Here is a 133,572-nt window from a genome sequence, read left to right on the forward strand (position 1 = left end):
TTTATACACAGGCACTCATATATATTCAAATAATTTAAAAACAATGTCCATTTACCTGTTACTACCACACACCAAATCTGGTCGTTGGTACTTGCTGGCTTGTGTAGCCACTAGGTAACAAAGCTCAACACTGCACCTAGCATCCTGGAGCACTTCTGTTGTCTTTTGTACGTGTTTTGAGTTTTTATGTGCTTCTGAGTTTTTACGTGCTTCGGAGTTTGTACGTGTTTTTACGTGTTTAGAAGTTTGTAAGTGCTTCAGAGTTCGTACGTGCTTCAGAGTTCGTACGTGATTTGAAGTTTGTATGTGCTTTGTCTCTAGGGGCCACCGTAAATATACTTTTATTTATTCATTCCACATAAAATGTAATAAATAAATCATATAATACAAAAATCAACTATTCACATTTCAACTTTTAACTTATTAAATTTTCAGCTTTTTCCTTTTACAAATTTAAAGTGAAACAACACAAAACACTGCAAACCACAACACAATTAAATATAAATTAAAATATGAAAACAAAAAGAACATGCATATTCTCTGTCATATGGACCTGCATGAATAAACTTTCTGAATCCTTTATCATCTGCAACTGAAAATAGTTGTGGATGATTACTATACCTTTCTAATGTGACGTTGTTGTCCCTGGCTCTCTTTCTCTCCCTCTGGCTCTGTTCCTGTGCTGAGTGTAACTACCGCCCCTCCCCCCTCTTCCCAGCGTAAAGCACACGGCTCGCGTGCGGAGTGAAGCGAAAAAAAAGTGTGAGAGAGAGGCTGAGAGAAAGGAAAAAAAACAAACCCACGTGACGTCTCGCGATAAGGAGCCGGCTCGCGTCGTTCACGTCAAAGAGCCGCCTCTAAGAGCCATTTCGTTCGCGAACGACCCATCACTATTCTGAAGCAGTGTGTTGATCTTTTTCACACACGCACCGGAGCGTCAGCTTCAAGCGGACCATCACTACCTCTCACATCTAAAGGTAAGTGCCAGTTAATCTCGAGTTTTTCGAAGTTTCTGAGTGAAGTTTTCTGTTGCTTTCTGTGAGAGAAGACCGTTAAAGGCGAGGCTCTCCAGAGTGCAGCAAAACAGGAAACCACAGCTGGGTGTGTGTAAGTGTGCAAACGAATAGATTAGAAGTGCAAGTGAGCCACGAGTAAAGAAAGGTCAAGTTTCGTTAGTTGTTTTTCTCACCACTGATCACGCGCTCAACACTCTACACATACTTGCATCACACGCGCGCTCTCAAGCATCAGTATTGTACAATTCTGGGCGTCACGTGAGTTGCAGGCGTTACCATATAACCGAAATCTCCATTGTTCTGTAGCAGTGGTTCTCAAACGTTTCACAATGAGTTTCACCCTTACCAGCGACATCGAAGCGCAGTAGTATAGGCCTATTTAACACCACATACACATGAAGACGTTTCACCTCTTATCCAAGAAGCTTCTTCCATTCTAAGGGTCAAATGGTGGAGAGTCCCAGATTTAAATGTATTTCAAGCTACTTGAAGAAGTCCAGACACTTCTCTTTCCAAACTCCTTAGACTACGATGACCTGGATGACTGAGAACCTTCACAGACACCACATACACATATTTGCCAACATTCAAAAGGGCACTGTGTGTGTGTGTGTGTGTGTGTGTGTGTGTGTGTGTGTACACGTGGCCCGGGTCCTTCGAAAGTCGGGTAGGCTGGAAGTGAGTGATTGTGAAGTTGGACGGTCTAGCCTTCAGAATTACGTCACAACCTCTCTCAGTGGAGTGAAACTGCCGTCTGCTCCTTGCTATCTAAAATATAACCGGACGCATAAATTCTGGACCATCTCACACTTTTGTTTAATCAGTTTTCTGTTTGACGTGTTTTCAGCTGTGTGAAACTCCCGGAGGAACCCTCCCGAGGGAATAATAATGTTTTATTTAATCTAATCTAATAACTTTGATCTCAGCCTAACCGATTTACTCAGGAACAAATAAAACACTGAAAAAAGCCAAACAATAATATTTTTAAGTTGTCTAAGTGACTTATATATCATGTTTAACCTGATTAGCAAAAGACCACAGGGGGTTTGAAAACGATGAAGCCAGGAGTTCGCTGTTCTTGCCGGCTCAGATATTTGAAGTTTACACATCTACATTCTCACCTGAAAATATTTTAAAAGTTTATTTTGCAACTCAGAAAGAGTAATAAGAGTAATATTAAAACTAAGTTGCTGCCGCCATTGTTGAAAACTGGAATTAGCTGGGCCGCGCTAGGAATTCTGTGATATGATTTTTCAATTTTGTTGTCTGGGTGGAAAATCGGGAGAAATTTGGGAGAATGGTGGTTCAAGGGGATTTTCGGGAGGGGCAATGAAAACTGGTGTCAATCAACTGTGCTACGTTTGTGCTGGTTTGTGCTACTAAAAGTGTCGTTTTTTTGCTGCCTCTGTTTTAAAGATATTAATGAAAATGTAAAGGTCAACCCCCCACATTATCCAAATCAAACAAATTTGATGTTAAACCTTTGTGCTACGTTTGGATTACTACTCACTTGCAGAAGTGGCTGCGACCACTGGCAATAAGCTGCTCTTTATAGAGGACTCATGCTCGGGAAGACATTTTCTGGTCCACCCTCTCTCCCAGAAGAGCCCCGGGAACGCTTGTGTCATCTTTGCATACCTCCACAATTACATATTGTTTAGTCTTTTAAAAAAAATTGAGATTTCCGTGTACCATGTTACGAAATCAGTTTCACCCCGGTTCTTTTATTCGTCGAAACTTCCAGAGACAGCACCGGAACTCAGTAGTTATTTCACAAAACCTTTATTGATCTTTATTCCTCTTCATTTAAGCATGCACTTCTAGAAGGGAAGACGAGGCCGGTGTGTCCCTCTGCAAAATCTTCACCCCTTTGTTAGTTACAGCCAGCTTTATAGAGGCGTCCCCATCATAAAACCCCCCTATGGTGTGCTGCAAACTCTGTGTCTGTGTCTATGTGCACAAGCACGTGAATGCCTATGTGAGTGCACATGAGTGAGTGTGTGTACCTGTATGCATGTGTGAGTGCACATGATTGAGTGTGCGTGTGGATGTGTGTGCGTGACAGTTAAAACACTGTGGGTGTAGGTGACTCCCTAGAGGTCATAAAAAACCCATCTCCCTTCCAGACCACAGTTATCCAGTTACAAATGTTGAGACCCCCACCCAAACATTCTCTGGGGAATTTCCACTCAGCATTAACTCCTCTCTGTTTTACTTTCACAGTTCAACTAGGGAGGGTCTCCTATACTCTACTCCTAAGTTCATGACACAATCAGGCCTTTATTACATTGAGGGCAGTGTCAGTGTCTCTACAATAATTCTACATTCTATGTTAACACATTTCTAAACTCTAAAATCAGCTAAACATTCTTACAACCATCAGAGAGAGACTAAGTACCACTACTGGTATGTGTACCACAGTTTGAGAACCACTGTTCTCAAAAACTCCCGGGGACCACCCCTTAAGGGTGAGATTAAAAGTATATGTGTATGACTGAGGGACTGTCCCTCAGATCTGCTCTGGGAGAAACATAGGAATGTAGAAGAGGTGAAGGGAGTGTGTGTTTTTAAAAACCAAGAACCAAACTGTGAATTTTGTTTATCGTTTCACCCCTAGTTGGAGGTAAAAGTGCTACAATGAAAAACATTTCAAGGAAATGTAAAAAAAATGTATTCCAGGATAAAACACAGCTGTCTTTGTCTTACCGGTGCAAATCGTTGTGTCGGCCCACTGGGCATTTGATTCTAATAACAGGCCTCAGTCTCTCCTGCTACTGGTCTGCCATACTGCTAAATTTGGTATCCGTGCTCAAACCTTTTGTGTCTGTTTGCCCACCTCGGGAAGCAAAAATTTGTTGTTTTTTGTTGTCAGATGAACATATGAGACACTTTGACTCTTCAGTGCAGTGTGGAGCCTAACAAAGATCTGTTTTGTGTCCCAGCTGATCAGCAGGAGGAGAAGAGTCTGACGGAGCGGCAGAGGAACATTTTCAGCTACTTGGACTCAGCTCAGCCACTACAGAGAAAACAATGAGCTCAACACAGAAGGTGACAGACAGAGCAGGGCGATATGACCAAAAATATTTATCACGATATACATTTGAAAATTTGCGATAATGATATAACTGACAATATAATTGACGTGAGACAAAATACTTTACAACTCCACAACTTTATTAGTGCAAAAAAAAAATCCCATCAATGTATTTTCACTTAAACAAGCAGCTGTTTTTTATGTACATTAAAGTTATATAAAAATTTAACAGTGCAAATACAAATTCCTTGGAGCAAATGTCGGCCAGTTTCCTCTGGAAAATCCTTTTGGTATAACTGTCAGCAAGCAATTTGCATTTGCACTGTTAAATTTTTATATAAATTTAATGCACATAAAAAAACAGCTGCTTGTTTAAGTGAAAATATATTGATGGATTTTTTGCACTAATAAAGTTGTGGAGTTGTAAAGTATTTTGTCTCGCGTCAATTATATCGTCAATTATATCGTTATCACAAATTTTCAAATGTATATCGTGATAAATATTTTTGGTCATATCGCCCTGCTCTACTTTCATGTGTTACTGTTTAGGCTTAAATGTGTTTGATGTTTGGTGCCTTTTCCTTAATGTAAAAAAACCCTTAGGTTACAATCAGACATTTTTCTTCACTGAATCAAGCTGGTCATTTTACCAGCTCAGCTCTAATTCATATGACAGATAATATATGGTATAAACATCTAGATGATGGGAAAGTGGTATTCTTGGACTTTAGTGCTGCATTTGATTCAATAAATGATGATTTTTTGATTGATAAATTAAAATGTTATGGATTTTCACCAGCTGCTTTGTGCTGGATGAAAAGTTATTTGGACAGAAGATAGCAGGTTTATTGTAATGGTTATTTCTCAGTTATGAAATGTGCTCTACCCCAAGGCAGCTGCCTCGCTCCACTTCTCTATTCAGTTTTCACTAACGATCTGCAATATGTCTTGGCTTAATCTTGGGTATGCCAATGATTCCACCATGTTTTATTCAGCCAGTGACAACTCTGAATTGATCAGCGTGTCACAAAAAAAATTTGCTGAACCTGTTTGACTGGATAAGTAAAAACAACATGATTTTAAATGTATCTAAATCCAAGTCTATGTTAATTAGAAGCAGATTATTCAACAGCCCGTAACTGAGTCTTTCCATAGCCAGTGTTGGAACACGTCACCCAGATGAAACTACTCGGCATTACCATAAATCACCACCTTTCATGGTCTCAGCACATCGACTCTGTTATTAAGAAAATGGGACAAGGCATAGCTATGGCTATGAAATGCTCTTTGTGTATCACTTCTTCAATTATGAAAGATGTCATTAATGCACTAGTAATGTCTCATCTGGAGTATTGTTCAATCATTTGGTCAGCAGCTAATAAGACAAACATAGGATTTATTATCACTGAATGGTTATGTATAAATCTATAGTGTGTGTGTGTGTGTGTGTGTGTGTGTGTGTGTGTGTGTGTGTGTGTGTGTGTGTGTGATCAGGAGGGATGGGCATGATTTTAGTGTTTAAACAGTCATGAATTATTTTTAACACCAGGTTGGATGTAATGTGTTAGAACTACCACTAGGTGGGGATAAGAGCCAGACTCCACCTTCAGGTTTAAAACTAGTGTTAATGGAGGGAGTTTGAAGGTTGAGTTTGTTCCACGACTGCATTTCACTCACTGCCTCTGTTTGTATCTCTGTCACTGCAGGACCAACATGGAGCGAGAAGTCAGCGCTCTCAGGAGGCCGACAAACCTCACAGAAGAAAGAGAGAGAAAACATACACCTGTGACGAGTGTGGGAAGGGTTTTACTTTGAAGGGTAATCTAAAACATCATCAGGTCATCCACACTGGAGAGAGATCGTTCAGCTGTGACTTGTGTGGAAAGTCTTTTTCCTTGAAGGGTTCCCTAAAACAACACCAACTCATCCACAGTGGAGTTAAAGCGTACAGCTGTGATCAGTGTGGCAGAGCTTTTACTCACAGTAGGAGCTTACAGAGGCATCTACTTACCCACTCTGGAATTAAGGCATACAGCTGTGACATCTGTGGGAAGGATTTTGCTCTGAAGGATTTACTAAAACAGCATCAGGTCGTCCACACTGGAGAGAGACAGTTCAGCTGTGACTTGTGTGGAAAGTCTTTTTCCTGGGAGCGTTCCCTAAAACAACACCAACTCATCCACAGTGGAGTTAAAGCGTACAGCTGTGATCAGTGTGGCAGAGCTTTTACTCGCAGTAGCAACTTACAGAGGCATCTAGTTATCCACTCTGGAATTAAGGCATACAGCTGTGACGAGTGTGGGAAGGATTTTGCTCTGATGGCTGAACTAAAACAGCATCAGGTCATCCACACTGGAGAGAGACAGTTCAGCTGTGACTTGTGTGGAAAGTCTTTTTCCTGGAAGGAATCCCTAAAACAACACCAACTCATCCACAGTGGAGTTAAAGCGTACAGCTGTGATCAGTGTGGCAGAGCTTTTACTCACAGTAGCTACTTACAGAGGCATCTAGTTACCCACTCTGGAATTAAGGCATACAGCTGTGACATCTGTGGAAAAACTTTCAGCCGGATAGATAGCCGAAATACACACCTACGCATTCACACCAGACATGATGTGTACTGCTGTGAACAGTGTGGCAAAGAGTTTACAACAGACGCAAAGTTAAAACAACACATGTTTACCCACACTGAGGGACGACCTTATAAATGTGACCTGTGTGAGAAGACTTTTAAATCTCCACATTCCCTGAGCCTACACCAACAGATCCACACCAGAAAGAGACTCTACAAGTGCAGTTACTGTGAGGTATGTATTTATATTGTTATCTTGTCATTTTAGCCTGACTGTTTGGAACAACTCTGCTCATTAAATTGTGTTAGCATGTTAGCAATTCTACTGCATGGAAAAGCAGCTCTGAGTGATTATTCACATTTTCATGTCAGTTATGATTTTAGTATTACTGTAGTATTATGGTGGTAGTATTGTAGTTATTGCAGCCCAGTAAACTGAGTGTGTTAACTGAAACAGTCAAATGTAATTGGACGTCTGCAGAGATGCTCTTTATTTCAGGCGACGTTCAGGATAAAAATGTTGAAGGACTGACTTACACTGTCTTTGTGTCTTTATTTAGAAGCAGAGCGACACAGATGGATCCAGTTCTCAACCCTGTCATCACCGTGGTGGTGGGAAAGACTTTCATTGTGACCTCTGTGGAAAAACTTTCAGTTGGCAAGTTGCCCTAAAAATACATCAACGTAGACACACTGGAGACAAACTGAAATACTGCAAAGAATGTGGGAGAAGCTTCACCACATCACATCACTTAAAACGACATGTACTGATTCACAGTGGGGTTAAAAAGCACCTCTGTGATCAGTGTGGGTCATCCTTCACCACTGCAAGTAAGCTTAAATCACACAAACGAGTCCACACAGGAGAGAAACCATACAAGTGCAGACACTGTGAAAAAACCTTCTCACAATCAAACGTTCGTATCTATCATGAACGTACACACATGGAAGGAAACTACAGCTGTGACCAGTGTGACAAGAGCTTCAGGAATCTCAGTTCATACTCCACACACAAACTATCCCACGTTACTAATAAACTGTTTCACTGTTACCAATGTGCCAAAACATTCACTTCATTGTCTGCTCTGTGCAAACATCAGCGTGATCACTCAGGGCTGAAATCACTCCCATCACAGTGAATCTGAAGAGACAGAAAGATCCTCTGGTTTCAGAGTCAGACTCCAAAAGCTTGAGATCAGGCTCCACAGAGTTCAGATAGAATCATTTAAACTTGTGTTGAACTGAACTGGTTGCTGGGCTGAACTTCTACATAATACAGATTTACATGGGATCTTATTTTCTGTCGTTTTACTGAGTCAGTTTTGTCCTTTTTTCTCTGTCCTGGTTTTGCTCGTCTGTAAATAATTGAAACTCAGTCAAATAGAGCAGCTGGAACATAATGAAGTCTACAAGGTTAAAGTTTTCTCTTCTCTTATTGTTCTTTCTGCTGCTTGGTTTGATGGATCTGAGAGCTTTTGTTTTTATTATTGTTATTATAATTATCATTATTATTTTACTCTCTAGAAGCTTTAAAATAGTGTTTGTGTTTGAAAAAATTAATTCAAGAATTGAACAGAAACATCTGTCCTTCTGAAAATCGCCCAAAGCCACGGAGACAAAGTCAAAGGATGCAACCTGTAACTTTCTCTTCCTTCATGTCAGTACCATTATCGATTATTTATATAAAATGCATATAGCAACAGTAACACTTTAGTTTGGATTTCATGATTTCTGTAACTGGAAAATATTATTTTGTTTAAAGACAGAAGTGGCCGCATAGTTGCAACATTAAAGGGAAATATTAATTAATTAGCATTAAGTATATTTGTTGCTTAAGCGTTTGCACTATAACTTAAGTAGGATTATAACTTTTAAGAAAGTATTGCATGTGTTTTTTAAAACTGTTCCTCAGATGGGCAGGATATCACTATTAGACTGTCCAACCAGCCAACTTCAACAAAAGAACACAGCAGCATGCAGTGATGAGCACAGATGAGCTTGTTCCTCTAACACTCAGCATCTGATCCCTGTTGGTCTGTGTGCTTCTGCTTTTGGTCAGTTAGAAACCCTGCAGTAACCTGACCCAACACTCTGTCTTCTTGTTCGCCTCAACGTTGAAGTGTCAAATGTCAAACATCTGGAAAGGAAACCACACCAGTGTACTGTGATGCTTCACCAACATGTGGCTGACGCTGGTCCTGCCTTTCATGCTGACATCACCAGAGAGCCCCGCCTACCTCAGGACCTCCCCTGTCATGTATTGATCAGGATGATTATGAAGATGACCGAGTGCAAATAAGACTGTAAAAATCCACGACCAGAATGTTTAGATGCTTTCTAATTATTCATGAATGTCATGAGAGTGTTTGTGTGTTTTGTCTTTTTTTTCCTGACGTTTGTTACTAACAAAGACAGTTTACGCTCTGTATGTGTTTTCATCCTTACCAGCCACACTTTAACTGCAATTAAGAAAACAAACTTTAGAAATTGTCGACTCAGTGACTTCATAAAATATTTAAGTGGTTCAGGTAGAGCCAGTTTTAAATGACCATGAACACTTACCTTATTGTATCTGTACAGCATGCTTTTCTATTAGACAGATTTGTAACAGAGGCCTTGCTCTCAGTAAGTTTGAAATCATTTTCTGATTTATTTTGTAATCTCTGATCTTTGTGTATCTTGCTAAGTTTGCATGCTGCCTTTAGGAGTTTCTGTCTTTTGTATTTGAAGATAATTCATTGAATATACTCAGCTGCTTCCCTTTGATGCCTCACACATCACTTTGTGACGTTTTTCAGTGTCATTTTTTTATAGCTGTTTGAATTCTCTGCATGTTTGACCCTGTAGACTGTTTAATGGACTGCTTGTCTTCCTGTTTGTAACCACTGCCTGTTTAGGACTAAAGATTTGGATTTTTGACTTTAATACAGCCTCTGCGTGTCGTCCCTTTGTGTCCTCGTCCTCTGTGAATGTGTCACAGATGTTTTCATTATAATAACACAGCTTTCCCACAGTGGCTTGCAGCAGCAAAGCTTCAGATTAACACAGTGATTTTATATTCAGAATTATTTTGACAGTGGGCCACTGTGAATTATTATCTTTCATGAGGTCAATTTTAAAGTTCAGTATTTCAAAGCAGGAGCTATGAACAGTCATGTTGGTATTAGAATTATTATTATTAATCATTATTAATAATGCTTTTACTCATGTATAACTTTTATTAGTATACATGAATTTTATCAGTAGTAAAAAATAATGAAAAATTCATGTATAACTTTTATTGTGTTTTGTATATTAATTATATTTAAATAGAGATGTTGACCATAACTGTATTCAATTCAATTCAATTCAATTTTATTTATATAGCGCCAAATCACAACAAAAGTCGCCTCAAGGCGCTTCATAGATACAGAGAAAAACCCAACAATCATATGACCCCCTATGAGCAAGCACTTTGGCGACAGTGGGAAGGAAAAACTCCCTTTTAACAGGAAGAAACCTCCGGCAGAACCAGGCTCAGGGAGGGGCGGCCATCTGCTGCGACCGGTTGGGGTGAGAGAAGGAAGACAGGATAAAAGACATGCTGTGGAAGAGAGACAGAGGTTAATAACAGATATGATTCAATGCAGAGAGGTCTATTAATACATAGTGAGTGAGAAAGGTGACTGGAAAGGAAAAACTCAATGCATCTTGGGAATCCCCCGGCAGCCTACGTCTATTGCAGCATAACTAAGGGAGGATTCAGGGTCACCTGGTCCAGCCCTAACTATATGCTTTAGCAAAAAGGAAATTTTTAAGCCTAATCTTAAAAGTAGAGATAGTTTCTGTCTCCCGAATCCAAACTGGAAGCTGGTTCCACAGAAGAGGGGCCTGAAAACTGAAGGCTCTGCCTCCCATTCTACTTTTAAATACTCTAGGAACAACAAGTAGGCCTGCAGAGCGAGAGCGAAGTGCTCTAATAGGGTGATATGGTACTACAAGGTCATTAAGATAAGATGGGGCCTGATTATTTAAGACCTTGTATGTGAGGAGCAGGATTTTGAATTCAATTCTGGATTTAACAGGAAGCCAATGAAGGGAAGCCAAAACAGGAGAAATATGCTCTCTCCTTCTAGTCCCTGTCAGTACTCTTGCTGCAGCATTTTGGATTAGCTGAAGGCTTTTCAGTGAGTTTTTTGGACATCCTAATAATAATGAGTTACAGTAGTCCAGCCTGGAAGTAATAAATGCATGAACTAGTTTTTCAGCGTCACTCTGAGACAGGATATTTCTAATTTTAGAGATGTTGCGCAAATGGAAGAAAGCAGTCTTACATATTTGTTTAATATGTGCGTTGAAGGACATGTCCTGGTCAAAAATGACTCCAAGGTTCCTCACAGCGTTACTGGAGGCCAAGGTAATGCCATCCAGAGTATGAATCTGGTTAGATACCATATTTCTAAGATTTTCAGGGCCGAGTACAATAACCTCAGTTTTATCTGAATTAAGAAGCAGAAAGTTAGCGGCCATCCAGGTCTTTATGTCTTTAAGACATTCCTGCAGTTTAACTAATTGGTGTGTGTTATCTGGCTTCATGGACAGATAGAGCTGGGTGTCATCTGCATAGCAGTGAAAATGTATGCTATGTCTTCTAATGATGCTGCCTAAGGGAAGCATGTATAATGTAAACAGAATTGGTCCTAGCACTGAACCCTGTGGAACTCCATAATTAACCTCAGTGTGTGAAGAGGACTCTCCATTTACATGCACAAATTGGAGTCTATTAGATAGATATGATACAAACCACTGCAGTGCAGTACCTGTAATACCTACAGCATGTTCTAATCACTCTAATAGGATATTATGGTCGACAGTATCGAACGCTGCACTGAGGTCTAGCAGGACAAGCACAGAGATGAGTCCACTGTCAGAGGCCATGTACAGTAGCATACTAAAACAAGCATCAATGTAACATACATTAATGGTCCAAGCTGTCACAAATGGGGAGCCCGATCCTTTATTATGAAAATATGACGAGTATTTTTCTTGTCAGTTGGGAAGAAGTTGGTCTTTTTTTTTCCTTTTCTTTTATAATTGAAACTCTGATCAAACCTACTCATGTTCACAGCATGTAAAAGCAACTGACAGTCCATTGCATTGTTGTTTGTAGATGTGAAGTGTAGTGGGAGCATAAATCAAAATGAAATAAAACAGTAACATTTATGTAATAAAACATTTTAATGAAAATGAACAGGCCCTTTATAAACTTTAAAAGGATCTGAAAACAACACTTTTTAAAACAGTATCTTGGGGTGTAGGTGGTCAAAATAGAAAACTGAGCTGAGGATTTAAGTTCAATCCATCCATTCATTAAATACCTTCTCCAGGAACAAAAGGCAGTACACAGCTGTTTCACACCTTAAGGTTCACACTCCCTTGCTACCTCCCAGAGTCCTCAAAAAGACAAAAGACTCTTCCTGTGGAGTGGTCTGCTTCCCCAACTTCCTTCTTACAGTATGGGTGTCAGACATGTTAAAATCCAGTGGCACCAAGGCATTATACAATAAAATAATGTGATTAATACACAAGTAAAAGAAATTCCTATACACGAGCAGGATTTGCAGAGAGATGTTGCGCAAATGGAAGAAAGCAGTCCTACATATTTGTTTAATATGTGCATTGAAGGACATGTCTTAGTCAAAAATGACTTCAAAGTTCCTCACAATGTTACTGGAGGCCGAGGTAATGCCATCCAGAGTAAGAATCTGGTTAGATACCATATTTCAGGAATCAGAAAATATTACAAGATTTTCAGGGCTGAGTAAAATAACCTGTTTTATCTGAATTAAGAAGAAGAAAGTTAGTGGCCATTCAGGTCTTTATGTCTTTAAGACATTCCTGCAGTTTAACTAATTGGTGTCTGTTATCTGGCTTCATGGACAGATAGAGCTGGGTGTCATCCGCATAGCATAGAAAATGTATGCTATGTTTTCTAATGATACTGCCTAAGGGAAGCATGTATAATGTAAGCAGAATTGGTCCTAGCACTAAACCTTGTGGAACACCATGATTGACCTTAGTGTGTGAAGAGGACTCTCCATTTACATGCACAAATTGGAGTCTATTAGATAGATATGATTCAAACCACTGCAGCGCTGTAAATTAAATTAATTTGTGGCCACATTCAAAAGGACTTCTCCCTGTGACTTTGTCTTTAATAGCGTTTAATGAGTGGTCTTCACAAAAACTGCTTCTTCACTTAGTAGTTGACAACAGACCTTAATCTAGAGGTTTACGATTACCATTATGATTACCATTTCGTAATCTTAAACTAGCCAGCTGCATAAATTTGGGCACCCCAACAGAAAATTTACATCAATATTTAATAGATCCACCTTTTGCAGAAATAACAGCCTCTAATTGCTTCCTATCGCTTCCAATGACAGTCTGGATTCTAGTTGAAGGTATTTTGGACCATCTCCAAAACATCTCCAGTTTAGCCAGTTTTTGTGGTTTTTGAGCATGAGCAGCCCACTTTAAGTCACACCATAGAATTTCAATAATATTCAGGTCTGGGGACTGAGATGGCCATACCAGAACATTGTACTTGTTTCTCTGCATGAATGCCTTACTAGATTTTAAGCAGTTTTTAGGATTGTTGTCTTGTTGAAATATCAGCCCCAGCACAACTTCAACTTTGTCACTGATTCTTGAACATTGTTCTCAAGAATCTGCTGATACTGACTGGAATCATGTGATGTTTGTGCAATGTATGTATGGTTGGGAGAGTAAGATGGCGCTGGCAAGGCTGGCAGCCTTAACCCGCTCGAGGCAGGCGTTGCCGATTTGCAACAGTTACAAACTAACAACCTGATTACCCCACATACATATTTTATGAGTTGTTTTTTTTTACTCAGAAGTATCACTGCAGGACTAGTTTGGCATTAGCAACAAAAACTTAATTTGAGCCTGAGAGAGTTACACAATTTCCCTTGGGATGGATAAAGTATTATCAATCAATCAATCAATCAATCAATCAATCAACACCCGGTTACGCCAATCAGAGGTCACTAAAATCAATATTGAATCAGTGTGTAATTTTGCCAAAACAATGTAGGACTCCATAGTTTTCTCTGGTCCCCTCCCCAATCAGACCACAGCTGTATCCCAAATCAGGGTCTGCAGCCTTAAAGTACGCAGCCTCAACGGTCCTCAAGGGCTGCGTACTCAAAGACCGCTAAGGCTGGAAGTGCGAGGCTTGTAGGCTTGTGAAATGGGACATCTAGCCTCCGTTGTGGTGCCCAGGTTGCCTAGCAACCATTATACTAACATCTGGAAACGTTTCATACAGCTTTGTTTGACAGAAATGAAGGAAAACATATTTTATTCATTTGTTTCTACATGAGTTCTGTGTGATTTAATAAGTATCTGAGGCTGAGACCACAGGACTGTAAAACATGATTGTTGAGCTTCATTTCTGTACTGAACAGTCATTTTAAGATTAGCTGGTAAATAACAATTAGCTAATGTTGTTCATGAGACTAAAGTCATCTCACTTTGGTAATGTAAATATAATATGGCCAATATTATAGTTATTATATTAATCATTATTAGTCATTACAGCAGTGAGTTTGAATTCCGTGTCAAATACTGAGCTTCAGTAAAGATTCAAGTTGCAGTTATTTATATTTCCTATCACCTTAAATCTTCACTTAAAGACAAGTATCTTTGACAGTGTATATATAGATGTATCATATATAAGAGACAAATATTGTTCATTTAATGTGTTGGCATTATTACATTTGGCTCAATGCTTACATTATGTGTAAAAAGAAAATGTACAAGCTGTGATAACTGTTTCTGATAGAATGAAGTGTAGACTGATATATTAAATATTCCTTTATTGGGTGAGAAAATCAGACCATGTCATAACTGCTTTAAGTCATACAGAATAGATATCAGAGCCTTAAACAGGCTGACTTTTGCTAAATGGGTGAAACTGGGCAGAAAGTATACAAACTACGGAGCCCCGCAGGGGACATCGGAGAAAAAAAAATTAAGACGGACTTTTGCGAGATCTCGCAAAACAAACTCGGGATATCGCAAAAGTTTTGCGAGATCTCGCAAAACAAACTCGGGATCTCGCAAAAGATTTAGCCGCATTCTTTGGATGCTGGCTCGAAGCCGACCGGGAGGTCGAGGCACGATGTGCCGGGAAAGCGGTGTTCCTCCCGGCTGTAGTAGGTCTCGACCTCCCGTTAGCTCGAAGCTAACGGGAGGTCGAAGGCCGAAGAATCCAGCTAAAACTTTTGCGAGATCTCGCAAAAGTTTCGCGAGATCCCGAGTTTGTTTTGCGAGATCTCGCAAAAGTTTTGTGAGATCCCGAGTTTGTTTTGCGAGATCTCGCAAAAGTCCGTCTTAATTTTTTTTTCTCCCATGTCCCCTGCGGGGCTCCGTAACAAACACATAACATCCTTATAGAAAAAAAAAACATAACCCTACAACATGTGTCATCAATTTGATTGATGGCCCTAGCCTTGACCTTTTGACCTTACAGAAAGTACTACGGAAGTGTCTAATCGATTCCATATGTCTGACTAATCGCATCCGGTGGGAAAAAAGGAGGGGTGGGTCCTGGGGGGAGGAAAAGTTCAGGGGGGTGACGCAGCAGATTTCTGATGAGTCAGCGGAGATCGGAGCGCATGCTATATAGAGACAGACAGAATGATCAAGACAGTTAGTTTTTCACAGACAAACTCATAGTTTGAATTCTGTTTAAATGTTTCAGTATTATGACAATGATCTTGATAACCTTTTTCTCGGTAAAGAGCTATTTCTTTTTTCAATAGTGGCTTTATTTTGCTTTCTTATGTTAATCTTATTACAGGCGCAATAAAATAAAAACCTTTAAGATTATCTGACTAGTAACGGATTGCATTTATATTTATAGAGCCGGGTGGAGGCATGCTACACCAACGCTTGTAATGAAAAGAAGGACTTTCTATTGCTTGTAGAGAGCCATTTCTTTTTACAATAGCGGATGTATTTTACTTTCTTATATTAACCTACAGGCCGCCCACTCGTCTCCTCGTATGTGTAAAAAAATATCCCTTAGTGAAAAAAGCACCACTCACATATTCAGAATTCTATCCCAAATAATTTTATTAAAACACCTCGATGAGGTATTTTGGTTTGGTGCAGCCACTCCTTATCAGACCAAAAGTAAAGAGTTTTTCTTCATTTTTGAGCTACTTTTACAACGGGTTTTCCCATTAACAGAAAATAGAATCCTTAAAAGGAAACGGTCTTATTTTGCACACACCGCAGGTCAAGAAGGCGTCAACAACCCCTCTAATCGATATTAGTATTTCTTAATGCTTGTAACCTAGCAAAGAATTTCATGCAGGCCTCAACTCCTAGTACGTGTAAAATAACCCTTAGTGAAAAAAAAAAAGCACCGCGCACATATTCAGAACTCAGAACTAAATTCAAAACTAAATAATTTTATTAAAACACCCTGATGAGGTATTTTGGTTTTGTGCAGCCACTCATACCAAAGTAAAGACTTTTTCTTAATTTTTATAGCTACTTTTACAACAGGTTTTCCCATTAACAGAAAATAGACAGAAACCCTAAAAGAAAATGGCTTTGTTTTACGCACATCAAGAAGGAGTCAGACGACCGTCGGTTCAATCCCGGTCAATGCTTCATCCGCCGGGTACCATAAACATATGAGAAAAAACCCCCCAGAGAATTTATTATTTTTGTAAGAGAGAGAGAGAGAGAGCGAGCGAATCGATCGAACTTTTCTACAAAACGTTATACCACTCCAGGTCAGGAGGGGCGATATAGCATGGACCGGTCAGATGACTACGCATAACATAACGTCCCAGGGACTTTCCCTTTGACCTTCATCCTGGAATGATCTGATATCCTCGTGTCGGTGTTGTTCCCACATCATCATAATAAATGTTGTTCCAGGTACAACATTGCCAGTGACCAATCACATTGTTGTGACGTCCACCTCATCTGGAACAACAGAGATATTTTATTTCTTTTATTATCACTTTTCCTGGAAACTTGGGTCCAAAATGGGATCCTATTGGTGGCTCAGCTGGTTAATAAAGAGGGAGTACGACTTACTTACAATGCCATACCCTCAGGTACTTTAATATTATATAAAAACACTGACAGTTCAATATCTACCTCAGTCACTCTCCCTGATCCAGCTGAGTCAGCAGTGGGAGAAATCTGCTTTTCACAGGAACTTGGTAACAGCAATAAGAGAATACGTAGTTTATTCCAAGAAGATATCGTGTCTCTCCCATATATATAATATCTTACTGGAACCGACATGTTCCAGATATCACCTGGAAGACAGTCTGGATGATCCCATGAATATCTAATTGCAAACAAGGTGAAGGAAATCTCATATAACATTCTTCATAAATGTTACCCAGCCAGTCACTATATGGTAACATTTAAAAGACACATAAATACTAATTGAACTTTCTGTGGGGATCATCCAGAAACTGTGACACATCTTTTTTGGTACTGTTCCTCTACACAGAGATTCTGGAAGGAATTTAGCAGTTTTGTTATTGTCCATATTTTAAGGGAGTTTTCTTAATGATGGGAAAATGTTTTATTCTGTTTCTTTAAGTTTTCCAGGAAGAATGATAAATGTTTCTTTACAAAAATATGTTAATACGTTTAGCTATTTTTATGCATAAATGTAAGTTTATTAATAAAACACCATATTTCTGTCTTTTTTATAAGGACATGGAATTGTACATACAATCAATATCAGACTCAACCAACAAAAAGGCTCTCAGAACAATATTTATATATGTTGATTTTTTCGCGTACTCATATAATAATTGTTTTTTACCCCTGATTTTGTATGTTCATGTTCTGTTCTTTTGTAAACTTCATCTGTTTGTATGTTGTATACTCATTGTGTTTCAATAAAGTTCTATTAAAAAAAGGTACATTCTAAATGAAGCTTCAGACGTCACTAATCACGTGACTCTGGCCAAACGAATCAAGCCTCGACACGGTGCTTCTGAAGCAGTGTCTTGATCTTTTTCACACACGCACCGGAGCGTCAGCTTCAAGCGGACCATCACTACCTCTCACATCTAAAGGTAAGTGTCAAGGTAACTTTGAACTGAGTTCAGTCAATCTCGAGTTTTTTGAAGTTTTCTGAACTAAGTTTTCTGTTGCTCTCTGTGAGAGAAGACCGCTAAAGGCGAGGCTCTCCAGAGTGCAGCAAAACAGGAAACAGCTGCTGGGTGTGTGTAAGTGTGCAAACGAATAGATTGGAAGTGCAAGTGAGCCACGAGTAAAGAAAGGTCAAGTTTCGTGAGTTGTTTTTCTCACCACTGATCACGCGCTCAACACTCTACACATACTTGCATCACACGCGCGCTCTCAAGCATCAGTATTGTACAATTCTGGGCGTCACGTGAGTTGCAGGCGTTACCATATAACGGAAATCTCCATTGTTCTGTAGCAGTGGTTCTCAAACGTTTCACAATGAGTTTCACCCTTACGAGCGACATCAAAGCGCAGTAGTATAGGCCTATTTAACACCACATACACATACTTGCCAACATTCAAAAGGTCTCTCTCTCTCTCTCTCTCTCTCTCTCTCTCTCTCTCTCTCTCTCTCTCTCTCTCTCTCTCTCTGTGTGTGTACAGATGTGTGGCAGACTTGCTTTTCAGGAGCCGCTACCGACAAAACAGCAAATAAACACCAAATATGTCATCTGTGACATTTGTGAGGTTACCTCAAACACACTCCGTCAGTCTTGTTCCTCTAGAACAACAAAATGTTTAAAAATATCGCGGGTTTACCTGGTGATATTCTCATGCAGATGGTGTTCACAGGACAGCAAGAGTAAACGATCGGGGGAATCTTGACTTTGTCATCGTTCCCCTCGTACGTGTTATTACTCCGATTTCAGCGGTTTTGCTTCACAACTAGTGCAGTTTACTACTCAAATGGAGTCGAGTCAACCAGCGCCACCTCTGGCCAAGTACCATAGCCTACTGCTAGATTAACTTGTGACACACACAGTAGCGGTTTTTGATACGGGCGACACGGGCGGTTGCCCGGGACGGCATCGTGGTGGGCGGCGGCATCACAAGCATCGGAAAAAAAAAATTAAATAAGATTGCTCGTACTCATGCTGCCCCGACATCATGCCAGCGCATATTGGGAATGTCGTAGGCACCGATCGGTTTTCTATCACCCATTTGCTGGGAGTAAGGGCGCCCTCCGTTTGCGAGCTGCGCCTGCTGCATGCGGCACAGGGAGGAGAGGGCGGGGCGGCGGGGGAGTCTCTGGCTGGCTGGAGCGGCATCTAATAATCAACTCGCAAAATAAAACACACCAGACATTATGATACAGACTTATAATTTGCACCGATGTTTTTTCGAAATTCTATACACGAAAAGTGACCGCGAGAGCCCTTGGTGCGCGTGCTCGCTGCTGAAGTCAAAGTAAACTTTATTGTCATCTCCGCTACATACAGTCCAGTATATAGAGAGACGAGATGACGAGGCTCCAGTTACAGCAGTGCAAGAAAACAAACAATAAATATAAGAAGAGTAAGAAAATAAATATACACTTTAGGACCAGGGGTAAAGGATCAATAGCAATTTACAATTTGTAATTTACAGTTTGATGATTTAAAGTCACACACAACCCCTGGAAAGGGGAGGGGGACATGCTGCTTCCAAATAGAGCACATTTCATTCATAATGTTGTAAATCCAAGCCCATTATGTTTTCACGATCTGAATACTGGGTTGTGCGAAATCCCAGAAATAAACCTTAGACAAAGTGAATCTGTGAACTAAGCTGTAGGTCTATTAGGTTAAGTTGTGGTGATCCTCGGGTTGGGGGATTTGTGTTCATACTGGAGTGCAAAATTAAAACTAATGGAAGGTGGACAACAAAAGTTCAAAGCCACATCACATCCTGTAAGCATAGTCTGCCTGTGTCGCTACTGCACCTGTTTCTATGATCACATTGAGTAGAGTCTGAGTGGCTGCACTTACACTGGTGCATTCAAATCCACCCTCAAACATATTGAAAGATGCAATGACAGCAATGTGGATTGTCAAGACTCAAACCAATCAGTAAGCAAAGACAGCAGGGATCACTTGTTTCTGTTTATTATACAGCCAGATTTACTTGTGACACACATGTGCAGCTGGCTTTATCACCTATTTTGAATTTGTTTCAAGCACAATACTTTTGTAACTTTCAGTGTTTTCCGGTCTTCCAAAAGAAGAAAAAAACCCTTCAACTACATGACATGCAATTGTGTATTTGTTTTCACCTTATCATACACTTGAAGTTTTACAAATCACCACTCCTTTTGTTAATATCATTTCAGTCTCAGACAATCTAGTTTTTCTTACAGAGATTGAATGCACCTTCTGCGGATGGCGGTACCACACAGTGTGCGTGGACTTCTCCTGTACAGAAGGAAACTACAAATGTTGTGCATGCTAAATAAACAGAAACAAATGATCCCTGTTGTCTTTGCTTAATGATTGGTTTTAGTCTTGACAGTCCTCATTGCTGGCATTGAATCTTTCAATGCCAGCAATGCCAGGTATCAGTGCTCAAACCTTTTGTGTTTGTTTCCAATAAGTTGCCCACCTCGGGAAGCAAAAATGTGTTCTTTTACTTGTGAGATGAACATATGAGACACTTTGACTCTTCAGTGCAGTGTGGAGCCTAACAAAGATCTGTTTTGTGTCCCAGCTGATCAGCAGGAGGAGAAGAGTCTGACGGAGCAGCAGAGGAACATTTTCAGCTACTTGGACTCAGCTCAGCCACTACAGAGAAAACAATGAGCTCAACACAGAAGGTGACAGACAGAGCAGGGCGATATGACCGAAAATATTTATCACGATATACATTTGAAAATTTGCGATAACGATGTAGCTGACGATATAATTGACACTAGACAAAATACTTTACAACTCCACAACTTTATTAAAAAACCCATCAATGTATTTTCACTTAAACAAGCAGCTGTTTTTTATGTGCATTAAAGTTATATAAAAATTTAACAGTGCAAATGCAAATTGCTTGCTGACAGTTTAACCAAAAGGCATTTCCAGTGGAAATTGGCCGACATATCCTGAGCATAACCATGTATAATATCCAGAAACTTAAAAAGAGGTTATACAGTCGTGGCCAAAAGTTTTGAGAATTGCATAAATATTGGAAATTATAAAAAGTTAAGCAGCAACTTTTCCAATAGCAATTTGCATACACTCCAGAATGTTATGAAGAGTGATCAGATGAATTGCATCGTCCGTCTTTGCCATGAAAATGAACTTAATCCCCAAAACCCTTACCACTGCATTTCATTGTTGTCATCAAAGGACCTGCTGAGACCATTTCAGTAATCGTCTTCTTAACTCAGGTGAGAATGTTGACGAGCACAAGGCTGGAGATCATCATGGCTGTATCCCAATTCAGGTTCTGCAGCTTTAAAGTACGCAGCCTCAACGGTCCTCAAGGGCCGCGTACTCAAAGACCGCTAAGGCTGGAAGTGCGAGGCTTGTAGGCTTGTGAAATGGGACGGTCTAGCCTCCGTCGTGCTGCCCAGGTTGCCTAGCAACCATGATACTAACAGCTGGAAACGTTTCATACAGCTTTGTTTGACAGAAATGAAGGAGAACATATTTTGTTCATTTGTTTCTACATGAGCTCTGTGTGATTTAATAAGTATCTGAGGCTGAGACCACAGGACTGTAAAACATGATTGTTGAGCTTCATTTCTGTACTGAACAGTCATGTAAGTTTAGCTGGTAAATAACAATTAGCTAATGTTGTTCATGAGACTAAAGTCATCTCACTTTGGTAATGTAAATATAATATGGCCAATATTATAGTTATTATATTAATCACTTCACTCAAAGAAAAGTTTCTTTGACAGTGTATATATAGATGTATCATATATAAGAGACAAATATTGTTTGTTTAATTTGTTGGCATTACTAAATTTGGCTCACTGCTTACATATCTGTGTGAAAAGAAAATGTACGAGCTGTGAAAACTGTTTCTGATAGAATGAAGAGTAGACCGATATATTAAATATTCCTTTATTGGGTGAGAAAATCAGACCATGTCATAACTGCTTTAAGTCGCACAGAATAGATATCAGAGCCTTAACCAGGCTGACTTCTGCTAAATGGGTCAAACTGGGCAGAAAGTATACAAACACATAACTTCCTTATAGAATATGATGTAACACTATAGATCAACTTACCTCAGAATATATAAAACATATAAACAATTACAGCAATATGATGCAACAAACACAGCAGTGCTACTGATCCAAAATACTCAAAGCTTCATAGAACTGAAACAAACATTTATTTTTAGCTCCATTCTGCTGCTGATACATACTTTAGGTTTCTGAATATTAAACTTGTTTCTGCCTTTCATAGTGTGTAACTTGAAGGCCCTGAGTACTTTCTCCCACACTGAAAACACTGGAATGATAAAATTATTTGAACATTACCTAATAAGACTGATTCAGGACAGACAATTAGTTATTTTAAACTTTTCTAGCAGTCCTTCACAAACAGGGAACAGTCTGTCTATTCTCTCCATCTGTCAGCTGCTGCTGACTCTTCCTCCTCCTCTTCCTCACACACTGCTGAGTTTGTCCTGGTGGATCATCAGGGGTGCAAAGCCTCACAGAATCACACAGATGATGTGCAGCAGTGGGTCCCTCAGTCTGTCCTCACTCTGGACACTTGCAGTTGTCACACATGGAAATCAAATGTGTGATAAGCTGCAGGATTCAAACACAAGTGTAACTTATAAATACATGTTCATACTTTTATTCCACAATCAGAGAGAAAGAAAGAGAGAGAGAGTGCAGGACAGACAGACAGGTGACAGTCTCAGGTGTATACACTGCTACAAAACAGCACAAGAGAAGGAGGATTTAGTGTTTGTGTTATTACAAGTGCTAAACAAGAAGAGTTCCCAGATGGTACAGTGGACACATGTGTGACTCCTGTGATTAAAGCATCTTTCTTTCAGCTTAACGAGTGAACCGTCAGCTCGTTCAAACACACGTTAAAGTCTGTTTGGCTCGACACCACCGAACAGAGGCAGTAATATAACATAGCTAACATTAACAGTGCAGTGAATCCTGCTTGTGCCGTGATATTCAGGACTGCAAACCGAGCAGCATCACTGACTTTCAGCTTGTTGAGTTTGTGTATATATGACTGACTTTAATTATCCATAAAATCATCACATTCTCTGTAAGATTAAGGTCGACTATTGAATGATGAATATTTTAAAGTAAAGGCTTTAAAACCAAGTTAGTACAAACATCACTAATGTCACACATAACTCTGCCGACATGTGGCCAACAGTAATGTTTTAATGTTCTTCATTATTCAACATTTGCACATAAATAAGTGACATGTTATTCAGTACTTTTAAAAGTTTAGTCTTTGGCTGCTCCGCTTCCATTTTCTTCGGCAAAATTATCCACGCCCACCGCCGCGCTATGAAGTCTGGGATATGTTGGGCCATGAAGTCTACACCGCCACATCCTTAAAATTCAGGGAAATGAAGGACGCATTTGTTGCTGCATTTCGAGTAGCCTTTAAATTGGGACAGCCTCGCTGTCGCTGTGACATAATGGGCCTTAAAATGCGGCCTTTAAGGCTGCAGACCCTGAATTGGGATACGGCCTATGTCAGGCTGATTGGGTTAGAATGGCAGACCTGACATGTTAAAAGGAGGGTGGTGCTTGAAATTATTGTTCTTCCATTGTTAACCATGGTGACCTGCAAATAAACGCGTGCAGCCATCATTGCGTTGCATAAAAATGGCTTCACAGGCAAGAATATTGTGGCTACTAAGATAGCATCTAAATCAACAATTTATAGGATCATCAAGAACTTCAAGGAAAGAGGTTCAATTCTTGTTAAGATGGCTTCAGCACATCCAAGAAAGTCCGGCGAGCGCCAGGATCGTCTCCTAAACACGATTCAGCTGCATGATCAGTGTCACCAGTGCAGAGCTTGCTCAGGAATGGCAGCAGGCAGGTGTGAGCACATCTGCACGCACAGTGAGGCGAAGACTTTTGGAAGACGGCCTGGTGTCAAGAAGGGCAGCAAAGAAGCAACTTCTCTCCAAAAAAACCCCATCAGGTGCAGATTAATCTTCCACAGAAAGTATGGTGTATGGACTGCTGAGGACTGGGGCAAAGTCATATTCTCGGATGAAGCCTGTTTCCGATTGTTTGGGGCATCTGGAAAAAGGCTTGTTCGGAGAAGAAAAGGTGAGCGCTACCATCAGTCCTTTGTCAGGCCAACAGCAAAGCATCCTGAGACCATTCATGTGTGTGGTTGCTTCTCATCCAAGGGAGTGGGGTCACTCACAATTTTGCCCCAAAACACAGCCATGACTAAAGAATGGTACCAAAACAGCCTCCAACAGCAACTTCTTCCAACAACAGTTTGGTAAACAACAATTCATACATAAGGCACACGGGATTATAAGGGGCACCGTCGATTTTCAGAATAATCAAAGGATTGATTTTAAGTGTGCCGTATTTTCCAAAAAACACGGCAATAACGACGGCCTGCTAGCATGCTCTACCACAAATAGTGCTTTGTTGTGTATCTGACGGACGAAAGCTAAACCAGTTCCACATCACTGAAGTTGCAGCATTTTTACAAACTAATTCTGGTTCATCTGTTTCATTCAACGATCCGCTTTCACCCTTCTCATTCTCCGTCGCCGCCATGGTTTTTCCTCCATGTGCGTATGAAAACAAAGGCACTGCGCAAGCGCGTTTTACCCATATTCTATTGTGATATTTCATTTTCTCATCGTTGCCCAACATTATACCGGTATTACCGTGAACGGTATGATATGGCCTCGCTGATTGTGCACTAATCACACATTAAAATGATCAAAAGAGGCAAAACTGTGTGCCAGAGTCAGGGGTCAGCGTTTTGTTTTTATGTCACAGCACTAGAACGATTGCAGGCGCTCATAAGTAGTTACCATAAATCACCACCTTTCATGGTCTCAGCACATCGACTCTGTTATTAAGAAAATGGGACAAGGCATAGCTATGGCTATGAAATGTTCTTTCTGTATCACTTCTTCAATTATGAAAGATGCCATTAATGCACTAGTAATGTCTCATCTGGAGTATTGTTCAATCACTTGGTCAGCAGCTAATAAGACAGATCTTAACAGACTTCAGTTAGTCCAGAATAAGGCGTCCAGATTAGTGTTAAGATGTTCATACTATACTAATATCGATAAAATGCATAATCAACTTTCTTGGCTTCCTGTACAGGCTAAAATATTCTATGGCATACTTGTAGTTATAAAGAAAGCAATTCTGTTAAACACACCACATTTATTTCTTGCGGCCGCAGCTCAATGCAGCAGCTTCGGCAATGGAGACGCTGAACATGGTCCATTCGGACTCAATGTCCCCAGTCTCCCTCGGAATGCTGTTGAAGCTCTGCCGGAGGTGTGCATTGAAGATCTCGCGGACTGGGGCCTCTGCTAGACATTCCCAGCACACCCTCACTACGCATTTAGGTGCACCAGGTCTGTCCAGCGTCCTCCCCCGCCACCTGATCCAACTCACCACCAGGTGGTGATCAGTTGACAGCTCAGCCCCTCTCTTTACCCGAGTGTCCAGAACATATGGTCACAGGTCTGGCGATACGATTACAAAATCGATCATCGACCTACGGCCTAGAGCGTCCTGGTGCCACGTGCACTTATGGACACTCTTATGTTCGAACAAGGTGTTCGTTATGGCCAAACTGTGATTAGCACAGAAGTCCAATAACAAAGCACCGCTCGGGTTCAGATCAGGGAGGTCGTTCCTCCCAATCACGCCCCTCCAGGTCTCGCTGTCGTTACCCACGTGAGCATTGAAGTCTCTCAGCAGGACAACAGAGTCTCCAGGTGGAGCACCTTCCAGCACCCCCCCCCCCAGGGACTCTAAGAAGGCTGGGTACTCCGAACTGCCACTCGGCGCATAAGCGCAGATGACAGTCAGGACCCGTTCCGCGACCCTAAGGCGCAGGGAACAAACCCTCTCATCCACCGGGAAAAACCCCAACGTACCGGCAGAAAGCCGAGGGGATATTAGAATACCCACCCCAGCCCGCCGCCTCTCACCAGGGGCAACTCCAGACTGAGACAGAGTCCAGCCCCTCTCCAGGAGACTGGTTCCAGAGCCCAAGCCATGCGTAGAGGTGAGCCCGACTATATCTAGCCGGTACCTCTCAACCTCACGCACTAACTCAGGTTCCTTCCCTACCAGAGAGGTGACATTCCATGTCCCTATTGCCAGTCTTGGCAGCCGGGGATCAGTCCGCCAGGGCCTCCGCTCCTGGCCGCCACCCAGCACACAATGCACCCGACCACTATGGCGCCTCCTGCGGGTGGTGGGCCTGCGGGAGGAATTGATTGCTTATATTTTAATTGTGAAACCCCACTGTGGATGTAAAATTATGTGGATATCTTGAATCCACTTTATTTTGTAATATTTTATGTGATTGTATTTGACGGAAGACGAGCAACATCTGTTGTGGAAGCTAATGGGGTTCCTTTTGAATAAACAAATAAACAAACATAGGATTTATTATCAGTAAATGATTATATATATAAATCTATAAAAAATGATAGAAATATGTAATAGGAAACAACAATATGATATAAATTATAAAATGATATAAAAGTGTGTGTGTGTGTACAATCAGGAGGGATGGGCATGATTTTAGTGTTTTTAAATGGTCATGAATTATTTTTAACACCAGGTTGGATGTAATGTGTTAGAACTACCAGCAGGTGGGGATAAGAGACCTTTAAGGTGTTTGGTGCCACACACACTCCACCTTCAGGTTTAAAACTAGTGTTAATGGAGGTAGTTTGAAGGTTGAGTTTGTTCCACGACTGCATTTCACTCACTGCCTCTGTTTGTATCTCTGTCACTGCAGGACCAACATGGAGCGAGAAGTCAGCGCTCTCAGGAGGCCGACAAACCTCACAGAAGAAAGAGAGAGAAAAAACACACCTGTGACGAGTGTGGGAAGCATTTTACTGGGAATTATAAACTAAAACAGCATCAGTTCATCCACACTGGAGAGAAACCGTTCAGCTGTGACTTGTGTGGAAAGTCTTTTTCCTTGAAGGATTCCCTAAAACAACACCAACTCATCCACAGTGGAGTTAAAGCGTACAGCTGTGATCAGTGTGGCAGAGCTTTTACTCACAGTAGCAACTTACAGAGTCATCTAGTTATCCACTCTGGAATTAAGGCATACAGCTGTGACGAGTGTGGGAAGGACTTTACTCTGAAGGCTTCACTAAAACGGCATCAGGTCATCCACACTGGAGACAGACCGTTCAGCTGTGATTTGTGTGGAAAGTCTTTTTACTTGAAGGGTCACCTAAAAAAACACCAACTCATCCACAGTGGAATTAAAGCGTACAGCTGTGATCAGTGTGGCAGAGCTTTTACTCACAGTAGCAGCTTACAGAGTCATCTAGTTATCCACTCTGGAATTAAGGCATACAGCTGTGACGAGTGTGGGAAGGAGTTTACTGGGAAGGCTGAACTAAAACGACATCAAGTCATCCACACTGGAGAGAGACCGTTCAGGTGTGACGAGTGTGGAAAGTCTTTTTCCTGGAAGGAATCCCTAAAACAACACCAACTCATCCACAGTGGAGTTAAAGCGTACAGCTGTGATCAGTGTGGCAGAGCTTTTACTCACAGTAGCTACTTACAGAATCATCTAGTTACCCACTCTGGAATTAAGGCATACAGCTGTGACATCTGTGGAAAAACTTTCAGCCAGAGAGGGGACCGAAATAGACACCTACGCATTCACACCAGACATGATGTGTACTGCTGTGAACAGTGTGGAAAACAGTTTATAACTCACACACAGTTACAACAACACATGTTTACCCACACTGAGGAGAGACCTTATCAATGTGACCTGTGTGAGAAGACTTTTAAATCTCCACATTACCTGAGAGGACACCAACAGATCCACACCAGAAAGAGACTCTACAAGTGCAGTTACTGTGAGGTATGTATTTATATTGTTATCTTGTCATTTTAGCCTGACTGTTTGGAACAACTCTGCCCATTAAACTATGTTAGCATGTTAGCAATTCTACTGCATGGAAAAGCAGCTCTGAGTGATTATTCAGATTTTCATGTCAGTTATGATTTTAGTATTACTGTAGTATTATGGTGGTAGTATTGTATTTATTGCAGCCCAGTAAACTGAGTGTGTTAACTGATACAGTAAAATGTAATTGGACGTCTGCAGAGATGCTCTTTATTTCAGGCGATGTTCAGGATAAAAATGTTGAAGGACTGACTTACACTGTCTTTGTGTCTTTGTTTAGAAGCAGAGTGACACAGATGGATCCAGTTCTCAACCCTGTCATCACTGTGGTGGTGGGAAAGACTTTTGTTGTGACCTCTGTGGAAAAACTTTCAGTTGCCAAGCTGACCTAAAAAGACATCAACGTAGACACACTGGAGACAAACTGAAATACTGCAAAGAATGTGGGAGAAGCTTCACCACACCAAGTGAGTTAAAAAAACATGAACTGATTCACAGTGGGGTCAAAAAGCACCTCTGTGATCAGTGTGGGTCATCCTTCACCACTGCAGGTGAGCTTAAAACACACAAACGAGTCCACACAGGAGAGAAACCATACAAGTGCAGACACTGTGACAAAAGCTTCTCACAATCAGGTCATTGCAACAAGCATGAACGTACACACATGGAAGAAAACTACAGCTGTGACCAGTGTGACAAGAGCTTCAGGAATCTCAGTTCATACTCCAAACACAAACGATCCCACGTTACTAATAAACTGTTTCACTGTTACCAATGTGCCAAAACATTCACCTCATTGTCTGCTCTGTGCAAACATCAGCGTGATCACTCAGGGCTGAAATCACTCCTATCACTGGATCACAGTGAATCTGAAGAGACAGAAAGATCCTCTGGTTTCAGTGTCAGACTCCAAAAGCTTGAGATCAGGCTCCACAGAGTTCAGATAGAATCTCCTGTAAAAATCTGATGAGGCAGCTGTGAATCAAACTCTTCCCCTAGTTCCATTTTAAGCTTTCAAAACTGTCCTACTGTAGTGTTCATGTCGAGTGGTTAGCTTTCTTTTCTTCAGGTGGTTGAAAACTCTGTTTCCTATTATAAAGTTTTTGTTTTAATGTATTTTGATCCACAAATGTTTTCTTGTTCGGGTTCTTTATGTTATTGAATCTTGGAAATGTTAAATAAAAAATTCAAATATTAAATAAAGAAAGATTTAATGATAAAGATTTGAGCCATGATGTCATTTCCTGTATTTCAGAGTAAAAACTGAAGTGACAAATGGAAACATGTTTACAGTCACAGTTAGATGAACTGTTTTCAGTGTGTTACAAAATTAATATATTATTAGTGCTTATTTAGTGAATATTGTTACTTGTTTAAACAGGTACATGGAGTTGTTTGCAGTGAAAGTTATTTTTAAACACAGTCAATATTCCTTCTCCGCTACCTGATATCCTTGGAGCATTACGAAATGAGCCGTCAGAGGGTAACAGTCCAGAAATAATGCTAGACTCACCAACTCTCATCTGTGTCTCAGTCACAAAAAGGAGATCCAATCCATTGGAGGAAAAAATAATTTATAATGAAGCTTTATTTGCTAAGGACCACACATTTGTTAGAGCCATCTTCATTGGAGCTGGAGCCTGGGTAGAAGTTGTCGGTGAAGCCCAAGTTAATGGGAGCAAATTCAAAAAGTTTATTCCACGACTCCCACAATGCAAAAAACAGTGGTGAGCAGGGTTATGGACACCTAAGCCTACAACAGTAACCAGACAGGAGATAACAGGATCCAGGAGACGTCTTGGGATGTGGCGGAAAGGACCATAACCAGCTGGAGCGGCTGCTGAAGAACAGAGAAGTCAAGCTTTAATGTTCACCAGCCGACCGGCACGTTTACCCCGGTGTCTGTGGCGGTGTGTCGGAGCAGGTGGTGGCACTTTATGTAGCAACTAATCAGGAACATCAGCCAGGAGCAGAGGATACCCTGTTTGTTTCTTCTGATTAGAGCTCTGAAAGCTGATGGCAAAAAACTGAAGATCTAAAGGTTTTTGGTGTTCCCCAGTTTTGAGTTGATTTCAGTGACAAGAAACATCAGAAACAGAACAAACAGTAAGAAAATTGACAGAGGTAAACAGCAAGCACACACACTGGAGCCATCTTACCCCTTAGTTTAATTATGTAAATTACAATTATGTAATCTGATCATTTACAAACTGAAATAATCTCAACATAAGCTGACGGAAGAAGAAGAAATTGAGGAAGAAATTCAGGCTGTGTACTGAAAACGTATTTTTTCTTGTTATTATAAGACATTTGGTGTGACGACTTCTACAACTCAGTTTTTGGTTTTGCTGAAGTAAAGTTTACACTCTGAGGAGTCACAGTGTTGATATTGGACACAAAGAGAAAAGTTCCTGTAATGTAAAATGTAAAAGTTAAAAGTAGAATTTTAAAATGGAACCTAAATCTGATTAGTAGCCAGTGCACCGACTTTAAAACAGGTCATATGAGCTCCCTTGTTCGAGTGGGTCAGTAGCCTTGCTGTCAGTTTTGAACAACCTGTAGACGAGCTAGCCCTTTCTTGTTTAGACAAGTAAACAGGCTGTTACAGTAGTCAAGTCTTGTAGAGACAAAAGCATGTATTATCATCTCGAGTTCACTTGTTGACACGATGGATCTAAGTTTAGAAATGTTCCTCAAGTGAAAAAAGCAGGTTCTTACTATCTGATTTAAATGTCCCTCCAAAGAAAAAGCTTCATCGAAAATAACACCCAGGTTTCTAAGGTTATGTTTCTGTGAGGAACCTAAGTCACCCAGTCGCCGTTTAATATCAGGCACTGTCTGGTGCAATAATCAAAGTTTCTGCTGGGTTTATCTGTAAGCAATTATTGTTCAACCATTGTTTAATGTTGGTTAAACAGTCAATCAGATTGGAGAGTTTATGAGCTTCAGCAGGCTTAAAAGAATAATATAGCTGAATATTGTCAGCAAAAAAATGATAAGATACTTAAGGAAACTGCTGTATTATCTGGCTTAAAGGAAAATTGTATATTAAAAACAGAATAGGTCCCAGCACAGAGCCCTGAGAAACTCCACACAACAACTCTATAGATTCTGACGTGATCTGGTTTGCAGACACACTAAAACTCCTTTCAGATATATCAAAAGAAAACCAGTGTAGAACAGAGCAGACATCCCAACCAAGTCTCTCAGTCTGTTTATCAGGATGGTATGGTTGACTGTATCAAAGGCTGACATAAGGTCTAGCAAGACTAGGACTGTGTATTCTCCGGAGTTTGCTGACATCATAATATCATTAGTAACTTTCAGTAGTGCTGTCTCAGTGGAATGCAATTTATGGAACCCAGATTGAAAACGGTCATTGAAGTTATATTTCTCCAAGTATGCTGTGAGGTGGACAGCTACTGTCTTCTCAAGGAGTTTTGACATAAATGGGAGTTTGGAGATTGAATTTTAAAGTAGTGTTGGATCCAGGTTGGGTTTTTTGAGCCTTGGTTCCACAATGGCATGTTTAAAAAAGCTGGGGAACACCCCAGTCTGAAGAGAAACATTAAAAAGGTTCCCAACCCAAGGACCAATGGTGTCAAAAGCATTGATGAAGAGCTTAGTGGGGACAATGTCTTAGGGGCTTGTAGGTGGCTTCATTTTGTCCACCAGGGCTGCTATTTCAATATATATTTTGCAGTTGTAAAAGTTGACCAGGAGTACAAAGGGAGTGCCTGACTCGGAGAACAAGAAAGCTTTGGGGAGATTTCAGCATTGATTTCTTTAATCTTGTCAACAAAAAATTGGAGGAGTTTACTACTATCTACTTTAGAGTGTACATCTAAAGGTACCACATCTGGGGAGACAATATCACTAATTTTGTCAAAAAGAAACTTGGGATTTCTCTTGTTTTTTGATATGAGTCTAGAAAAATATTTGATCTAACAGTTTTCATTTGTCATTTAAGGAGTTTGGTTTTCTTCCATAGTTTAATAGCTGTAAACAGCTTTTACAGCTTTGATATTCTTTGACACTAGATATCAGGTGAAGGGATTCAATTTAAAGGTTTCTATGTCCCATTTACACTAACCAGTATGTGAGATAGTCAGACTCAAATGTCAAGGAAGGTGGTAGGGAAGCAGACTACGCAGACATTTCAGGTTTCCAAAGGTGAGCAATTTATTTACAGTGAACTTAATTTAATGTGAAACTTCCCCCAAATCAACTGTATTAACAAAACTCAACAGCCCATGGCTCTGGTAACACAGCTCACCTCTCCTCTCTCTTGAATCTGGTAGAGACTGGCTTTAAATAGGGCCATCAATTTCCCTCCAATTGCCCAGCCAGTACCACTCACTCAAACTGAGGGATCTAAAACTCTACACAGATGATCTAAAACACAAAACCTCTTCACACTTCTAATATGCACATTTACACAACTAAATGGCAGTATTGATGAAAAGAAACACATTCAACAAATCCATTTAAACCTTAAAACAAACAAAAGGAAGCATCTCTATGGAAAAAGAAACCCCTCCACTTGGTTTGACCTGCTGATGTCATGTGTGACATCATCAGGACTTTAAAATGAGGAAATGCCGGGCGGGCGTTTCCCCACACCTGACCCTCATGAAGACTGAAAAGACAAACAAAGTAAGTATGAGCAAATGACTTAATCTGTAACATAATAAAATGTAAAGAAACATGTAACTGAGTATTTAGCTTAATTTGCAGAATGTTTGATTTGCCGGCAACTGAACGCTTACACACACAAACCCGGGATAGTGTGTGAAGCAATGTTACTTAACAAATAGCAAATCATAGCAAATAAATAGAAACAGAATAATGTGTATAATGTGAAAAAAAAAAGTAAACACATATGGGACAAATGGAGACCATTGCAACTCATCCACTTTGTCACACAGTAACAGTATAACTGTAACACATTTGCAATTTAGATCCAATATTTCTGAGAGAAATAAGTGAATTAAAAATATCAGACCTCATGCCAGATTTAATTGATAGAGATATATGCATGTTATTATATTTATGTATCCCAGATAATTGTTTTTCATCTAGCCATGTGACACCCACCCCTTCCTCCCAAGTTAACTGCAGCCAAAGCGAGCTAGTGGGGGTATTTAGACACTCACAACCAGTGGGGTAAAAAGAGCAACCAAGAAACTGGCAGCCTGCACGGCCACCGATGTGCTGGAAGAGCTAGAAGCTCTACCCATGGAGAAACTCTTGGAGAACCTTGCTAGCCTTGTTTTAAGATCCCTTTAAAGTTTATAAAGGGCCTAATCATTTTCATTAAAATGTTTTATTACATAAATGTTACTGTTTTATTTCAGTTTGATTTATGCTCCCACAACACTGCACATCTACAAACAACAATGCCATGGACTGTCAGTTGCTTTTACATGCTGTGAACATGAGTAGGTTTGATCAGAGTTTCAATTATAAAAGAAAAGGGAAAGACAAACTGAGAAAAAAGAAGCAAAGAAGGGGAAAAAAAGACCAACTTCTTCCCAACTGACAAGAAAAATACTCGTCATATTTTCATAATAAAGGATCAGGCTCCCCATTTATGACAGCTTGGACCATTAATGTATGTTACATTGATGCTTGTTTTAGTATGCTACTGTACAGTTATGGTCAACATCTCTATTTAAATATAATTAATATATGATAAGAGATTTTTTAGTTTTGTGATTATTGTTTAGTTGTAGCTTCATTTAAAGATAGGAGAGCTTGTGAGTTGGAACCACCACAGGAAAGGAAAGTGGAACCAGATGTGTAGAGGAATGCGGTGACATACATACTACCTCCTGTGTTAACAGATAAGTTAACGGTCCTCCCCCCTCGCTCACTCTCCTTTTAAGGAAATGTTTAAGTTTCTATACATACCAAGCTATCTCCTATTTCAACAGACAAGCTAAAGGTTTCTCCTATTATGGAAACGTTTTTGTATACTGAACATACCACTCCTACTTCCTTGAAAGCTCACTTGGAGTATAAATAAAGAATGCGCTGAGAGCCCTGGGCGGTTTTTCTGTCACATTTGTTGTGCACACTTTGACAGCAGAGCAGATCGGACTGACCGCCCATGCGCATGTAAAAATTAGGTATCTGAGTGTGACTTCATTTGCCTTTCTAATAACTTTTCTCTTCACATTTTCTTGGTCCTCCGAGCCGGATAGGAAGCATCGGCCGCTGTGTCCTGCCGTCGTGGAAAGCTGCACTGAAATCTGTCCTCTAGGTAGGAGTGAAAAAGTCCAGGGACGCTAAAATTCGATTCCTGGCCAGTGTTTTATCAAGTGGTCCACGACGCTGGGATCCAGTGGCTGACTTTCAACATAGCCAGAGAATCTTGGGAAGGTAAAGGAAGTCACTCATTTACACTCACGTAAAACGAACTTTGGTCTCACCCGCCGAAAGGGTGTAATTAGTCTAATCCACTGCACGGATTTGTAAAAGCGTTGGGGTAATCCACCGAACGGATTTTCAAAATAAAAGCGTTGGGGTAATCCACCGAACGGATTTTCAAAATAAAAGCGTTGGACTAATCCGCCGAAAGGATTTTCGAAATAAAAGCTTTAGGACTGACCTGCCGAAAAGGTCTGCGCGATTGTGTGAAATGTCTGTTTAAATGTTTGTGTTTTCTGTGTGTTGAGAGTGAATTGATTTAAACAGCACAAATACGCTGCTGAATCACTCTCATTGTTATTGTCATTTTATTTCCTGTCAGTAGCTGAAGTACTGGTGACAAAAGAGAACGGTTGAGTTCCGCCTCATAAAACTGACACCGCTCCACTAATTAGAGTGGAGTAGAAGGGCGTAGTCAGTAACCACTCTTTAAGTCTAATACCAGAGAAGGCTCTGCAGTTCTGTTTTAAATGGGTAATTAGCCCACTAAGTTTACTGTTGACGAACAGTGGTTAGGAAAAAAGTGTCCAGGCGCCGGACAAATTAGTGTGCAAAGATGGAGAAATCCTAAAAAGACTAAATGTCCCACCTGGGAAGGAAAATGTAGCCCATCTGCATTAATACAACTTAAAGAAGCATTACTGAAAGAAATAGGAGAGACAAAATAAATAAAGAAAGAAGGAAAACGCACGTAAGAATTAGAATATTTCCAAGCATGGAAGAGAGAGGCAGATAGACGATGTGAGAATAAACAAAAGAAACAAGAAAAGAAAGAAAAGGCAGAGGTATTAGACCCCCCACCATATGCTCCACTCGCTGCTGCGAGGCCGACCCCCACTTCTGCTGCTGTGAAACCAGCCCCCACTTCCGCTGCTGCGACCCCCCTTAAATAATCCTGTGATCCGTTCAGACCTCAACCTGGTCCTTATGCAGAGGCACAAAACATGTTAGATAAAATAGCACTAGGTGAAAATCCACAAAAAAAAAAAAAATGGGAAAAGATCGCTACGGACGAGATATGGGAGGTGATGTTGATCCACCTGGTCCTCCCGGCATTTTTCCCATGATAGCAGTACTAAACCCCAGATACGGCCAACCCGCAGGGGAAGGTGGAGAAGGTGGAGAGGTAACAGACAGGGACAGAGGAGGATTTAGAGGAAAGGGCCAGAGATATGTAGGACAGACAGACTTACGCGAAAGAAGTGAAGAAAGAGATAATACGTGCTGGAATTGTGGCAAGGAAGAGCATTTCGCCAGAGATTGCAGACATAAAACAGACAAACGGCAATATTCAAATGAATGACTAAATGAGAAAAAGCCAAATGAAAATGATAAAAGTGACGCAGAAGTATTTACTGTCTATCAATTAGTGTCTGAAGTAAAAGGCAAACCTACACTGACAGTATATGTTAATAGCAAACCAGTGCAGATGTTATGTGATACAGGAGTATGTAAAACCGTTTTGAACAGAAGACCACAGGAAGTACAATTCTCAGAAGATACTCTAATAGTAAAATCAGCATCAGGTCACACGACAGTGCAGTGACTAATAAAACCCTTATTAAGTGAAAAATAGAGATCAAAATAGTTTAAGGTAGTTTAAAAAGGTTGGAAACAGACCCCACCGAATAGATATAAATATAAGAAGTACAAAAATAAAATAAATAAAGACAAAATTACATTAGAACTTATTTTTACTGTATTGAAACTAATAATAGGAAGGATAACAACCTGTAAGCTGATATTAACAATGAAACATAGTTGGCATGACAATCATGCCCAGAATGTATAAAATGAATAAAAGGAAATAATTCACACGAAAACCTTTTAAATAAAATAGAGAGATGCATAAGGTACATTAAGGCTGTGTCATTGTTCAGCCAAGGAAAGTGTGTGAAAAGGTAAATGTCTCCAGCTTGGGAAAGGGTGAAACTGCAGATCACCCGAAGCCCTTGATGGATACAAAATAAAATATATAATAATAAATTGCTTGGTTCGCTACACAACAGAGAGAATGAATGTGACTGAAGGTTGGATCTGAGATGAGACAAACAGAAGACCAGTCTAAGAAGTAGGCACAAACCTGTTCAGAGAAAAGCAAATTTGTACAGATTGGATGAATTCTAAATTATCTGTTTGCTGAGTAAGATGATCCTAACTATTAAATTGGCTCAGTAGTAGTATAGTGGTATACACTAATAAAATATTGTAGTATACTATTGTCATAATATAGAAAGAAAAAGATGATAATATTAATAATGACATAATATTAATAATGAGGAGCAACCTAGTCAGTTATGATGTGAGGTGGATGATTGTTATGAAGTAATCTGCATCAAGCTTAAGGTTTGCTCAAACTCAGTATAATGACACATGAGATGAAGAAAATAAAGAAACTATCTAAACTAATTACGTGCATAGAGGCACTTAACCTGCTTAAACATCTGTCATTTATCCTGGATAAAATATTACTGAGATATAGAGCACACCTATAATAACAACTAATAAGCCAAACTCTGTAGACAACAGCTAAAGCTACAGGATTGAGAAGCTGAATTAAATAAGTGGACACCGCTAAGTTGATGAGCATGTTACACATTTTCTTTTATTTTTATTTATTTGTTTTAAGAGCAGAAGCTGCATTAAAAGCCAACACACGCAGCTGTCTGTGAGCTCAGTTTTTCCCTCACACTTCTGCTCTGTTTCAGTAGCAGCATTTTTCTTTTTGTGTCCTGACTCATGTATGTTTCCTGTTTTGTTTGATTATTTTATTTTGTTGATTTGGAAGCGAATTTGTGACCATACTTGTGGATCACAGTGACACATAGTGATTAGGCATATGATTTACAAATGCCTAGTTTTAGAACTGTGAGCAATTCAAAGTTTAAAAATATATATATAAAAAAACCCTAACTTCAAAGTTTGAAATGTGTAAGATGTGTGAGATGGGTGGATTCTTTGAAAAACTAGAAATTATCTAAAAATGCATTAAGTGAAAATGTAATGTTGCATCTATAGAGAAGAAAGAAGAAGCATTCAGTTATTTAAAAATAGGCATTACAGACAGATACAGTTTTAGCACTGCCTGACTATGATAAGTCTTTCTACTTACGTGTAGATAGAGGAGCAGGTTATATGAAAGCTGTGATAACACAGGCATTTGGAGAAAAACAACGCTCGTTAACATTCCTGGTGAAATTTAGACTCGTGTAAATTAGACTCTGTAGCGTCAGGCCTGCCTGCATATGCAAGCCTATGCAGCCGCAGCAGAGGCAGTAAAAGAGTCGGCTGCACGTATGCAGTCATATGTGTATATGAATTGCACGCAGGCCAAAATATAAATATATACACTGACAGCCAGTTTGTTTTTTCAGCAGTGCACCACTTTGCCAAAATTTGGCATAACAGAGGTATGGTCACCTCTACGGATAACCCCGTGCAACACGGCAGCTTATTACAAATCTTATTGGAAGTGATTAGCTTGCCAAAACGATTGGCACTTTGTAAATGTGCAGCACATCAAAAAGACAATTTTATTGTCACAAAAGGAAATAATTTTGCAGATCAAACAGCAAAGCGGGCTGCACAACAAACGATAACGCTTCTAACATCCGAACATTGTACACAAATGCCACTTGATGTACTAAAAACCGAACAAAAAGCTGCAACAATCACTGAACAGAACAAGTGGCTGAAATGTGGAGCACAACTGAAAGATGACTTAATGGTCTGTGATGGAAAACCAATATTACCAGAGTCGTTACACAGGACAGTGGCTGTAGTGACACATGAAGTAATACATGTGTCAACAGGAGGGAAATATAGTATAGATAAATAATACTTTTACACTATAAATTTTGAAACTTCAGTGAAAAATTTGTAAGAACATGCCTATTCTGTCAAAAACACAACTCACAAGGAAACTTAAGACCTAAGAGAGGCCAGTTCTCCACACCATCCACATGCATTTTATTGAATTGAATGAATGTCAAGGATTAAAATATGCCTTAGTGATCATAGATGTGTTTTCAAACTGACCAGAGATATATCCAGTGAAAGCAGAGGCAATCTTCATTGCAAAATGCTTATGTAATCATTTTATTCCAACATATGATATCCCTTCTCTGATAAGATCAGACAATGGGACACATTTTGTCAATGATGTGATCAGTAAGGTCTCTGAAGCACTAGGATTCAGCATAAGGAATCACTGTGCTTATCATCTATGGAGTGCAGGGTTAGTAGAGAGAACTAACGGCACCATAAAACAGAGACTCAGAAAATGCCTGAAATAGATAAAAATGCAAAGAGTTTAGTTTATTTAAAAGGCAGTGTGTGTGAGAGGATTATGAAATTATTGTGTGAATGACGTTACATTTTAGATTAAAAGTTAGTAGAATTACAGAGGGTTTGTAGACTGTAAATACAAAATGAGTTTGATTAGCCTGTAGAAACACAAAAGAGAGTAACAGGAAGTGTGTGTGTGACAGGAACTTTGCATGCCCATATAAGGAGTGAGCACCCAGAGAGAAAAACAGAAGAGACAGACTCTAGCCAGATGAAGCAAATGGAGGCTTTAAGAAAAGAAATGAAAATGATATTAATGGTATGGTTTAGTGTGTCAATATAGGTCATAAATAAATAAAGGTGGACTTTTCTCAACCTAGAATTTTGAGCATAGCAGCAAAACCATAGATTAACATAATTGGGAGAAAACAAGCCAAAGTTTGGCTTAAAGTTTTACAGCTTGACCTCCCACTTGTCCCGATCCTGAGAAGAAGCTCAAAGGACAGTCAATCTCCTGATGAAGACCAACGAAATATCGTGGAATTGAAGAATTAACAGCAGGCTGGTAAGAACAGTGTGATATGACTGTTTAAAGGCACTGAATGTGATATTTTGCCTGGCTGGGACTTAATCTAAAAGGAAGAAACAGAGAAGAAACAGATTGTGTTTGCTGGAGATTTAAGACAACAAAGGACACTTTGAGAAGGGTACAGGGGCCAGTGGGAAGGTGAAGCCCAGAGGAGTATAATTGGGTTGAAATTGAAGCCTGAACTCATGATGGTGTTTAGAGATGTCCACCAGATCACAACAAAGAGGTAAACAAAAATAGAAAACACACATATATAAATTGTTACATGTGAAATTATTTTTGGAAAGAATTAGAAGTAAGATAGTTTGAATCAGACCTCAGTGAAAAGATGCATGAATTGATGAAAGTGAACCAATAGATAAATCTGTTAGAAAGACAACTTTAGTAGAAAGAATGGCAAAACTAGTAGAAAATAGGGATATTGTTTTGAACTGCCGTGCGACACTTCTCAAGTCTCTTGCAGATTAAAACCAGGCGATTGGGTCCTTATACGAGTACTCCAGAGAAAGAATTGGAACCCATCCCGGTGGGAAGGTCCATACCAAGTACTCCTAACGATGCCAACAGCTTGCAAAATCGCTGAGAGGCCCTCTTGGATCCACCAGAGCCATTGCAAAAAATGGAAGTGAGTGACAGCACAACCTAAAGACACCACCACCCCGACTCTTTGGTGATCTACAGGTGAAGGGAGGGCTGATTGGGTATATCCTGCCTTCTACTTCTCGCCTGTAGTCTACTCACCAGAGTAAATCGGTGTGTCTGGTCATCATGAAGATTATTCTGCTTACCACCTTGGCCCTGCTGCTTACAGCATGGACCCTGATGCACTTAAAGGATCAAGAAGCCAACATGCATAGAAGAGCATGGACATATGACAACTCACACCTGGCTGAAGTGACACAGGACCACATCCATCCCTGGATGAACAACGCCTGGTATAGATACATATATAATCGCAAAGAAGACAAAGATTGTTATATATGCTCACACATGCCTGCTACAACACAGCATGCTACATTATATGGCAGACTTATGAACATGATTCAAGTGACATGCGCAGCAAGCTTTGCCAGGTTAGGTTATCAATATTTAGGAATTGTCCTAAACCACAGCGACCTCCTGACTATTGGACTATAGTTTTGGACTGTTTTTAAATGCATCGACCAGCATCAACAAAGAGCAAAATCAGGAAATTGATGCCATAAGAATAACTGTTATGCAACACAGAGTTGCCCTGGACATGACCATGGCAGAAAAGCGCGGACTGTGTTTTGTTTAATATAACTTGTTGTACATATATTCCAGACAATGTGCATTCTGATAATATGACAAATGCTCTACAATTACTTAGAAACGTTCAACAGGCACAGGTAACCGATTGGGCAAATTCACAAAGTAATTGGTGGAATTGGTTTATGAGCGGCTCATGGAAAACATTGATGTTTAAGGTTTTAATGTTTATTGGCCTAATACTTATTATGTTTTGTATCTTTACTACATGCATTATCCCCTGTGTAAGAGGAATGGTATCAAGAATGATATCTCAATCTCTTGTTGCATATGTCACTATGCCAGACGAGGAAGAAGGAGAAGACGATGAGTATGAAACAAATGTGATGAATGATTATGTTTGAATGATACACATTTTATGACGACCAGACCGAAAGCACTCACAATGTAGGGTCTGTGTCTGAAAGACATTGATGTATTTGCTTAAAATCGCTACAAACAGGAGGGAATGATAAGAGATTTTTTAGTTTTGTGATTATTGTTTAGTTGTAGCTTCATTTAAAGATAGGAGAGCTTGTGAGTTGGAACCACCACAGGAAAGGAAAGTGGAACCAGATGTGTAGAGGAATGCGGTGACATACATACTACCTCCTGTGTTAACAGATAAGTTAACGGTCCTCCCCCCTCGCTCACTCTCCTTTTAAGGAAATGTTTAAGTTTCTATACATACCAAGCTATCTCCTATTTCAACAGACAAGCTAAAGGTTTCTCCTATTATGGAAACGTTTTTGTATACTGAACATACCACTCCTACTTCCTTGAAAGCTCACTTGGAGTATAAATAAAGAATGCGCTGAGAGCCCTGGGCGGTTTTTCTGTCACATCTGTTGTGCGCACTTTGACAGCAGAGCAGATCGGACTGACCGCCCATGCGCATGTAAAAATTAGATATCTGAGTGTGACTTCATTTGCCTTTCTAATAACTTTTCTCTTCACAATATACAAAACACAATAAAAGTTATACATGAATTATTCATTATTTTTTACTACTGATAAAATTCATGTATACTAATAAAAGTTATACATGAGTAAAAGCATTATTAATAATGATTAATAATAATAATTCTAATGCCAACATGATGACTGTTCATAGCTCCTGCTTTGAAATACTGAACTTTAAAATTGACCTCATGAAAGATCACAATTCACAGTGGCCCACTGTCAGAATAATTCTGAATATAAAATCATCGAGTTAATCTGAACCTTTCTCAAATGTGCTTTGAATAAATGCTGCTGCAAGCCACTGTGGGAAAGCTGTGTTATTATAATGAAAACATCTGTGACACATTCACAGAGGATGAGGTCACAAAGGGACGACACGCAGAGGCTGTATTAAAGTCAAAAATCCAAATCTTTAGTCCTAAACAGGCAGTGGTTACAAACAGGAAGACAAGCAGTCCATTAAACAGTCTACAGGGTCAAACATACAGAGAATTCAAACAGCTATAAAAAAAAAAATAACTGCACACTGAAAAACTTGACAAAGTGATGTGTGAGGCAGCATGCAAACTGAGCAGGATACACAAAGATCAGAGATTACACAATAAATCAGAAAATGATTTCAAACTTACTGAGAGCAAGGCCTCTGTTACAAATCTGTCTAATAGAAAAACATGCTGTACAGATACAATAAGGTAAGTGTTCATGGTCATTTAAAAACTGGCTCTACCTGAACCACTTAAATATTTTATGAAGTCACTGAGTCGACAATTTCTAAAGTTTGTTTTCTTAATTGCAGTTAAAGTGTGGCTGGTAGAGACCCACAGACCTCTTAGAGGTTTGAATGAACTTAAAACACCTGAGTTTCCTAATGTGTTCTCAGCTTGTTATAATTCTAGACAAAGAGGAGTAGCAATTCTAATACATAAAAATATTAATTTCACAGTACTCGATACAGTTATAGATCCAGAGGGCAGATTCTTAATCATTAAACTATCTATACTTAATAAAAAGCTATGTATTGTAAGTGTATATGGTCCAAATGTTGATGATCCCTCATTCTTTCACGTTTTTTTCAGTGCACTCTCTGAACACTTAGATGGCACACTTGTTCTTGGAGGAGACCTCAACCTTGGACTAAATGAAGAAATGGATAGGCCCAATACAGCAGGAACTCAGCGTAATTGGCAATCCACAAATATAATCAAACAGTATATGAGCGACTTTGGTCTTTGCGATGCATGGCGCTCCCTTCACCCCACTAGTAAGGAATATACTTTTTTCTCACATGTCCATCACTCCTACTCTCGTCTGGATTATTTTTTGGTCAGCAGCTCACTGCTGAGCAACATTTCAGCCACTGAGATTCACCCTATAGCTGTCAGCGATCATGCTCCTGTATCTTTAACACTAATGCACAAGAATAATACTACGCCAAGTAAAAACTGGAGATTTAATACATCACTACTTAAAGATGAAGACTTTATTAAATATTTAAAAAAAAGAGTGGACTTCATATTTAGACTATAATGACATTCCCGGAACATCAGCTTCTGTTCTATGGGAAGCAGGGAAAGCTGTGATGAGAGGTAAAATAATTTCTTTCTCATCACATAAAAAGAAAAAAGAAAAGAAAAATATTCAGGAATTAGAAAAAAACATCAAATCACTAGAAGAAGCCTACGTGTCACACCAAGATCCGGAATCATTGAACAAAATACGTAAAACAAAACTAGAATTAAATGAGATAATTGATAAAAAAATAAAATAAAATTCTTAGTACAAAGACTACGCTTACAAAATTATGAACATGGTAATAAATCCGGTCAATTTCTAGCAAACCAGCTAAAAATAAATAAAGAAAAAACTACTATATGTGCTGTTCAAGATTCATCTGGGAACACAATATATGAACCGAAACAAACAAACAACATTTTCAGGGATTTCTATAAAACGTTGTATTCACCACAAATAAACCCATCTAAAAAGGAAATTGATCAGTTTTTGGACAACATAACTCTTCCAAAATTATTAGACACTCAAGCAATGGCACTGGATTCACCACTGACACCAGGTGAACTCCAGGAAGCCCTGATAAGTATGCCCAATAATAAGGCTCCAGGTCCAGGCAGCTTTCCTGCAGAATTCTACAAAGAATTCTGGACGATTCTAGCACCAGTTTTCTACAGAACGTTGTTGGAAATCAAAGAAAAGGGCAGACTTTCATCAAATATGAATTCTGCAAACATTAATCTCCTGCTAAAACCAGGCAAAGACCATGTATATCCCTCAAGCTATCGTCCAATATCCCTTATAAATGTAGACCTTAAAATAATCTGCAAAGCTCTCTCAAAGAGACTGGAGAAAATAACCCCCCTCTTAATTCATCCTGACCAAACTGGTTTCATAAAAGGTAGGCACTCATCAACAAATACACGTAGATTACTTAATTTGATAGACTACTCATACAGTAAAAACCTGGAAAGTTAACTGGAAATTTATATTTGCAACTTTACACAAATTTGGTTTTGGATCCTCTTTCATTAACTGGTTAAAAATATTATATAACTCCCCGACAGCTTGTGTCAGAACAAATGACCAGACATCCTCCAGCTTCTGTCTCCTGAGGGGCACAAGGCAGGGATACCCACTCTCCCCTTCACTGTTTGCAATTTTTATTGAACCACTAGCAGCAGCAATTAGACAGAATTCAGTAATTGAAAGACGTGATTTTTTTTTTTTTTTTTTTAAAGCTGCGCGATTTAAAAAGGTGTGAAAATAATGGCTTGATTTGTGCCCCTTCTTCAAAGACACCCGAACCCTGTCGCTTTTTCACTGTCACCGTGTCACGTGAACACGCTTGCAGTTCATTTGTTGTGAGGCGTGTAGCAGCGGCATGACATAGGACTACTTGGAGTAGGCATAGTAGGCTAACTATAGCGACTGGGAGCCACGGCGGACAACACGGCAGCTCTTTCCCTTCCCAACCAGTCAGGTAATCCATGAATCGAGTGAAATTATTCTGTTTGCCCTCTAAGACCAACCTGCAATTGTTTTGTTGTGAAGTAGCCTGTCAGAAACTGCACATGACAAACTTTGCCAGCTTGCCCCCTCCATCCATCCATATAGATAAACAAAAAAAGGACACATTTAAAATGTAACCTAAACCATTTAGGCAACCCCACTCTCCATCAATTCCGACCTTTTTGCATACACTATTGAAAATATCACGTTATGCTATAGGCTACATGCCGTTAGGCAGAGGGCTCTTTTGAGCCCATTTTTCGTTACAAATTTTAGGATGATCTCATGGAAATCTGTGAATAAATACAAAGTTTTCAAACTGAAGTCAGTGACGGGAAGACATCACACTTTTTAGAGATGGAACTGCAGAAAAACCTAAAACCTTGACATGATTATGAATAATAGAATTATGGACGTTTCTCCGTTTTTGTGGATTAGCCTTTCCATAACTAACGTCAACTACTGTCCTACTTTGGTAAGATTGAAATTAATGTCTTTGACTGTCTTTAGTAGGTGTCTCCTGTGAGAAAGTTAGAACACCGTCCAACTGTCTAAAGATGCAGTCTTTAGCCTAACTGGTTGTTACTGACTCAGCGATGCTCGCAGACATTTACGCACTGTGTTGTGACCTGATTGTGACAGAACAGTGACGTTGTTATTGGTAGTTTGAAGGGTACGGTGTTGGGGGTGGTGCATGTTAAAAGTTTTGAGAAGCACTGGTTAGACATGTTAATTTTTTTTGGTGTAACATATTGGCAACATTAACACATTAATTTGCTAAAGGAAAAATAGGCAGTTCCCAATTGCCTGTGAAAACGACCATTCTGCCCTGTTCTTGTAATGACCACAGTCAGTCTTATTCGTTCTCATACATTTTGGTCTATTTATTTACTAATTTCAGCAAGCATAATGCCTAGGAAAGAGAGGCTGAGAAAGGAGAAAGAAAGGGATCTACAACAGGCAGCCCAGGGAAGCAGTTCTCTGCTCTCCTGGATGAAAGCAAAGGAAAATGAAGATGAAAGGTCAGAGTCAAGGGCAGAGTCAGGTTCTATTTTAATGTTTTAATGTAACCTGCTCCTTGCAGTTAATTCTATTGAAAAATCTTAAAAGCTGTTCACACTTAGTTTTTAATGAACTTAATCAGCAGGCATTGAGCTAACTATTATTTTGTACCTACGAAAGTTATTTCTATGTTACAAGACTTGCAGTATGGGTTATTATTAAAACTATCTGTTTAAGCTTATTATTATGATAAATAATAATACTATTATTATTATTATTGTTCCATTGTAGTCAGTCACAGCAGGGAAGCAGCTCTATGCCATCTACCAGCATAGCAGAAGAGGGAGATATAGAAACAGATGAAGCCGCGACCAATGCAGCAACAGGTTCAGTTAGGCCTACAGACACTGATGTAGTGCTCTCTGAAGACCACAATGAGGAAGATCAGATCGATCACATAATGTCAAAGTTAGCAGCTTTACAATACCCAACAGATCCAACACACATCCATACATTTAAAATAAAGCGCAATGACAGATACGTTTCAATGTGCTGCAATGTGGGCCCATGTCAGCCTGATATACCTTACCCAAAAACTGAGGGGAGATCATTCTAGAAACAGTGGTTTTCTGCTAATGTGTGGCTGGAATACTCACCCACTGCTAATTCAATGCATTGTTTTAGTTGTCGGCTTTTCCTCTCGGATGAAAAATATAAAAGCAGAACAGCCTGGACAACTGATGGCATCAGAAAGTGGAGTACTGCTCTTGAAAAAATCAAACAACACTCCAGCGCAGAGATGCACATGACAAGCATGGTTAGATGGATCAATTTCCAGAAAAAGGCCCTTCAGTCTGCATTTGATGTTTCAGACGTAAAAGGGGTGGAAGTTAGAGAGCGAGAGAGGCAGACAAACAAAGAAATCCTGACAAGATTAATTGACCTAACAGTGTATCTTGCACGTCAGGGACAAGCATTCCGAGGTCATGATGAGAGTGAGTCCAGTGATAACCGTGGCAATTTTCGTGAATTAGTCAATGTATTTTCCCGCTACGATAGTGTGCTGAAAATGCATTTGGAAAAAATTGCCACAGTTAAAGCCACCAAGACAAGGCCCCAGGTGTCACTGCTTTCCAACAGAAGTCAAAATGACATCATTGCAGCACTAGGAACTTACATCAGGAAGGAGATACAACGTGAAATAAAAGAGGCTGAAATGTATTCCATTCTACTTGATGAAACCTCTGATGTTTCACACAAAGAGCAAGTGTCATTTGTTGTGCGATATTTTCATCATATGCAAATAAAGGAGAGATTCATCGAAGTGTGCAATGTTGATACAACTACAGGCCAGGAGCTGGAGAACACAGTGTTCTTGCTTCTGCAAAAGAATGGCCTAGAGATGAAGAACATGTATGGTCAAGGCTATGATGGAGCAGCCAACATGAGTGGCATGTATAAAGGTCTCCAAGCTAGAATCCGTGCACACAATGAGAAGGCCCTCTATGTGCACTGCAAAGCCCATTGCCTCAATTTGGTACTAGTGGAGGCATCAAAGTCCAGCAAGCATTTTGTGACATTTTTCAACTTGGTGGAGAAATTGTATGCCTTTTGCTCAGGCTCCCCAAAGCGTCATGCTGCCTTGGTCAAATTTCAGGAGTCTCTCTTTCCTGGACAACGTGTTATGGAGCTCCAGCAGCTGTCAGATACTCGATGGGCTTGCAGGGAAAAAGCACTGAAGGCACTTCAGAGAAATTTGAAAGCCATTTTGATGCTCCTTGATGACATCAGTGACAGTGACCCACCTAACCTGGCCCAAGGTGATGCTCAGATGTACAGAAATGCCATTAATTTTATGTTCATTCTCTGCATGGAAATCACCACACCAGTATTCGAAGTCACTGCTTTGGCATCAGATTCTCTGCAGGAAGAAGGGTTGGACCATTCCACTGCCTACAAGGTAATTGATGGTGTGCTTCACACATTGCAAACCATGAGGTCTGAGGAGAAATTTGGAGAGATATTTAGATGTGCATCAGAGAAGGCAGAGAGTTTCAACATTCCAGTACCTACCGTGGTGCCTGGTCAGGAGAGAAAGCGGAAAGTTCCAGTGCGTTTCCAACACAGCACCACAGTGTCTCAAGTAGGTGCTCAGTTTGAGTCAGTGGAGGCATATTTCAGGAGTGGTGTATATTTCACCTTTCTGGACATCATGACTGGGGAACTGAACAGGAGGTTCAAAGGGGACAATACTGGAAGCCCAACGGCCAGAATCATTCAGTCCTTCCAGCCCTTAACTGTGCATGCTAACTGGGTAGGCCCACCAAACCCAGAAGCCATTGAAGCTGTCCACATCCTCTGTGAATTCTATGGAGAAGATGAGGACCAGCTCAAAACAGAATTAAAGGTCTTCCACTCCAGCTTTAGTTCAAAAGACCTCAGAGAAATATTTCTGATACTGAGGGAAAACAATGGCAAGCTGATCTTTCCTGCCTTTGTCAAACTGATTCAGATCTACGCAACACTACCAGTGACAACTGCGACAGTTGAAAGATCCTTTTCAAAGCTAAAAATAATCAAAAATAAACTAAGAAGTTTGTGTGGAGAAGAAAGGTTGTCTGATCTCCTCTTGTTGGCCATTGAGAAAGATGTGGAGATCAATTACAACGAGGTCATCAACATCTACAAAGACATGGCACCAAGAAGGATGCTTCTTTAGAGCAGTACACTCCATTTAATGGACACTTGAGAATATGTATGTATATAGTTTAGAGTTGGATACAGATTTTATCTTTTTGTGGTGTGATTTTTGATTTTTAGAGAATGTTTTGAAATAAAAGTCAAATTGCATTTAACCTGTGCGATTTTTTTATTATAAAAAGAAAAGGTTTTCCACATATGCAAAAAGTGCCCTTTTTTCCCCCTGGAGCACTTGCCCCCCAAAATGTCTGTGCACGCCACTGCTCTGGGGTGATTGAATTGATAAACTCTTTTGCAAGAATATCAGATTACTCAATTAACTGGTCAAAATCTACGGTCCTTCCGATTAATTGCTCCTTCCATAATTCCTCTTCTACACCACTGCAATCGGCAAATATAAAATATTTAGGTATTAATGTTTCTCCCAAGCTTGCAGATCTAACTAAATTAAACCATATCCCACTTTTAAAGAAAGTAGAAGGTGATCTGGCTAGGTGGAAATGTTTACCCATATCACTCATGGGAAGGGTTGCCACTATAAAAATGATGGTCTTACCAAAAATAAATAATTTATTCTCAATGATCCCAACTAAACCGCCACAAGATTGGTTCAAATCTCTAGATTCATGTATGTCCAAATTCCTTTGGAAAAATAAATCCCTACGTATAAGCTTAAAAACACTACAAAAGACCAAGGATAAAGGAGGATTAGAACTACCTAACTTTCAGCACTACTTAGCCAACAGGCTTCAGTTTATCTCAGGATGGCTAAAACATACCCTCTTAGATGAACCTTGGCTAGATGTAGAACAAGCACTTTGCAATAATCTAGAGATTTCAGATCTACCATTTATCAGCTCAAACATCCAACGACATGAATGCTTCAAAAGCATCAGCATCAGCTCTTCTCTGACAGCATGGTGGGAGTTTCTAAAATTGACGGAGTCTTCATTAATCCCATGCAAACGTACACCTATCTGGAACAACCCTGACATATTACAAACCTTGCAGGAGCTCTCCTCTCTTCAGGAACTCACTCTGCAGGAGGGGGAGATACAGGAGAGGTGGAGGAAGATCTCAGCCTGGGCATCTATTGTCTTGTGTAGTCTGGAAGATGAGTGGATGACGGGGTGGGTGAAGTTTTCTCTGTGGTGGGGTCAGGTGGGCTGTCCCGGGCTCTGTGGGGCCGGGCGGCGCTGCTGTTCTGGACCCCGGTCCAGATGGGCCCCCTTTCCCTGGCGGGTTGCGGAGTATGGGGGTGCCTACTGGGGTCAGCAGGGGAGCTGGCCCCAGGGAGGGGTCACTCGCCCCTCCCTTCCTTCCCTCCCCATCTCCAGCTGCCTCCCTCTTCCCGCTCCACCACAATCACCCACACATGCAGGGCCTTGGGGTAAAGGTGTGTCACCAGGGTGCAGGGGAGGCATCCCCCCCTCTGTCCCCTTCTGGCTTCTTGTGCCTCAATTTTATTTCACAACTTAGACATTCACATTACTCACACTCTCATAACACATACATATAGGATCTTGGGGGTGGGCACGCTACACGGACTCCAAAAGACCATCAGGGTGTACACCGCACCCCTGGCGTCGTTGCCCACCTCTCAATTTTAAATACACGTATACATTGAGGGCTATCAGGAGGGGCTATGCGCTTACCTGCTGCTCTCTGGCAGGTAGCTCCATGCCCTCCTGGGTTTTAAATGCACCTTAGAACACACATGCATCAACACTACAATGAGCGGGTGGAGGGAGGTTTGGAGTCTTCTCACACCCCCGTTCTCTGCGACCTGCTGGAGCGGGGGGCCAGGAGGAGGAGTTGGCCGTCCGACTGGGGTCTGGAGTGTGGGGCCTCTCTGCTGCTGCGAGTCGGGGCGGTCTGCTTCTCCCCACCGCAGGGAAAAGGGTAACACCACCTGGATCTGGGTGCAGTTTCCCCCTCCAGGGGCCTAGACCCGGGGCTTAGAGTACGCTTGGGGAGTGTGATTGTGTGTACGGTGTCTCTCTATGTCTGTCTCCACGTTGGTTGAGTGTCGAGTAATTGCATATGAGAGCATGAGGGTGGGAATGGATGTTTGTATCTGTGTGTGCCTGTATGTCTTGTCTATATGTCAGGTTGGGTATCAGACGCCACCTCTCTGGGGACATCTCAGGCCCTCTAAGGTATGGAGACCTATCTCCCCCCACCACTTCCCCTGCCAGTGGCAGATGCCCTCAGACATCGGTGCGTTGGTGGTTCTTTGTGTCCGGGGATGGGCGTCCAGGTACACACCGGCTCACTCCTTGGTGGCTGCTTATTAGGGCATGGAGCCCGGGGCTCGCTCGGGCCACTTCGGGGGTGGGGTGCCCTCGGCCTCTCGGCCTGGGGCTCGGTCACTCTGGCGCAGCTGGCTGCCGGCGGAGCTCATGGGCACGTCACTGCAACCCCCCCTGGCTTCTGCTCCGCGGCTGCTGAGTGACCCCTCATCTGGGACTCTCCTCAGCTCCTTCTGGGATAGTGGCACAGCTGCCCCTCTGTTGGTCTTCCTTGGTCTCTTGTGTTCTGGGGGCCTCTGGATGTCTGGAGTCTTGATCTCCTCCATACCTGCTTCATGCCCTGGAGGACGGGGCTGTGGCTCCCCACACCCTCTAGCAGATCATTACATGAAGGAACCTTTTAAAAACAAGCGCGTCCATGCTCACAGGTGTACACACGGGTGCTCACACACACAAACGACACCCTTTTTGTCTCCTACCTCAAAGCACACTGTGCGCTGTCGATATTACGTGCTGCACAATAATGTTTAATATTTAGTATTTACTGTTATATTCCCATATATCATCGTGATGTTGTTTATTGTATTGCTCTCATTTTCTTCTGCTTGTTTTCTTTTTTCTTTCTCAACAGCTGATCCAGGTGATTGATATATGTATTTTTTTTGTCTGCTTATTTAGTTGGTTTTTGTTTTTTTGCCCTTTATCCCCGTCCCTCTTCTCTGCTGTTTTTTCCCCCCTCTTCCTTTCTCCCTTTTCTTTTCCTCATTCAAGTCTGTCCCATATCTAGCAAGTGAACATAAAAAAATAAATAAAATAAACAATAAAAGGTGAATCAAATAGACCATTACGGCAAGGCTGGGATGGTCAATTTGGTAAAGTAAATCCGTTGGGCATCTTTCCTTGCCTTTAGACAATAATTCTGATGGCAAAAGAACCAAACGGGACAGGCGCAAAAAAAAAAAAAAGAAAAAAAAAAAGAGTGTGGCTGGTAAGGATGAAAACACATACAGAGCGTAAATTGTCTTTGTTAGTAACAAACGTCAGGAAAGAAAAGACAAAACACACAAACACTCTCATAACATTCATGAATAATTAGAAAGCATCTAAACATTCTGGTCGTGGATTTTTACAGTCTTATTTGCACTCGGTCATCTTCATAATCATCCTGATCAATACATGACAGGGGAGGTCCTGAGGTAGGCGGGGCTCTCTGGTGATGTCAGCATGAAAGGCAGGACCAGCGTCAGCCACATGTTGGTGAAACATCACAGTACACTGGTGTGGTTTCCTTTCCAGATGTTTGACATTTGACACTTCAACGTTGAGGCGAACAAGAAGACAGTGTTGGGTCAGGTTACTGCAAGGTTTCTAATTGACCAAAAGCAGAAGCACACAGACCAAAAGGGATCAGATGCTGAGTGTGGAACAAGCTCATCTGTGCTGATCACTGAATGCTGCTGTGTTCTTTTGTTGAAGTTGGCTGGTGGGACAGTCTAAAAGTGATATCCTGCCCATCTGAGGAACAGTTTTAAAAAACACATGCAATACTTTGTTTGTATTACAGTCAAAGTTTATGTTAATTTTTGTCCTTTAAAAGTGTTGCTGTACTATAAAGTACTATAATTTGAGGCTAAAATGGCTCAGATAGTCTCTCTCTCTCAGAGTATCTCCTTTGAAAGTGGAGACGGCTTTATCCACTGATCCACGTCACTTTACCTGGATGTTTTCTTTGAAGCTGGATGAAGACTTCTCTCCCTCAATCCTGTTGCAGCTTTGTGGTCCAGTTGGCCTCTGAGGTCACAGTCAACATCTGTAGCAGAAGAGGGGAAATAAAAATCCAGGTTACCAAAACTGGGACCTTTTCCAAAATAGAGCGTAACTGGAATTTTTCAGCCTTACAGGCAGATAGTCGTCTAAAGCTGCAGCTTTTTCTTTTTAGCTTTTTCCAATCTCTGCTCTCTGCTTTCTCTGTGAACATGTCTGCTTTCTTGGCATGGGTCTGTCTGCTGTTGGTGAAGAGACTAAATCCACATACTCGCTACTAAGATCTCCTCAAGTGGTCTTAACCAGATTACAGTTTAAGAGTAAATGTCTCCTGAGAGTTTCACCTTGGGGAGATGCTGTCTTGCTAACATGCAATCATGAGCATTAATCTATGAGGTGAAAAAGAGATTTTAAAGCCACAAGTTTTATTTCATCTGTGTTTTGGTCAGAGTCCCGTCAGACCTCCAGAATGGTGTCAGAGTGTTTTCTATCCACCTTCCACGTGATGAGCACAGATCTCAGGTCCAGACCTCCACGGGCACCATAGCCTCTTTGGAGCTAATAGGTGGAAGCAGGTTTTGTTGGGACAGGAACTGAAGAGGAAACTGACGAGGAAGGCAAGGATCTTCTTCAGCTCCTCCGAGCCCGAGCCGGGACCTCTTTGCGTAGGCCAGCATTGGCCAGGTAGCCCTCCAACGTCGCTGGATGGCAGACAGTGGAAAACCTAGAGGAGTAGGAGAGAAACAGCAGCTTTGATCATGTCTTTATACTGTTTAGTTTTTAGAGCCACAGACTTTCTTTTAATGTCATTGTTCAGGATCTATGACTGATTATGTATTTATTGTATTCCTCCATGACTGTGTGACAGCAAGTGGAAAAAAATCAGCTTTACCTTTGTTGATATGCTTGTAATTTTAATATTGATTAAATTGCCCATGAAATAATAGAAAGCTCATATATGAAAATGTATTTTAAAAAAGAAAGTTCATCTGAATACAAAGGAGTACACTCACCTTCCTGTAGATGGAGTTGTAGCGAGCGCTGGTGAACATCCAGGCCTCCTCGTAGAACTGATCACTGATTGGATCCAAAACATCGATCTGTGTAAGCGCTGAGGATCGTCCTGATGGACAGAACAGAAGGAGAGTGAGACAAGTGAAGATATACTAAACAATACTGTGAAATGAACTGACCCACACAGAGTTTGATTCAGAGGTGATTGACACATTATTTGACCACAAGCAATCTTTTCTGGTTTGACGCCGTCTTTGTAGCCAGAAACCAGCTCTCTCCTCGGCTTCCTCCACTACACGCTTCCCCCACGCCAGTCTCCTCAGTCACTATAAAGGGGAGAGTCATGAGTTCCATCACCCTCACCTGTGCCGTCCAACGTCCCGCCACCACCCTCCACTGCAGCAGGCCAGAGACCACACCCCTGCCACAATAAGCAAAAGTATATCCTTGCTGTACCCTTAATGCTAAATATGCTAAATTAACCGCTCCCCTTGCCCCTTTGGGATTATTCTTATGTCACTGGGATGTTGACCTTTGACCTTCACATTAGAGAGGTGGGCAGACATAATTAGTGTATGAATTTTAAAGTAACAGGTAATAAAGAGAGTGTAGCAAATGTAGTCAGGTTTATTACTCTGTATCACACATGAGTGCCCGAGGGAGGCACGGCTGACTGGGGAGACACAGGAAACATAGAGACAGGGGTGACTCGACATGAAACGATGAAACGTGGGACACGGGAACAGAAACTAAACACAGGCTAAGAAGAACACTGAGGCAGGGAGAACAAAGATTACTGAGAGTGTGATAAATAAGAATAACAAAAACCAAGAAAAACAATAGTCAAAGAATATTAAACCAAAAACACAAAGCATTGGGCCAGGACCCACTACTGTGACATTTATATGTGATAAAAACATTAAAAACTGGACAATCTGCTCAAATGTTGAAATCTTTCTACGTATACTTTAGGTTCAGCTCTCCATCCTGGCATTTGGTTAAGCATGATTCAAAAATTAGATTTTTAAATTGTTTTATTTTGTTTAACTGGTTTTAATTATTAGTTACTTTTTGTGAAAATTTGTTGCAACATTTAAAAATAGATCATTTATTTTCAAAAAGGAAATTTAAAAAAGTATTTTTCAAACTTATTTGATTTAGAGCATCATATTTGACCAACGTAAATTTTTTAATTTCATATAAAATGACTGAAACAGTGAACTAAATATCTGAAATCTTTCCTTCCTTAAAAGTTATAATCCTACTTAAGTTATAGTGCAAACGCTTAAGCAACAAATATACTTAATGCTAATTAATTAATATTTCACTTTAATGTTGCAACTACGCGGTCACTTCTGTCTTTAAACAAAATATTTTCCAGTTACAGAAATCATGAAATCCAAACTAAAGTGTTACTGTTGCTATATGCATTTTATATAAATAATCGATGATGGTACTGACATGAAGGAAGAGAAAGTTACACGTTGCATCCTTTGAGTTTGTCTCTGTGCCTTTGGGCGATTTTCAGAAGGACAGATGTTTCTGTTCAATTCTTAAATCCATTTTTTTCAAACACAAACACTATTTTAAAGCTTCTAGAGAGTAAAATAATAATGATAATTATAATAACAGTAATAAAAACAAAAGCCCTCAGATCCATCAAACCAAGCAGCAGAAAGAACAATAAGAGAAGAGAAAACTTTAACCTTGTAGACTTCATTATGTTCCAGCTGCTCTACAGACGCTGTGACCTCGAACTTAAGCAGGTCGTAAAGTATGTGCAGCTCAATAACTTCATAATTACACCCTGTGGTATTTAGGCAGCAGAACAACTAAGAATAACAACTACAAATAATGTTTTAGGTTTCTGTTGTACTGCAAGGTTCTGTACAGGAGAACCAAACCAAGAGCAAATATTACGTCTCATTTACACCAGAGCACGAAGAGCCTCCAAAATTTATCAAATTGAATCATCTTTGTTTAGATGCAAGAAGAATCATATAGAAATGAAAAAGTATAAATATAAATCCAGAGCACAGATATCCTCTAAATCAGCGTAGCACATGTGCAGCTGCTGGGATTCATTTAAGCATTCGGCTCGTTGCGTTTGCAGATTTTTCGCTCGCTGTTCTGGCTCACAGCGCTGCAAGCACAAAAATAAATATCCCCAAAGGTGTGAAAGGTAACTAATTAGTAAGAGTATTGTTACTCTCCCCAGGAGTAGTCCAGCAGTAGAAATCAGTCCAATAACAAGATGTGTAACATCTAGCAGGGTGACAGAAAAGGTGCATTGGTAATGCCCATTATTGTAATGCTTTTTTAAGATGAGCAAAACTTTATTTCACTTTGGGTTACTGGGATAAGTGATGGATGGAGGGAATTTTACTTCAGCCACAGAAATCCTAAACAGGAAGGAGGAGCAGAGTTACAGTGGATCACTATCCAGCAGGGAAACAAGATTTATTTCAATTTCTAGGCCATGAGTGAGATTTACTAAGTGGGCAAATTAGGGTGATGACACCGTTCCACAGTGATCTATTAATAGTGCACCAATTTACATTCAGAGATGCATGCAGCCAGTTCATTTCAGTATTAACCAGCTTTCTACCAACAGCAGCACAAAAACAGCAGATTCGATCATGGAGACACTGAATCTGCTAAACTAATTAAAAATTGTAAGTTCAGGTCTTCAGTTTACGTTTCTTTGTGAAAACAGCACAGCAAAGGAGACTCTGTGATGTTTTGGTATAAGGGATAAATCTTCTGACCGAACCTGCTGGGACTGTGTGAGGTCCTGAGGCTAAGAGTAAGGATTTATCCACAGGAGAGCTGCGTTCTTACAAACCATCCCACTGTGTAAACCTGACATCTGTGGAACAGCTGAGCTGTATGATGTGTACAAGGACACAAAACATTATTTACCATCAGATCCCGAGCCCTCCATGTGTTAATCAAGAAGCTGCTGCTGTGCTACATCCATAAATAATGAATAAATTAGGAGCTAAAGCTAAAAGGACAGTTTATTTGTACCATCTTCATGTGAACACATTCAAGAACATCACAGATGAAAGAAACATTAAAAACTTCCACACTACATGAAGCAAGAAAAATAGTTTCTTCCTTTATGTAGAAAAACAGAAACATCAAACACCTCCAAGAGTCTCTTTGAAAGAACTAAAAACCTTTATTCTCATGGTCCAATCATGAGTGAACTCCCCGATGAAGCCTTGTGTGCTAAAACATGTCAGAGTTTTAAAGGTTAAACATGAGTTTCTAAAACGTTTTGCTGGAGAACAATGAACTATTTGACTGAGTTTCAATTATTTACAGACGAGCAAAACCAGGACAGAGAAAAAAGGACAAAACTGACTCAGTAAAACAACAGAAAATAAGATCCCATGTAAATCTGTATTATGTAGAAGTTCAGCCCAGCAACCAGTTCAGTTCAACACAAGTTTAAATGATTCTATCTGAACTCTGTGGAGCCTGATCTCAAGCTTTTTGAGTCTGACACTGAAACCAGAGGATCTTTCTGTCTCTTCAGATTCACTGTGATCCAGTGATGGGAGTGATTTCAGCCCTGAGTGATCACGCTGATGTTTGCACAGAGCAGACAATGAGGTGAATGTTTGGGCACATTGGTAACAGTGAAACAGTTTATTAGTAACGTGGGATCGTTTGTGTTCGAAGTATGAACTGAGATTCCTGAAGCTCTTGTCACACTGGTCACAGCTGTAGTTTCCTTCCATGTGTGTACGTTCATGATAGATACGAACGTTTGATTGTGAGAAGGTTTTTTCACAGTGTCTGCACTTGTATGGTTTCTCTCCGGTGTGGACTCGTTTGTGTGATTTAAGCTCACCTGCAGTGGTGAAGGATGACCCACACTGATCACAGAGGTGCTTTTTAACCCCACTGTGAATCAGTTCATGTCGTTTTAAGTTACATGATGTGGTGAAGCTTCTCCCACATTCTTTGCAGTATTGCAGTTTGTCTCCAGTGTGTCTACGTTGATGTCTTTTTAGGGTCTTTTGCTGACTGAAAGTTTTTCCACAGAGGCCACAATGAAAGTCTTTCCCACCACCACAGTGATGACAGGGTTGAGAACTGGATCCATCTGTGTCGCTCTGCTTCTAAACAAAGACACAAAGACAGTGTAAGTCAGTCCTTCAACATTTTTATCCTGAACGTCGCCTGAAATAAAGAGCATCTCTGCAGACGTTCAATTACATTTGACTGTTTCAGTTAACACACTCAGTTTACTGGGCTGCAATAACTACAATACTACCACCATAATACTACAGTAATACTAAAATCATAACTGACATGAAAATCTGAATAATCACTCAGAGCTGCTTTTCCATGCAGTAGAATTGCTAACATGCTAACACAATTTAATGAGCAGAGTTGTTCCAAACAGTCAGGCTAAAATGACAAGATAACAATATAAATACATACCTCACAGTAACTGCACTTGTAGAGTCTCTTTCTGGTGTGGATCTGTTGGTGTAGGCTCAGGTAACGTGGAGCTTTAAAAGTCTTCTCACACAGGTCACATTTATAAGGTCGTCCCTCAGTGTGGGTAAACATGTGTTGTTGTAAGTGTGCATCTGTTGTAAAGTATTTGCCACACTGTTCACAGCAGTACACATCATGTCTGGTGTGAATGCGTTGGTGTATATTTCGGTTCCCTCTCTGGCTGAAAGTTTTTCCACAGATGTCACAGCTGTATGCCTTAATTCCAGAGTGGGTAACTAGATGACTGTGTAAGTTGCTACTGTGAGTAAAAGCTCTGCCACACTGATCACAGCTGTACGCTTTAACTCCACTGTGGATGAGATGGTGTCTTTCTAGGTGACCCTTCCAGGAAAAAGACTTTCCACACAAGTCACAGCTGAACGGTCTCTCTCCAGTGTGGATGACCTGATGCTGTTTTAGTGAAGCCTTCCCAGTAAACTCCTTCCCACACTCGTCACAGCTGTATGCCTTAATTCCAGAGTGGGTAATTACATGCCTCTGTAAGTTGCTACTGTGAGTAAAAGCTCTGCCACACTGATCACAGCTGTACTCTTTAACTCCACTGTGGATGAGTTGGTGTTGGTTTAGGGAATCCTTCCAGGAAAAAGACTTTCCACACAAGTCACAGCTGAACGGTCTCTCTCCAGTGTGGATGACCTGATGCTGTTCTAGTGAAGCCTTCCTAGTAAACTCCTTCCCACACTCGTCACAGCTGTATGCCTTAATTCCAGAGTGGGTAACTAGATGCCTCTGTAAGTGGCTACTTTGAGTAAAAGCTCTGCCACACTGATCACAGCTGTACACTTTAACTCCACTGTGGATGAGTTGGTGTTGTTTTAGGGAACCCTTCAAGGAAAAAGACTTTCCACACAAGTCACAGCTGAACGGTCTCTCTCTAGTGTGGATGACCTGATGACGTTTTAGTTCAGCCTTCAGAGTAAAATCCTTCCCACACTCGTCACAGGTGTGTGTTTTCTCTCTCTTTCTTCTGTGAGGTTTGTCGGCCTCCTGAGAGCGCTGACTTCTCGCTCCATGTTGGTCCTGCAGTGACAGAGATACAAACAGAGGCAGTGAGTGAAATGCAGTCGTGGAACAAACTCAACCTTCAAACTCCCTCCATTAACACTAGTTTTAAACCTGAAGGTGGAGTGTGGCACCAAACACCTTAAAGGTCTCTTATCCCCACCTGCTGGTAGTACAAACACATTACATCCAACCTGGTGTTAAAAATAATTCATGACTGTTCAAACACTAAAATCATGCCCATCCCTCCTGATTGTACAAACACACACACACACACTTTTATATTATTTTATAATTTATATTATTTTGTTGTTTCCTATTACATATATTTCTATAATTTTTTATAGATTTATGCATAATTATTCAGTGATAATAAATCCTATGTTTGTTTATTTGTGTATTCAAAAGGAACCCCATTAGCTTCCACAACAGATGTTGCTCGTCTTCCGTCAAATACAATCACATAAAATATTATACAATAAAGTGGATTCAAGATATCCACATAATTTGGCTCTTACATCCACAATGAGGTTTCACAATTGTTAAAATATAAGCAATCAATAATAATAATAATAATAATAATAATAACAACAATATCAATAACATTGAGGCACATTACACAAATTTCAAAAACAAACCATCTCTTACAATATTTACAACAACTAAAAGTTCTGTAAATCAGCTTTTAAGTGTTCATTGAAGTTTTGAATAGGTGCTAATTCTCTAATTTTTTAAGGCAATTTATTCCACTTAAAAGTTGCTCTAAATATAACAGTTTTACAAAAAGTTACTTTTAACTCGAGCATTTACTAAATTGCAGTTTGTTGAAAACTGTGTAATATGATTATGTATTTCATCTGGATACTGCAGCTGAGCAGAAATAAATGTGGTGTGTTTAACAGAATTGCGTTCTTTATAACTACAAGTAAGCCATAGAATATTTTAGCCTGTACAGGAAGCCAAGAAAGTTGATAATGCATTTTATCAATATTAGTATAGTATGAACATCTTAACACTAATCTGGACGCCTTATTCTGGACTAACTGAAGTCTGTTAAGATCTGTCTTATTAGCTGCTGACAATACTTGAACAATACTTTTTGCTCATTTTAATGTGTGATTAGTGCACAATCAGGGTGCCTTTCATGTAGGGCTGGGCTATATCATACCGTTCACGGTAATACCGGTATAATGTTGGGCAACGATAAGAAAATGAAATATCACGATAGAATATGGGTAAAACGCGCATGCGCAGTGCCTTTGTTTTCATACGCACATGGAGGAACAAACATGGCGGTGACAGAGAATGAGAAGGGTGAAAGCGGATCGTTGAATGAAACAGATGAACCAGAATTGGTTTGTAAAAATGCTGCAACTTCAGTGATGTGGAACTGGTTTAGCTTTCGTCCATCAGATACACAACAAACACTATTTGTGGTAGAGCATGCTAGCAGGCCGTCGTTATTACTGTGTTTTTTGTGGAGTTGTAAAGTATTTTGTCTAGTGTCAATTATATTGTCAGCTACATCGTTATCGCAAATTTTCAAATGTATATCGTGATAAATATTTTTGGTCATATCGCCCTGCTCTGTCTGTCACCTTCTGTGTTGAGCTCATTGTTTTCTCTGTAGTGGCTGAGCTGAGTCCAAGTAGCTGAAAATGTTCCTCTGCTGCTACGTCAGACTCTTCTCCTCCTGCTGATCAGCTGGGACACAAAACAGATCTTTGTTAGGCTCCACACTGCACTGAAGAGTCAAAGTGTCTCATATGTTCATCTGACAAGTAAAAGAACACATTTTTGTTTCCCGAGGTGGGCAACTTATTGGAAACAAACACAAAAGGCTTGAGCACCGATACCTGGCATTGCTGGCATTGAAAGATGCAATGCCAGCAATGAGGATTGTCAAGACTAAAACCAATCATTAAGCAAAGACAACTAACCCCCACCACGATTTTCTGATACGGGCAACCGCCCGTGTCGCCCGTATCAAAAACCGCTACTGTGTGTGTCACAAGTTAATCTGGCTGTAGGCTATGGTACTTGGCCAGAGGTTGCGCTGGTTGACTCGACTCCATTTGAGTGCACACAAAGTAAATTGCACGCTTTAGTTGTGCAGCGAAAATGAAAATCGCCCGTATCAAAAACCGCTACTGTCTATACTACTGTGCTTTGATGTCGCTCGTAAGGGTGAAACTCATTGTGAAACGTTTGAGAACCACTGCTACAGAACAATGGAGATTTCCGTTATATGGTAACGCCTGCAACTCACGTGACGCCCAGAATTGTACAATACTGATGCTTGAGAGCGCGCGTGTGATGCAAGTATGTGTAGAGTGTTGAGCGCGTGATCAGTGGTGAGAAAAACAACTCACGAAACTTGACCTTTCTTTACTCGTGGCTCACTTGCACTTCTAATCTATTTGTACAGTTACACACATCCAGCTGCTGTTTCCTGTTTTGCTGCACTCTGGAGAGCCTCGCCTTTAACGGTCTTCTCTCACAGAGAGCAACAGAAAACTTCATTCAGAAAACTTCGAAAAACTCGAGATTGACGGAACTCAGTTCAAAGTTACCTTGGCACTAACCTTTAGATGTGAGAGGTAGCGATGGTACGCTTGAAGCTGACGCTCCGGTGCGTGTGTCAAAAAGATCAACACACTGCTTCAGAAGCACCGTGTCGAGGCTTGATTCGTTTGGCCAGAGTCACGTGATTAGTGACGTCTGAAGCTTCATTTAGAATGTACCTTTTTTTAATTGAACTTTATTGAAACACAATGAGTATACAACATACAAACAGATGAAGTTTACAAAAGAAACAGAACATGAACATACAAAATCAGGGGTAAAAAATTATCTTATCAGTACGCGCAAAAATCAACATATATATATTGTTCTGAGAGGCTTTTTGTTGGTTGAGTCTGATATTGATTGTATGTATAATTCCATATCCATGTAAAAAGGCAGAAATATGGTGTTTTATTAATAAACTTACATTTATGGATAAAAAATTAGCCAAAAGTATTAACAAGTTTATTATAAAAAAACATTTATCATTCTTCCTGGAGAACTTAAAGAAACAGAATAAAACATTTTCCCATCATTAAGAAAACTCCCTTAAAATATGGACAATAACAAAACTCCTAAATTCTTCCAGAATCTCTGTGTAGAGGAACAGTACCAAAAAAGATGTGCCACAGTTTCTAGATGATCCCCACAGAAAGTTCAATTAGTAATTTGTCTCTTTTAAATTTTACCATATAGTGACTGGCAGGGTAACATTTATGAAGAATTTTATATGAGATTTCCTTCACCTTGTTTGCAATTAGATATTTATGGGATCATCCAGACTGTCTTCCAGGTGATATCTGGAACATGTTGGTTCCAGTAAGATATTATATATATGGGAGAGACACGTTATCTTCTTGGAATAAACTACGTATTCTCTTATTGCTGTTACCAAGTTCCTGTGAAAAGCAGATTTTTCCCACTGCTGACTCAGCTGGATTAGGGAGAGTGACTGAGGTAGATATTGAACTGTCAGTGTTTTTATATAATATTAAAGTACCTGAGGGTATGGCACCAAGCACCATTGAGAATTCCCGAACACTTACGGGAAAATTATAAAATGTAAGGAATTCATTGTAAGTAAGTAGTACTCCCTCTTTATTAACCAGCTGAGCCACCAATAGGATCCCATTTTGGGAATAAGTTTCCAGGAAAAGTGATTTATTTTAAAATAAAATATCTCTCTTGTTCCAGATGAGGTGGACGTCACAACAATGTGATTGGTCACTGGCAATGTTGAACCTGGATCAACATTTATTATGATGATGTGGGAACAACACCGACACGAGGATATCAGATCATTCCAGGATGAAGGTCAAAGGGAAAGTCCCTGGGACGCTTCCGGTTATGTTTCCATCCGGCGTAGTCATCTGACCGGTCCGTGCTATATCGCCCCTCTTGACCCAGAGTGGTATAACGTGTTGTAGAAAAGTTTGATCGATTCGCTCTCTCCCTCTCTTTCTCACTCTTACAAAAATAATAAATTCTCTGGGGGGTTTCTCTCATACATTTATGGTACCCGACGGAGGAAGCATTGACCGGGATTGAACCGACGGTCGTCTGACTCCTTCTTGATGTGCGTAAAACAAGACCATTTTCTTTTAGGGTTTCTGTCTATTTTCTGTTAATGGGAAAACCCGTTGTAAAAAGTAGCTATAAAAATGAAGAAAAACTCTTTACTTTTGGTCTGATAAGGAGTGGCTCCACAAAACCAAAATACCTCAGCGAGGTGTTTTAATAAAATTATTTGGGATAGAGTTCTGAATATGTGAGCGGTGCTTTTTTTACTAAGGGATTTTTTTTTTTACACATACGAGGAGACGAGTGGGCGGCCTGTAGGTTAATATAAGAAAGTAAAATAAATCCGCTATTGTAAAAAGAAATGGCTCTCTACAAGCAATAGAAAGTCCTTCTTTTCATTACAAGCGTTGGTGTAGCATGCCTCCACCCGGCTCTATAAATACTAGTCAGATAATCTTAAAGGTTTTTATTTTATTGCGCCTGTAATAAGATAATAATAATAATAATAATAAAAAGGTCAAGGCTAGGGCCATCAATCAAATTGATGACACATGTTGTAGGGTTATGTTTTTTTTCTATAAGGATGGTATGTGACCCATTTAGCAAAAGCCAGCCTGTTTAAGGCTCTGATATCTATTCTGTATGACTTAAAGCAGTTATGACATGGTCTGATTTTCTCACCCAATAAAGGAATATTTAATATATCAGTCTACTCTTCATTCTATCAGAAGCAGTTATCACAGCTCGTACATTTGCTTTTTACACATATATGTAAGCGTTATAATAATAATGGATTGGATTTATATAGCGCTTTTCAAGGCACCCAAAGCGCTTTACAATGCCACTATTCATTCACACACTGGTGGAGGCAAGCTACGGTTATAGCCACAGCTGCCCTGGGGCAGACTGACAGAAGCGAGGCTGCCATATCGCACCATCGGCCCCTCTGGCCAACACCAGTAGGCGGTAGGGTAAAGTGTCTTGCCCAAGGACACAACGACCAGGACAGAGAGCCCGGGGATCGAACCAGCGACCTTCCGGTTACAGATACGCTTCCCAACCCCCTGAGCCACGGTCGCCCCAGTTCTCGGCCTCACGTCTGTTCCTTGGTGACTCATCAACTTGTAAGACAGCTCAGTGTATTATTCTCAGATTCACTCGCAGCTCTCTGTGGGATTCCCCTGACTGCTCTCTCCTCTGTTTCAGTGCCCTGGCCAGCCACAGTTTCCCCTGCCCAGTCCCTGCACCCAGTTATCCCTGCCATCTAGTCATAGTCATAGTATTTTCTATTTTCTCTCGCCTCAGAGGTCTAGTTTATGTTCCTTAATTCTAGTATGAAATTTCTGTTAGCCTCTGAGCATTGTAAATAAAGACTCTTTTCGTTACACCGCACCTCTGGCCTCCGGGTTTGAAACGGCACTTGAGTCCATCCCATTTCCACGGGCCACTGTGCCATGACAGTGGTACTTCTGAGTAAAAAAAAAATCATAAAATATGTATGTGGGGTAATCAGGTTGTTAGTTTTTAACTGTTACAAATCGGCAACGCCTGCCTCGAGAGGGTTAAGGCTGCCAGCCTTGCCAGCGCCATCTTACCCTCCCAACCATACATACATTACACAAACATCACATGATTCCAGTCAGTATCAGCAGATTCTTGAGAACAATGTTCAAGAAGACTCTAGGGACAGCAAGTAGGCCTGCAGAGCGAGAGCGAAGTTCTCTAATAGGGTGATATGGTACTACAAGGTCATTAAGATAAGATGGGGCCTGATTATTTAAGACCTTGTATGTGAGGAGCAGGATTTTGAATTCAATTCTGGATTTAACAGGAAGCCAATGAAGGGAAGCCAAAACAGGAGAAATATGCTCTCTCTTTCTAGTCCCTGTCAGTACTCTTGCTGCAGCATTTTGGATTAACTGAAGGCTTTTCAGCGAGTTTTTAGGACATCCTGATAATAATGAATTACAGTAGTCCAGCCTGGAAGTAATGAATGCATGAACTAGTTTTTCAGCATCACTCTGAGACAGGATATTTCTAATTTTAGAGATGTTGCGCAAATGGAAGAAGGCAGTCTTATATGTTTGTTTAATATGTGCGTTGAAGGATATATCCTGGTCAAAAATGACTTCAAGGTTCCTCACAGCGTTACTGGAGGCCAAGGTAATGCCATCCAGAGTAAGAATCTGGTTAGATACCATATTTCTAAGACTTTCAGGGCCGAGTACAATAACCTCAGTTTTATCTGAATTAAGAAGCAGAAAGTTAGCAGCCATCCAGGTCTTTATGTCTTTAAGACATTCCTGCAGTTTAACTAATTGGTGTGTGTTACCTGGCTTCATGGATAGATAGAGCTGCGTGTCATCTGCATAGCAGTGAAAATTTATGCTATGTCTTCTAATGATGCTGCCTAAGGGAAGCATGTATAATGTAAATTGAATTGGTCCTAGCACTGAACCCTGTGGAACTCTATAATTGACCTTAGTGGGTGAAGAGGACTCTCCATTTACATGTACAAATTGGAGTCTATTAGATAGATATGATACAAACCACTGCAGCACAGTACCTGTAATACCTATAGCATGTTCTAATCACTCTAATAGGATATTATGGTCAACAGTATCGAACGCAGCACTAAGGTCTAGCAGGACAAGCACAGAGATGAGTCCACTGTCAGAGGCCATAAGAAGATCATTTGTAACCTTCACTAAAGCTGTTTCTGTGCTGTGATGAGCTCTGAAACCTGACTGAAACTCTTCAAATAAGCCATTCCTCTGCAGATGATCTGTTAGCTGTTTGACAACTACTCTTTCAAGGATTTTTGATATGAAAGGAAGGTTGGAGATTGGCCTATAATTAGCTAAGACAGCTGGGTCTAGGGATGGCTTTTTGAGTAAAGGTTTAACTACAGCCACCTTGAAGGCCTGTGGTACATAGCCGATTATTAGAGATAGGTTGATCATATTTAAGACTGAAGAATTAATTAATGGCAGGACGTCTTTGAGCAGTTTTGTAGGAATGGGGTATAAAAGACACGTTGATGAGATGATGAGAGATGATGATGAGATAGCCTTTATTTGTCAGTTGCAGGTCTTTTGCCCACAACCGAGATGACAGACCTTGCCGACCGTACATACAATACACAAACATCACATTGGGGAGACAGGTCAGGCTAGGTAGCGAGGAAAAAAACATTGAAATGTGTAACACAAAAGGATAATACAGGAATGCACAGATATCAACACACCATAGCACAATAAACACAGATAAGCAACATGGGAAAGAGTTCCAGTGTGTACATCTGATCTGGGACCGCTGCAATCTTTCGATTGCGCCTCCAACTGACAAGATGTCCACATCAGAGGGGAGGTAAGCGTTGGAGGTGGCGTTGGATCCGGGGTAGGGAGGGTGATGCGTCGGTGAGTGCTTATCAGTATCAGTATATGTATGTGTGTGCGTGTCCATAGTTCAGCTGAGACAGTGTCCTTCGCCCTGCCAGGCTAAGTAAACAGTCTTCCAGCCAATCCTGGTGGCCTTGCATGGAATGGGAAGGAACAGACTAAACACAGTCGTTATCAGGGTGTTCAGCTCCGGCCTTGCAGCTGGCGCCGAGAGGGTATCCGCATGAAGTGATGGTATTTTTTACTTTAGTGCGAACAGCTCATATGAATTTCAAAGCAGTTCTACAGTCCAACACTGGTCTCTCACTCTCCCGTTGGAGAGCCGCGAGCTTCGCTATACTTGCGTTCTGTGATGTTGTCATTTTTTGTGCTCAAGGAGCCAATTTCTGAGAACTCACAGCAGTGTGCCTCCCCGAGATGTCATCCAATTTTGCGCCCAGAGATGTTATTCCGAGGTAGCCCTTCCGAGATGTATCCAGTCTGCAGTCAGAGATCTTATTCTGAGTATTCACAGCAGCCGTAGCCTCTCCAAGATCTTATCCGTGCTGACTCAATGAGCCCATTTTGAGAAACTCACGCCTCTCCCATCGTTCCAATCCCAGCGGGCAGCCTTGTGGGGGTTTGAACAGCCGATTCCGCTTTCTTAATTCTTCGATAAGTCAGGGCCAAGCCAGCTCCGATCAGCCAGAACCCTGTTACCATGGTTCCGAATAGGTAGATATCTTCAGCACTCAGGCTCACCCAAGCCCAAACTTCTCATTGAGAAAGGGGTGTCAATTGCATTTAGGGACCAGTTAATCCAATCCATAAGTCCTCTTTTAGGTTTTAGAGAACAGACTGTGAGAGAATATTCCAGGGAAAATACAAAAAAAACCCCCACGAGACTAGACAAGGACATAAGCAGGGAAGATAAGGGAGAGGAGAAAAAGTGCGTCCGCCTCCTCCGAGAGCCAAAGAAAGAGCTGATGGTTTGGAGGAAGTAATTATTGAAGTTAACTCAGAAAGATCAATTGGAGAAAAAGAGTCTAACTTAACATCGATGGTACTAAAAGTAGCTGTAGATAATATTACATCTGTGGGATGATTATTGGTAATTTTTTCTCTAATGATAAAAATTTTATTTGTGAAGAAGTTCATGAGGTCATTACTAGTTAACGTTAAAGGGATTGTTGGCTCAGTAGAGCTCTGACTTTTTGTCAGCCTGGCTACAGTGCTGAAGAGAAACCTGGGGTTGTTCTTATTTTCTTCAATCAGTGACGAATAGTAAGATGTTCTGGCTTTGCGGAGGGCTTTCTTATAAAGCAGCAAACTATTTCTCCAGGCTAAATGATGATCCTCTAAATTTGTGACACGCCATTTCCTCTCCAGCTTACGAGTCATCTGCTTTAGGGTACGTGTTTGAGAATTATACCACGGAGTCAGGTACTTCAGATTTGAGGCCTTAGTTTTCACAGGAGCTACAGTATCCAGAGTCATACGTAGTGAGGAGGTAAAATTATTAACAAGATAATCGACCTCTGTTGGAGTAGCGATCAGATAGCTGCTCTGCTCTATGTTGGTACAGAGCATTGAAGATGATAACAGTGGCTGGATTATATTCTTAAACTTAGTTACAGCGCTTTCAGAAAGACATCTACTTTGATAAAGTCTACTCTCCACTGCTGTGTAATCAATTATTGTAAATGTTATCAGGAAATGATCAGACAGGATAGGGTTTTCAGGAAACACTGTTAAATGTTCAGTTTCTATGCCATATGTTAAAACAAGATCTAGAGTGTGATTAAAGTGGTGGGTGGGTTCTTTTACATTTTGAGAGAAACCAATTGAGTCTAATAACAGATGCCATGTTGAGGCTGTCATTTTTAGCATCTACATGGATGTTAAAATCACCCACAATAATTATTTTATCTGAGCTGAGCACTAAATCAGATAAAAACTCTGAGAAATCAGACAGAAACTCTGTGTAAGGCCCAGGTGGACGATATATGATAACAAGTAAGACTGGTTTCTGAGTTTTACAGCTGGGGTGGACAAGACTAAGCATCAGGCTTTCAAATGAATTAAAAGTCTGTCTTGGTCTTTCGTTAATTAATAGCCTGGTGTGAAAAATTGCTGCCACACCGCCCCCTCGGCCTGTGCTTCGAGGTTTCTGGTAGTTAGAACGGCTCGGGGGTGTTGATTCATTTATCATCCTGCTGCAACCAGGTTTCTGTAAGGCAGAGTAAATCGATTTGTTGATCAATTATTAAGTCATGTACTAACAGAGACTTGGAGGAGAGAGACCTAATATTTAATAATCCACATTTCACTGTTTTACTCTTTGGTTCAGATGTGGATACTGTATTGTTCTTTCTTTGTGCTTTTTTATGTTTAAATTGTTTATTGCTGGTTTTCAGTTTGTTTTTTGTCTGTTTGGGAGCTGACACAGTCTCTGTGGAGATGGGTTTTGGGGGGGGGTAGCAGGAGGAGAGAAGCTGCAGGGAGGCGTGTAAGACTGCAATTCTGCTTCCTGGTCCCAACTCTGGATAGTCATATTTTGGGGGGTTTAATAAATTGGTCCATATTTCTAGAAATGAGAGCTGCTCCATCCAAAGTGGGATGGCGTCTCTCCTAACAAGACCAGGTTTCCTCCAGAAGGTTTGCCAATTATCTATGAAGCCCACATCGTTTCTGGGACACCACTCAGACAGCCAGCAATTTAAGGAGAACATGTGGCTAAACATGTCACTCCTGGTCTGATTGGGGAGGGGACCAGAGAAAACTACAGAGTCCGACATTGTTTTGGCAAAGTTACACACCGATTCAATATTGATTTTAGTGACCTCCGATTGGCGTAACCAGTTGTCATTACTGCCGACGTGAATTATGATCTTACTGTATTTACGTTTACCCTTAGCCAGCAGTTTTAAATTTCCTTCAATGTCGCCTGCTCTGGCCCCTGGAAGACAATTGACTATGGTTGCCGGTGTCTCTAGCTTCACATGTCTGAGAACAGAATCACCAATTACCAGAGTTTGACCCCCGGCGGGTGTGTCGCCGAGTGGGGAAAAACGGTTAGACACATGAACAGGTTGGTGGTGTACCTAGGGCTTCGGTTTAAGACTATGCTTCCTCCTCACCGTCACCCAGCCGCCCTCTTTCCCCAGCTGCTTGGGGTCTGCCGGGGAACAGCTAGCGGGGCCTATGCTATCTTCAGCTGCACAAGCTACAGGGGCCTGGCTAGCTACGGGTGAATGAAGGGTGCGAAGCCGAGTCTCCAACTCAGTAATCCTGGCCTCCAGAGCTGCAAATATGCTACATTTGTTACAGGTATCATTACTGCTAAAGGAGGCAGAGGAGTAGCTAAACATCTGACACAATGAGCAAGAAAGTGCAGGAGGGACAGGTGAAGTAGCCATGGTGCTAACGAGTTGGCTACGAGCTAAGCTAAGCTAGCGAAACAGTACAGAGACAGTGAGTGAATACTTTGGCTATAAATTAGGTAGTGAGTACACAGAAAGGGTGCTTCGGATGAAGCACGTGAAGATTATACTATGAAAAAGGAATATATCTAAAAGTTTTTAATTAAATTGCTAAGCAGAAAAGCTACTCAGAAACACCACTGTGTTTGAGCAGGAACAGGAAGTGATACTCTACCACAGAGCAAGCGAACACTTAAGGCCAACAAATCTCCTGGCACAGATGGTTTAACTGCAGAGTTTTATAAATCATTTTCTAATCTCCTGGCTCCGTTCTTACTGCAGCTTTTCATAGAAAGTATAGAGAATAACATCCTCCCTCCTACTCTTACTCAGGATCTCATAACACTTATTCCAAAGCCAAACAAAGACTTACTTCTTATTGATAATTGGAGACCCATCTGTCTGCTCAATAATGACTATGAGATTATGGCTTTAGTACTTGCTAACAGAATTAAAGAGTTTTTGGATACAATTATCGATGAGACACAATCAGGCTTTATGAGAAATAGACACATTTCTAATAACATTAGACTGGTTTTAGATCTACTTGATTACTCTGATTTGGTATCTGACAATAGCTTCATTCTCTTCCTGGATTTTTAAAAGGCTTTTGATACAATTGAACATCAATTTATTTTCCACTCTTTGGAAAAATTTGGCTTTTTTCTGTAAAGCTATCAAAACCTTGTACACGAATGGCAATAGCTCAATTAAAATGATTAACGGCTCCACCCCGAGATTTGACCTGTTATGCAAGGAATCACCATAGCTGATAAGGAGCTCATCATCAGCCAGCTAGCTGATGAGACCACACTCTTCTTGAAGAATGCAAATCAAATCCGTCCAGCCCTTAGTGTTATTAGTGATTTCTCCGAGGCATCTGGTTTATGTCTAAATCTAAAAAAATGTGAATTACTAGCAATTAAAGACTGCACTGCAAATGCTATCTGTAACATTTCTGTTAAACAAAAAGTAACATACCCAGGACTGTTAATATCCAAAGACCAAAAGTCAAGATGCTCGTCAAACTTCACTCCGATTATACAAAAAAAATCCGAAAAAAGTTCAACCAGTGGCTGCAAAGGGATTTATCTCTGAAAGGTAGAGTTTTAATTACTAAAGCTGAAGGGATATCCCGACTGGCATATGCTGCTCTCTCCTTACATCTGGATAAGAAGATTAGTAAAGACATTGATCGCATGTTCTTTAATTTTATATGGAAAAACCATAACAACAGAGATATTTTATTTAAAAATAAATCACATTTCCTGGAAACTTGAGTCCAAAATGGGATCCTATTGATGGCTCAGCTTGTTAATAAAGAGGGAGCACCACTTACTTACAATGAATTCCTTACACTATATAATTTTCCCGTCAGTGTTTGGGAATTCTCAATGGTGCTTGGTGCCATACCCTCAGGTACTTTAATGTTATATAAAAACACTGACAGTTCAATATCTACCTCAGTCACTCTCCCTGATCCAGCTGAGTCAGCAGTGGGAAAAATCTGCTTTTCACAGGAACTTGGTAACAGCAATAAGAGAATACATAGTTTATTCCAAGAAGATAACGTGTCTCTCCCATATATATAATATCTTACTGGAACCAACATGTTCCAGATATCACCTGGAAGACAGTCTGGATGATCCCATAAATATCTAATTGTAAACAAGGTGAAGGAAATCTCATATAAAATTCTTCATAAATGTTACCCAGCCAGTCACTATATGGCAACATTTAAAAGACACATAAATACTAATTGAACTTTCTGTGGGGATCATCCAAAAACTGTGACACATCTTTGTTGGTACTGTTCCTCTACACAGAGATTCTGGAAGGAATTTAGCAGTTTTGTTATTGTCCATATTTTAAGGGAGTTTTCTTAATGATGGGGAAATGTTTTATTCTGTTTCTTTAAGTTTTCCAGGAAGAATGATAAATGTTTTTTTTATAATTAATTTGTTAATACTTTTAGATAAATAGTTTATCCATAAATGTAAGTTTATTAATAAAACACCATATTTCTGCGTTTTTATAAGGATATGGAATTATACATACAATCAATATCAGACTCAACCAACAAAAAGGCTCTCAGAACAATATTTATATATGTTGATTTTTTTCACGTACTCATATAATTAGTTTTTTTTTACCCCTGGTTTTGTATGTTCATGTTCTGTTCTTTCGTAAACCTCATCTGTTTGTATGTTGTATACTCATTGTGTGTTCAATAAAGTTCAATAAAAAAAAGTACATTTTAAATGAAGCTTCAGACGTCACTAATCACGTGACTCTGGCCAAACGAATCAAGCCTCGACACAGTGCTTCTGAAGCAGCGTGTTTATCTTTCCAACACATGCACCGGAGCGTCAGCTTCAAGCGGACCATCACTACCTCTCACATCTAAAGGTAAGTGCCAAGGTAACTTTGAACTGAGTTCAGTCAATCTCGAGTTTTTCGAAGTTTTCTGTTGCTCTCTGTGAGAGAAGACCGTTAAAGGCGAGGCTCTCCAGAGTGTAGCAAAACAGGAAACAGCAGCTGGGTGTGTGTAAGTGTGCAAAAGAATAGATTGGAAGTGCAAGTGAGCCACGAGTATAGAAAGGTCAAGTTTCGTGAGTTGTTTTTCTCACCACTGATCACGCGCTCAACACTCTACATATACTTGCATCACACGCGCGCTCTCAAGCATCAGTATTGTACAATTCTGGGCGTCACGTGAGTTGCAGGTGTTACCATATAACGGAAATCTATGGGCTCAAAATGTGGTCATAAATATTTTGTACTTGTAAATCAGTTTTGTACTTGTAAATCAGGACTTGTATGTGTAAAAAAGATTTGTATGTGTGAAAAAGATTTGTGTGTGCGTAAAAAAGATTTGCGTGTGGACTTAGTCAAAAAAAAAAAAATCCCTGCAAGTTACAAGTACAAACTGTGAACCTATTTTTCTTCCTTTCATCTGATTGGTCAATGTCATGTCAATCACAAATGTAACAATCCAATCAGAGAACAGATGGGTTTGGCTGTTGGAGGGGCGCTTTTTTTGAACTGCAGGTCTTTGAAGGTAATAAAAGCCCTTTTATATGCCAACCCAGCGTTTTCCTTCATCACCACGAAGGAAAACAGTCTGTGGTCGTCCGAGTTTGGTGATTGTCACAGGTCTACGTTCTTAATACAGGGACTTCCACAGCCTTTTCAACAGCGCTGCGGAGGGGGCGGCGGCAGTGTTTTGGAAATGACAGTCTTCATTACAAAGCTTTCTTCGTTAGGAATTAGCATACATGTTTTTATTGAACATTTGAAGAACTAGCAGAAAAAACAGAAACTCTTGTAGAGGACAAAGTCAGACATAGAAACGACAAGGAGCAGGTGCATCTAGTACAGGTAGAGCTGCTGCAAAAACCCACAGAGCTCAGCAGCCAGCGCAACAAATTCTGGATCCTTGGCTTTTAGTTAGCATTAGCAGCACATCCTGCATGTAAAAGGACTTTTATGCTGCGCACGGTGACTCACAGCAATGGTCCCGGGTCAACCCTGACTTTGTGTTAAACTAATCCTAAAGTAATATTGGTATTTCTAACCACTGACATACCACAACTTTATCCTTTCAACAGCTGCTGAAAGTTAGGGGACCTAGCTGCTATCGGATATTTATATAGAGATCCTTCAGCTTCAAACTGTATTACCCTTCAAGGACCTGCAGTTCAAAAAAGTGCCCCTCCGACAGCCAAACCCATCTGTTCTCTGATTGGATTGTTACATTTGTGATTGACATGACATTGACCAATCAGATGAAAGGAAGAAAAAAAGGGTCAAAATTCGTACTTGTAACTTGCAGGGTTTTTGTTTTTTGTTTTTGGCTGTTGAAACTTGTTCGATTTGGGTAAGAGAAGTAAGCAGACTGAATCCAGGTAGGTGGCCAAAAATAGTGATCTTTATTTACACACTTGCGCAGAGTGTGGGAAGAAACTTGCAACAACAATCTTCCTCGAGCAGACCGCTCCCCATCCTTATATTACCCTGATGACATCACAGTTAGATCTTACTGGAAATGATAACAGTTCCCCACGCTCAAAAAGTTCTCCTTATATAGACATCAAATGCTACTTTAGAGACAAACAAGTGTGTGATATGTTGTGCAATTTTGTGAGACTGTGTGTCCAACCGAGAGACTGTCCTGAGACGACCTCCCTGTTCTTAATACGTGTGGGTGTGAACGTGAATGTTTTACATGACTCTCTATGTGCATGTTGGTGTAGGCCTGAATATGTGTGTAAGTGAATGTAGAAGGCCCTACTGGACCCACAGCTTCGAGAGGTGTGAATACAATGATATGGATACCATTTGCAACAGCTTAAGCAGATAGAAAGAATGATAGAGAACAACAATAGACTAATTAAAGTGATGATAATATGCATACATTAATATTTTGCTCAGATTACCATAGATATAATTCAGAGATTATTCCGTCAACAGATTCGACAATGATGAATGATTGATCAATGATAGTTCTGATTATAAATTGTCACCATAAGAATACAAAATAAAATATCTCTTGTCCACACTCCTCCTCTTTGGCCATCGGCCAACCTTTACCAGAATTTGTTTCACTCCTCAGTCCAGGCGGCCTCTCGCAACGGCATCATATACCCCGGACCAGCTGAACCAGCTGAACCAGAGTCTAGGGCCCTGCTTACCAGTTTTACCAACACTCGCCTTACCAGAGGAATGAGACAACACCCGATCATCAATATACCTAGAAAAACTATAAGAGAAAACATGGCAGACATAAACACACCCTTCCATTGCCCAAAGACAGACGTGATCCAGTCTCCCAGCCCCGTGTTCACGCCTGATTGCTCATGCATGGTTCTAGATAACGTTTTCAGATTCTCAAGCGCCCTAGTGACCGTTCCGTCCGGAGCAGTATTGTTGGGAATAAAGGTGCAGCACATGTCACCAAACATTGCACATACTCCACCTTTCTCAGCCAACAACATGTCCAGAGCCATTCGATTTTGGACTCCCATCAAAGACGTCGGACCTAATTGTTCCGCAAGGCCTTCCACTGCGTCCCTAGTAAGATTAGAGAGTCTCAGCACATTATAATGGACATAATTAATGCGATCATTTTTATTTGGAGTTATCTATAAAAACACACTTTCAAAGCCGGCCGCTATCTGATTAACTAACTTATACTCATCTGGAACTCCCCTGGGAACTCCTATTGAGTCAATCCAGGTTGGCGAGTCCCATCTTGGGTCATATTTGTGCGTACCCCTTGTATCTCTCCTACGTCTGGCTGTCAACACACCAGTGTCCTGCTGTGAAACTGTTTCTACTCTACTTCCTATAAGCATCAACGGTGCACCTAGGCGCACCAGAGCACATGTTCCCACACTCCCCAGGGGAACCTGCACCAAAAGGGTGTACTGCCCACAATAATAATATAGCCCACCCCTTGCCCAGGTGCCTATGATTGTGGTTGGGTCACTTACATTATTAGTAGTCCTACCTGGGATCGTCCTCTGACACCAGCTTGGATCAATCCTTCCTAACGTATATCTTACGCTGTCTGTAGAGAACTCAAAACATGTATAATTATCTCGTTTAGGTGTGAATGAACCTGGTTGTGTACGTTTATCAATCGGCGGATATAAACCTGACAAAGTGGTGCAGTTACCTGTGTTCACCGCCTCTCTAGTTAATCTCAGCATACAATTATAACCCCACTCATCCTCTGGATACAGAGGAGCGGGTTCAGTGAACAGACGAGGTCGAGCTGTAGCACAAGCAACACAATCAACCACTTCCTGCTCTTTAGCATTTTGAGCCACCCAATCTAACCAAAGATTCCTATCACCAAAACCTGTGGCCCGCTCTATTAACTCTTGAGATTTTAATCTAGTATAATCTGTGGCAACAAGCCATTTCTCCTCTGAGTCCTTGTAAGTAACTGTCCCTAAGTGATCCAGTTGCTCTGTGAGATTCATTGCAGTGTCGTTCCCTATCGGTTTAGGTCTTGGATTGAATAAGTTCACCCGAATTATCCCTGCTGGATCTGTCCCTGCTTTATCTACCCCTATGACTAGATAAAACGCACCCCCGTCATACCCCGCTTCAGGGAGTTCGCTCCATGGTCCTAGGGAAAGAGTGACAGGGTTATGTGTAACAGAATAATCTCTCTGAATGGCTATCCCTTGCAGGGCCTGTGGCACTGTTGGCCGCCATCCTACTCCTGTCCAAGCAACCACATCCTGCCAAGAACACCACTGATCTGTTATATAAGTGTAAATGTCTCCTTCCATTGATGGACCCCACACCGACTTAGGGTAGCATACCATAGGGTGATAACAAATCCACACCTCATATGTTCTCCAGCTGCTACCGTCTCCTGGGCATCTAATTACCTCACACAAATCGAATGTGAAGGCTGTCGTGGACCCATTAACATACCCAAACTCGACTCCCCCACTGGCTGTGAGACACCCATCGTTCCCACCTGAGCCAACCTCGCGCTTGAATTTCCTCGACGACTCAATCGGTTTGGACTCTGGAGCGGATAAACCTCTGCGTCTGGGCAATTCACCTGTCTGCCAATAAACAAACAAACACATTATACCACTTATCAACCCCAACATCCCCGTTATTTTCCAATTTTCCCACAATTTCATGATCACTGTTCCCAGGCTCTTTTTACTTTTACTTTAAACTTCGTGATAAGAGCATAACGTTATGAGTATAAAAGTATGCGATTATCGTACAAAACTATTACGATTCCTTTAAACTATCAAATACTTTAGACTAGAGCCCTAGCCTATTAGGAGCCTGGAATGAATTCATGCTTGGCATGTGACGCTCCTCTTCTTTCTTCGTCTCCCCAGGTAGACTGCTGGGGAGAACCGCGGCACAGGGGGAGAGGATTATTCTGCCTCTATGTTCCCCCCTGTGTTACTTGGGGTGGAGCTTATCTCGAGTAAGCTCTCATCGGCCACGGCACATTGAGACCAATGGAACCAGGTCTCACCCTTTCCCTTCAGCCGAACCGCACTGGTAGTGCGAGCCGTCACCTCGATTTTATTTTTCAGGTTTAGATTCATTCTTTCTACTTTCCCCTGCGACTGGGGATGATATACAGTGCCAAATCTGTGTTGCAACCCCAGCTTCTGTTCTACCTCTGCCAAATCTTTGTTTTTGAAATGAGTCCCATTGTCTGACCTAATTCTCTTAGGAAAACCATGCCGGGGGATGTAATGATTGATTAAACACTTAATCACACTTTTTGCATCCTCCCTCTTTGTTGGCCACGCTTCGGGCCCTCCCGTCAGAGCATCTACACTTACCAGTAGATATCGAACTCCTCCTGGCCCTGGATCAATCATGTCAGTGAAGTCGATCACAATCTCTTCACCTGGTCTCTCTGGGATGGGAAATTTTCCTGCCTCTGGCTTAATTACTGGCTTTGGATTGTGCCTCCCACAGATCAGACACGTCCTGGCTTTCTCCTTGATCATATCCTTCAAAAAGGGATGCCACCAATGGCACAGATGTCTTCCCATCTGGGCCACACCTACATGGCCAAGCCCATGCGCTTCTGTTTTGCCAGGTTGGCCGTCAACACTGGTCGTCCGTCAGGTCCTCGCCAGAGACCTCCTTCTTCCCAGGCTCCTCGACTTTTCCAGACCCCCTTCTCTTCCGGGGCCGCCTCCTCTTGGGCCTTCCTGGCCTCCTCTAGCATGTTGACTCCTACTTCTTCCTCCGCGGTTATTTGCACCATCTGCCTAGGTGCTCCATATCCTGCGGCCTCCTTGGCCGCTCGATCAGCTTCCTGATTTCCCCTAGCCACCATGCCAGTCCCTGAGGAGTGACCTTTGCATTTTATGATGCTCACCTCCTCTGGATCTCCCAAGGCCTGCTCAAGTTCCTCCATTTCCTTCTTGTGGCAGATTGGTGCATTATCTGCTGTCCTGAATCCTGCTCTTCTCCATTGGGCCAGCTCCACGTGAGCTGCTCCAAAGGCATAAGCTGAGTCCGTGTAAATGTTGACTCTTTTTCCTTTTGCAAGTCTCAGAGCTCGACTTAGAGCAATTACTTCTGCTCTTTGGGCTGACTGCTGCCCTTCAAGTCTTTCAGCCTCCTTCACTTCAAATTCAGCCCCTTTTCTGCAAACTACCGCGTAGCCTGCTTTCAATCCTTCCTCATCTCTGTAGCAGCATCCATCCATGAACCAATCTTCAGCTCCCAGTACAGGTTCCGCTTTCAAGTCTTCTCTTATCTTCTCGTCGACTTCAGCTCTCTTTGCACAGTCGTGCGGCTCTCCTGACCCCATTAAATCTGCCATGTTGATTCCTTCATGTGTGAAGGTCAAGTTGGGAGCGTCTAAAACTTTACACACTCTCTGTTGTGTGAGTGGTGTCATGGTGAAGGCTTGTGAGTTAACATATGCCACCACACTGTGGGTGGTCAGCACCTTCAACGGATGGTCCTTCACTATATGTGCTGTCTTTTGTATAATCTTTGACACCCCAATGGCATGCTGTGTGCATCCCGGGTGCCTTGTCTCTAATGGATCCAGTCTGACGCTGACGTACATAAGTACATCTCTCCCTCCCTCTTTTTTCTGAAACAACACCCCATTAACTATCCCGTGTTTTTCTGAAACATCAAGATAGAAGGGTTCATCATAATTAGGGATGGCAAGATCAGCCGATCTTGACAAGTCCTGTTTCAATGCGACAAACGCCGACTCAGTGGCCGATGTCCATGGCAGTTCAGCCTTCAGGTTACGGACACCCACCGTTTTCACCAAATCCCTCAAAAGGGCTGTTTTCCCTGCATAATTTGGAATGAAATGACGGCTGTATCCTGTTAAACCTAAGAATGAGAGCAACTCCTTAACCGTACGCGGTTTTGGATGTGTCAAAATCTGATCGCGATGGGTGTTTAGCAAACCCACTGATTTGTGAGCAATGACACGGCCCAGAAATGTTACTTCTGGTCGGACCAACTGCAACTTTTCTTTACTCACTTTGAAACCGCACTCAGCGAGTCTCTTCAGTATGGTAAGTGAGGCTGCCGTACAGGCCGAAGCAGACGGAGCCGCAATGAGCAAATCATCAACATATTGCACCAGTGAACACCCCTCTGGTAGGTGGCATGGCGATAGAGCTTCTTTCAACACTTGGTTGAAAATGCCCGGGGAGAGTGCAAACCCTTGTGGCAACCGTGTGTATCTGTACTGTTGCCCCCTGTATGTGAATGAAAAAATGTCCCTCAGAGACTCATGTAATGGGAGACAGAAAAATGCATTCGCTAGATCAATACATGTAAACCACTTCTGTTCTGGTGTTAATGCCGTCAATGCTGTGTATGGATTTGGGACAGGCACCGTGTCAGTACGTAAAATGGCATTAATGGCTCTTAAGTCATGTGCCATTCTGTACTTTCCTGTCCCGTGCTTTTCTACTGGCAAAATAGGAGTGTTCCAGTAAGATTGAGAGGGCTCAAGCACCCCTACTTTCAATAGCCCTTCAATGGTTTCTGCAATTCCCTCCTCAGCTTCTCTCTTTTGCCTATACTGCGGTTTCCAAATTGGCGTTTCAGACTTCAGCTGGAACAAAACAGGCGAACAAGTTGCCTGGCCCACATCCGTAGACCCTGCTGACCATAAGGTGTCAGGAAGAGTCGCAAGTGCGGCAACTGCATCCGCATGGTCTATTCTTTCTCTCCCATGGATTCTTGAGATTTGTTCATGCTCCAATATCACTGTGTCCTCTGATAGACAAGTGATACGGTAAATGTTGCATTTTGGCGAGTACCAAACGTCTGGAATCTGAGTAGCTTGCCAGCCCGGTTCATCGAGGGCTCTCTTGACCATTGTTCCCAGCTCCTTCGCCTGATGACCCTCATGGACCGCCAATGTAATATGGGGCACTGAATCAGGTCCCATTTTGAACCAAGGCCGTTGTTCTTCGGTTAAATTTACTGCTGCAGCGACGCCTTCAGGACCGACATAGATGTTCTGAGATGTTCCTATCATAGAAGAGAGTCACATGGTATGGATCTCGGGGGGGAGAATAGACCGCCAAGGCCATAATCCAAGGTTTCCACAACTGATACTGTCTCAGAATGCCTTCTTCCACCACACAACCCCAGTAAATGTCAGCTGTCGTTTGTTCACAGTCTTTCAGCAAGTACTGGTTCTTTGAAAGTGTCCCCAGGCACAGAAACTCTTTTCCTCCTGGAAGTGTAACTGTTAATCCATCAGCTGAGCACATGACAGTGGCTCCCAATTTAATGAGCAGGTCCCTGCCCATCAAATTCACTGGCACCTGAGGAGACACCACATAGCTGTGCTTCAATGTCTGATTTCCCAGCACCGTCCGGGCTGGATTGGTTATTGGCAGAGTCATTGGAACCCCAGAGAAACCCACCACACTAACCGTGTGTTCGGAAAGTGTGACACTGCTTGGTCTTTGTCTCAGCGTTGAGTAAGTAGCTCCAGTGTCCACAAGGAAGGTCATTTCAGTCCCTTCCACACTCATTGACAACATCGGATCTGCCATTCCCATGTCGTCTTGTCTCTGTGGGTCCCGTCAGTACAGCTCCTCCTCTCCGCCCCAGTAGGCCAGGGAATACTGAGCCACCGGCGCCATGCCTTGGTTTGGAGCTTGATGTCCCCTTGTCTGGACCACTCTGCCTCAAAGAGCTCCCTGTGCCTGGGGTGGAGATGGATAACCAAGTTCTAGCTGTCGTGGTGTAGGACACGTATACATTCGGGTCCAGCATAGGTCCCCCCAGACCACGGCCCCTTGGTCCGCCTCCTCCCCGAGATCCACCACGCCCCCTCAACGACCTAGTAGCCCCCCAATTCCCCGCGGGTCTTCCTTGCCTTGGTCCATTGGCGGGCCATCGGTCATCAGGGTACAGAACCGGATCCAAATCTGGCCAATCAGGCCCCGGATTGCCCTGTGGCTGCGCCACCAGCATCTTCTTAGCTCCATCTTTGTTTTCCTTTTTCTTTTCGTTTAGTTTTTCTCTCGCCTCAGCCAATTTCAATTTTACTAACTGCCCTTGCACCTCCTCCAGCTCCTGTTTTTTCTTGTTCACCTCGTCTCTTTCCAGCTCAAGTCGATGTATGATATGCCTCTCCCATTTTGCTGAATCCGCCACCGCAAAGTCTGGGTTCTTCTGTAGATCTGCTCTCACTCGTTCTGGCAGACCTGCTAACACCGCACATCGGAACCAGGCCCGGGGTTCCCCATCTTGCCCTGCTCTCCAGTTTGGAGAATCCACTGTTCTTTTGCGTGCTCTATAAACTCTCTAGGGGAATGTTCTGGGCTCCAAACAATCCTAGGTGTAGTGCCAATATTATGGGTCGGATACTTCTCACGCACTGCATCAGAGAGAGCATTTCGCACCCTTGCATAGGGGACATCGTTTGGTTGGCATGCAGTTCTTGCTATCTCTTCCACGTCTGCGAGGCCTCCACCTCTGAAGGTCCTCCCACCGATAGCACGAAAATCTCCCAGGGCAAGTTCTTCTCCTTCTGTAAGACTTCCTAGTCTTCTCAACCAAGCCGCTCCTCCCTCTGTGATCGGGGGCAGCTGCTTCACCAGAGCCTCAAGATCTCTGATATTATAGGGATGGTAGACTGGTTCGCCCTGTAAACCCGTCAGTAAAGGCATAGTGAGGGGCAATTCCTCCTCTATGTCACACTGCCCTTCTCCGGTTTGCAATGCAACGTTCTGCTTCCGATTCTTTTCAAAGATCGACGGTCTTTTGTCCCTTACTTCTTCCAGAACCCTCCCAGAGCGAAGCGTCTTCACTCCTGGGAGACCCTGAAACTTTGGGGCGAGTCCTCCCATTTCCAGGTTCGACACTTCTCTAGATTTTCATGATTGTCTTATAGAGGTCGCCAAGTCCTTTTCCAATGCATCAAGCGTTTGTGCTAATAGCCGTGGTGTTGCTACGCCTTCTTCCTCCAGTCTTTTCAAGGTCCGTTCCAACTTTATCACGGCCTCCCGGTTGTCAGATACTTTCCCAACAACATGGCCCTGCCACTGTTCTTTCTCAAGGTTGTCAACCTTCGACCTCTGACTGGTTTTTTGGCTCGCCTTTAATGGCTGCCTCTGAAACTGCAGTGAAGGTGAATCTTCCTCTGAAGTCCAGACCTCCTGGGATGCATTTCCCTGGCTGGGCTGTTGCGGTGTCACCTGACCTGTACTCGTGGAAGCCACAGGTTGAGCTTCTTCTGTAGCTCCATCTGGGCTGAAAAGAGAGGGAGGGATCAAGATCACCCCCCGTGTAGTGATTCCTTGTGATGTCCCAGCAGCTGGGTGGGGCTGACTCACCTCTGATGCAGCTGCCACTGATTGAGGCTGCATCACTTTTTGTGTAGGTGCCACTGATTGAGGCTGCACCACTCTTGTGTCTGCCTCCTCTGTGCCCCGAGCAGATGTCGATGGTATAGGATTCTCCTGTACTTCCACAATTCCTCCTTTAACTGTTCCTGTTTTTCCTCCCGGCCCCCACAGGGTGCCACCCTCCAAAGTCACCACTGGACAGATATAAGGAGGGGGTGGGGCACTCAGGAATTCCTTCAGGCTGGGATATAATGTTCCCTCAGCCTCGGCTTCCTTTATTAAGACTGGTTTGGTGTCGTTCACTTCCTCTTGCATCCAGTGAGAAACGCCTTGGGAGACAATCATAAGCTTGCAATACTTATTTTGTTTTTCAATCATGAGCTTCTTTTCGGCCTTCAATTTTCTCCCTTGAAAACGTCCCAAGTGTTCCTCTTCAAGCTCTTTGATCCTCTTCTCACATTTCTCACCTTCAACTTGGAAGATGGAATGAAGAGGAATTCTGTCCTCCAACGTCTTCTGTTGATTTTCACATAATTCCTTCACTTCTCTTTCCAGATCTTGACACTGGCGGGCAATCTCCTTTCAAGTCCCCTCAGCAGTAATTTTAATTGCTTTCTTCAATTGCTGTATTTGCTCCTTCAGTGGCTTGTATCTCTTTCCCCCATCAGGGGTCGCCTTTTCCTCTTCAGCCATTTTGCTTTTCGACCTCACTTACCTTACCAAAATGGCCGCTCTTAGGCTCCTCCCTTTGGGGTTGCCTCACTGTAGTTCCCCTTTCGGCAGTCAGAATCCCACAAGCTGGTCAAGCTTAACATCCGCTAGGCTCTAGCCGGGGAGAGACCGCCCACAGACACACATACACACACACACACACACACACACACACACACACACACACACACACACACACACACACACACACTCTCTAATCCTCCTTTCAAGACAAAACTTCACAAACATCTACTGCAACAATTTAAGCACCCAAAGCCAGCAAAAATTCACTCTCACATTCACTTCCCTAACAACTACAAAGTTTTCACACATGAGAATAATCCAATCAATCTACTATGCACGCCGTTTCCCTCCTTATAGCGAGAGACTCAACCGATCTTTAAAAGACTTTATATACACAACATCAAAAATAAAGCACACACCTCTGCCTTCTCCAGGCCGAGGAGGAAATATGACCCAACCAGAAAACCTCCCAGCAATCACACAAAGTACTCAATCTTCGCCAGTATACTTAGCAACACACTCCTATTTTACGGGAGTTTTACATGAGAGATCATTACACATTAGATCCCATTAAACCATACTCACATTAGGAAATCACAAACACAAGACTACAAGGTTTAGTTTATTTAATATACTGAAATCCTTTAACCACACTTCTGAAACACACCTTCACCTACCCAAAAAGGAAACTGAGAAGCAGAGAAATGGAGAAGTAGGGAGATGGAACAAAGCCAGCCGCTACACACACACACACACACACACACACACAGAGCTCCCCACAGAGCCCCCTCTCCTCCTCTCAGAGAGAGAAAAGAAAGAGTTTTCCTTTTTTCACTCTGCAACCACACAGGAGAAATTCAACAGACAGTTTATACCACTAATTTACACTTTATTTACACTTTATTTACACACACACACGGGCCCATATAAACGTATGAAAACACCATATGCCAGAACAGCTTATCTTCTTTATTTCTCTACCGATATATTTTTCGACTAATTTAAAAGCATCTTTCTATGGACAGACACCAGAAGCCTATACTGAGTGAATATTATTTAATTAAATTTAGTTTTAACTTCCAATTTAGCGCCTTTGGATAAAAATCAACAGGTGGCACTCACCTTCTACTTCGCCTGGCGTGTCACTCAGATAAGCTGCTGGCCTTCCGTCCCTTTGGCACCTCCAAGCCGCACGCTCCTCTCTTCCCCAACCAGGTTTTCGGCACCAAGAATTGTTGAAACTTGTTCGATTTGGGTAAGAGAAGTAAGCAGACTGAATCCAGGTAGGTGGCCAAAAATAGTGATCTTTATTTACACACTTGCGCAGAGTGTGGGAAGAAACTTGCAACAACAATCTTCCTCGAGCAGACCGCTCCCCATCCTTATATTACCCTGATGACATCACAGTTAGATCTTACTGGAAATGATAACAGTTCCCCACACTCAAAAAGTTCTCCTTATATGGACATCAAATGCTACTTTAGAGACAAACAAGTGTGTGATATGTTGTGCAATTTTGTGAGACTGTGTGTCCAACCGAGAGACTGTCCTGAGACGACCTCCCTGTTCTTAATACGTGTGGGTGTGAACGTGCATGTTTTACATGACTCTCTATGTGCATGTTGGTGTAGGCCTGAATATGTGTGTAAGTGAATGTAAAAGGCCCTACTGGACCCACAGCTTCGAGAGGTGTGAATACAATGATATGGATACCATTTGCAACAGCTTAAGCAGATAGAAAGAATGATAGAGAACAACAATAGACTAATTAAAGTGATGATAATATGCATACATTAATATTTTGCTCAGATTACCATAGATATAATTCAGAGATTATTCCGTCAACAGATTCGACAATGATGAATGATTGATCAATGATAGTTCTGATTATAAATTGTCACCATAAGAATACAAAATAAAATATCTCTTGTCCACATGGCTAAGTCCACACAAAAATCTTTTTTACGCACACACAAATCTTTTTTACGCACACACAAATCTTTTTTACACACACAAATCCTGATTTACAAGTACAAAATATTTATGACCACATTTTGAGCCCATAGAAATCTCCATTGTTCTGTAGCAGTGGTTCTCAAACGTTTCACAATGAGTTTCACCCTTACGAGCGACATCAAGGCGCAGTAGTATAGACAGTAGCGGTTTTTGATACGGGCAATTTTCATTTTCGCTGCACAACTAAAGCGTGCAATTTACTTTGTGTGCGCTCAAATGGAGTCGAGTCAACCAGCGCCACCTCTGGCCAAGTACCATAGCCTACAGCCAGATTAACTTGTGACACACAGTAGCGGTTTTTGATACGGGCGACACGGGCGGTTGCCCGTATCAAAAAATCGTGGTGTGGGTAGAGCTTGGTGATAGAACGATAACGATATGTATTGCGAAATAACTTTTTCTCGATAGAAAAATTAAACTATTGCGATAGGCCTCATCTCTCTTGTCCTCTTAAAAAAAAAAAAAAAAAAAAAAAGAACAGCCAATCCAAATTAAGTAGCGCAGAGTCGAACCAATCACAGCCGCAGCGTCACGTGACTTGTTACGTGCAGCACATGCGCCAAGGCGCACATGTGTATTTGTTTGCCCAGGTAATGAAGGAAATGAGTTTGCCGACTAGAGAAAAATCAACTGAGAGCATGAGCAAAGGTTACCGAAGAAAAAACCAATGATGGTTCCAATGCCGGAGAGTTTGTCGAACGGAAGGGCCATAGAAGTTCCGTAGTGTGAAGGTATTTCGGCTATTTCAAGTCTGACAAAAAACAGAGTAGCGCGCACTGTAAATTGTGCCGAAAGTAAGTCTGGAAATACAATAAACCGGTGCATGCTCAATCTCTGACTGAAAGCGCTAATTCGTCATTCGGCTTTTGTCAGACTACAGTCACTGTTAAAACTGTTTGAAAAGCTAAGCTATACAACAAGGAGAGATCGAGAATTTCCTTTTAGTTCTCAGTTTATTTGATATTGACAAAAGTTAGTCAATTTTGTCTGTTCTTCTGTAAAACAAACTAAGATTTATTTTTAGAATTAAAATTTTGTTTCTAAGTGGAATTGACAATTTAGTAGTCTATTTTGTTTGTTCTATTTTGAAACTTAAACGCTTTAGCGGCTGCCTTTTGTGTAGTTTGCAATATTTGCCTTCATTTATCTGAAAAAGTCTCATGTTCCTTAAGTACATCTACCCTGTTGAACTTATTATGGGAAATAAATATTTAAATTAAAACAAGCTGCTAATTATTTCACATTTTACTTGTGAGCAACGGCACATTTAAATCTTACAAATATAGTTATTTGGCTTATATCGTGATATGTATCGTTATCGCCCGAAATGAAAAAAACATATCGTGATATGAAAAAATCTTATATCGCCCAGCTCTAGGTGGGGGTTAGTTGTCTTTGCTTAATGATTGTTTTAGTCTTAACCATCCACATTGCTGGCATTGCATCTTTCAATGCCAGCCAGCAATGCCAGGTATCAGTGCTCAAACCTTTTGTTTGTTTCCAATAAGTTGCCCACCTCGGGAAACAAAAATGTGTTCTTTTACTTGTCAGATGAACATATGAGACACTTTGACTCTTCAGTGCAGTGTGGAGCCTAACAAAGATCTGTTTTGTGTCCCAGCTGATCAGCAGGAGGAGAAGAGTCTGACGGAGCAGCAGAGGAACATTTTCAGCTACTTGGACTCAGCTCAGCCACTACAGAGAAAACAATGAGCTCAACACAGAAGGTGACAGACAGAGCAGGGCGATATGACCAAAAATATTTATCACAATATACATTTGAAAATTTGCGTTAATGATGTAGCTGACGATATAATTGACACTAGACAAAATACTTTATAACTCTAAAAAAAACACAGTAATAACGACGGCCTGCTAGCATGCTCTACCACAAATAGTGTTTGTTGTGTATCTGACGGACGAACGCTGAAACCAGTTCCACACCACTGAAATTGCAGCATTTTTACAAACCAATTCTGGTTCATCTGTTTCATTCAACGATCCGCTTTCACCCTTCTCATTCTCTGTCACTGCCATGTAATGTGTTAGAACTTCCAGCAGGTGGTGATAAGAGACCTTTAAGGTGTTTGGTGCCACACTCCACCTTCAGGTTTAAAACTAGTGTTAATGGAGGGAGTTTGAAGGTTGAGTTTGTTCCACGACTGCATTTCACTCACTGCCTCTGTTTGTATCTCTGTCACTGCAGGACCAACATGGAGCGAGAAGTCAGCGCTCTCAGGAGGCCGACAAACCTCACAGAAGAAAGAGAGAGAAAACATACACCTGTGACGAGTGTGGGAAGGAGTTTACTGAGAAGGCTAACCTAAAACAGCATCAGGTCATCCACACTGGAGAGAGACCGTTCAGCTGTGACTTGTGTGGAAAGACTTTTTCCAGGAAGGATTCCCTAAAACAACACCAACTCATCCACAGTGGAGTTAAAGCGTACAGCTGTGATCAGTGTGGCAGAGCTTTTACTCACAGTAGCCACTTACAGAGGCATGTAGTTACCCACTCTGGAATTAAGGCATACAGCTGTGACGAGTGTGGGAAGGATTTTGCTGTGAAGACTAAACTAAAACTTCATCAGGTCATCCACACTGGAGAGAGACCGTTCAGCTGTGACTTGTGTGGAAAGTCTTTTTCCTGGAAGACTGACCTAAAAAGACACCAACTCATCCACAGTGGAGTTAAAGCATACAGCTGTGATCAGTGTGGCAGAGCTTTTACTCACAGTTGCAACTTACAGAGGCATCTAGTTACCCACTCTGGAATTAAGGCATACAGCTGTGACGAGTGTGGGAAGGAGTTTACTGAAAAGGCTAAACTAAAACAGCATCAGGTCATCCACACTGGAGAGAGACCGTTCAGCTTTGACTTGTGTGGAAAGTCTTTTTCCTGGAAGACTGACCTAAAAAGACACCAACTCATCCACAGTGGAGTTAAAGCGTACAGCTGTGATCAATGTAGCAGAGCTTTTACTGAAAGTGGCCACTTACAGAGGCATCTAGTTACCCACTCTGGAATTAAGGCATACAGCTGTGACATCTGTGGAAAAACTTTCACCCAGAGAGGGCACCGAAATACACACCTACGCATTCACACCAGACATGATGTGTACTGCTGTGAACAGTGTGGGAAAGAGTTTACAACAGACGAAAAGTTACAACGACACATGTTTACCCACACTGAGGGACGACCTTATAAATGTGACCTGTGTGAGAAGACTTTTAAATCTCCACATTACCTGAGACAACACCAACAGATCCACACCAGAAAGAGACTCTACAAGTGCAGTTACTGTGAGGTATGTATTTATATTGTTATCTTGTCATTTTAGCCTGACTGTTTGGAACAACTCTGCTCATTAAACTGTGTTAGCATGTTAGCAATTCTACTGCATGGAAAAGCAGCTCTGAGTGATTATTCAGATTTTCATGTCAGTTATGATTTTAGTATTACTGTAGTATTATGGTGGTAGTATTGTAGTTATTGCAGCCCAGTAAACTGAGTGTGTTAACTGAAACAGTCAAATGTAATTGGACGTCTGCAGAGATGCTCTTTATTTCAGGCGACGTTCAGGATAAAAATGTTGAAGGACTGACTTACACTGTCTTTGTGTCTTTGTTTAGAAGCAGAGCGACACAGATGGATCCAGTTCTCAACCCTGTCATCACCGTGGTGGTGGGAAAGACTTTCACTGTGACCTTTGTGGAAAAACTTTCAGTCGACGAGACACCCTAAAAAGACATCAACGTAGACACACTGGAAACAAACTGAAATACTGCAAAGAATGTGGGAGAAGCTTCACCACATCACGTGACTTAAAACGACATGAACTGATTCACAGTGGGGTTAAAAAGCACCTGTGTGATCAGTGTGGGTCATCCTTCACCACTGCATGTGAGCTTAAAACACACAAACGAGTCCACACAGGAGAGAAACCATACAAGTGCAGACACTGTGACAGAAGCTTCTCAGATTCAGGTAATCGTAACAAGCATGAACGTACACACATGGAAGGAAACTACAGCTGTGACCAGTGTGACAAGAGCTTCAGGAATCTCAGTTCATACTCCAAACACAAACGATCCCACGTTACTAATAAACTGTTTCACTGTTACCAATGTGCCCAAACATTCACCTCATTGTCTGCTCTGTGCAAACATCAGCGTGATCACTCAGGGCTGAAATCACTCCCATCACTGGATCACAGTGAATCTGAAGTGACAGAAAGATCCTCTGGTTTCAGTGTCAGACTCAAAAAGCTTGAGATCAGGCTCCACAGAGTTCAGATAGAATCATTTAAACTTGTGTTGAACTGAACTGGTTGCTGGGCTGAACTTCTACATAATACAGATTTACATGGGATCTTATTTTCTGTCGTTTTACTGAGTCAGTTTTGTCCTTTTTTCTCTGTCCTGGTTTTGCTCGTCTGTAAATAATTGAAACTCAGTCAAATAGTTCATTGTTCTCCAGCAAAACGTTTTGGAAACTCATGTTTAACCTTTAAAACTCTGACATGTTTTAGCACACAAGGCTTCATCGGGGAGTTCACTCATGATTGGACCATGAGAATAAAGGTTTTTAGTTCTTTCAAAGAGAGTCTTGGAGGTGTTTGATGTTTTTGTTTTTTCTGAATCCACCTGAAAGAAAAACTATTTTTCTTGCTTTATGTAGTGTGGAAGTTTTTAATGTTTCTTTCATCTGTGATGTTCTTGAATGTGTTCACATGGAGATGGTACAAATAAACTGTCCTTTTAGCGTTAGCTCCTAATTTATTCATTATTTATGGATGTAGCACAGCAGCAGTTTCTTGATTAACACATGGAGGGCTCGGGATCTGATGGTAAATAATGTTTTGTGTCCTTGTACACATCATACAGCTCAGCTGTTCCACAGATGTCAGGTTTACACAGTGGGATGGTTTGTAAGAACGCAGCTCTCCTGTGGATAAATCCTTACTCTTAGCCTCAGGACCTCACACAGTCCCAGCAGGTTTGGTCAGAAAATTTATCCCTTATACCAAAACTTCACAGAGTCTCCTTTGCTGTGCTGTTTTCACAAAGAAACGTAAACTGAAGACCTGCACTTACAATTTTTAATTAGTTTAGCAGATTCAGTGTCTCCATGATCGAATCTGCTGTTTTTGTGCTGCTGTTGGTAGAAAGCTGGTTAATACTGAAATGAACTGGCTGCATGCATCTCTGAATGTAAATTGGTGCACTATTAATAGATCACTGTGGAACGGTGTCATCACCCTAATTTGCCCACTTAGTAAATCTCACTCATGGCCTAGAAATTGAAATAAATCTTGTTTCCCTGCTGGATAGTGATCCACTGTAACTCTGCTCCTCCTTCCTGTTTAGGATTTCTGTGGCTGAAGTAAAATTCCCTCCATCCATCACTTATCCCAGTAACCCAAAGTGAAATAAAGTTTTGCTCATCTTAAAAAAGCATTACAATAATGGGCATTACCAATGCACCTTTTCTGTCACCTTGCTAGATGTTACACATCTTGTTATTGGACTGATTTCTACTGCTGGACTACTCCTGGGGAGAGTAACAATACTCTTACTAATTAGTTACCTTTCACACCTTTGGGGATATTTATTTTTGTGCTTGCAGCGCTGTGAGCCAGAACAGCGAGAGAAAAATCTGCAAACGCAACGAGCCGAATGCTTAAATGAATCCCAGCAGCTGCACATGTGCTACGCTGATTTAGAGGATATCTTTGCTCTGGATTTATATTTATACTTTTTCATTTCTATATGATTCTTCTTGCATCTAAACAAAGATGATTCAATTTGCTAAATTTTGAAGCCTCTTCGTGCTCGGGTGTAAATGAGACGTAATATTTGCTCTTGGTTTGGTTCTCCTGTACAGAACCTTGCAGTACAACAGAAACCTAAAATGGGTTGGGTGTGGATAATTTTGCCGAAAAAAACAGCGGAAGCGGAGCGACCAAAGAGTAAACGTTTAAAAGTAAGTACTGATATGATGTCTCAACAGGACCTGGAAAAACTAGTCCATGCATTCATTTTTAGTAGGCTTGATTACTGTAACAGCATCTTTACAGGTGTTAGATTTGTATTGTTTATTGTCATTTATGCTTAGAGGTATTTAACCATATATGCTTAGAGGTGCATAGTCGATTGTGTAGTGATGGGATGTGTGATCCTTAATTGTCTGCAAAGGCTTGGTGTGCATTCCAGAGTGTTCTGGCATTCACACCCACATTCTGGGAGCATGGGAGAGGGCATACCTTCTCTTATTGTTTTATGGTAGGATAAACGTGTCTATATCTGTTTTAGGCTACGTGCCTTTTGTTTAGATGAACTGTTGGACTTCCAAACCAGCAGGGTTAGGGAAGTTGTTTATGGGGTCACACACACACACACACTCACACACACTTACACAACGCACAGGCAAGGTACTCTTTGTTTGTATGTAGACGTCATATGTTAATGAACCTATGTATATTCATGTAATCTCAATAAAAGCAGTGTTACGGGGGAGCAGATGAGAGCAAGCGAAGGAACGGCGTTTGTCCAGTTCTCTCCCGTGCACGAGAAACATGAAGAACTTTGCCTACTCGTGTCTTGCTTTGCTGTGTAATTAAATTGTCCTTAACGTTCCAGCGAATAGGTTTGTAGCATAAACCTATCAACAGGTCTACCTAAAAAATCAGTCAGACAACTACAGCTCATTCAGAACTCTGCTGCTCGAGTCCTCACTAAGACCAAAAAAGTGGACCACACCAGTCCAGCTCTGAGGTCTTTAGTCTGGCTGCCTGTCCGTCAGAGGATAGACTTTGAAGTTCTGATGCTGGTCTATAAAGCTCTGAATGGTTTAGGACCAAAATACATCAGTGACCTCCTGACCCAGTATGAACCTTCCAGATCCCTCAGGTCACCTGGATCCATTTTTTTTAATCAGTTCCCAGAGTCGGAACCAGACACGGAGAAGCTGCATTCAGCTTTTATGCTCCATATATCTGGAACAAACTCTCAGAAAGCCTCAGATCAGCTGAAACACTCAGTTTATTTAAATCCAGGTTGAAGACTCACCTGTTCTCAGCTGCATTTGAATAAAGCACCAAATCCACACTTTTAAGCTTAAATTATTTTTAATCAATTTTAAATCATGCTTTTTATTTGTTTTTGTTTTTTAATGTCTCTGTAAAGCACTTTGAATGACCTTGTTGTTGAATTGTGCTATATAAATAAACTTGCCTTACTGAATATTATGTCACTTATTTATGTGCAAATGTTGAATAATGAAGAACATTAAAGCATTACTGTTGGCCACATGCCGGCAAAGTTATGTGACATTAGTGATGTTTGTACTAACTTGGTTTTAAAGTCTTTACTTTAAAATATTCGCCGTTCAATAGTTGACCTTAATCTTACAGAGAATGTGATGATTTTATGGATAATTAAAGTCAGTCATATATCCACAAACACAACAAGCTGAAAGTCAGTGATGCTGCTCAGTTTACAGTCCTGAATATCAGGGCACAAGCAGGATTCACTGCACTGTTAATGTTAGCGATGTTATATTACTGCCTCTGTTCAGTGGTGTCGAGCCAAACAGACTTTAACGTGTGTTTGAACGAGCTGACGGTTCACTCGTTAAGCTGAAAGAAAGCCAGCCTCCGTGCCAGCTTGAACATGTTGCGTGTGCCGTCGGAACTGGATTTCAGTCTAAACTGATGTCCGTGTTGGTCCTGCAGAGAATCAGAGTTGGAAAAGTTGTTAATGTAGCAAAAAACAAAATGTAATGCATTTTGTTCATAATCTCTCTAAAGCCATGATCTTTTTTTATCGCTGTCACTGGAGTAGGTAAATGAGTCTGCAAAGTTAAAAAAACAGATTTACATTTATTGTTTATTACTTTTATCGAACATCATCCTATCCCATTTATACACATTTAAGAAATAACGTGGAAAATATCCTTTTGTTTGCATTTGGAGACTCGGCATTTAAACCATCCCAAATATCTGCTCCAGGGAACCAACTCCTCAAGCCGGTAAAAAGGTCAAGGACACAGTTAGACGATCGCTAAACTAACCTGTTTTTGAATAAAAGAAAACCATATAAGCATGATCCCTGGAATCTCGGTTAAAAAGAAAGAGAAGCACTACAAATTACTTTTCTTATGTTTAGTATACAGGAGTTGCTGCTCACACTCTGAGTTGCACTAGTGTGTCTGTCAGACATCCCAAATGGACAGACCACACGCGCACTCACGCCGGACACCTCCTGACCTTATTTCCACAAGCCCTCGACTCAGCTGCACTGAGCTGCCCTGTAAGCACTTTGAGTGCTTACAGGTCAGTTTCAACAACACGAACGGGCTGTTTTTTGTTTGGTCATAATTAGAGAGGTCTCGCCAGCGCTGTCCTTAGACAGTAAACATGATGAAACTATTCAGGAAAAAACGCCGCGTGTATATTGTTTATCATGACTCTGGTTTTACGTGGCCTGTCAACACAATTTAAAAACTGGTATATATCACCTTGTTGCTTCGTCATCTTGAAGTGGTCATGTGGTTGGCTTACCATGACTACTTTATTCTTCCTCAGTCAAACAGCAGCACTAATGCGATTGTTTTGCCGCCTTAGCTCCAGGTGTTGTGCCAAAAAGTGATCGTCGGACAGAAAGTGATTGCCTTCTGCGGGAGCGCGCAGCTGCTTAAAGCTGTAGCGTCCAGATTACTTACAGCTACTTCCGTGCAACTGATATAAGGTGCAGTAAGCTGAACACAGCTTCAACCGTCTGTTTGTTGAAAAATAGTAACCTGACCGCACCGCATTTTTCTGTTAGTAATGGTAACGGCGTTGTAACGATAGAAATAGTAATTAGTTAGATTACTCTTTACTGAAGAAACGTAATGCCGTTAGCTGCTTATAAACCACTGAATCAGGTACGTTCTAAATGGGGGGCCGTGAAAAGATGGCGGAGTGAACAGACGCTCTCTACCGATTTCTGCACAGAATGTTCGTGAGCAATGGTAAAACCTCAAATTTATGCTGCTAACACTAACAATTCAGAGAATATCTGAGTTGGAAAGATATTCCAGGAGGTGGAATCTCAGACTACATGGAGTCAAGGAGACTGAGAAAGAAGACGTAAGGGGAAAGGTTATAGAGATATGCTGATCTGTTCTGGCAGAACAAAATCACAGGCTGCCTGACGCCATCCACACCGTACACCGACTCGGAGACAAGCGAAAAAATAGCACCAGACCAGGGCTGGACTGGGACAAAAAATCAGCCCGGGCATTTTGACTAGAGACCGGCCCACCAGGTATTATAGGAAAAACCATAAAGCCTTTAAATGAAAACAAACGTCGTTGTGACAGTGATGTACACTGTCTTGTTGGTACATATGTATCAATCTAATAAACTTAAACCTACACCATCCTCCCTATTCTGGTATTCTAAACAGTACTTAGCCGAAACCCAAAGACTGCTTGGTTTAGTTAACTTCCTGAACTATCTACAACATATGGTGGAAACCTGAAATTAAGACAGAGAAGACTACAGGTGAGACATGACCATTACTGAATATTAAAAATAATAAATGACAGATTTAGTGATATTTTCATAAACTATTTATTTACCACATCAATAAACAGCATGGCAGGGCAAAATATTTTTTCTAACATGGCAACCTTTTAAAAGTGAAAGGAGACAGAAAGACAGGTGAGAAAGAATAAAACTTAACTGACTTTTTGATGGTATTTTACACAAAGTACTGGTACAGTATCTATAAAATGTGGGAAAATACCAGCATCATGTACAGTACTATCTTCTGAAGAAATTATGTTGGGACCCTGAAAAAAATTACTATGTACAATAATGGATTTCTATACATTTGACATCAGATGAAAACTTTGGTTGTAAGATTCGGATAATTATTTGTTAAAAGCTAGAAATTTTAAATGAGAATAAGAAAGAAAAGTATTTATTTGTGCCCCCCTTTCCCTGTTAATGCCCTAACTGGCCCCATGGCAAAACTTTGCTAGACCCGCCCCTGCACAGTTACCAGCTGTCAGCTGGTAACTGTGCAAATGCCCGGTATGCCCGATGGCCAGTCTACCTATGCACCAGACCCAGAGGCATCATTGTGCAGTTCACCTCCCGAGTCTACAGAGATGCTATATGGAAAGCGGCCAAAACATCCCCCTACCTGCAGGACAATCATGTGAGGTTTGCTGAAGATCTGTCTAGGGAGGACAGAGAACGTCGTGACAAACTGTGGCCGATGATAGACAAAGCCCGTAAGGAGGGTGTATGTATATATATATATGTGTGTGTGTGTGTGTATTCACCTTCAGGTTAAAGTATTATTTTGTGTTGAAGAGTGTATTTATCTATCTATATATCTACCTACCTACCTACCTATCTATCTATAAATAGCAATGTTCAAACCAAAGCAGATAGTTAAATACTATACTTTTTTATAAGCTTAGTTACTCAGGGTTTTTACTGTTCTATTACCTTAATTGTGCAGCACCTGGTCCCCTTATCCTATAGCTGTGGAAGTTTAGAACTTACTTTTTCTCTTTCTCTTTTTCTAATAAGTTTGTAATGAGTTTCTTTTTCTAATATTAAGTTCTAATAATACTAGGGGGTTAAGACAAACCTGTAAACACAAAGCTTTATTTTTGTTTGCCAAACAATTTAGAACTGACTTTTGTTTTTTCCAAGAGAGTCATTCCACACCTGCTGATACAAATTTTTGGAAATCACAATGGGGTAATGAAGTCTGGTTGTCCCATGGCTTTGAGCGTTCTGCTGGAGTAGCCACGTTTAAAAATGTTTTTTCTGGAGATGTGCTACACTCTGACTGTGACACCTTAGGACACTACCTTTGTTCAATAATTAGATACAATAACAGTACTTTCATTACAGTAAATATATATGGTTACAATGATAAAACTGAAAATGATAAATTACTTGACTCCTTAGAAGAAAGAATTAATTTCTGTCTCTCCAAATACCCAAATTCAATCCTCTTAATTAGTGGAGACTTTAACATCTCTTTAGATAATGCAGTTATTCATGGGAAAATTTTATATTATGAATATTTGGAGAGAAAAATTTCCAGATGAAAGACTTTTTACCTGGAGCAATAAGACAGGATCCAGGCAATCAAGTATTGACTTCTGGCTTGTTTCTGACTTCATTGATAAAGATAATATTACTGTTAATATACTTGCCACCCCCTCACTGATCATAGAGCAATTTACATTAACATCCAAATGCTCACACTGGATAATATACCTTATAAATTCTCATTGGAAGTTAAATAACTCCTTACTAAAAGATCAAATTGTTAACACGCAGATTAATAAATTAACGGCTCATTATTGGAATAAAGCTAACACAGAGAAGTCCTTTTTTACCAATTGGGAATTTTTTAAATTTGAAGCATGCAAATTCTTGAGAAGATATGGGAGTCAAATTATTAAATCAAGGAAAGCTGAAGAGGAAGAAGTGATCAGCAAAATTGCCTCTTATTACCAGAAATATCCAGAAGAAATCTCAGAGGAAGATAAATTAACTTTACTAGAACTTCAAAATAAATTGGACGGTTTATATCGACACAAGGCTGAGGGTGCTTTTGTAAGATCCAGGAAGAGGTGGCTGGAGGAGGGAGAACAAAATTCTGCTTTTTCAGACTTGAAAAATACAGATCCAAAATCAACTAAATATTAATGGCACTGTCTCTGACAATCCTAGAGAAATTTCAAATTTCTGTGCCAAATTCTATACTAAACCGTACAACTCAAAATATAAAAAGGATGTCTCAACGCTGTTTGTCAATAATATTAAAAACCTAAAAACTATTGTTGTGGAAGATAGAAGTCACCGTGACAGCCCTCTGACTGTGGAGGAAGTTTGTAATTCTATTTCTGCACTTAAGGCCAACAAATCTCCTGGCACAGATGGTTTAACTGTGGAGTTTTATAAATCATTTTCTAATCTCCTGGCTCCGTTCTTACTGCAGGTTTTCATAGGAAGTATAGAGAATAACACTAGCTATTGCTAGCAATTAAAGACTGCACTGCAAATGCTATCTGTAACATTTCTGTTAAACAACAAGTCACATACCAAGGACTGTTAATATCCAAAGACCAAAAGTCAAGATGCTCATCAAACTTCAATCTGATTATACAAAAAAATCTGAAAAAAGTTCAACCAGCGGCTGCAAAGGGATTTATCTCTGACAGGTAGAGTGTTAATTACTAAAGCTGAAGGGATATCCCGACTGGCATATGCTGCTCTCTCCTTACATCTGGATAAGAAAATTAGTAAAGACATCAACCGCATGCTCTTTAATTTTATATGGAAAAACCGTACACATTATATTAGAAAATCTGTTGTGATGAATAACTATGAATCAGGTGGGCTTAACATTTTAGACTTTTCTACTTTAAATAACACTTTCAAAATTATTTGGGCTAAACATTTTCTTAAAACCCTACCTCTACCTGGAATTTGTTACCATATCATATTTTCTCCCATTTTGGTGGCTTTAATTTTATTTTAAATTGTAATTACAGTGTTGGAAAACTCCCTGTAAATCTTTCATCCTTCCATAAGCAAGTCCTCTTAGCGTGGACCCTCATTTATAAACACAACTTCTCACTACACAAATACCTCATCTGGAACAACAGAGATATTTTATTTCTTTTATTATCACTTTTCCTGGAAACTTGGGTCCAAAATGGGATCCTATTGGTGGCTCAGCTGGTTAATAAAGAGGGAGCACTACTTACTTACAATGAATCCCTTACACTATATAATTTTCCCGTAAGTGTTCGGGAATTCTCAATGGTGCTTGGTGCCATACCCTCAGGTACTTTAATGTTATATAAAAACACTGACAGTTCAATATCTACCTCAGTCACTCTCCCTGATCCAGCTGAGTCAGCAGTGGGAAAAATCTGCTTTTCACAGGAACTTGGTAACAGCAATAAGAGAATACGTAGTTTATTCCAAGAAGATATCATGTCTCTCCCATATATATAATATCTTACTGGAACCGACATGTTCCAGATATCACCTGGAAGACAGTCTGAATGATCCCATAAATATCTAATTGTAAACAAGGTGAAGGAAATCTCATATAAAATTCTTCATAAATGTTACCCTGCCAGTCACTATATGGTAACATTTAAAAGAGGCATAAATACTAATTGAACTTTCTGTGGGGATCATGCAGAAACTGTGGCACATCTTTTTTGGTACTGTTCCTCTACACAGAGATTCTGGAAGGAATTTAGCAGTGTTGTTATTGTCCATATTTTAAGGGAGTTTTCTTAATGATGGGAAAATGTTTTATTCTGTTTCTTTAAGTTCTCCAGGAAGAATGATAAATGTTTTTTTTATTATACATTTCTTAATACGTTTAGCTAAATGTTCTATCCATAAATGCAAGTTTATTAATAAAACACCATATTTTTGCCTTTTTATAAGGATATGGAATTGTACATACAATCAATATCAGACTCAACCAACAAAAAGGCTCTCAGAACAATATTTATATATGTTGATTTTTTCGCGTACTCATATAATAATTTTTTTTTACCCCTGGTTTTGTATGTTCATGTTCTTTTCCTTCGTAAACTTCAACTGTTTGTATGTTGTATACTTACTGTGTTTCAATAAAGTTCAATTAAAAAAAGGTACATTCTAAATGAAGCTTCAGACGTCACTAATCACGTGACTCTGGCCAAACGAATCAAGCCTCGACACGGTGCTTCTGAAGCAGTGTGTTGATCTTTTTGACACACGTGCCGGAGCGTCAGCTTCAAGCGGACCATCACTACTTCTCACATCTAAAGGTAAGTGTCAAGGTAACTTTGAACTGAGTTCAGTCAATCTTGAGTTTTTCGAAGTTTTCTGTTGCTCTCTGTGAGAGAAGACCTTAAAGGCGAGGCTCTCCAGAGTGCAGCAAAACAGGAAACCACAGCTGGGTGTGTGTAAGTGTGCAAAAGAATAGATTAGAAGTGTAAGTGAGCCACGAGTATAGAATGGTCAAGTTTCGTGATTTGTTTTTCTCACCACTGATCACGCGCTCAACACTCTACATATACTTGCATCACACGCGCGCTCTCAAGCATCAGTATTGTACTATCCGGTCGTTAAGTCTGACGTCACTAGCCGTGTCTGGTCCTAAACTCTGCTGCAGGTCCATATATCAAACGATCACTATGGCATTACTGAGAGTTGAAAAACTGTCTGAAGTCTTTCATCTTTAATAAAATGATCAGCGTTCTGCTCTGCCAGGTGTAACAATTGAGTTTAACATCCAGGCATCCATGTAAACGGAATTTATGACATTTAACGGAGTTAGAAGTTAGCAGGGAGTTAGCTCGCTAGCTTCTATCTAAATACAATATAGCATGTCCTGACTGCAGGGTTTTGGAAACAAATTAAAACGTACAGCTCTGTTATCACTTCCAGCATAAATGAAGACAGAAAACTAAACAGCAGTGACGTTTGTAGGGTTACTGAAGTTGGGCTAGCTGGTATATAATGATGTGCTACGTGACCGCTAGCGACACAGCTATGTTAGCATAATATAAACAAGCTAACTTTTTTTCCACTCGATAAAAGTTAACGTGAGTGTTCTCGGTGGTCAGGAACAAATGTAATCGCATGGCAGGATGCTGTAAAAGGGCCAAACTTCAGCCAGGAGAACAACTGAGATAATCCCTCCACAATACGAGGTTAGTCATTCATATACTGCTGCTGTAGTTACATCCCAAGGTTTTAAAAACTGAGCTTCAATAAATGATTAGCGGTAATAAAAGCCGAGGGAGGTCAACAGTGATCACTGACTGTTTTAGGAGCTTTTTGAGATTAAATAGAAGAAAATACAAAACATTAAACATGTTAACAACACAAAAGCCATGTTAAACGCAGACTACTTTAGGCCCGGAAGTAGGATTCGTCACATCATCACTTAACGACCGGATTGAAATCAGTTACACAGTGATAAAAAGAAACAAAAATGGCAAGAAGCTGTTGTATTATTAACTGCAATAGCCGGTCACATGACAGCTACGGGAAGCCGCGCTTTGATCTCAGCCAAACCGATTTACTCAGGAACAAATAAAACACTAAAAAAAGCCAAACAATATTTTTAAGTTGTCTAAGTGACTTATATATCATGTTTAACCTGATTAGCAAAAGACCACAGGGGGTTTGAAAACGATGAAGCCAGGAGTTTGCTGTTCTTGCCGGCTCAGATATTTGAAGTTTACACAGCTACATTCTCACCTGAAAATATTTTAAAAGTTTATTTTGCAACCCATAAAGAGTAATAAGAGTAATATTATTACTCTTTCTTTGACTCTTTCTTTGGTATGATTTTTCAATTTTGTTGTCTGGGTGGAAAATCGGGAGAAATTTGGGAGAATGGTGGTTCCAGGAGATTTTCGGGAGGGGCAATGAAATTCTGGATTCTCCCAGAAAAATTGGGAGGGTTGGCATAGTCCAGGGGTAGGCAACTCCAGGCCTCGAGTGCCGGTGTCCTGCAGGTTTTAGATCGCACCCTAGGTTAACACACCTGAATCAAATGATTAGTTCATTACCAACTTCTGGAGAACTTCAAGAAATGCTGAGGAGTCATTTAGCCCTTTAAATCAGCTGTGATGGATCATGGACACATCTAAAACCTCCAGGACACCGGCACTTGAGGCCTGGATTTGCCAACCCCTGGCATAGTCCAATGTTTTCCTCTTAGCCATTCTTGGGTTTTAGCTGTGTATTTTGGGTCATTGTTCTGTTGTAAGACCCATGACCTGTGACTGAGACCTGTCTTTCTGACACTGGCCAGCACATTTCTCTCTAGAATCTGTTGATAGTCTTGAGATTTCATTGTACCCTGCACAGATTCAAGACACCCTGTGCCAGAACCAAGAACTGGAAAACATTCCTGACTGGAAACAACTACCTCTGCATTGCAATTGCACACACCTGCTGCTACATATTTTTAGTATTTCTTTTAGCATTATTTATATTATTATATAGTAGACTAGTATACTATTTTCCAGAGAACACTGTTGGAACACTTTATTTTATTTATTTTTAGGTCCCCATTCAATATTACCTTATTGTTAGGGCTGTTTTTTGTTGTGCATCTGCACTTTATTGTTGTCAATGTATACGCATGGGACAGTGTGAAACGTAATTTCAATTCCTTTGTATGGCAAGTACATTTGAAGGAATTGACAAATAAAGTTTTCTATTCTATGCTATTCTATTCTATTCTAGATGCAGCAAAGCAGCCCCAGAACATAACCGAGCCTCCCCCATGTTTCACAGTTGGGATAATGTTCTTTTCTTGATATGCTTCATTTTTCCATCTGTGAACATGGAGCTGATGTGCCTTGGCAAAAAGTTCAATTTTTGTCTCATCTGTCCACACAACAGTTTCCCAGAAGCTTTGTGGCTTGTCAACACGTAGTTTGGCATATTCCAGTCTGGATTTTTTGTGATATGATTTTAACAGTGGTGTCCTCCTTGGTCGTCTCCCATGTAGACCACTTTGGGTGAAACAATGACGGCTCGTGCGATCTGACACTGATGTTCCTTGAGCATGAACTTCAGCTTGGATCTCTTTAGAAGTCTTTCTGGGCTCTTTTGTTACCATTCGGATTATCCGTCTCTTTGATCTGTCATCAATTTTCCTCCTACGGCCACATCCAGGGAGGTTGGCTACAGTTCCATGGATCTTAAATTTCTGAATAATATGTGCAACTGTAGTCACAGGAACATCTAGCTGCTTTGAGATGGTCTTATAGCCTTTAACTTTAACATGCTTTTCTATGATTTTCTTTCTGATCTCCTGAGACAACTCCTTCCTTTGCTTCCTCTGGTCCATGTTGAGTGTGGTACTCACCATGTCACCAAACAACACCTGGAGTCCTATATATAGGCCCACTGACTTATTACAAGATTGTAGACACCTGTAATGCTGATTAGTGGACACACCTTGGATTAACATGTCGCTTTGGTCACATTATTTTCGGGGAGACTTTTTCTGGTCCACTCTCTCTCCCAGAAGAGCCCCGGGAACGCTTGTGTCGTCTTTGCATACCTCCACAATTACATATTGTTTAGTCTTTAAAATTTTTTTAGATTTTCCGTGTACCACCAGAGAGAGACTAAGTACTACTAGTGGTATGTGTACCACAGTTTGAGAACCACTGTTCTAAACCATGCTGTGAAACTCCTGGGGACCACCCCTTAAGGGTGAGATTAAAAGTATATGTGTATGACTGAGGGGCTGCCCCTCAGATCTGCTCTGGGAGAAACATGAGAATGTAGAAGAGGTGAAGGGAGTGTGTGTTTTTAAAAACAAAACAAACAAATACGTTCGATACAGTGCTTTCGGTTCGGTACGCATATGTATCGAACAATACAAAATTTATTTGTTTTATCAACTTTTCTTCCGACGATGCTGTCTGTGTTGAGCGCTCAGTGGATCTGCGTTCGACTACCCCGCCTAGGCTGCACTGTCGAGTGCAGATCCACTGAGCGCAGCGCAAGCTAGCAAGACAGAAGCCAAGCTCGTTGCAACATGGCAACTGCCTCAACGCTACCCGAAATTGAACCTCCCCCACCTTCATTCAGATCTGGCGTTTGAAACTATCTTGATGTTCATGTGAAGCATGACCCTGATGGTAAGCGCGTCATGGACAAAAGTAAAACAGTATGTCGGATGTGCCACGCAATGCTTGATTGGTGGGAACTAGTGCGTTAGCGCAGTTAGCTTGTTAACGTGTTGATGCCGTCCAGCCCCACGCACGGGGCGATCCACGGTAACTCGTTAACGGAGATTTGCAGCGTCATGGCGTTAACGTCATTTTAACGAGATTAACGTTCACAGCACTAGTGGGAACACAACGAATATGACTGCACATTTATGCTGACATCATCCTAGTGCAAAGACAAGTGGAAGCAGACAAAAACAACAAGCACGCATGCCGCAAACTTTACCAGAGTCATTTAGACAGCCGTTAGCACATGATTCTCCTTATGGGGACCTGATATGTTTAATATGCTGCTGAGAACATAGCCCAGAAGAAGCGTATAGAATAGCTTTTATTTTGGAAAGAGCCATTTCTCTGTAATAAACTCTCTTTTCCAAAGATGAGTGATTTCTCGATCAGATAGATTTATTTATTTATTTTTGTTGTTTCATCAACATTAAATTTAAAAACTGTACTTTTGAGTTAAAATATATATTTATAATTTTAATAAATGACAAATTAAAAAGGCATGAACATTTTTTTTTTTTTTTGTATCTAAAAAATATTGAACCGTGACACCAAAGTATCTCTCCTGCTACTGGTCTGCCATACTGCTAAATTTGGTATCCGTGCTCAAACCTCTTGTGTCTGTTTGCCCACCTCGGGAAGCAAAAATTTTGTTTATTTTGTTGTCAGATGAACATATGAGACACTTTGACTCTTCAGTGCAGTGTGGAGCCTAACAAAGATCTGTTTTGTGTCCCAACTGATCAGCAGAAGGAGAAGAGTCTGACGGAGCAGCAGAGGAACATTTTCAGCTACTTGGACTCAGCTCAGCCACTACAGAGAAAACAATGAGCTCAACACAGAAGGTGACAGACAGAGCAGGGCGATATGACCAAAAATATTTATCACAATATACATTTGAAAATTTGCGATAACAATATAGCTGATGATATAATTGACACTAGACAAAATACTTTACAACTCCGCAACTTTATTAGTGCAAAAAAAAAACCATCTATCTATTTTCACTTAAACAAGCAGCTGTTTTTTATGTGTATTAAAGTTATATAAAAATTTAACAGTGCAAATGTAAATGCCCTGGAGCAAATGTCAGCCAATTTCCTCTGGAAAATCCTTTTGGTTAAACTGTCAGCAAGCAATTTGCATTTGCACTGTTAAATTTTTATATAACTTTAATGCACATAAAAACAGCTTCTTTAAGTGAAAATACATTGATGGGTTTTTTAATAAAGTTGTGGAGTTGTAAAGTACTTTGTCTCGCCTCAATTATATCGTCAGTCTCACTATGGGGAACGCTCTCTCAGCCTTGTCCTCAGAAGCCTCTATATCATTACTCCAGCCATTATTGGCTGGCAGTCGTGACGCTTGCATCAGGGAGGGGCCACCCTCCTCCCTATAAAAGGGTGTGACGCAGCGTCACCCGTCATTCAAGATAAGCTCACCTCTTCCTCGCGTCATGCAAGGAGGGTGATCTGGTGAGACACCTCACTCATGTTATCACAGAATGGGGGTTACGGAATAGAGTAACCTCAAGTTCTCTTTCAAACATTCGTTTCGGTGTCTCACTATGGGGATATGCAGACTCCCGTATTGCCAGATAAGCCCTTCTGAACGACTGACTGCCAATTTAGGTCTCGTGGGGACCCACACTTAACGCAGTGTGGGCTAGAGATGGTGCAGTGACATCCAACCTGTAAAACCTTGCAAAGGTCAAAGGTGAAGCCCAGCTCGCAGCTGCACATATCTCTTCTATAGAGACACCCCTAAAAAGGGCCCAAGAGGTTGCCATCCCTCTGGCAGAATAAGCACGAAGTCCCTCCGGCGGGGGCAGACCCGTGCTGGAATAAGCCAATTGGATCGCCTCAACAATCCAGTGGGAAATGAGTTGTTTGCTAACGGCTTGCCAAGATGTGGTTTAGCCCAGGAAACAAATGGCTGATCCGACCTCCTGAAAGCCTTCGTTCTCTCTATATAGGTACATAAAGCCCTAACTGGACAGAGAGCATGTAGGCGCTCCTGTTCAGGGGAGGAGAGAGGAGGAGGGCAAAAAGCTTCCAGCTCTAATGGGGTGCATTGGAGAAAAGGATTTTTGGGCACAAAGGCCGGATTTGGCCTGAGTGTGACTCTAGAGTTATCCCGCATGAATCGGGTGCACTCTTTGTGTATTGACAGCGCATGAATATCACTGACACGCTTTGCAGATGCAAGGGCCAGGAACAATGCAGTCTTCAAAGACAGGATTTTTATTTCCACCTGGTTTAGTGGTTCAAATGGTGGCTGTGAAACTGCCCCCAGCACCAGGGATAAATCCCACGTGGGAACAAGAAGTTTAGACACTGGGTGGAGCCGTCGTGCCCCTTTCATGAAACGGCAGACTAGCGGGTGATGGCTCACTGGGCCATCCACGAAGCCCACATGGCAGGCTGAAAGGGCTGCTAGATATACTTTAATTGTGGAAAAGGCCTTTCCTTTATCTAACAGTTCTTAGAGAAAGGAGAGAATTGTTGTGACAGAGCACTGAAAGGAGAGAGTGTGAGACTTTCCACACCATTCCTCAAATACCCTCCACTTGTTCTCATACAATGATCTTGTGGAGGGGGCTCTAGCACTCTGAATAGTGGCTATAACACCCTGGGGGAGTCCTGCTGTACTCAGATTCAACCTCTCACGGGCCAAGCCCACAGGGCGAGGCGCTCGGGGTGAGGGTGAAAAATCTCCCCCCTGGCTTGGGAAACTTGGCCTCGTCGGTAAGGGAGAGGCCAAGGTTCGCTCCACAAGAGGGGCATAATCTCCGCTAACCAATGTGACCTTATCCACCTTGGGGCGATCAATATCATTGTTAGCCCTCTCTCTCACTCTGGTTAGAGTGGGAGAAATTAAGGCCAGCGGAGGGAACGCATAAAGCAGAGCATGTGGCCAGTTGTGAGCTAATGTGTCTACCCCTAGCAGAGCCTCCTGGTCCCTCAGCGAGAAATACAGTGGACACTGAGCGTTCTCCCTCGAGGCAAACAGATCGACCTGTGGCTGGCCAAAGCGGGTCCAGATTTAGGTCACCACATGTGGGTGCAGGGTCCAGTCCCCGTACTGCGGGTTTCCCCTGGACATTAAGTCTGCTCCCAAGTTCAGAGCTCTTGGAATGTGAGTAGCTCTCAGTGACAACAGATTGATGCTGCTCCACATGATCAGTCTGTAAGCCAGCATGTGCAAAGGATGGGAACGTAACCCGCCCTGTCTGTTGATGTACGCCACAACAGTGGTGTTGTCTGTTCTGATCAGAACATGGTGGTTTCTCAACAGGGGAAGGAAGTGTCTTAGTGCTAGAAATGCTGCTAGCAATTCTAGCCAATTTATGTGAGCACCCCTCTGTTGTGAGTCCCAGCTGCTGCTCACTACTCTGCGGGATGTGGGATTTCTCCAACAGTGGAGTGCTGCAGCGCAGTCTGCTGTCACTCTGATATGGCGGTGGGTATGGCGCTTTCGATTCAGTCTCAGTGATGCAACCCATCGCTGAAATTCCCTCATATGCAGTCTGCCTAGTGGAATGACCGCCAGTGAAGACGCCATTAATCCCAGCATCTGCAGGCATTTTCTGAATGGGAGATATCTTCCCAACTGAAAAATGCCGGCATGTGATAGCATTTTTTATTTTCTTTTTACTCTGTCCACAGAGAGACACGCTCTGAACAGGCGGAGTTTAGAGTTATTCCTATGAAAGAGATGGCCTGAGCTGGCTGCAGGACACTCTTATGGTGAAACCCAGAGCCATCAGATGATCCACTGTCAACCTGGTGTGCTCTCTTCCCATTATTTCTGACTCTGATAGCAGCAGCCAATCGTCTATGTATGACCTCAGATGCTGATTCCGAGCCCGTAGGTCCAGTATCGGACGCAGTCCCCCTCCCTTCTTGGGCACGGGAAAATACTTTGAGTAAAAGCCGCATTGGCTCTGCTCCTGGGGTATTTCTCATACTGCTCCCTTTGATAGCAAGGTAGTTATTTCTTCTTGCAGGATCCTGGCTGATTCGCCTTTTGCAAGAGAGAAAATCACTCTGTGAAATCGGGGAGGGGTGGTTGCGAATTGCAAACGATAGCCTCGCTCTAATGTCCTCACAACCCATTCTGGCGCAGCGAGAGCTCGCCATCTCTCTATTCTTGCTGACAGCTGCCCCAAAGACAGGCGCTCCACAGTAGACGGAGCTCTGGCTCCGTCTTGTGGCGGAAACTGGACCTTCGGGCCAGACCCGACTGCGCATGCGCGGGCGGCGCGCGCTTGACCAGCGCTTATGGGGCCGGACACCACTGAGGGAATCAACCCCGGTGTCTGGGTGCGTGGGGGCATTATGTTTTTCAACATACTTTCTGTGTTTTTCACACATTTTTCCCGCAACGGGTGAGGTTTTTTTTTTTTTTTTTTTTAAATAGTGTGTTTTGTGAGACTGACATGCTTGATTCAGCTGAACAGTGTCTCATCGTCTCTTTGCTGAAATGCGCTCTGTGGGATCGAACTCGCGTCCCAGGCGCTGAAAGGTGGAGGCAGAACACACTTCTCCGAACGGGCTCCGGAACTGAGCCCTGGAGTGAACTTGGAGCCCGGGCTGGTCCGGCTCCGATCTCCCCCGTGGGGGATGTTAGGCATGTTGTTCTTCTTGCGGTCCGACTGCTTGGCTGGTGGTGGGGCACCCTGAGCAGCAGCAGGCGGGACATGTTTCCTGGGCCAGTGGGTCTTAGGGTTCTGTGATCCTAGGGGACCCTGGGCCGTGACCTGCGGGGCTGGTTGGGTGACGAAAATGGCTTTGCCCAGCAGCGTGTGACCTCGTCCACGCATTCGGGGAAAAGCGGCAGTACCTGCTTAGTAGTGCGCTTTGCTTTGGGGAGCCTTTTACCCTCGTATCGTGAGGTGGAGGTCTCTGTTGTCACCGCAACGTCAAATAGCTCCATGCCGCGGGACTGTGTGTCGGGTTATCACAATCGGCCCCTTGTGTCGCAGAATTCCGACCAGAGGGGGCAAAGAAAACGTCGTCATCCTCGTCCGAGACGAGATGTTCCGACGCTCCCTCAGAGGTTTCGCTGAGTAGCTCATCATTAGCCTCAAGGGAATCAGACAACATAGCTTCGCAGCTGACCTCGGCATCATCCACCAGCGGGAGGACGATATCCATCTCGTCGACCCAGCTGGTGCCTGGTGTGGCGGACTCAGTGTGCTCCATCGGTGGGCCGATTGGAGACAGCATTGGGTCGTTCCAGCATTGGGTGAGACACCGAAACGAATGTTTGAAAGAGAACCCACGTGGGCCCAAATTTACTGCATGTGGCGTCTGTTCAGTCACGTGTCTGTAGGTGGGTCTAAAATTGAGGTTGTTGACGGAAAACTGCTCTGATGCGGCTAGATAGGCATGGTAACTACTGTTAATCACGTGGCTACCGGCGAAAATAACGGAGGCAATCGGGACGGTAAGCCAATTTCTGTCTTAGCGCATTTGCGCTGCTGTGTGTTTTTGTGGTCTGCTTTTGTGGCTCATTCAGTGAATTTTGGTCTGATCGTGGTGAAACTTGGTGTGTGGAGTCAGTGATAGCCCTGGAAGCTAACCAGCCCATCTTTAGCCGGTTACACGAAGTCTGAAGAATTTCTGGTTCGGTTTTGTTTGTTTAGTGGACTTCTGCGCATTTACGTAACTGCTCGTTTAATCACGGCTTGTTTTCGGTGTGTTTGGTGGTTGTAGAAATGGTTTATATGACATTTTAGCTGAGATTCTGAGGTTTCTGTGGATACCACACGTCTAGAGTTATATTTCTCAACCCGCGTTATAACCGATTAAACGTGATCTCCTCCTTTTTGCCCCCGGTACTGGGGGCGTGGGGCTTAAGTGGTTAAGGTGTTTGGTGCCAGACTCCACCTTCAGGTTTAAAACTAGTGTTAATGGAGGGAGTTTGAAGGTTGAGTTTGTTCCACGACTGCATTTCACTCACTGCCTCTGTTTTTATCTCTGTCACTGCAGGACCAACATGGAGCGAGAAGTCAGCGCTCTCAGGAGGCCGACAAACCTCACAGAAGAAAGAGAGAGAAAACACACACCTGTGACGAGTGTGGGAAAGAGTTTACTCAGAAGGGTCATCTAAAACAGCATCAGGTCATCCACACTGGAGAGAGACCGTTCAGCTGTGACTTTTGTGGAAAGTCTTTTTCCTTTAAAAGTTCCCTAAGAAAACACCAACTCATCCACAGTGGAGTTAAAGCGTACAGCTGTGATGAGTGTGGGAAGGATTTTACTGTGAGGGCTTCACTAAAACAGCATCAGGTCATCCACACTGGAGAGAGACCGTTCAGCTGTGACTTGTGTGGAAAGTCTTTTTCCTTGAAGGGTTCCCTAAAACAACACCAACTCATCCACAGTGGCGTTAAAGCGTACAGCTGTGACTTGTGTGGAAAGTCTTTTTCCTTTAAAAGTTCCTTAAGAAAACACCAACTCATCCACAGTGGAGTTAAAGCGTACAGCTGTGACGAGTGTGGAAAGTCTTTTTCCTTTAAAAGTTCCCTAAAAAAACACCAACTCATCCACAGTGGAGATAAAGCGTACAGCTGTGACGAGTGTGGGAAGGATTTTACTGAGAAGCATAAACTAAAACAGCATCAGGTCATCCACACTGGAGAGAGACCGTTCAGCTGTGACTTGTGTGGAAAGTCTTTTTCCAGGAAGGGTCACCTAAAACAACACCAACTCATCCACAGTGGAGTTAAAGCGTACAGCTGTGACTTGTGTGGGAAGGATTTTACTGAGAAGGCTTCACTAAAACAGCATCAGGTCATCCACACTGGAGAGAGACCGTTCAGCTGTGACTTGTGTGGAAAGTCTTTTTCCTTGAAGGGTTCCCTAAAACAACATCAGGTCATCCACACTGGAGAGAGACCGTTCAGCTGTGACTTTTGTGGAAAGTGTTTTTCCTTTAAAAGTTCCCTAAGAAAACACCAACTCATCCACAGTGGAGTTAAAGCGTACAGCTGTGATGAGTGTGGGAAGGATTTTACTGAGAAGCATAAACTAAAACAGCATCAGGTCATCCACACTGGAGAGAGACCGTTCAGCTGTGACTTGTGTGGAAAGTCTTTTTCCAGGAAGCATTACCTAAAACAACACCAACTCATCCACAGTGGAGTTAAAGCGTACAGCTGTGATCAGTGTGGCAGAACTTTTACTCAAAGTAGCAGCTTACAGAGTCATTTAGTTACCCACTCTGGAATTAAGGCATACAGCTGTGAATTCTGTGGAAAAACTTTCAGCCGGAGAGGGCACCGAAATACACACCTACGCATTCACACCAGACATGATGTGTACTGCTGTGAACAGTGTGGCAAAGAGTTTATAACAGACGCAAAGTTACAACGACACATGTTTACCCACACTGAGGGACGACCTTATAAATGTGACCTGTGTGAGAAGACTTTTAAATCTCCACATTACCTGAGAGAACACCAACAGATCCACACCAGAAAGAGACTCTACAAGTGCAGTTACTGTGAGGTATGTATTTATATTTTGATCTTGTCATTTTAGCCTGACTGTTTGGAACAACTCTGCTCATTAAACTGTGTTAGCATGTTAGCAATTCTACTGCATGGAAAAGCAGCTCTGAGTGTTTATTCAGATTTTCATTTCAGTTATGATTTTAGTATTACTGTAGTATTATGGTGGTAGTATTGTAGTTATTGCAGCCCAGTAAACTGAGTGTGTTAACTGAAACAGTCAAATGTAATTGGACGTCTGCAGAGATGCTCTTTATTTCAGGCGATGTTCAGGATAAAAATGTTGAAGGACTGACTTACACGGTCTTTGTGTCTTTGTTTAGAAGCAGAGCGACACAGATGGATCCAGTTCTCAACCCTGTCATCACTGTGGTGGTGGGAAAAACTTTCATTGTGACCTTTGTGGAAAAACTGTCAGTTGGAAAGCTGACCTAAAAAGACATCAACGTAGACACATTGCAGACAAACTAAAATACTGCAAAGAATGTGGGAGAAGCTTCACCACATCAGGTGACTTAAAACGACATGAACTGATTCACAGTGGGGTTAAAAAGCACCTCTGTGATCAGTGTGGGTCATCCTTCACCACGGCATGGGAGCTTAAATCACACAAACGAGTCCACACAGGAGAGAAACCATACAAGTGCGGACACTGTGACAGAAGCTTCTCACACTCAAATGGTCGTAACTATCATGAACGTGCACACATGGAAGGAAACTACAGCTGTGACCAGTGTGACAAGAGCTTCAGGAATCTCAGTTCATACTCCAAACACAAACGATCCCACGTTACTAATAAACTGTTTCACTGTTACCAATGTGCCAAAACATTCACCTCATTGTCTGCTCTGTGCAAACATCAGCGTGATCACTCAGGGCTGAAATCACTCCCATCACTGGATCACAGTGAATCTGAAGAGACAGAAAGATCCTCTGGTTTCAGTGTCAGACTCAAAAAGCTGGAGATCAGGCTCCACAGAGTTCAGATAGAATCATTTAAACTTGATTTGAACTGAACTGGTCTTGATTAACACATGGAGGGCTCGGGATCTGATGGTAAATAATGTTTTGTGTCTTTGTACACATCATACAGTTCAGCTGTTCTGGCTTTAATATTTTCAGCTAATAAGGTGAACTTCATACAAACTTTGTGTTAGAAAAATCAAACTGTGTCTCGTGAGTGTGTATTGTGACTGCTCCATCACAATGTATAATTTGACTTGTGAGGTACACAAGGCCAAGGAGAAAAAGGGGATAGTTTACTACGTGCTATAAAAACACAATCCTTAATCTTTGATCTTGCAACTTTATCTTTCTGTTCTGGTTTTAGAGTCATTGTTTTATTGACTCGTACTTTGGGAATCACCTCGTTGTGAGAAAAGGATAAGCTGGGAGAGAATGCAGCATTATACAAGCAGAGTGTTTTAGCTGTATCCGTAGATCTAAGACATAAACCTGTTATTAAAAAAAAAAAAGTTAACTGAAGTGCAGATTTAATTTTAAATTATTTCATGAACTGTCCAGGAATTACAGAGAGCTTTATCCTGATATGCTAACATTCTGAGTGTATTGGCTCTATGACAAGTATTTGTAAATCATTAGTAGTTACTCTTGCATAGGTGTTTTGCTTGTTTGAAATTTGATTCACTTTTTCTTACTGACCGTTGTGCTCGTATAACATGTGAATCTCCCGAGTGTGGCATTAATAAAGTTTGTGTCTATGCCAAACCTGAAGTTTAAACTCCTTTTTTAAATTTACCAACATTTCTGATTTGCAGCTAAGACTGTGACATGTTTTCATCATTTACAAGCCAGAAGAGTGATCACTTTTGAAGCCTGGTTGATGCACAATTCTAGGACTACTAGTTCTAGTACTACTGCTACTGCACAAAGCATATTGTTCAGGAATTTCACAGATTTAAGTCTAATGTGTTGGTTTCAGGTAAACTTGTCTTGGAGGTGGATAGGATGAAAACTTCCAGCATCACATAATGTTTTCCGATCAGTAGGTTTGGAGTAAAAAAAGAACTGGACGTATATTTGTCTTTTTTGGTCTACTTTGATGTCAAGAAAGTTAACTTATTTAGAACTGTGATCAAGGATAACACACAAACCCTTGCAAATGTGATGGTAAAAGAGTCTAACATCTAGGTGTTGCAGGTGATAAAGATCCATAAACTACTTCCATTTGTTTAGAGGTGATTGCCAGTTTGGTTGGGTTTTTAGAGACACAGAGATCCTGTCCTGCATTACTTTAAAAAAAGGATTTTCAGAGCTGTTGATATATTAATCAGTGTTCATAGAAACATGGATCAACCCTGTTTTGACAGTGTGAGTGTTACATTGTGACAGTTTCCATAAAAGCCTGCAAATTCTCTGAACAGGTAGCCATGAAGCAACCATATTTTTTTTTTTTAAGATTAATTCAACTTAATATTATTTGTATGGCCATATCACAACAACAGCATAGCCTTAAACCAGGTTTGGAGTAAAGAGAACTGGATATATATTTGCTTGTTTGGGTTACTTTGATGTCAAGAAAGTTATTTTGTTTAGAACTGTGATCAAGGATAACACGTAAAACGTTGAAAGTGTCAATATAAAAACTGTACAAACTCCAGAAAAGTGGCAACTGAGGTGGCAAAAGTGCAGGCAATTTTTACTTAAGTAGAAGTACAGCTGCTAGTGTCAAAAACACTCGAGTAAAGGTTTGATAAAGTATCGGGTCAGAAATGTGCTCAAATTGAGGAAGTCAAAGTATTAACCTAACTGAACCTTGTGCTATAATAAAAAAATTAAATAATATTAGTAGACAGGACTACAAACTTAGTCTGGTGGTAAAAGGTACAAAGGCCTCAGGGAGACATTTGGCAGCCAGGGTTAGAGCTCAGACACTTGGAGCCTGGGGTTGGGGTTAACAACACTGACTGGTAAAAGAATCTAGCATCCAAGTGTTACATGGTGTTGCAGGTGATAAAAAGCCATAAACCACTGTTTAGAGGCTGTTGTGGAAGTTTTCCATTTAATAAAGCCTGCAGACAAGCGATGAGCAGTAGCTGACATTCTTTAATCAAGACAAAGAACAGAAACCAAGCTTGGTGAGGGACTGCTATCACTGGGGCAGAGGGTGAGCAGAGTCTCTCACTGAGCCTAGCATGGCTCTCAGTTAAATACCTCCTACAGGAACAAAAGGCAGTACACAGCTGTTTTCACACCTTTGGTCTTTCCCCCAAAGAAAGTTTCACACTCCCTTGCTATCTCTTACAGTGGAGAAAAGACAAAAAGACTCTTCCTGTGGAGTTGTCTGCTTCCCCCCAACTTCCTTACCAAACCCCCACCAACTGTTTGAATGGAGTATGAGGCAGACATGCTAAAACAGTGACCTAAAAGCATTACCAATAAACAAAGTGATCAATACATAAATGAAAGAAATTCCTCTACAAGGTGATTGCCAGTTTTGTTGGGATTTTTAGAGACACAGAGAGTAACAGAGAGCCTGTTCTGCATTACTTTAAAAAAAATAAATGGGGGTTTCAGAGCTGTTGATATACGAAGCAGTGTTCATAGAAACATTGATCAACCCTGTTTTTGGCATTTAGTGTTACATTTGTGACAGTTTCAATAAAGCCTGCAAATTATTGCATTTATACTGGAGAGCTAAGAAAAATTAAAAGCTACTTGTACTATGGAAAATCAGTTTCATAAAAGCTACATAAACAGACCTGAAGAAGACTGTGTTTGTAAAACTAGCGGTAACGTCTGAGAACTGTAAGACAGACTGTTTCTGCTATCGAAACAATTTGTGTTGTTAATCCTGAATGATTCATGGTGACAACATCATAACATTTTACTCCACACACACAAACACACATTTGGAAAATCACATAGTTTGACCATAAAAATTCCCAGAATAATTAGTATTTGAGATTGCTGAAGCAACATCACTAAAGAAAAATATCCTTGCATGTCACTTTGCTTTCATTTGAAAATCTAAAGTTTTTTATGTAAAACATAAAAACAACAAAAACTTTAGATGTTAGAGATGTCCTGATGAAATTTGTGAATATCTAGATCAATGGTGTCTATAGGGCATAGACTGAGGCTGGGTTTTAGAAATACATGATGGTAACATGAGACATGTTAACTTTGAGAACACTAACATCTAGATTAAGGTGTGAGAAGTAAATGCATCACAGAAGCTGAAAAGGAGTTCCTTGTCTCTAGATTAGTTGAAATAAATTGAAAATAAACTGATTTGAACAGGTCTGATGCATTGTACAAAAAAAAAGGTTCATGAAATAGTTCACATGATCTAAGCAAGAGTCGCTCGGAATCTCAAATGTTAAAGTACACTTACTGATTGTACTTTTACTATATGAGCTAATGTAGATGCTCTAAAAGCACGCTGACTGAAAAAGAAGCACACATTTGGAGAAACTGTGCTGTAACTTCTCATAATGTGAAGTTTTCTGACAAAAGTGAATTGAAAAACTTATGCTGTACAGCTTACTAAGGGGTCCTGTGATGGGCCATGTGCAACTACACAAAAGAACAAGTTAAATTTCACCATAACACTGACTGGAGAAAAGCCAGTTTGGGATTCTAATTGAGATTACAACTGTAATCAGTAAAATCAGTGCTGTGATAGTTAGTTTAAGATCAAAACCTGATTTAAAACACAGTGTAACATCAACATTCTTGCCCCTGAAAATAGGTCAGGATGGCCGAAAATGTACTTTAAAATGAGATTTTCTATTGTTTCATTGGAACAGTAAAGTACCATAACAAAGAAATGAGTACACCTTTGTAGATAGCACTGATATGGAGTTTTTCATGTTTTACATAAAGACTCAGGGCTGCTAGTTTCCTAGTGGCATTTTCTCATTTAAACCATGGTGACTTAAAAGTTTAGCAGCAAGACACTTGTTTCCTTTGTTCCATCAAACATTTCTTTCAGACATCTGTGTTTATCAGAGCGATATGTGACTAATTTTTTATTGAATCACCAGAAAGTACACAAATACAAGATTAAATATTTTATTTATTTATCAAAGATACATAATTACACATTGCTACAATGCACAAGGTGTCTATAAAAATTACACATGGTGTAAGAAAAACATTATAACATACAAATAAGTGTTTTATGATAATCTGACATAGTTTTAAAAGCATAAGAATAAAAGTTTTTTTAAAAAAAATCATGTTCTTTGTAGTGATGGGATTTCTGGCTCTTTTTAGAGAACCGGCTCTTTCGGCTCGGCTCACTAAAAAGAGCCGGCTCTTTTGGCTCCCAACCGGCTCTTCAGGTTGTTTTGTTGCTTTAATTAATTAATTATCAACAACAATATAAAATTATGCACAAAAGGAATTAGTAATGTAAACAAAACGTGGTTTTCTTTATGTATGTTTATATATAAATTAGAGATGGACGATCCGATATTACGTATCGGTATCGGTCCGATACTGACCTAAATTACTGGATCGGATATCGGAGAAAAATAAAAAATGTAATCCGATCCATTAAATATCACGAAAGCACCTCACAAAACTTGCAACACGCCGTAACTCGCCTCAGAACGTTAGCACGTCGGAGCAGTATGCATCACGTGATAGAGCGGCTGTGGCGTGCGGGACCTGTCGGTGGTCTGGATAGCATTTGGAGCTTCGCTAGCAACCCAGCATTTCATCTCCGACAAAGTTATCCCCGAGAGAAGTAAAGCAAGTGTGTAAGTCCATCTCTGAATGTTTGTAAAGCATTCCTGCATTAAGCTTAACAAACAATATATGGAGCAACTGCCTCTTCTTGCTGCTACTTCAATCATGAAACTGCTTAATGATCAACTGATCGGCTTTTCTGTCGCGAGTCCGTCTCTCTTGTTTGTTTTTGGCCCACTTTGCACCAGAAAGAGGAAACCAGTGGATAAACAACAGCAGCACGTTTAAGCTTGATAAGCTGTTGTTAGAATTTATTTAATATTACTTTCTACACCAGGATCTTTTTCTACATAGCTGACGCTGGTAACTGTGCAGGGGCGGATCTAGCAAAGTTTAGCCAGGGGGGCCGATAGGGCATTAACAGGGAAAAGGGGAGCACAAAGACATCCTTTTCTTTCTTATTCTCATTTAAAATGTCTAGCTTTTAATAAATAATTATCTGACACCCAAAGTTTTAATTTGATGTAAAATGAATAGAAGTCCATTACTGTATATAGTAACTATTAAGTCTAATTATATATACCCTAGTAAGCTATAGTACTTTTTCCTTTGGGAAGGTACCATCTGTGCAGTCTGCAATTCTGTTGAAGAAAGATGTTGAATCTATTTAATATTTCTTGAAAAATAATTGATTTCTGTGCATTTTTTTTCACACTGCATCAAATTAAGGTTGATTACATCGATTAAGCATCATGAGGTGGAGCGTGAGGGGTGGTTCCCTATTTTTTATTTATTTATTTTTGTTGTTGCTGGGAGTTGGAACCCTATTAGTTAGGTTGCTTAATATTTACGCTAAGTACTCTTTAAAATACCAGAATAGGGAGGATGGAGTAGGTTTAAGTTTATTAGATTGATCAGTATTGCTGAACTATGAAATATTTTTTTTTGCATACAGGTATAACAGAATAGCTTTAGTGTAGTTGTTGTTTTAAACTTGAGTATGAACTTATACAAAATGCAGCAAGATATTTAAAAAAACAGTTTTGTTGATTAAAAAACACTATATCGGATTCATATCGGTATCGGCAGATATCCAAATTTATGATATCGGTATCGGTATCGGACATAAAAAAGTGGTATCGTGCCATCTCTAATATAAATATTTATGGGGGCCCCTAGAGACGAAACACGCACAAACTCCAAAACACATTTCTAGCGTTAACTGAACTTCCAAAACAGAGCTACCTAGATAACTTAAATTACACAATCGAATTCATATGTCTATTGTTTTTGTATTAATACACAAACACTCTCATATATATATATATATATATGTTCAAATAATTCAAAAAAAAAACCTTCATTTACCTGTTACTACCACACACCCAATCCGATTGTTGGTACTTCCTGGCTTGTGTAGCCACTAGGTCAAAAGCTCAACATGGCCCCTAGCATCCTGGAGCAATTCCGTTGCGTTGTGGAGTTTGTATGTGCTTTGTCCCTGGGGCCACTGTAAATATATTTTTATTTATTCACTCCACATAAAATGTAATAAATAAATTATAAAATACACAAACCAACTATTTACATTTCATACATTTCAACTTTTAACTACTTAAATTTTCAGCTTTTTCCTTTTAAACAAATTTAAAGTGAAACAACACAAAACACTGCAAACCACAACACAATAAAATATAAATTAAAATATGGGAAAAAAAGGGGGGGAAAGAACGCCCAGATCTTTAATTAAGGCAAAGGTTGGCATTTAGAAATATTAATATCACACTCAACTAACTGTGTTTTGTCTTCCCATTGGACTGATGGGTGGACAGTTCTTAGGTGCCTGTGCATGTTGTTTGTGGAGCCGGCTCTACATGATATCCTTTTCTTGTAGACTCTACACTCTGCCTTTGTTTTGTCAATAAGATTGAAATGGTTCCAGACTTTGCTTCTTTTCTTGGTGTCACTCATTTCCTTTACTGTACCTGTCCAATGTGATGGTGTTGTCTCTTGTTGTTGCTCCCGGCTCTCTTTCTTTCACTCTCCCTCCTACTCTTGTTGTGTGCTACTGCTGTTGCGAGTGTAACTACCGCTACCGCCCCCTCAGCTCAGCGCTGAGCAGAGGGGGGAGGGGCGCAAACGCAAGGCTCTGTTTGCAGTCTCTGCTCAGCGCAAACACAAGGGTGACTTGCAGCGTGAAGTGAAAAAAAGTGAAAGAGAGGGCAGGAGAAAAAAAACCCACGGCTCCCAATAAGGAGCCGGCTCGCATCATTCACTTCAAAGATCCGGCTCTAAGAGCCATTTCGTTCGCGACCGACCCATCACTATCTGTCAGAAAAAAATTGTATATAGTGTGATCAGCTTCATGAAATGTGTTCTTTTATTGATCACTAAGCAAATGTCTACGTGACTTTTGACATGAACTCTTGTGTGATAAACAACTAACAGCTTCCTCTTTCTGTAAGAACATGCAGACTTAGAAAAGGGGAACCTCAGCTCTGAGTTCTTAGAATAACTCTGTTATCTTTGTACACACACAGACACAAGCTTGTATAAATAAAGAACGCAGACAGTGATACAGCGCGAGTCTGGAGTACGAGCGCTCTATGACCGTCCTCGCGAGTAAAGACAACTGCAGTGTTTGTGTTTTCTAACTCAGGTGTCTCAGCTGAAGAATTGTGGGGTGATTCTTAGAAATCCCCTGTCACTATCCCTTAGGCAGTATCATTAGAAGACATAGCATACATTTTCTATGCTGTGCGGATGACACCAAGCTCTATCTGTCCATGAAGCCAGATAACAGACACCAATTAGTTAAACTACAGGAATGTCTTAAAGACATAAAGACCTGGATGGCCACTAACTTTTTTTTTTTTGCCTGTCCCGTTTGGTTCTTTTGCCATCAGAATTATTGTCTAAAGGCGAAGAAAGATGCCCAACGGATTTACTTTACCAAATTGACCATCCCCGCCTTGCTGTGATGGTCTATTTGATTCACCTTTTATTGTTTATTTTATTTATTTTTTATTTTCACTTGCAAGATACGGGACAGACGTGAATGAGGAAAAGAAAAGGGAGAAAGGAAGAGGGGGAAAAAACTGCAGAGAAGAGGGACAGGGATAAAGGGCAAACAACAAAAACCAACTAAATAAGCAGACAAAAAAATACATATATCAATCACCTGGATCACCTGTTGAAAAAAAGAAAAAAGAAAACAAGCAGAAGAAAACGAGAGCAATTGACCCTGTGCACGAGAAAATGCTAACTTCCTGGTTTGAGACCGGATGTGGGGTTGTACATTTCCGGTAGCTTTACTTTGCAGTCAATCGCTACTGCGACGATATACTCCAAAATCATGTCCAAAACTCGAAAACGGAAAGATCGCGTTTAGTTACAAAGAGCAGAAGGTGGGAACACTCACCACTGTTGTGTCATAAAAAATCGAATGATCAATTTTGACGTTTAAAGAGTTTAGATCAATCAGTTGTTTACATCACTCAACACAAGCAGAACTGCATTACTGCAGCAGAAGACACATCGTCCACATTCAGAAGCACATCTCTGTATAGTGACTGGTCTTATGATTTAAACAGGCAAATGTTCAGCATTCAAACTACAGGTGAAGAATAGTCAAACCAGATGTTTCCCCCATTATGTCGAGATCAGCTAGTCAAGTACACACCTACACAGCATGTCAACAAACTGTGAAAAAAGCCACACAAAAAACGAATGATTGCTGGTAAGGGTTTCTATACATTAGTATTTACGAAGAGTATATTGTGACTTACCTTAAAAATTACAGCAGTCCCTCGCTAATAACGCGGTTAACCTTTCACCTCGCTGTTTCGCAGATTTTTTAGTAATAATAATAATAATAATGGATTGGATTTATATAGCGCTTTTCAAGGCACCCAAAGCGCTTTACAATGCCATTTTTTTTTTTTACGTCACATTGTGTCCTGCGTCCTGATCGCTGCAGACGATCTCCTCCGTGACGTCTCTCCTGTACAGTACAGAATCGCTGCATCGATCGCTAGCAGTGTGACTCTGAAGTGCAGTACTGTATGTCCACGATGTCGACGAAACGTTTTGCACCGTCAAAAAATAAAATTGGCTACTTGATTTCACCTATCGCTGGTTATTTTTAGAACATAACACCCGCTATAAACGAGGGACAGCTGAGAAATATAACATTTGAATCCCTTTTCTCTTTTGCTCTGAGCCGCGGGGAAAAAATATCAACAAGTCGATGAACATCATTTACAGATATATTGGGTAAATGCCCAAGACATCTATAGAAATGTAAATCGCCGCTTGATTCATTCATTTGCTTAACTTGTTTTGGACCGTAAACCAGGCGCGAATAGGACACCGGAAACAAAGCTCCCCACAGGAGTTTCCGCAAAGGAAGTAGCATATGCTAACGTGCACACAGTCAATACAATACACAACATCACGATGATATATGGGAATATAACAGTAAATACTAAATATTAAACATTATTGTGCAGCACGTAAGATCGACAGCGCACAGTGTGCTTTGAGGTAGGAGCCAAAAAGGGTGTAGTTTGTGTGTGTGAGCACCCGTGTGTACACCTGTGAGCATGGATGCGCTTGTTTTTAAAAGGTTCCTTCATGTAATGATCTGCTAGAGGGTGTGGGGAGCCACAGCCCTGTCCTCCAGGGCATGAAGCAGGTATGGAGGAGATCAAGACTCCAGACATCCAGAGGCCCCCAGAACACAAGAGACCAAGGAAGACCAACAGAGGGGCAGCCGCGCCACTATCCCAGAAAGAGCTGAGGAGAGTCCCAGATGAGGGGTCACTCAGCAGCCGCGGAGCAGAAGCCAGGGGGGGTTGCAGTGACGTGCCCATGAGCTCCGCCGGCAGCCAGCTGCGCCAGAGTGACCGAGCCCCAGGCCGAGAGGCCGAGGGCACCCCACCCCCGAAGTGGCCCGAGCGAGCCCCAGGCTCCAGGCCCCGATAGGAAGCCACCAAGGAGTGAGCCGGTGTGTACCTGGGCGCCCATCCCCAGACACAAAGAACCACCAACGCACCGATGTCTGAGGGCATCTGCCACCGGCAGGGGAAGTGGTAGGGGGAGATAGTCCTCCATACCTTAGAGGGCCTGAGATGTCCCCAGAGAGGTGGCGTCTGATACCCAACATGACATATAGACACAGACATACAGGCACACACAGATACAAACATCCATTCCTACCCTCATGCTCTCATATGCAATTATTCAACACTCAACCAACGTGGAGACAGACATAGACAGACACTGTACACACAATCACATTCCCCAAGCGTACTCTAAGCCCCGGGTCTAGGCCCCTGGAGGGGGAAACTGCACCCAGACCCAGGTGGTGTTACCCTTTTCCCTGCGGTGGGGAGAAGCAGACCGCCCCGACTCTGCAGCAGCAGGGAGGCCCCACTAACTTTCTGCTTCTTAATTCAGATAAAACTGAGGTTATTTTACTCGGCCCTGAAAATCTTGAAATATTTTCTGATTCCTGAAATATGGTATCTAACCAGATTCTTACTCTGGATGGCATTACCTCAGCCTCCAGTAACATTGTGAGGAACCTTGAAGTCATTTTTGACCAAGATATGTCCTTCAATGCACATATTAAACAAATATGCACCTTTTGGATAGCTAATCCAAAATGCTGCAGCAAGAGTACTGACAGGGACTAGAAAGAGAGAGCATATTTCTCCTGTTTTGGCTTCCCTTCATTGGCTTCCTGTTAAATCCAGAATTGAATTCAAAATCCTGCTCCTCACATACAAGGTCTTAAATAATAAGGCCCCATCATATCTTAATGACCTTGTAGTACCATATCACCCTATTAGAGCACTTCGCTCTGGCACTGCAGGCTTACTTGTTGTTCCTAGAGTATTTAAAAGTAGAATGGGAGGGAGAGCCTTCAGTTTTCAGGCCCCTCTTCTGTGGAACCAGCTTCCAGTTTGGATTCGGGAGACAGACACTATCTCTACTTTCAAGATTAGGCTTAAAACTTTCCTTTTTGCTAAAGCATATAGTTAGCGCTGGATCAGGCATCCACATCACCGCCTGCAGCATCCACATCGTCACCTGCAGCATCACCGCCTGCAGCATCACCGCCTGCAGCATCACCACCGTCAGGTTCCGCAGCCGTCCTGCTGCCGTCAGGTTCCACAGCCGTCCCGCTGCCGTCAGGTCCAGCCTCTGTGTCTTCATCCACGCCTGGTCCAGCCTCTGTGTCTTCATCCACGCCTGGTCCAGCCTCTGTGTCTTCATCCACGCCTGGTCCAGCCTCCGTGTCTTCATCCACGTCTGGTCCAGCCTCCGTGTCTTCATCAGCCTCACCTTCGCCTGGTCCAGCTTCAGCCTCGCCTTTGCCAGGTCCAGCTTCAGCCTCGCCTTCGCCTGGTCCAGCTTCAGCCTCTCCTTCGCCTGGTCCAGCCTCAGCTTCGGTCCTGCCTCGTCTGGTCTTGCCTCATCTGGTCCTGCGGTTGCCACACCGTCATCAGTTCCAGCTTGTCCTGTTCCGCTTCGCCTCTGCCGGATGCTTTCCTGGCCTAGTTGGGCGTCATGGCCATCGCGGCCAGCCTCCTGAGACAGTTCGTCGCCGCCGCTGGCATCGCGGCCAACCTCCGGACCTGTTCTGTTGCCGCCACTGCCTTCTGCGTGGCCGGCCTCCTGATTTGTTTTGTCTGCACCGCCGCCGTTGCCATGTGCACGGTCGGCCCCCAGAACTGTTTTGGCTCTTGTGCTGTCGACCTCCGGGTCGACCCCCTGAACTTTTCATGGACTCTTGTTGAGCTCTAGTTTGGTTTTGTTTTTGATCTGTTTTCCTGCGTTTTTGGACTCTTGTGCTTCTTGTTCAATAAATAAAGTTTATTGTTGTTGTTGTTGTTAGTAGGACAGAGATCAAGAGTATAATACGGCACAAAATGAAGGAAAGGTGGCAAAAGCAATGAGAGGAAGAGAGGAAAGGGCGATGGTTTTACGGTGTGGTCTCTCTTTGTTTGCGACTTCTTGATGTTGATAGATAGTAATAATTTAAAAATGCATGTAATATACACATTATAATGTACAACACATTATGGAGTATGCTTCTGCTGTGAGGTCCTCCTCCATGTACTAATACAATTAACCACTGGACAGCTGAACAGGTATGTTTATTTGGCCAATATTCTTATACATATTTTTGACCTGGGGGCAGAATTGATTGTGAACTGGAAAGGGAAAATGCTTATGAACTTGCAAATTAAAAACATGATGCATTTAAGGTAACCCTTTTTCATTTTTATTTAAGAAGAGAATTTGTTCCACTGTGTGATGGCCGAGTCTGCTTGTTTTCATGGAGTAATTTCTCCTGCCTTAAAAAAAAAAACCCCTCTCAGAAGAGGCTGGAGTGCACAGAAACTGGTAGAGATGCAGGTATCTGGTCGTCCTGGGTTCCACAGACTATCAGCTAAAAAGAATAAACACATTAAATTGCTGCCCATTTGTAGAATAACATTTGAGATTACTTTAAAAATAAAATATATTTTTTATTACATTAAATGTAAAGAGTCAAATGGAAGTATTTTTAAAGTTATTTCATGATATTTATATTATGAAAAGCAGATTTTTGACAATTTAAGTTTTTTTTTTTTACATTTTTAGATAAAATAAACATGCAAAAACCAAACAACAAGAATACAAAGCTGGCAAACCCAACCAAAATTGACCAAAATCTACCGAAAATACTCCCACACGACAGAACCTCTCCTCTGCCTCTCTGGCTCCATATCTCTCAATAGAACGATCTGTGGTTTGCTATCTCTCACCATCAGAACACTCCACAAATCCTGTGAATGACTCACTTCCTTATAAACAGTGTTGGCAAGTTAATTTAACTGAGTTAGTAACTGAGTTACAAGATTCTAAAAGTAATTATAACTTGAAAAGTAACTATTGTGACATTTCAGCCACTGAGATTCACCCTATAGCACAAGAATAATACTACGCCAAGTAAAAACTGGAGATTTAATACATCACTGCTTAAAGATGAAGACTTTATTAAATATTTTAAAAAAGAGTGGACTTCATATTTAGACTTTAATGACACTCCCGGAACATCAGCTCCTGTTTTATGGGAAGCAGGGAAAGTTGTGATGAGAGGTAAAATAATTTCTTTCTCATCACATAAAAAGAAAAAAGAAAACAAAAATATTCAGGAATTAGAAAAAAACATCAAATCACTAGAAGAAGCATACGCGTCCCACCAAGATCAGGAAACATTGAACAGAATAGGCAAAACAAAACGAGATAAAATGAGATAATTGATAAAAAAAAAATAAAAAAAAATTCTTAGTACAAAGACTACGCTTACAAAATTATGAACATAGTAATAAATCCGGTCAATTTGTAGCAAACCAGTTAAAAATAAATAAAGAAAAAACTACTATATGTGCTGTTCAAGATTCATCTGGGAACACAATATATGAACCGAAACAAACAAACAACATTTTCAGGGATTTCTATAAAACGTTGTATTCACCACAAATAAACCCATCTAAAAAGGAAATTGATCAGTTTTTAGACAACATAACTCTCCCAAAATTATTAGACTCTCAAGCTATGGCACTGGATTCGCCACTGACATCAGGTGAACTCCAGGAAGCCCTGATAAGTATGCCCAATAATAAGGCTCCAGGTCCAGACGTCTTTCCTGCAGAATTCTACAAAGAATTCTGGACGATTCTAGCACCAGTTTTTTACAGAACGTTGTTGGAAATCAAAGAAAAGGGCAGACTTCCATCAAATATGAATTCTGCAAACATTAATCTCCTGCTAAAACCAGGCAAAGACCCTGTATATCCCTCAAGCTATCGTCCAATATCCCTTATAAATGTAGACCTTAAAATAATCTGCAAAGCTCTCTCAAAGAGACTGGAGAAAATAACCCCCCTCTTAATTCATCCTGACCAAACTGGTTTCATAAAAGGTAGGAACTCATCAACAAATACACGCAGATTACTTAATTTAATAGACTACTCATACAGTAAAAACCTTGAAACTACAATATTTTCTTTAGATGCAGAAAAAGCGTTTGACAGAGTTAACTGGAAATTTCTATTTGCAACTTTACACAAATTTGGTTTTGGATCTTCTTTCATCAACTGGTTAAAAATATTATATAATTCCCCAACAGCTTGTGTCAGAACAAATGACCAGACATCCTCCAGCTTCTGTCTCCTGAGGGGCACCAGGCAGGGGTGTCCACTCTCCCCTTCACTGTTTGCAATTTTTATCGAACCACTAGCAGCAGCAATTAGACAGAATTCAGCAATTAAGGGCATAAAATGCAAGAACGTGGAACATAAAATCAGCCTTTATGCGGATGATGTGTTACTCTTTCTCCAAAATTCACAAACCAATATCTCTGGGGTGATTGAATTGATAAACTCTTTTGCAAGAATATCAGATTACTCAATTAACTGGTCAAAATCCACGGTCCTTCCGATTAATTGCTCCTTCCATAATTCCTCTTCTACTCCACTGCAATCGGGAAATATAAAATATTTAGGTATTAATGTTTCTCCCAAGCTTGCAGATCTAACTAAATTAAACCATATCCCACTTTTAAAGAAAGTAGAAGGTGATCTGGCTAGGTGGAAATGTCTACCCATATCACTCATGGGAAGGGTTGCCGCAATAAAAATGATGGTCTTACCAAAAATAAATAATTTATTCTCAATGATCCCAACTAAACCGCCGCAAGATTGGTTCAGATCTCTAGATTCATATATGTCCAAATTCCTTTGGAAAAATAAGCCCCGACGTATAAGCTTAAAAACACTACAAAAGACCAAGGATAAAGGAGGATTAGAACTACCTAACTTTCAGCACTACTTCTTAGCCAACAGGCTTCAGTTTATCTCAGGATGGCTAAAACATACCCTCTTAGATGAACCTTGGCTAGATGTAGAACAAGCACTTTGCAATAATCTAGAGATTTCAGACCTACCATTTATCAGCTCAAACATCCAACGACATGAATGCTTTAAAAGCATCAACATCAGCTCTTCTCTGACAGCATGGTGGGAGTTTCTAAAATTGACGGAGTCTTCATTAATCCCATGCAAACGTACACCTATCTGGAACAACCCTGACATATTACAAAACAATAATATGATAAACTTTTCAGATTGGAGTGGTAAAGGAATCAAATATTTAGAACATATACTAGAAGGAACAGAATTTATTTCATTTGACAGACTAGTTACATGATATGGGATCAACAAGAAAAGATTTTTAGAATATCAACAAATTAAATCCATAGTAAAAAAGAAATTTAAACCGGGTCAAGTTGAACTACAAACACCACCAAGTGTGGTTCAATTTCTTACTCTTAAAACCCCCAAATTACTATCCAAAATATACAGAATGCTTTCTAAAACAGATGAATCAATATCACTTCCTATTGCAAAATGGGAAGCGGATTTATCAGTTAACTTAGACCAAAACTTCTGGTCTCAGATTTGCTTAAAAACCTTTCATCTAATTAGAAATCCCAGTCTTCAATTAATTCAATACAAAAATACTACATAGAGTGCACTATACAGGTCATCGAATGTTCAAGATGGGCTTTACGTCTACCAACAACTGCTCACACTGCCAAACCAAAACACCGGACAATTATATCCACGCTCTTTGGTTCTGTCCACCAGTTCAGAAGTTTTGGCGCGAGATATGTGAAGACTTATCAAAGTGTCTGAAATGTAACATTCCAACTTCCCCCTTAGTGTGTTTGTTGGGCAGCTTAGATGATGTCACTACAGATAAGAATATAGCCCATATGGTTTTCACTGCCCTATGCATAGCGAAGAAAACAGTCCTCATGAACTGGAAAAATAAAAATAATCTTAATTCTAACCAATATAGAAATTATCTATTAGATTATATTAGTCTTGATACAGCCTCTGCCACCACATCAGATCAATTGCTCTGGGCTCCTTTGATCAGCTCCATTACCTAGTGGGGGTGGGGGGTCATAGTTTGGTCCCGCCTTCACTGTTGTGATTGGTGTGGGGGTAGGGACAGGCTTAGGGCGTCGGGGGGTTCCCCAGGAGCATCTTCCTTGGGGGGCTCAACCCGGGGTAGCGGTCATGGCCAATTAGGGGCTCTGTTGGCTCATAGGTGACGGTTTCCTCGTGGCTGCGTGCAGCGGGGCTAGGGAAGGGTCTGTGCTGATGGACGTGGGTTACTGACCTGGTAGCCTGGCTGCCCCTGGGTGGGTCCAGGACAGGCGTGAGGTTCTGGGGGCGCTCCGGCTCTGGGCTGGGGCCCTGGCCGGGCCTCGGGGGCTTGGGTCCTGGTTGGTGTGTTGCCGGGGTTGTGGGCGGGTGGGTGTATGGGGGCCCAGCCCTAGCGCAGGGTGCCGCCAGTGTATCGAGCCACCTGGGAGGCTCTTCAACTGGTGGGGGAGGTTGTCACATCTTGCAGGAGCTTTCCTCTCTTCAGGAACTCTCTCTGCGGGAGGGGGAGATACAGGAGAGGTGGAGGAAGATCTCATCCTGGGCGTCTATTGTCTTGTGTAGTTTGGAAGATGAGTGGATGATGGGGTTGGTGTAGTTTTCTCTGTGTTGGGGTCGGGTGGACTGTCCCGGGCTCTTTGGGGCCGGGCGGCGCTGCTGCACTGGGCCCCGGTCCGGATGGGCCTGGGCCCCCTTTCCCTGGCGGGTCGAGGAGTATGGGGGTGCCTACTGGGGTCAGCGGGGGAACTGGCCCCAGGGAGGGGTCACTTGCCCCTCCCTTCCTTCCCTCCCCATCTCCAGCTGCCTCCGTCTTCCCGCTCCACCACAACCACCCACACATGCAGGGCCTTGGAGTAGGGGTATGTCGCCAGGGTGCAGAGGAGGCATCCCCCCCCCGTCCCCTTCTGGCTGCCTCTGCCTCAATTTTATCCCACAACTTAGACATTCACATTACTCACACTCTCATTACACATACATATAGGATCTTGGGGGTGGGCACGCTACACGGAATCCAAATTACCATCAGGGTGTACACCTCAGCCCTGGCGTTGTTGCCCACCTCTCAATTTTAAATACACGTAGACATTGAGGGCTAGCAGGAGGGGCTATGCGCTTACCTGCTGCTCTCTGGCAGGTAGCTCCATGCTCTCCTGGGTTTTAAATGCACCTTAGAACACACATGCATCAACACTACAATGAGCGGGTGGAGGGAGGTTTGGAGTCTTCTCACACCCCCGTTCTCTGCGGCCTGCTGGAGCGGGGGGGCTAGGAGGAGGAGTTGGCCGTCCGACTGGGGTCTGGAATGTGGGGCCTCCCTGCTGCTGTGGAGTCGGGGCGGTCTGCTTCTCCCCACTGCAGGGAAAAGGGTAACACCACCTGGGTCTGGGTGCAGTTCCCACCTCCAGGGGCAAGGGTACCTAGACCCGGTTCGTAGAGTACACTTGGGGTGTGTACAGCGTCTCTTTATGTCTGTCTCCACGTTGGTTGAGTGTGGAGTAATTGCCTATGAGAGCATGAGGATGGGAATGGATGTTTGTATCTCTGTGTGTCTGTATGTCTGTGTCTATATGTCCGGTTGGGTATCAGACGCCACCTCTCTGGGGACATCTCAGGCCCTCCAAGGTTTGGAGGCCTATCTCCCCCCACCACTTCCCCTGCCGGTGGCGGACTCCCTCAGACAACGGTGCGTTGGTGGTTCTTTGTGTCCGGGGATGGGCATCCAGGTACACACCAAATATTATATTTGGCCAATGTTCTTATACATATTTTTGACCTGGGGGCAGAATTGATTGTGAACTGGAAAGGGAAAATGCTTATGAACTTGCAAATTAAAAACATGATGCATTTAAGGTAACCCTTTTTCATTTTTATTTAAGAAGAGAATTTGTTCCACTGTGTGATGGCCGAGTCTGCTTGTTTTCATGGAGTAATTTCTCCTGCCTTAAAAAAAAGCCCTCTCAGAAGAGGCTGGAGTGCACAGAAACTGGTAGGGATGCAGGTATCTGGTCATCCTGGGTTCCACAGACTATCAGCTAAAAAGAATAAACACATTAAGTTGCTGCACATTTGTAGAATAACATTTTAAGATTACTTTAAAAATAAAATATATTTTTTATTACATTAAATGTAAAGAGTCAAATGGAAGTATTCTTAAAGTTATTTCATGATATTTATATTAGGAAAAGCAGATTTTTGACAATTTAAGTTTTTTACATTTTTAGATAAAATAAACATGCAAAAATCAAACAACAAGAATACAAAGCTGGCAAACCCAACCAAAATTGACCAAAATCTACCGAAAATACTCCCACACGACAGAACCTCTCCTCTGCCTCTCTGGCTCCATATCTCTCAATAGAACAATCTGTGGTTTGCTATCTCTCACCATCAGAACGCTCCACAAATCCCAAGAAAGATTCACTTCCTTATAAACAGTGTTGGCAAGTTAATTTAACTGAGTTAGTAACTGAGTTACAAGATTCTAAAAGTAATTATAACTTGAAAAGTAACTATTGCCTTACTTTAAAAAAAAATGTTTAATCCCCTGGGCTCCAGGGGATAATTGGCCATTTTTAACTACTTTTGATTTTACCTCTATATTTTACCGAGTAGAAAAAGTTATATTTTTTACTGTAACAACCACAAACATGTTTACTGAATCATATTTCATAACTTTAAATGCAAATATAAATTGACAATTTTAAAATTATATGCACAAGTTTTGCAAACAACAATGTTATTTGCTGCCATTACCTTTTACCCCCTTTTTTAATAACCATTTCAAACTATTTACAGAACAATCAGGTGTTCTGCATTCAATAAGATCCTACACAAATTATCTGTGCCACTCCAAATATTTCTGTGCACTCTACAGGTTTCTACCTGTTTCTCCTGTTTCTACCTGGAGACAGCAGTCGCCTCATTGTTCTGACACACAACATAAAACTATCCACAACACTACACACTAACTACACAAGACAACACACTAACTACACACTCCAAACACGCTAAACATCACAAATTTCTCACATCTCAAAACTCTCTCTCTCTCTCTTTTTCTGCTTTCTTTCTCTCTCTCTCGCCATCACTCCTAAAACTTCCCCCTCTTCCTAAAAACCCAAATGTCATGTTGCCATATCATTTTTTGATTGGTCGACGTGGTGCATTTTTCTACCAACATGAACGGGCTGTTTTTTATTTGGTCATAAGCAGAGAGTGCTTGCTAGCGCTGTCCACAGTAAACGTGACGAAACTATTGAGGAAAAAACGCCGCGTTTATATTGTTTATCATCACTCTGGTCTTACGTGGCCTATCAACACAATTTAAGAACTGGTATATATCACCTTGTTGCTTTGTCATCTTGAAGTAGTCATGTGATTGGCTTACCACGACTACTTTATTCTTCCTCAGTCAAACAGCAGCACTAATGCGATTGTTTTGCCGCCTTAGCTCCAGGTGTTGTGCCAAAAAGTGATCGTCGGACAGAAAGTGATTGCCTTCCGCGGGAGTGCGCAGCTGCTTAAAGCTGTAGCGTCCAGATTACTTACAGCTACTTCCGTGCAACTGATATCAGATGCGGTAAGCTGAACACAGCTTCAATCGTCTGTTTGTTGAAAAATAGTAACCTGACCGCACCGCATTTTCTTGTTAGTAATGGTAACGGCGTTGTAACGATAGAAATAGTAATTAGTTAGATTACTCTTTACTGAAGAAACGTAATGCCGTTAGCTGCTTATAAACCACTGAATCAGGTACGTTCTAAATGGGGGGCCGTGAAAAGATGGCGGAGTGAACAGACGCTCTCTACCGATTTCTGCACAGAATGTTCGTGAGCAATGGTAAAACCTCAAATTTATGCTGCTAACACTAACAATTCAGAGAATATCTGAGTTGGAAAGATATTCCAGGAGGTGGAATCTCAGACTACATGGAGTCAAGGAGACTGAGAAAGAAGACGTAAGGGGAAAGGTTATAGAGATATGCTGATCTGTTCTGGCAGAACAAAATCACAGGCTGCCTGATGCCATCCACACTGTACACCGACTCGGAGACAAGCAACAAAATAGCACCAGACCCAGAGGCATCATTGTGCAGTTCACCTCCCGAGTCTACAGAGATTCTGTATGGAAAGCGAACAAAACATCCCCCTACACTGCAGGACAATCATTTGAGGTTTGCTGAAGATCTGATATATATATATATATATATATATATATATATATATATATATATGTATATATATATATATATATATATATGTATGTATGTGTATATATATATGTATATATATGTATGTATGTATATATATGTATGTATATGCATATGTATGTATATATATATATATGTATATATATGTGTATATGTATATATATATATATATATATATATATATATATATATATATATATGTATATGTATGTATATATATATATATATATATATATATATATATATATATATATATATATATATATATATATATATATATATATATATCAGATCTTCAGCAAACCTCAAATGATTGTCCTGCAGTGTAGGGGGATGTTTTGTTCGATATGTATATGTATATGTGTATATATATATATATATGTGTGTATATATATATGTGTGTGTGTGTGTGTATATATATGTGTGTGTGTGTGTGTGTGTGTGTATTCACCTTCAGGTTAAAGTATTATTTTGTGTTGAAGAGTGTATTTATCTACCTACCTACCTATAAATAGCAATGTTCAAACCAAAGCAGATAGTTAAATACTATACTTTTTTCTAAGCTTAGTTACTCAGGGTTTTTACTGTTCTATTACCTTAATTGTGCAGCACCTGGTCCCCTTATCCTATAGCTGTGGAAGTTTAGAACTTACTTTTTCTCTTTATCTTTTTCTAATAAGTTTGTAATGAGTTTCTTTTTCTAATATTAAGTTCTAATAATACCAGGGGGTTAAGACAAACCTGTAAACACAAAGCTTTGTTTTGTTTGCCAAACAATTTAGAACTGACTTTTGTTTTTTCCAAGAGAGTCATTCCACACCTGCTGATACAAATTTTTGGAAATCACAATGGGGTAATGAAGTCTGGCTGTCCCATGGCTCTGAGCGTTCTGCTGGAGACACCTTAGGACACTACCTTTGTTCAATAATTAGATACAATAACAGTACTTTCATTACAGTAAATATATATGGTTACAATGATAAAACTGAAAATGATAAATTACTTGACTCCTCAGAGGAAAGAATTAATTTCTGTCTCTCCAAATACCCAAATTCAATCCTCTTAATTGGTGGAGACTTTAACATCTCTTTAGATAATGCAGTTATTCATGGGAAAATTTTATATTATGGATATTTGGAGAGAAAAATTTCCAGATGATAGACTTTTTACCTGGAGCAATAAGACAGGATCCAGGCAATCAAGTATTGACTTCTGGCTTGTTTCTGACTGCATTGATAAAGATAATATTACTGTTAATATACTCACCACCCCCTCACTGATCATAGAGCAATTTACATTAACATCCAAATGCTCACACTGGATAATATACCTTATAAATTCTCTTATTGGAAGTTAAATAACTCCTTACTAAAAGATAAAATTGTTAACACGCAGATTAATAAATTAATGGCTCATTATTGGAATAAAGCGAACACAGAGAAGTCCTTTTGTACCAATTGGGAACTTTTTAAATTTGAAGCATGCAAATTCTTGAGAAGATATGGGAGTCAAATTATTAAATCAAGGAAAGCTGAAGAGGAAGAAGTGATAAGCAAAATTGCCTCTTATTACCAGAAATCCCCAGAAGAAATCTCAGAGGAAGATAGATTAACTTTACTAGAACTTCAAAATAAATTGGACGGTTTATATTGATGCAAGGCTAAGGGTGCTTTTGCAAGATCCAGGAAGAGGTAGCTGGAGGAGGGAGAACAAAATTCTGCTTTTTCAGACTTGAAAAATACAGATCCAAAATCAACTAAATATTAATGGCATTGTCTCTGACAATCCTAGAGAAATTTCAAAGTTTTTGTATCAAATTCTATACTAAACTATACAACTCAAAATATAATGAGGATGTCTCAACACTGTTTCTCAATAATATTAAAAACCTAAAAACTATTGTTGTGGAAGATAGTCACTGTGACAGCCCTCTGACTGAGGAGGAAGTTTGTAATTCTATTTCTGCACTTAAGGCCAACAAATCTCCTGGCACAGATGGTTTAACTGCAGAGTTTTATAAATCATTTTCTAATCTCCTGGCTCCGTTCTTACTGCAGGTTTTCATAGAAAGTATAGAGAATAACACTAGCTATTGCTAGCAATTAAAGACTGCACTGCAAATGCTATCTGTAACATTTCTGTTAAACAACAAGTCACATACCCAGGACTGTTAATATCCAAAGACCAAAAGTCGTCAAACTTCAATCCGATTATACAAAAAAATCTGAAAAAAGTTCAACCAGTGGCTGCAAAGGGATTTATCTCTGACAGGTAGAGTGTTAATTACTAAAGCTGAAGGGATATCCCGACTGGCATATGCTGCTCTCTCCTTACATCTGGATAAGAAAATTAGTAAAGACATTGACCGCATGCTCTTTAATTTTATATGGAAAAACCGTACACATTATATTAGAAAATCTGTTGTGATGAATAACTATGAATCAGGTGGGCTTAACATTTTAGACTTTTCTACTTTAAATAACACTTTCAAAATTATTTGGGCTAAACATTTTCTTAAAACCCTACCTCTATCTGGAATTTTATACCATATCATATTTTCTCCCATTTTGGTGGCTTTAATTTTATTTTAAATTGTAATTACAGTGTTGGAAAACTCCCTGTAAATCTTTTATCCTTCCATAAGCAAGTCCTCTTAGCGTGGACCCTCATTTATAAACACAACTTCT

General features: G+C 41.2%; 6 protein-coding genes and 1 pseudogene across 9 annotated transcripts; 5 read left to right on the top strand and 2 right to left on the bottom strand.

Moving 5' to 3' along the window:
- Nucleotides 1-684: 684 nt before the first annotated feature.
- Nucleotides 685-6,856, top strand: LOC146380639 (uncharacterized; annotated as a pseudogene). The gene is made up of 3 exons (XR_014801358.1): nucleotides 685-977; nucleotides 3,959-4,064; nucleotides 5,757-6,856. The product of XR_014801358.1 is annotated as an uncharacterized LOC146380639 (transcript).
- A 10,791-nt stretch (nucleotides 6,857-17,647) lies between these two features.
- On the top strand, nucleotides 17,648-41,183 carry LOC146380640 (uncharacterized). 3 transcript variants are annotated; one of them, XM_084940053.1, is made up of 4 exons: nucleotides 17,648-17,748; nucleotides 20,384-20,489; nucleotides 26,641-27,741; nucleotides 28,067-41,183. In XM_084940053.1, exons 2-4 carry the CDS (start codon nucleotides 20,472-20,474, stop codon nucleotides 28,751-28,753), a joined length of 1,806 nt encoding a protein of 601 aa, XP_084796179.1. In that variant the 5' UTR covers nucleotides 17,648-17,748; nucleotides 20,384-20,471; the 3' UTR covers nucleotides 28,754-41,183. The 3 variants fall into 3 exon arrangements, with proteins under 3 accessions (XP_084796179.1, XP_084796181.1, XP_084796180.1); XM_084940055.1 differs by having other exon boundaries at nucleotides 28,070-41,183; XM_084940054.1 differs by lacking the exon at nucleotides 17,648-17,748 and having other exon boundaries at nucleotides 19,009-20,489.
- Nucleotides 41,184-41,716: 533 nt separating this feature from the next.
- On the bottom strand, nucleotides 41,717-55,983 carry LOC146380641 (uncharacterized). The gene is made up of 4 exons (XM_084940198.1): nucleotides 53,079-55,983; nucleotides 52,561-52,789; nucleotides 52,018-52,111; nucleotides 41,717-51,669 (listed from the first exon to the last, which is right to left on the bottom strand). Exons 1-4 carry the CDS (start codon nucleotides 53,115-53,117, stop codon nucleotides 51,651-51,653), a joined length of 381 nt encoding a protein of 126 aa, XP_084796324.1. The 5' UTR covers nucleotides 53,118-55,983; the 3' UTR covers nucleotides 41,717-51,650.
- Nucleotides 46,647-48,068, top strand: LOC146380642 (zinc finger MYM-type protein 1-like). The gene has a single exon (XM_084939950.1). It carries the CDS (start codon nucleotides 46,647-46,649, stop codon nucleotides 48,066-48,068), a length of 1,422 nt encoding a protein of 473 aa, XP_084796076.1.
- Nucleotides 55,984-56,243: 260 nt separating the features above from the next.
- Nucleotides 56,244-73,954, bottom strand: LOC146380643 (uncharacterized). The gene is made up of 4 exons (XM_084940047.1): nucleotides 61,206-73,954; nucleotides 60,219-60,324; nucleotides 57,538-58,638; nucleotides 56,244-57,212 (listed from the first exon to the last, which is right to left on the bottom strand). The coding sequence occupies exons 2-4, from the start codon at nucleotides 60,234-60,236 to the stop codon at nucleotides 56,520-56,522; spliced, it is 1,812 nt and encodes a 603-aa protein (XP_084796173.1). The 5' UTR covers nucleotides 60,237-60,324; nucleotides 61,206-73,954; the 3' UTR covers nucleotides 56,244-56,519.
- Nucleotides 73,955-86,088: 12,134 nt separating this feature from the next.
- On the top strand, nucleotides 86,089-91,875 carry LOC146380644 (uncharacterized). The gene is made up of 3 exons (XM_084940050.1): nucleotides 86,089-86,408; nucleotides 86,888-87,988; nucleotides 88,314-91,875. The coding sequence occupies exons 1-3, from the start codon at nucleotides 86,391-86,393 to the stop codon at nucleotides 89,004-89,006; spliced, it is 1,812 nt and encodes a 603-aa protein (XP_084796176.1). The 5' UTR covers nucleotides 86,089-86,390; the 3' UTR covers nucleotides 89,007-91,875.
- A 6,487-nt stretch (nucleotides 91,876-98,362) lies between these two features.
- Nucleotides 98,363-111,739, top strand: LOC146380645 (uncharacterized). Its single transcript, XM_084940214.1, has 4 exons — nucleotides 98,363-98,541; nucleotides 103,234-103,331; nucleotides 108,483-110,003; nucleotides 110,329-111,739. Exons 2-4 carry the CDS (start codon nucleotides 103,314-103,316, stop codon nucleotides 111,019-111,021), a joined length of 2,232 nt encoding a protein of 743 aa, XP_084796340.1. The 5' UTR covers nucleotides 98,363-98,541; nucleotides 103,234-103,313; the 3' UTR covers nucleotides 111,022-111,739.
- The last annotated feature ends 21,833 nt before the right edge of the window (nucleotides 111,740-133,572 follow it).

The sequence above is a fragment of the Perissodus microlepis genome, chromosome 9, assembly GCF_051167445.1.
Source record: "Perissodus microlepis isolate ML-2025 ecotype Zambia chromosome 9, ASM5116744v1, whole genome shotgun sequence".
NCBI lineage: Eukaryota > Metazoa > Chordata > Actinopteri > Cichliformes > Cichlidae > Perissodus > Perissodus microlepis.

Bases quoted from the DNA above. Each gene is read 5' to 3' on its own strand.
- LOC146380640 (XM_084940053.1), top strand. The intron at 27,742-28,066 runs GTATGTATTTAT...GTCTTTGTTTAG, and splicing joins ACAAGTGCAGTTACTGTGAG to AAGCAGAGTGACACAGATGG.
- LOC146380642 (XM_084939950.1), top strand. From the start codon at position 46,647: ATGCAAATAAAGGAGAGATTCATCGAAGTGTGCAATGTTGATACAACT.
- LOC146380641 (XM_084940198.1), bottom strand. From the start codon at position 53,117: ATGTTCACCAGCGCTCGCTACAACTCCATCTACAGGAAG. The intron at 52,790-53,078 runs GTGAGTGTACTC...CTACTCCTCTAG, and splicing joins ACAACTCCATCTACAGGAAG to GTTTTCCACTGTCTGCCATC. The intron at 52,112-52,560 runs GTGGATAGAAAA...CTTCTGCTACAG, and splicing joins CTGTGCTCATCACGTGGAAG to ATGTTGACTGTGACCTCAGA.
- LOC146380643 (XM_084940047.1), bottom strand. The intron at 57,213-57,537 runs GTATGTATTTAT...GTCTTTGTTTAG, and splicing joins ACAAGTGCAGTTACTGTGAG to AAGCAGAGCGACACAGATGG.
- LOC146380644 (XM_084940050.1), top strand. The intron at 87,989-88,313 runs GTATGTATTTAT...GTCTTTGTTTAG, and splicing joins ACAAGTGCAGTTACTGTGAG to AAGCAGAGCGACACAGATGG.
- LOC146380645 (XM_084940214.1), top strand. The intron at 110,004-110,328 runs GTATGTATTTAT...GTCTTTGTTTAG, and splicing joins ACAAGTGCAGTTACTGTGAG to AAGCAGAGCGACACAGATGG.